Source organism: Nycticebus coucang, chromosome 15, assembly GCF_027406575.1.
Source record: "Nycticebus coucang isolate mNycCou1 chromosome 15, mNycCou1.pri, whole genome shotgun sequence".
Lineage (NCBI taxonomy): Eukaryota > Metazoa > Chordata > Mammalia > Primates > Lorisidae > Nycticebus > Nycticebus coucang.
Window position 1 is genome coordinate 96,668,508 of NC_069794.1, and position 144,179 is coordinate 96,812,686.

General features: G+C 41.0%; 3 protein-coding genes and 1 pseudogene across 20 annotated transcripts; 1 reads left to right on the forward strand and 3 right to left on the reverse strand.

The window, feature by feature from the left end:
• Window positions 1-4,338: 4,338 nt before the first annotated feature.
• On the reverse strand, window positions 4,339-11,724 carry KCNRG (potassium channel regulator). Its single transcript, XM_053563343.1, is given in 9 exon segments — window positions 4,339-4,680; window positions 4,683-4,717; window positions 4,720-4,743; window positions 4,746-4,777; window positions 9,864-9,966; window positions 9,969-10,144; window positions 10,146-10,308; window positions 10,311-10,395; window positions 11,719-11,724. Coding segments are annotated over 9 exon segments (966 nt in total).
• Window positions 10,308-79,499, reverse strand: TRIM13 (tripartite motif containing 13). Of its 16 annotated transcripts, XM_053564075.1 has the most exons (6): window positions 79,371-79,440; window positions 69,612-69,685; window positions 58,956-59,053; window positions 34,404-34,566; window positions 33,230-33,351; window positions 10,308-13,198 (listed from the first exon to the last, which is right to left on the reverse strand). In XM_053564075.1, the coding sequence occupies exon 6, from the start codon at window positions 13,190-13,192 to the stop codon at window positions 11,969-11,971; it is 1,224 nt and encodes a 407-aa protein (XP_053420050.1). In that variant the 5' UTR covers window positions 13,193-13,198; window positions 33,230-33,351; window positions 34,404-34,566; window positions 58,956-59,053; window positions 69,612-69,685; window positions 79,371-79,440; the 3' UTR covers window positions 10,308-11,968. The 16 variants fall into 16 exon arrangements, 13 of the variants coding, with proteins under 13 accessions (XP_053420050.1, XP_053420052.1, XP_053420048.1 ...); XM_053564077.1 differs by lacking the exons at window positions 33,230-33,351; window positions 34,404-34,566 and adding an exon at window positions 47,446-48,336; XM_053564073.1 differs by lacking the exons at window positions 33,230-33,351; window positions 34,404-34,566; window positions 58,956-59,053 and adding an exon at window positions 47,446-48,336 and having other exon boundaries at window positions 79,371-79,452.
• A 21-nt stretch (window positions 79,500-79,520) lies between these two features.
• On the forward strand, window positions 79,521-104,699 carry SPRYD7 (SPRY domain containing 7). Of its 2 annotated transcripts, XM_053564085.1 has the most exons (5): window positions 79,521-79,797; window positions 93,068-93,184; window positions 95,270-95,436; window positions 99,178-99,280; window positions 102,711-104,699. In XM_053564085.1, the coding sequence occupies exons 1-5, from the start codon at window positions 79,692-79,694 to the stop codon at window positions 102,806-102,808; spliced, it is 591 nt and encodes a 196-aa protein (XP_053420060.1). In that variant the 5' UTR covers window positions 79,521-79,691; the 3' UTR covers window positions 102,809-104,699. The 2 variants fall into 2 exon arrangements, with proteins under 2 accessions (XP_053420060.1, XP_053420062.1); XM_053564087.1 differs by lacking the exon at window positions 99,178-99,280 and having other exon boundaries at window positions 102,711-102,885.
• A 5,816-nt stretch (window positions 104,700-110,515) lies between these two features.
• On the reverse strand, window positions 110,516-112,600 carry LOC128566945 (tropomyosin alpha-3 chain-like; annotated as a pseudogene). The gene has a single exon (XR_008374668.1). The product of XR_008374668.1 is annotated as a tropomyosin alpha-3 chain-like (transcript).
• Window positions 112,601-144,179: the final 31,579 nt, after the last annotated feature.

A 144,179-nucleotide genomic window follows, 5' to 3' on the forward strand; every position in this document is an offset into this window, starting at 1 on the left:
CAGGGAAGGCCTTCCCTGTTTGTAATCTCACTGCTGTTAGTTACAGCAGTGGCAGCAATGGCCTCAGACTGGAGGCGCACATCCACTTGGCAGTTATCCACTGCTTTTGTCCTCCGTCAATCCACAAGTCTCTCGCTGTCTCTCTGTGTCCCCAAAGGGATGTTTCTGGGCATAGCCCACAAGATAGAGATGCCTAAAGTCTTGTCTCCCCAATCTCACTGCCCGGTTGCAAAGAAGCTATAACTCAACTGCCATTTTGCTCCCCCCTCCTGTTTTTCTTTTTTTTTTGACAGAATCTTACTTTGTTGCTCTGAGTTGACTGCTGTGACATCATAGCTCACAGCAACCTCAAACTCTTGGGCTCAAGCAATCCACCTGCCTCTGCCTCCCTTGTCCAGCTTAAATAAATTTTAAAAGCAGCCCAAATTAATTCTGACTTTACCATAACTAGAACTCTTTGTAATTATTACTTACACACATATATTAAATCCAAGAGTAAAATTCAACACTAGAGCTCTTTTTAGAAAGTCTTTGTAGAGAGAACTTCTAATCAGTTATAAGGTAAATCATCAGTGCTTTATCAGAAATGAAGCTATGAATGATTCAAGGAAACTGATACAAAGATAATAGAAGTGGGAGAGTAAGGATTTCTGACTGTTTTATATTGATACATAGTATTTGTACATGTTAATGGGGTATGTGTGGGTTTTTTTACATACAGGGTGTATAACCATGGAGGTGTCTAGGGTCTCTACATCACTGAACTTGACCCCCAGCACAGTTGTTACTAGGCCACCATGGTAATTCATACTTATGTGTATTCAGCAGATCGATAGGTATATATAACTTGTTAGGGCGAGATTTTCAGAGTGGTTCGCCAAGACAAGCTTCTGACATTTTCTTATACTTTAAAATAAAATTGACTAGTTAAGAAGTTGAGTATATCGGGCAGCGCCTGTGGCTCAGTCGGTAAGGCGCCGGCCCCATATACCGAGGGTGGCGGGTTCAATCCCGGCCCTGGCCGAACTGCAACAAAAAATAGCCGGGCGTTGTGGCAGGCGCCTGTAGTCCCAGCTACTCAGGAGGCTGAGGCAGGAGAATTGCTTAAGCCCAGGAGTTGGAGGTTGCTGTGAGCTGTGTTGATGCCATGGCACTCTACCGAGGGCCATAAAGTGAAACTCTGTCTCTACAAAAAAAAAAAAAAAAAAAGTTGAGTATATCTCAGAAATGGGAAAAAAGTATCCAGTGTACTCAGTACTACTGTGAAACCAATTTAGAATAACTCACACTTGTATATGAAAAATGAAACACAACTTTAGCCTAAGATGAAGGAGGGAAGGTCAGTAGGGGGACCACACCTGTGGAGCACATCGTAAGTACAAGTTGGATCTATCAGGTGTAGAACACAAATGTCCTAATGCTATAATTGGGTAAATGAAGTAGAAGGCTATGCTGATGAGTATGATGTAAGCACTCCAATTTGTACAAATAATCAACACACTGAAATTAGCATAAATGTATATATGATCTTTGTACAAAAGACTTAATAAAATAAAAAAAGAAGTCGAGTAAGTGGTGACCATGTGAAAATGTTGAAGTTTTTTTTTTAGCCTAAGGCAGGCAAGAGATTTCAGTTTGCCTGTGGTGTAGCTAACCTACTCCCATTTACTCAAGACTACATTTGTCTGCCTCCTTTTCTAAAACACGACTGAGTTCTTTTTGCATGTTTTGACATCCCAGTGACAGTGTCCTACTCTCTTTTGGAGTGAACACAAGAGGCTTACCGAGATGATACTGACAGATGGGTCTCCAGATGAGATAATCTCGGAAATAATTTATGAAAGAAACTCAACCTATTCTGAAAAATACCCTTTCTCTACTAAATAATGTATATTTTTAAATTGTGGTAATCTATCTCCTAAAAACCCACATATTGTGAACTCATGACTTGACAGTATTTGAAAGGATTCGAATATTTTATGTCGTGAAATGTATTGTGGTAAGGTGTAAACGGGTAGGGATGTTTTGTTCTGTGCATAAGGATCTCCAGTGTTGAGAATGGTATTTTGATATTGATGGCACATCAATATCAAAAATATTTGTTGAATGAATGTATTATGCTATATATGTTTCTATATTTCTGTTAGTTCATTAAAAAGAACATCTTATTTCTAAATACTGTACTCTAGAGTATACTGCTAGCAAGGAAACCAAACCAAACACATCATCCTGAAAACTTTAAAACAGGTTTGTTGTTGGCCAGGCACACTAGTTTTGTTTACCTCTGTAATACTAGCACTCTGGGAGGCCAAGACAAGAGGGTCATTTGAGCTTATTAGTACAGGACCAGTCTAAGCAACAGTGAGACCCTATCTCTACTTTTAAAAATAGAAAAATTAACCAGGAGTGGTGGTAGGCACCTGTAGTCCCAGCTACTTGGGAAACTGAGGTAGGAGAATTGCTTGAGCCTAGGAGTTTGAGGTTGCTGTGAGCTTTGATGATGCCACTGCACTCTAGATGGAGAAACAGTGAGACTCAGCCTCAAAAATCTTGTTTTTTCTGCAGTAAATAGAAGAGTGTTGTCATAAACAAGAAACTTATTCTTAGGTCATTTTTCTTTTATTTGGACCATCATTTTCAGTTGCTAACCTGAACATTATTGACCATGAAATTCTGCACCTTTATACACAACCTTTTGAATTACTCAGAAAAAAAAAATGTTTCAATCTTGCTCACAGCCTAATACACAAATTTCTAAGTAACTACTATAAATTTCAAGTACTATGTTTCACAGGAAGGATGGTAGAGTAAAATTTGTGTCAGCATGAGAGTGAATAAGCCACAGTCTGCCATAACAGTGCCCCTAACACACATGCTTTCATTTAAATACGGCTCCTCCTTCTTTTTTAAATTAGATAATGCATAGTACTAATCCATATAGTCGGATGAAGTCTCCTCCACCTAAACCCCCTCACCTGTTCCCTCTACACAGATGACCTGCACCTTTGCTGACAGTTCTATGCATTTACAAGAAAATGTGTGTTGTGTGTACACACATGTATGTGTGTATGTGTATATATATATACGCTTTTCCATAATGTGTATTTTTCACTCTATATATCGTCGCCTACCAGCACAAGAGGGACCTGTCACAACCCGGCAGGAGGAGGGAGCGTTGACCTGAGTGGGGAGGTGGGAAATGAAGGACACACACGTGCGAGAGGGAGGGTGGCACTGGGGGGACTGACACAGCCTAAGGCTGCAGCCAGCACCTGAACAGGGGAGACAGCCGTTCATAAGGTCGCATCAATCTAAACACCTAGGGTAGGATCATTCTTAAAGAGGAAACACTGTGCTTGTTGGTAACAAGGAAAGCATGCTTGGGCTACATGACTTCTGACAGTGAAGAGAGTGTTGTTAAGGGAGAAGCAGCAGCTGGGGGCTGTTCCCTGCCGCCCACAGCCCACTCCCCACATGATAATGTTCTGTACTTTGTTCCTCACACACACACACTTGTAACATTTCTTGACAATCTTTTAGGTTACCCATTTGGTATTAAGGAACTTTGAGCTTATTTCTAATCTTTTGCTGTTATGATAGTGCATTTTGGCATTTGAATGTAAGCTCCTGGAGAATAAAGATTTTTGTCTTTCTTTTTAATCCTGAAACTTTAGTATACTGTCCAACAGATGTTTAACAGATGTGTTTTAAGAAATTAATAGTAATTTTAAAAATAGTGGTTAGCTGCGTCTATTCAGCAGCATTTGACCCTGCTGTGTACAAAACACTTGGTGCTCTTTGATTTAGTCATTGCTCTTCTGTTTGTTCTAACGTTTAGAATGACACAACACCTACGAGAGGAACCATGAGGTCTAAGTAGGTGTGTAATTTAGGTACATACATACTTATTAGTAACAGGTATTGCTCTCACCAAGAATGTAGCACAGTAATTTACACATAGTAGTGTTAAAAACTAAGAAAACCAATTTATGATGGTGTATAAGATCTATACAGAAGAAATGCCTAGAAATTAATACTGCTGGGAAAGGAAGCAAGCAGTGCCTTGGAGAAGAGGTGCAGTGGAAGTGGGGCACGGTCACCCCATCATTAGCATCAGCAACACTCCGTCACTGAGTGCCCACTGTGTTCCAGGCACTGCACCAAGGACTTGTCTCCTGTAATCCTCATATAGCCTATGAAGAGCTGTCTTATTATCTTCATTTGATGAAGGAAGAAGTTGAAGCACAGTTAAATGACTTGCCTCAGCCATATAGCTAATTCCAGAGCCTGTTTATGGAAGCTGCACAAGTGCTGATGAAGAAGAGCAAGGGAAAGGTGTCAGGGGCATGTGCAGGGACCAAGCACGTGGAGTTGTCCAGAGAGCAGCAGGTCATTCAGCGTGGCTTCAGCACTGTTTCTGCCCAGAAGTGCCCAGTGGGACATGAAGCCGAAAGGGCAGGCTAAGTACAGACTTAACACGGGTGGCCTAAGCATGAAATTTCCAAACAAGAAAATGGCAATTTCCCTAAAAGAGAACAGACAACTTCTTTTCTTTCTCTGAGGCTGTTCTGTAGTGGTCTCTGATTGTGGTGTTTTGTTCATGGTGAGTGCTTCAGGGCTTTTTATCCTTTCAAAGCTATAGCGTTCAGTTTTGTCTTCAGCAGATGTTGTTCTGGTGCTGAAATGAAATGAAAGCCTTCTTTTAATAAGGTGTCAGTAAGCTGAGGACATTTGCTCCATTACCAATTTTCGGTTATCAGGTTTTATAGAAACATACCTGGAACACACAAAAAGAAATTTAATTATAAAACATTCCATTAATAACTGGTAAAACTACATATATACATTTGACTTATAACTTCAAAAACATCATATCATTTTCAATCATTTATTTTTTTTTAGAAACCTCATTTACAAATCCAAATTTGTAATTTTGGGTACTGAAAATACCCCCAAATTTTCCAAAGTCATTTTGATTGGCTCAGTGCCTATAGCTCAGCCGCAAGGCACCAGCCACATACACCAGAGCTGGCGGGTTCAAACCCAGCCCAGGCCTCCCAAACAACAACTATAACCAAAAATTAGCCAGGCATTGTGGTGGGCGTCTATAGTCCCAGCTACTCGGGAGGCTGAGGCAAGAGAATCACTTAAGTGCAAAGAGTTTGAGGTTGCTGTGAGCTGTGACACCACAGCACTCTACCAAGGATGACAGTGAGACTCTGTCTCAACAAAAAAACAAAAAAGAAGTCATTTTGATTCCACATTTAGAAATATAACCAACATTGATGAATTTAATTGAAATATTTTTGTACCAAACAATTGATCAAAATTAAATTCTTTTAATTTTTTATATAGTATAATTTATTCCCAATTTTTATTCTGAATTTGCTTTTACTCAATTTATCAATTTAATCGATTGTTTTTAAGGAAACTGTACATTTAGAAATTTTCTCCCCAATCTAATTTTACCAATTATTAAGAATTGATATGAATTGCCTTTTGTGACTTACTCCTACCAATCCATTTTATATGTGAAATTCTACAGACATAAAATGTCAAGATTTTATTGTCATCTTTTACTCTGTAGCTGTCCATTGTCAAAGAGTAAAACTTGGGGTTAAAAAGCCTCTGAAATGGAAACAGCAAAATCTTTTATTCCCTGGGCTGCTCTACAAAACCAATACACATAAGTCAAGAAACGTAATACCTGAACTTTTTGGATTGCTATACGTCAGTTTTAATAATGGCAACATAACACTTCTGCATACATATAACTCCCTTTCTGCCATCAAGAATGTTTTTTTATCTCTTTGTGTCTCTTACCATTTATGAAATGTGAAGAAAAGGATAACTTAGACTAGTTCCAGTCAGAAACCTAAACTATCTGTAGTTTTATGGGATAAAAAGATGCTTGGAGGGGCGCTTGTAGCTCAGTGGTTAGGGTGCTGGCCACATGCTCCAGGGCTGGAGGGTTCGAACTTGGCCCAGGCGAGGTGTTGTGGTGGGCGCCTATAGTTCCAGCTACTTGGGAGGCTGAGGCAAGAGAATCCCTGGAGCCCAAGAGTTGGGAGGTTGCTATGAGCTATGACATCATGGCACTCTACTGAGGGCAACAGAATGAGACTCTGCCTCAATTAAAAAAAAAAAAATGCTTGGAGACATCCCTAACCTCATTTTAGTAATTGTGACTGAAATAGAGTAGTTAATTGTCGCTCACATTTAGAAACTCATTCTAGGCAAAGAAAATTTAATAGTAAGATCTAAGAAATAGCAAACTGCAAAGCACATCTAAAAAAAATACTGTTTGTTACAGCAAATTTTTAACGTAAGAAAATCATTCTATCTGCCCCCAAGTCCCAGATTTTGATTGCATAGCCTAGAAATATTTGACAAAGAGAAAAATGGTTACAGAACAACTTATAAAAGAATTAAGATTACAAGTAGCATGTATATGTAATTAGTAGATGCTAAGAAGTAAAATGCACTTAAAAGAAATACTGAGCTAATTAAAGTACTTGATTCCATGAGGCCAAACTGAAAAATAATAGATTTGAAGGCACAAGGATGGAATACAAAAAACCAATGAGAAATAGAAAATCTAAACTTATTTTAAAAATATAAAGGCAACTATTTTCCATTTGAGCCAGTTTAAAAAGGAGAAGTCAGATAGAATAAAGGCTACCAAAGAGACCTGTGACCATAACTTGAGCTAGATAATGTGGTTATCACATGAATGGCCATCTACAAGATACAAGCTTAATATTTCTAGCACTATGAATTTGAGAGATAATAAAACTTAACAGAGTGGTGAAACATACGGGTGTGAGACGCTGAGTAGGCTGAAGGACACACTGCACTGTGAGCAGTCTTTCAGGCTTACTTCTGTGCTCTCCACCTTCCAAAAACATCTGAATAAACAGATGAAGATCAGGGAATGTAAAAAAGAAAAAGGATTGCTAATTGGGCAGTTGTGGACTTTTTTTTTTTTTTAATAAGAGGTAGGGCTTTATTTCAGCTGCTGGAGCAAAGGGCTTAGAAGAATTCAAAATGGCCACACTCCCCAACTCACTGGGTCTTCCCCTTTTTATCCCCAGTCAAAAAGTTCCAGCCCACAGGTACCTTTCTCATTGGTCAGTTTGAATCAAGCTGGAGAAGCTGTTCCAGCCCCCATAGAACTACAGGATTTCACAGAAGAGGAAAGTTCCAGGAAGTCTACAAATTCCTAAGCCGAGTCACCATGGGGGGTGGGGGTGGAGGGCTGCAGGTGTATCCTTGGGTTCTCCTTGACAAGACCTCTGTTCTAGACCTCACCCTTCCGGGTATCCTTTCTCATTTCCCCCTTTGAGACTCCATGTATATATATATATATTTTTTTTTTTTTGGTTTTTTTGGCCGAGGCTGGGTTTGAACCCACCACCTCTGGCATATGGGACCGGCGCCCTAGTCCTTGAGCCACAGACTCCATGTATATTTTAATTTGGGCTCTTGACATTAGCTTGTTTCTGCAGGAGCCCATATTAATTTGCAAGACTGGCTCTAGGGGTTACACTGACTATGGAGCGCTCCGTCTTCACTACTTCTTTTGAGCACATTTCTTTTGCTGCAGCCCTCACTGTCCCAGGTGCTCTCTATCATACATTTTCACTTTGCACATTCAACTTTACATCACTTTTCTACAAAATCAAGGCACAGAGGTATTTCTGATCAGTCCTATAGTTTCTTTCCTTGTTCCTTCTGCTGTAGCACCTTCGCATACACTGCAGGCATCAGACTTCAGAGTCATCGGGCTGGGCTTTCCTATTTCCCTGGTCTGGACCAGCATTTAGATTTCAGGGACTGCGACTCCTCTCTGTCCTCTACCCAGGCTTTCATTGTACCGTGGTGGGGGGCTAATATACATAGGGGTTTTCACTTTGGGGCAGTTATGTGTGCATTTTAAGGCTGGAGTTTTCATCCCAGTCACCAGAGAGCTCCATAATGTCACTTTATTCTAATTAATCTCTACTTTCAAATTGGCACTATATAAAAAAATCACAAACACATGGGATAGAAACCTTCTGAACGTCAAACAACTGAAAAGAATACCAGTTGGTGACATACACACACAAAGTTCATTTTAAAAATAGTTGTTTTTGGAATTATCTATGGTGGAAGTTTAAATACTTTACTCACGTTAAGATGAAGAAAAATTTTTGTGCTGTTTAAATGTTTAAGAAGCAATTAAAAAGATGGAGGCTGGACGGCCCCTGTGGCTCAGTGGGTAGGGCGCCGGCCCCAGATACCAAGAGTGGCGGGTTCAGGCCCGTGCCTGGCCAAATCGCAACAAAGAAATGGCCAGGCGTTGTGGCGGGTGCCTGTAGTCCAGCTGCTCGGGAGGCGGAGGCAAGAGAATCTCGTAAGCCCGAGAGCTGGAGGTTGCTGTGAGCTGTGACACCATGGCACGCTACTGAGGGTGGTAAAGTGAGAGTCTGTCTCTACAAAAAAAAAAAAAAAAAAAAAGACGGGGGGGGCTATGTATACAGAGGAATATCTCAATTTTTGTTTCTGATTTTTTTCAAGATTATAATAACATTCTCCAAATGCATGGTTTTTTAAGACATATTTATTAATAGTATTTCCAGCACATCTTTTTACCTCTTATGTTTCCTCTTGATAACAACACCAAATTTCCTCAGTTTTCTAACTGTTTGAAGAATGATCCCCAAGAGGTCACAATTAATCAAATTTTAGAAGCTAAACAATTGATCATTTTCCCTTCTGTTTAAGTATCCCACCAGTGAAAATAAATTGTGCACAGAGGTACCTTAAAACAGTGTTTGAGACAAAGATAAGGTCTTTAGATTTTCTTAACAATCACCCTATTAATTTGACTGCCTCTTTTCCCAATATGGCACGTCAGCCTCTTTGGAAGGACAGGCATTTAGGAAGAGTAAAGACTTAAGAACTGTCCTACTATCACACTGCCCAGTCATCTGCAGTTGGTAAGCAGGGAGGCAGATGCTGGCGTCCTTCCTGGTGACTGCTGCTTAAGTTAAAAAGTATCCTGAAGTTTGTCTATCTGCCTTAACCAAAAAAAGTATATTTTATTTTAAACGCTATCAATAAAGAGCACATGTAGGCTTTTTTCCCCCCTCTCAAAAATTAAAGCCAGTTTTCACAGTAAGTAAAATAACAGTAGAATAGCATTAAGACACTTTTAAGGGGGATAAAAAAAGTCTGCGACAGCAGAGTGGAAATCAGCCGTAGGGTGCTACAAGAACAGAGGTAGAAAGTGAATGATGGACTCAGGAGCAACCGTCTTTAACATTTTGACAGCCTGCCCCAATATTGTGAGTTGTGTTAGGAGCCAAGGAAGTAACAATACCAAATTTGCCATGAGATACATCTGCCTTTAGGAGTGTTTAAAAATAAAGCTGCATGAAGAAAAATCAGTAGTCAAATCACAAGGACTGAAAGAGCAAACACACAAGGTGTAAGGAGATCAGAAGCCACTGAGCAAACCTTTACTATGTTCAAGTTACTAAAAGAATATCTTTAAAATAATGCAGTTCTTAGAAGTCAAATTTATTAGCAATGGAACATAATCTATAAAATTATTTCCTCCTACAATTTGAATGACCCTTGTCTTCGTTTTACCTCTGCAATCTTGATTTATTCCTGTTGGTCCACATAATACACATAACAATAATCTCTTTCACTCTGAGGAGTATCCCAGTTTGGAAAATAATTATTTGGTTATTCTACCCAACTCCACTGGTTATCCCAAAACAATTTTGAATAATCATTTTTCCAAGAAAGTTCAGTTTAGAAGGAAAACTTCAGGAAATGGTGTAGAAGAGAGAGAGTTCAAAGTACAAAATTACCTGACTCCAGTGTGGTTATCAGTGGTGCTGTCAGAGCCGCACTGGAAAACCAGGTCATGGGAAGAAGGTCTTTGTGGAGGCAGCTGAAGTAAAGTTGTCTGAGAAAAGAGTTCCTATTCTAAGCTGGTGCTAAAGGGTGCTCTGTAAACACTGTAATCCTCCCAGTTAGCATCTCAATTGTTTTGCTGCAAGAGCCAAAAACCGTGAAAAAAGCTTTAGTGTTCCAGCCCTGGACACGCACCTCCACAAGAGCAGGCCATGGCTGTGCCAGAGTCAGGTTGATAGAAAAGAGCCTCTCTCAGAAGCCTGCGATAGTCTGAAAAGTTATTAGGTAATAAAAGCTGGTGAGTTCTCAAAAAATCAGAGATGAAACTAAATAAAACACTGTCTCGGCTCACAAAAATATGGCCATCACCCATCCTGCATTCTTGGTCTCTGCTGTCTTTAGGGGAGCGAACCTGGTTGTGAAAATCTTCCCTCCCACATTCAAAGTAACCAGTTCTTGACCACTCCCATCTTCCCTAGCTTCAAACTAGAGGCTCCCATCAACCAGACTGACAAAGAACTTGTAAATCAACTTGTAACCACAAATGTTGCTAGTTACATATGATCAGACCATATAGAGGAGGGAAGAGTAACAAAACTATAGACTTAGATTCCCAGGTAACTTCTACAAGGCAAACAGTGTGTCCTTAGCTGTGTTTGCAAGGCTGAGTTGCTTGGGAACTTGGAGCACGCACGGGTGAAGAACCAAATAGTTTCAGGAAAACTGCCAGTGCGTCTGAGGATAGACATCAAATAGATCTCTTGTCTGTATTTCATAAAAAACTTCATAAAAACCAGATATAAATCTGTATTTTATAACGATTGGGAGCAGAAAACCACTCCCCTTCCAAAGACCCTCTCAGCTACGATGAGCCTTCACAGCAGAGTTAAGATTTTACAGACAAACGTCTTAAATTCTCATGATCCTCTTAGTAATTTAGTGGCCAAATCATGAGTTATCTGGTAGGAATGAGGCAGCCATTACCCCAGCCTGGCAAGCTTTATCTTATTTGACTGTTCTCACAGCTAGACGATAATGATTTCTTCTGTACTTCAAATTAAGTTGTCATCTTTATCCTTGTCCCCACTTCACAACCAAAGTCTACTTCACCTTTCAAGTCTCATTTCCTGACACAGATACGGCAAACTAAAGAGTAGTTGTGAGATAAAGTTACTTCTTTGTTTTCATGTGAATTCTAGGCAAGGTGAGAAAATGAAGTGTTTTTATTGTGGGAGGTTAGTATCCAGCTGATTACTCTGTACTTTATAATGGCCTACAGATTGTTTCATCTGTTGTTTAAGTCTTACTACACTTAGGATTCTCTGAGTAGAGTGGGGCGATGGCACAGCTGCCGTGATACTGTGGAACAGCACAACACTCGCTGCCAAACAAGGGTAGCCGTCCTATTTCCTGCTTCTGCCAGGTGTTAATTTCTTTTTTAACCTATGCCTTTCTTGCACGGCTGCCTAGTATTTCTGTAATTCATCACTTTTGATAAAAAATTTTTTAAAAAGCAAAGGAGAAAAGGGCCAGGCTAAAATCTCCAGCCTCTTAAAATTGTAAACTTACCAAAAGAAAATTACCAGTTTCTGTTTATGTAAAATTTACATTTTGCTGATGAAGGACTCAAACTTCTATAGAAAAACTTGTAAATCCCCCTGTATCTTCAAAGTAGCTCTCCTTCTCAAAAGAATGTTCACTGTCAAAACCAGTCCCTTTACAAGAGTAGCCTTTAAGCAAGCTTGAGGGACAGTCACTGCTGGGACTACCCACCTCTTCACTGCAGTGCCAGCTCGTACGGTCTCTCACCTCCATTTTATCATGAGCAATACAAGGAAGAAGATAATAATTTCAAGAAGCATTCTTTAAAAAGGAAAAGAGGGTTCAGGACAATACTACTGAGTTTCATTTTTATCTTTACAAACTACCTAATTTTAACAACACATATGGACATTAGTTTTGGAGGAAAACACATGACTGGAATCTTGACCAAATCTGATTTACTACACTGGTCTCTAACAATCCCTAACAAAAGACAAAGAACTGCATAGTTGTAAGATTATAATAGTTTATATTTGCACACAAATTCTGCCACATTGTTCAGCACCACCAAAGTAAAATTCTTGAATCTTTCACTGAAAATGAAAAATCCATCTGTCACCTGTTCCCAGTAAAAAACTGATTGTTCTACAAAATCGGCCGATTTTATCAGATAGGAGCTGAAGTTTGAAAGATAGTCTTTCCAAGTAGCCAATTCATCAAATAAAGACCAGTCCAGGAATATGGTAGGACCAAAGAAAGTGACAAGGCCAAAGAGAAGGACCCCCACAAATGACTGGGAAACGCTCCAGGGAATTTTACTAATGAATGTGCCAGAGTCTTGAGGCAAAGAAAGTTTATCCACATCTACTAGTTTAATGTCCTCCCACTGACTCGTATCAAAGTTCTTCATTACAGGGCTTACGGGCAAATTAGATGGAGGTAAAGGAGTTTCCTTGATTACTTTGATTTTCTCTCTGAACTCCTGCATCTGTTGCAGAAATATGATAGGTTCCGACACATCTTTGAAAGCCTCAGCAATATTAAAGGCCATCCGTTGTTCCTGCAAGATAGTGTTGAGTTTGTTGATTTCTGGGTCATATGCCTGCATAACTGCAAGTTTCATGGTCTCAAAGTCAGAGAGGATTTCATTCTTCTTTTGATCCAGGGTGTGTTGTAACTTCTCAAAAAACTCCTTCACTTTATCTGAATCTTTAGTCAGTAACTGTAGGGACTTCCTCTTGCTAGTTTCCAAAGTATCCAAGCGAGAAAGGGCATCTCCTCGACGCCAGGTGTCAAAGCTCTGGAAGAGGGACTCGAAGGCATCCCTCTCCTGAGCGTAGGCATCCTCAATAGAACAGAAGACATGCTTGGTGTGGTCGCCACAAGTAGCACAGACCCCACAAATCAGCTGCATATCAGTCAGGCAGAAAATGTTCAGAGGCTGCCCCAAGTGTCCTTTGCATACTGGCATTTTGGGAGAGACCTTGATCTTGTTATACTTTTCCACAATGCCCTTCAAGGAGTAATTGACCTGCAGGCTATTAACTCCAGTGGCCGAAGTTTCCTTACGGCATGTGGGGCACTTGAATGCAGATGGTCTCCACAATGAATTCCGCACATTCCCCTCGAAGATACCCTCTAAACATTTTTTGCAGAAGTTGTGGGAGCAAGGCAAAACTCGGGGATCATCAAACAGACTGCAGCAAATTGGGCAAGTGAGATCTTCTTCAAGCAGCTCCATCACATCCTACCAAAGAGGAAAAAAAATTTTATTTTACGCCAATAATTCCCTCCACTAGAACTATATAATAATTAGAAGAAACCATCTTCACGTTAAAATGATCTTTCACCACTAAAATAACAAGCAAAACCAAGGAAATAAGTGACAATTTGGGAAGAGAATGCACACCAACCCAGGTTTAATCCACTAGCACTAGAACAAACCCCTTAATAGCAGGGCACCCTGCACACAAGGCCTCTGTGTGGGCTTCTCAGCAGCAGCGTGGCTGACACAGGGTTAGGACTAGGACAAGTGCAAGTTGAGCCAGCAGCTCCAACAGATTGTTTTAAAACAGAGCTGACTACTAGCTGCCAGGAACAAAGCTATTCAGTGTCTGTAATAGAATGGGCTCTTTACTCTGGGCCTACAAATATAAAATGGGATGTTGTTTAAAAGAAAGAAGCACAAAAATATAAATCCAACATGTACTCATGCAGATTTTTATTAGGAATTGGCATATTTTTCTATTTCAAAAGATTACAGTTTTTTAAATTAGGCAAAGACAAGATGAGAGCTGCAATTCACGCTTACAGAATTAAGAGGTTTCCTTAGTGTTGTTAAACCACGAGAATAGCAGTCAGAGCCATCTTGAGCATCAATTCTCAACAGTGTGATGAGCAGAAACCTGAAATTCCTTCTTTCAGCACATCTGTGAGGTCAAAACTACTTTCGTAGTATGTTTAATTTGAGCCACTGGTGTAAAAGTGATGGTGGGTAGACACTCCTAGCACCTCAGCAGAGCAGTAAGCGGCACTGAATGGACCAATAGTCACTACTGTTTTTATCCCCGCACATCCACGACTGTTTTAAGTGGGGTGAGGGTGGGGGAGGGAGTTCCATTTAAGGATGTGCTTGGCAGGGTGCGGTGGTTCATGCCTGTAATCCTAGCACTCTGGGAGGCCAAGTATGAGCTTACAAATTATTAGGCCCTATTTTATTACTTTGTATGTGTGTGAAAGTACATGCATGAGTAAACTAAATATTAACTATGTAGCACGAGTGCAGGGATGAGCCACTGCTCTTGGCAGGTGGACTGCTTTAGCTCACGAGTTCAAGACCAGCCTGACTGAGAGCAAGATCCTGTCTATTAAAAATAGAAAAACTGGGCGGCGCCTGTGGCTCAAGTGGTAGGGCGCCGGTCCCATATGCCGGAGGTGGTGGGTTCAAACCCAGCCCTGGCCAAAAACCAAAAAAAAAAAATAGAAAAACTGAGGCAAGAGGATCGCATGAGCCCCAAGAGTTGGAGGTTGCTGTGAGCTATAACATTACAGCTCTCCAAGGGTGAGAGCTTCAGACTCTCTCAAAAAAAAAAAAGAATGTTCTTGATGAGGCATTAAAAATTATTCATTTTATTAAATCATGATCCTTGTGCACACGTCTTTTTAATATTTCATGTCACAAAATAGGAAATACAAAGTATTTCTGCTACACACCAGCACATGTCTGGAGGACAGCCCTTATCTGATGGAGTTACAAACTGAGCCAGCTGCTTTTTCTTTTCTTTTCTTTTTTTTTGTAGAGACAGAGTCTCACTGTACCGCCCTCGGGTAGAGTGCCGTGGCGTCACATGGCTCACAGCAACCTCTAACTCTTGGGCTTAGGCGATTCTCTTGTCTCAGCCTCCCAAGCAGCTGGGACTACAGGCGCCCGCCACAACGCCCGGCTATTTTTTGTTGCAGTTTGGCTGGGGCTGGGCTTGAACCCGCCACCCTCGGCATATGGGGCCGGCGCCCTACTCACTGAGCCACAGTGTCTTCTTTACCTGACAGAACCCATGACAGACTGGCTCTTCAGACTTAGGGGCCTGGCCGGTGTGTTCTTGAAAATGAACAAAATAAGCCTATTACTTCAAATGACAGTATTTCTTTCCCCTAAAAAGTTGGGGGTTTTTCTTATTATTCTTTTTTTGTGTGTTTTATTAAATCATAAACACACAGATCATGTATACATTACTGCATTTATGGGGAACAATGTGCTGATTTCATATAGAATTTGGAGCGTTTACATAACACTGGTTAATATATACCTTGTCTCATTTACTTAATTATTGTGTTAAGACATTTATACTCTATACTTAATAGATTCGACAAGTACCCTTGCATTGTGCACCAGAGGTGTGATCCCACCCTTCACCCTCCCTCAATCAGATCTCCCCTCTCCCTATCCTGGGCCATAGTTGTGATCTATTCTTCATATGAAAGGGTAAGTGATTGTGAATTGGTTTCATAATAGTATTGAGTACATTGGATATTTTTTCTTCCATTCTTGAGATACTTTACTAAGTAGGACATGTTAAAAAGTTGGGTTTTAAGTGAAAATTAGAATTCTGGACAACATATTTGCTATTTATGAGCCTAACGGCATCCCATTAATTAAAGGTTTTTCTTTCTGATGAGCTAGGTGGTGATTATTAATGAATAAAGAGGGTTTTTTGAGAGGGAAGGATATATAATGAAATAAGTCAATATTTGGAGATCTACATAACAAAATGAACTAATATTTTTTAAGTGATCAATGCATAATGTTATAAACCATGCATTGGTAAGAAAAGATTTATTTGAAGTCCAAAAAGACCAACAGGTTCACAAATACGATTTCAGCTTTCATACTGCAACAATGAAACTAACACTTGTTGAGTTTTGGGAGAGTATCAAAAAAGATCCACAATTATCTGGAAAAGCTATTAAAACATTCCTCCTCTTACCAACTGCATTCTGTGTCTGGTCAGCATCTGTATGTATGTGTATACATATCTCCTTTTCTTTTTTTAGAGATAGGGTGATCACAGCTCATTGCAGCCTCAAACTCCTGCACTCCCCAGTAGCTGGGACTATAGGCATACATCACCATGCCCAGCTAATTTTTCTTCTTTCTTATAGAAATGGGCTCTCACTATGTTGCCCAGGCTGGTCTCAAACTACTGGCCTTGAGCAATCCTCCCACCTCTGCCTCCCAAAGTGCTGGGATTACAGGTCTAAGCCACTGCTTCTGGCCTTCTCTATTTGAACCAAAATAATTTATTGCAACAGGTAAAATGCAGAAGTGGACCAAAGACTCCAGCTGTCCTCTACTAAATAGCCATTCATCTGTAAATACATAAATTAATGCCATGTTTTTCGTAATTTTGTTTTGAAAAATTTTTTCCTTAATTTGTTAATGTCAATGTGTTTATATCATTGTTACTTTAAATGAATTAATACACTTTTTTTTTTTTTTTGCAGTTTCTGGCAGGGGCTGGGTTTGAACCCGCCACCTCTGGCATATGGGGCTGGCGCCCTACTCCTTTGAGCCACAGGCACCACCCGAACTTAATATATTTTTAAATTAAATTTCAGTTTTTCTAGTACAGTAAACATCTACAGACAATACACACATAACTACTATGGTTTTTAAGAGTGTAAAGATGTCCTAAGACCAAAATATTTGAGATCCCTTACCTACAGAATACAATTTATCAATGCAAATATATTATTTTAAAACGTACATTCCTAAAGTTGTAAAACCAAAAATAGTGGTACATATTTATACACTTAGTTTACTCATGCATACATTCACACAGACATACATGTCACATTGCCACAAAAGTAATAAAATAGGACCTAATACTTTGTAAGCCATCTTATAATAAAAAAAAATAATTTTTAAACAATAATTTCCTTTTCTTTTTTTTTTTTTGGCTAGAGTTTTATTAGAAATCTAGGAACCTGGAGAGGGGGAATAAAGTATGTTTCCCAAACACCAAAACATTCTGAACAAACACATCAGATCAAGTGCCCGGTTTGTGCTGGCCTCTACTCATCAACACACTTTTTACCAAATGACTCCTGAAGTGGCAGAGAACAACAAGCACGTATTATTTTAAACAATAATTCCAGTGGTCATACATAACTGGAACTATATCTAGAAAGTAAATAGTTTCTAAAAGGTAAGCTGAGAACGCTGTTCAGTGCCTGTACTCCCAGCTACTTGAGAGACTGAGGGAGGATTGTATGAGCCCATGAGTTCAAGGGTGCAGTGAGCTATGATTGTACCACTGCACTTCAGCTGGGGCACCACAGCAAGACCCCATCTCTAAAAACTACATAAATAAAAGAAAGAGCTGAGCTTGTAGGGCCAGTTTGTTTATGATTTTTTATTAGGTTGTGAGATATATGAGTACATAACATGTAAAAGTACAGATTATTCTGTCTCAAATTTAGTATCTTTGAAAAATTAGCTGATTTTTCTGAAAAATCTTTTTGATGTGAGAAGCAGCATTGGGAAGAGAATGGCTACAAAGATTAGCAGCGATTCTCAACTTGTGGGTCGCAACCCCTTTTGGGGGTCGAATGACCCTTTCCCCTTTCACAGGGGTCGCCTAGGAAGACACATATTTCCGATGGTCTTAGGAACCGAGACACTGCTCCTCACATGTGGGGGTCACCACAACATGAGGGACTGTATTAAAGGGTCACGGCAGTAGGAAGGTTGAGAACCACTGGATTAGTGTGCCAGGAGGTTGCCACACAGCTGTAAAACATTCTGACACTTTAGAACAATAGAGATAAACTGTTGATGATCCGCTAACCCCGATCCTAATCCCACATTTTATCAACTCCATTACTCTCTCTCATCTTCCACCTAAGAATTCTACGTAAAGGTCAGATTTTTGAGTAGGCAATAAAAACGGGGGATGGGGGGAGGAGCAGCTCTCAGTAAAATAAACCTAATTCACTCATCCTTGTAAGATTTATATTTCCAGACAATCCTATCTAAGTATATCAAGTATGTAAGAGGAAAATAAAGGATACACCAAGTGGTTGGGATGAAGAGAAGAAAAAGGGCACCCAAGGCAAAGATACACTTTGAGGAAAACTGAGAACGGTAGTGCAGTAGAGGCCAAGAAGAATTTATTTATTTATTTATTTTTTTTTTTTTTGTAGAGAGAGTCTCACTTTACCGCCCTCGGTAGACTGCCTTGGTGTCACACGGCTCACAGCAACTTCCAGCTCTTGGGCTTATGTGATTCTCTTGCCTCAGCCTCCCGAGCAGCTGGGACTACAGGCGCCCGCCACAAAACCCGACTATTTTTTTATTGCAGTTCAGCCGGGGCTGGGCTTGAACCCACCGCCCTCGGTATATGGGGCCTGCGCCCAGCTCAATGAGCCACAGGCGCCGCCCGCCAAGAAGAATTTTAAGGCATGAAGTTTAAGTATGATCAGAAGTGAAAAAGTAAGTGTCACACACAGGAAAATTCAGAAATAATAAATAGTTATTCCAAGTAAGTCATGATCAACTTAACACTTCTTAAAATGAACCAGAGGGGGAAAAATACTTGGAAAATCTCCTTTAAAAAAAAAAAATTGCATCAAAATCACAAGAGATCCTCCTCTTGTTTCATTTTTACTGATAAAACTTACCAATTTTGGTTTCTAATTAAAGATTCTTTATTTTCTTTCGCTTTAAAAGCTAAATACTATTTTATCTTCCTTCCTTACCTTTATGCCTTCTCCCCATACTCAAAACTTTCTCTAGGACAAAACTGTGTGACCACTTTCACAGCTCTACCACCTGATCCAAAAACACAGCAGGTTTCTTTGTTACTTTGAATTTTAAAGGAAAATACGTAATAATTAAAATTTTTATTCTCACGAAAAAGGGTACTCTTGGCTTGGTGCCCTGTAGGTCAGTGGTTAGGGCGCCAGCCACCTACACCAAGGCAGGTGGGTTCAAACCTGGCCCAGGCCTCAAAACAATAGCTGGGTTGTTGTGGCCGGCACTTATAGTCCCAGCTGATTGGGAGGCTAAAGCAAGAGAATTGCTTAAGCCCAAGAGTTTGAGGTGGCTGTGAGCTGTGATGCCACAGCACTCTACCAAGGGGAACATAGTGAGACTGTCTCAAAAAGGGGGGGGGGTAACTCTTTACAGTAAAAAAACTTAATAGAATCTTAAAGTGTGGGCTAACACATAAAATCTTAAGAAACTGACAAAAGCTTACTCCTTCGACATGAACGAAAGTACACATCCCTATAACCTCTTTTGGGGGACTAGATTTTTCCCACAGAAGTCAAGAAACTTTATGTAGGAAAAGTCATTGCTCACTGTTCAAATTTCACCTTAACCAGAGTCTAAGTGTATAAAGGCAAACAAGTTTTCCACGATTCATTTCTTCCTTTGAATATTTCTGAATACCAAAAAATCCTTAATTTTGAAGCACAAAAATTTATTTTCCTACCAAATAAAAATTTCCCAAGTATCTTAGACTAACAATTAAAATAGCTAAATATATATTAGTCATCTACCACTTTTCTGGAATGTCAAATATTTTGAGTACAAATATTTTGTAACATACTTCTTAAATTTGCATATAATGAAATTCACTTTTTGGTGTACAGTTTTACTTTTGACAAATGCATCACTGCATAACACCACCACATATTTTTTTCAACAAACTGTCAAGCTATCTACAAACAAGATTACAAAAAGTGCTTTATCAGTCCTACTAACAGGTTTTACAAATGAGAAATACAAAACCACTAAAATAACAGAAATTTATAAGCCAACATTACAAAGGAAAGGAGTCATGAAATAGAAAAAAATATATGTATTCATTAGATTTCTCCCTCTTAAAATTCCTTTATTTTTAAAAGATCATCCCAAAATGATTACACTAGAAAGGTGTTCATTCATATACTCTTAAACAAAAATGAATACTTTCCTTGTAAAACCTATTAGTAAAAGAAACTTTTCTATTAAGTCTGAATTCCATTGGTCCTTAGCAACATAAAATTGTCTACAATGTCACTCCTGATTTTTTTCATTGCTCTTTAGAGAAAAAAAAAAAAATCCAATATATTAATGCTCTATATCTTAAGGATTTAACCCAACTTTCCATGTGGCTTTGAGGCATCTTTGAATTCAGGCATTTTTTTTTTCTTTTCTTCCTTTTTTTGGGGGGCGGGGGGAGACAGAGTCTCACTTTGTCACACTCAAGACAGTGCCCTGGCATCATACCTCACAGCAACCTCAAACTCTTGGGCTCAAGTGATCCTCTTGCCTCTTAAGTAGCAGGGACTACAGGCACCCACTACAACACCTGGTTATTTTTTTTTTTTTTTAAGGGTCAAGGGTCTTGCTGTTGCTCAGCAACTCCTGAGCTCAAGCAATCCACCTGCCTTGGCCTCCCAGAGTGATTACAGGCACAAGCCACCATGCTGGGCCCTGAATTCAGGAATTTTAAGACAGCACCTAAACATCAGGTAACTCAACAGCAAAAAGTGAAACTGTCACTTCACAGACAAACTAAATTATGCTATACTCTACTAAACAGATCCACCAATCTCATCTGGAAATAACTCCAGTAATAAAATTCACTTTTTTTTTTTTTGGCTGGGGCAAGGTTTGAACCTGCCACCTCGGGTATATGGGGCCAGCGCCCTACTCCTTGAGCCATAGGCGCCACCACAGAATTCACTTTTTTAACAAAATCATTTCTTCTCAGCACACTAATCTTATTTTTCAAACAGTGTGCTATATTCCATTTTAGTTTGAGATTGTTTTCTCGAAATTTAAGGATCTAGTTAACAATTACTGAATCTAAGTAGAAGATGTAAGGATTATTATTATATTCTTTTGAATTTTCTCTTATGTTTGAAAATTTTCACAACAAAAAGGCTAAAAGATAAAAGAGGCTAATTCTAAGAAAATATTGAGTTAAAAAAGTAAAACCTAAGGCATGGTGCAGTAGCTCACACCTGTAATCCTAGCTCTCTGGAAGGCTGAAGCAGGTGGACTGCCTGAGCTTACAGGTTCAAGACCACCTGAGCAAGAGCAAGACCCCATCTCTAAAAATAGCCAGGCACTGTGGCAAGGGCGTATAGTCCCAGCTACTCAGGAGACTGAGGTAAGAGAATCACTTGAGCCCAAGAGTTTGAGGTTACTATCAGCTGTGATGCACAGCACGCTACAGAGGCCAAGAAGGAAGACTGTCTCAAAAAATAAAACCTCAGGGCCAGATGTCATGGTTCACATCTCTCATCCCAGCACATTGGAAGGCCAAGACAGGAGGATCACTGGAGGCCAGGAGTTGAGACCAGCCTGGGAAATGGCAAGACCTTGTCTCTACAAAAAAAAAAAAATTTTTTTAAAGGCCAGGCATGGTGGCCTGTGCCTATAGTCCCCCCTACTTGAGACTGCTTCAGCCCTGGAGTTTTACCGTGAGCTATGGAGAGGAACCTACACTCTCAATGGAAGAAGACCTTGTCTCCAAAGAAAAAAGTAAAACCTCACAAACATTAAGCTAATTTGGCATGGTACTGCTTATCTTTTATAAAATAAGAACTCTATTACTGGAAGTCTCTGGATCCAAGCCCATGAGAAGACTGACATACCACTCTGGCTCTCAGTCTGTGACCTTTGACAAACCACTTACACAGTTTTTCTCATTTGTACAACTATTTTGAAAGGTATATCATCATATTTGAAAATCATTTAAAAGTTTTTATTTTAAATACTCTCCATCAGTGTGTTACTCTGGCTTTTAGAAACTGTTCCATGGCTTAAATAATCTAAACAGGAGAAAGTAGGATTAAGAGGGAATAAGTTTTCAGATGTTATCTCAAAAAAGGAATACTGAATATATTGTTTATGGTACATAAAATAATTTGTTATGGGGCTCTTGCAAACAATAATAACAACTTTTTCTGGCATTAAAGAATGAGTAGTTAAAACTTTGTCCAAGATATGTCTTGCAAGGTTCCTGATAAGTAAGGCATGAACAAAAGGTCCACCAACTTGAAAAGCTCACCTACTCAGATTGTTCAAAAAGGCTTGTTGAAAATAATGAAAGACAAAGATGGACACTTCATACTTGTTAAGGGAAACACAACAACATGAAGAGACTTCATTAATTAACATCTATGCACCCCACTAAATGTTCCTCAATATATAAAACAAACACTAACTGATCTGAAAATATGGTATCTTCCTGCACTATAAGTTGGAGATTTTAACACTCTGTTGGCAGTACTGGGCAGATCCTCCAAGCAGAAACTAAACAAATAATGGACTTAAACAAGACCCTGGCACAAATGGACTTAACAGACATTTATAGAACACTTTATCCTAACAAAACTGAATACACATTCTTCTCATCAGCCCACAAATCATCTTCCAAAATTGGTATCTTAGGACACAAGGCTAACCTCAACAAATTCAAAATAATCGAAATTATCCCCTGTATCTTCTCAGACTATCATGGAATACAAGTTGAACTCAACAGCAACAGAAATCTTCATACTCAAATAAAATGGAAACTAACCTTACGCTGAATGATAGCTGGGTCATAGGTGAGATCAAGAAGGAGATCGTTAGATTTCTGGAACAAAACGATAACAAAGCCTCAAACTATCAAAAAACCTGTGGGATCCTGCAAAGCAGTCCTTAGAGGGAAATTCATAGCATTAGATTCCTTCATCAAGAAAACAGAAAGAGAGCAAGTCAGCAACCTAAGGGGCCATGGAAAAGGAAGAACAATCTAAACCCCAACCAACAGAAGAAAAGAAATAACCAAAATTAGAGAAGAACTAAATGAAAATGAAAAGAAAATAATTATTGAGAAGATAAGTGAAACAAAAAGTTGGTTCTTTGAAAAGATTAATAAAATTAAAAATTGATAAACCCTTGGCTAGTCTAACCAGAAACAGATAAATAACATGTCTAATAACATTAATCAGAAATCACAAAGGGGAAATAACAGATGCCACAGAAAAACAAAAGATTCTCAACAATTACTACAAAAAGTCTATTCCCAGAAATATGAAAATGTAGAGGAGATGGACTGATATCTGGAAGCACGATACCTTCCAAAACTCAGCCAGAAAGATTTACGAATCTTGAATAGTATCAAGTACTGAAATAGCATCAATTATACAAAATCTCCCAAAAAAGAAAAGCCCTGGCCTAGATGGGTTCACCAGAATTCTATCAAACCTTCAAAGAAGGATCAGTTCCTATAATACATAAACTCTTCCAAAATACACAGAAGGAAGAAATCCTCCCCAACACACTTTATGAAGCAAACCAGGAAAGGACCCAATAAGAAAACTATAGACCAATATCATTAATGAATATCAATGCAAAAATATCAACAAGATATTAGCAAACAATACAACAACATATTAAAAAAGTAATACACCATGATCAAGTGGGTTTTACCCAGAGACGCAAGGTTGGTTTAACATATGCAAATCCATAAATGTAACACACCACATAAACAGAATGAAAAACAAAAGACCATATGATTCTTTCAATTGATGCAGAAAAGGCTTTTGATAATATCTAGCATCCTTTCATGATAAAAACACTGAAGAAAATAGGGCAGCGCCTGTGACTCAGTGGGTAGGGCACTGGCCCCATATACCAAGGGTGGCAGGTTCAGACCTGGCCCTGGCCAAACTGCAACAAAAAATATAGCTGGGCGTTGTGGATGGTGCCTGTAGTCCCAGCTACTCGGGAGGCTGAGGCAAGAAAATCGCCTAAGCCCAGGAGTTGGAAGTTGCTGTGAGCTGTGTGACACCACAGCATTCTACTAAGGGCAATAAAGTGAGACTCTGTCTCTAAAAAAACCAACCAAACAAACAAACAAAAAAAAAAACAACACTCAAGAAAATAGGCTTAGAGGGAACATTCCTTAAACTGATAGAGGCCATCTACCGCAAACCCACAGCCAATATCATATTGAATGGAGTAAAACTGAAAGATTTCCACTCAAATCTGCAACCAGAGAAGGATGCCCAATGTCTCCACTGCTATCTAACGTGTGTTGGAAGTCCTATCCATAGCAATCCGGCAAGAGAAGGAGATCAAAGGAATCCAAATGGGGACAGAGGAGGTCAAACTCTCCCTCTTTGCAGATGACATGATCTTATACCTGGAAAAGATCAGGGACTCAACTACAAAGTTCTTAGAAGTGATCAAGGAATATAGAAGTGTCTCAGGTTACAAAATCAATACCCACAAATCAGTAGCCATCATATGTGCCAACAACTGTCCAAGCTGAGAATAAAATCAAAGATTCTACTCCTTTTACAATAGCACCAAAGAAGATGAAATACCTGGGAATATCTCTACAAAAGACATGAAAGATCTCTATAAGAAGAATTACGAAACTTCTGAAGGGGGCATGTGGGAAGACTTAACAAGGAGTCATATCTTGATGTGTTTGCATTGCTAGTAGTAATGATTTTGTAAGTTTGAAACTAATATTCAATTATTAATTATTAGTAGATTAGAAATATTATTAGAAATAGGGAACAAAGTCTAGACAAAGGGAAACAGTTATGGGGATTTTGATTCGAACCCATCTTCCTGGCTTTGTAAGTGCGAGATCCTATCACTTGAACATTTCTGCAGGCTGGCATTTCTATATCTCCCCTCCCCTCACAGCTGCAGTACAGCAGCCGGCTGGAGGCCTTGAAGCTGCTTTCTGCCAGGGCAAGGCTGTGTGCTCTGAGGAAGTGGCTTCTGGGAGTTAAGAACGTGACTTCTTTAAACTTTGTCCAATTCGGGAAGGCTTGCTCTGGACCAGAGAAGGAGAAAAAGGATCTCTTTTCTTCTGTCACCTTGATTGGGCCAGAGGAGTCTATCTGTTTGGACACAAGGTTGTCAGAGTATTAAAACATCACATCTGTGGTGTGTGACTATGGGTCCTCTAGGACTTGGTCCTTGAGTCGGCCTCTGATTGGCTTCATTGTCAAGACTTTGTTTACATTAAGACCATAATACTTTGAAGCAGTGAAAAGTAAATCCATGCAATTAACATAATCAGCTGTAGAGTTAGTCCAGTTAATAAGAATGCAAATGCAGCAAGAACCTTGACAGGACTGTTTGCCTTCCTTCATGAGATTTATGACCATAACACTGATGTATGAAATAAATACAGAGCCAGCCTGATACTCGGGGAGGCATACAGGAGGCCTCACAAAGAAGGGTGTGCCACATCCCGAGCCCCACTGCTCTCAAAACCATCTCTTTGTCTGTGTCTATTATTTCTCTACATTAATTTCTGTAACTCCTACTCATAATTTTCCAGTCTCCTCGCACCTCCAGGCCACTAGGAAGTAAACCTACTGCATGTGGAGGCTGGTCCCTGCCAACTTTAGGAAAGGAAATAGAAGATGTCAACTAATGGAAGAACATACCATGCTTGTGGCTGGGAAGAATCAACATTGTTAAAATATCCATACTACCCAAAGCATCTACAGATATAATGCAATCACAATCAAAGCATCAACATCATACTTTTAAAAACTTGAAAAAATAGTATTTCAATTCATATGGAACCAGAAAAAAAACCTGAACAGCAACTACAGTTCTTAGAAATAAAAACAAATCTGTAGGCATCACGTTGTCAGATTTCAGGTTATACTACAAGGCTATAGTGATCAAAACAGCATGGTACTGGCACAAAAATAGAGACACAGATCTATGCAATAGGATAGGGAATCTAGAGATGAACCCAGCCACATATCATCTGATCTTCAATAAGCCCAACAAACATACACACTGGGGGGAAAAAAAAAATCCTTATTTAACAAATGGTATTGGGAGAACTGGTTAGCCACATGAAGAAAACTGAAACTGGACCCACACCTCTCTCCACTGACAAAAATTGATTCTCGTTGGATGAAAGATTTAAATTTAAGACACGAAACAATAAAAATTCTTGAAGAGAGCATGGGAAAAAACTTGAAGATACTGGCCTGGGGAAAAAAACTTTGTAAGAAAGATCCCCCTAGCAATTTGCAGCAACACCAAAAATAAGTAAGTAAATAACTGTTTGGGGTTTGTTTGTTTTTTTCTTTTTTCTTGAGACAGAGTCTCAGTTTGTCACCCTCTATACAGTGCTGTGGCCTCATAGCTCACAACAACCTCAGACTCTTGGGCTCAAGCGATTCTCTTGCCTCAGACTCCCAAGTAGCTGGGATTACAGGTGCCTACCACAGTGCCTGGCTATTTTTAGAGATGAGTTCTCAATCTGGCTTAGGCTGGTCTTGAACTTGTGAGCTCAGGCACGTACCTGCCTCGGCCTCCCAGAGTGTTGGGATTACAGGTGTGAGCCATCGTGCCTGACCAATAACTGAGATTTGATCAAGCTAAAAAGCTTTTGCATAGCTAAGGGTACCACTAACAAAGCAGAAAGCCTTTGGTATGGGAGAAGATTTTTGCATGTTACAAATCTATGACAAAGCCCTGATAACTAGAATCTACAGAGAACTCAAATTAAAAGTAAGCAAAGTGCAAACAACGCCCTCTATTAAGTGGGCAAGAGATTTGAACAGAAACTTCTCCAAGGATGACAGATGAATGGCCAACAAACACATGAAAACATGCTCATTATCTTTAATCAGAGAAATGCAAAGCAAAACCACTCTATAACCCAACCCCAACAAGACCAGCCCACATCACAAAGTCCCAAAACACCAGATGCTGGCATGGATGTGGAGAGAAGGGAACACTTCTATACTGCTGGTGGGACTGCAAACTCAGACAGCCTTTTTGGGGAGAAGTATGGAGAAGCCTCAAAGATCTATGCATGGACCTTCCATTTGACCCTGCAATCCCATCACTAGGTATTTACCCAGAAGAACAAAAATCATTTTACCACAAAGGCATATAATTGCCAAGTTGTGGAAGCAACCTAAGCGCCCATGAAATTATCAACAAATTGTGATGTATCTACCATGGAACACTAGTCAGCCATTAAGAAAAAATGGAGACTTTATATCTTTTCCATTTACCTGGATGGAGGTGAAATACATTCTTCTTAGTAAAGTATCACAAGAATAGAAAAATAAATATCCAGTATACTCCATACTAATATGAAACTAATATATAAGCAATTACATGCTCATATGAACAGTAAAACACAAATATAGTCTAGTATGGGGGTAGAGGGAGGCAGGAGGGGAGGTGGGAGAGGGGAGGACCACTGGAGAAGAAGAAGGGGCATGAGGCAGGATCTTTAAAAAAGAAAATTGCTGTCTAAGAAGTGAATCTCACGTATAAATATATAATTAATCTCTATCAATGGAGATAGAAAAAAAAAAGGCTTGTTGGACTAAGATGATGGTCTCAAAAATATAAAAACCAGGTCATCATTACCTTACTAGTTTGGACCATTCAGAAAAACTATTTTGTTTCCTTTTCTTCATTGTACCACTATTTAGCCCTGACTTTTTCTGCTGTTTTTAACTCGCCCTATACTTCTCTTTCTTTTTTTTTTTTTTTTTAGACAAGAGTTTCACTGTGTCACCCTCAGTAGAGTGCTATGGTGTCATAGCTCACAGCAACCTCAAACTCTTGGGCTGAAATGACTCTCTTGCCTCAGCTTCCCAAGTAGCTGGGACTAGAGGCACCTGCAAGAACGCCCGTTGTTGTTGCAGTTGTCACTGTTGTTTAGCTGGTCTGGGCCTGGTTCGAACCTGCCAGCCTCGATGTATGTGGCTGGTGCCATAACCACTGTGCTACGGGCGCCAGACCCCCTGTACTTTTCAATACAGTCTGTTCATTTCCTCTCCATGTGCCCTCATCCCCAACCCTTCTCTTTAAACTTACCTTCCTTTCCCCTTTTTTCCCCTGTCACTTGATAATCACCCAAGATACTCTGAAAATTCTGTCAATCTGCAGGATTAAATCAGTGGCTTTAGGATACCAGTTAAGTCAGGTGTCCCTACCTCATTTATATACGACTACTAAGAAATCTAGGTAGACCCCAAATAGTGTTGAACCCCATTCTCCTCACCCAGATGAGATTGATTTGAATAAAATGAGTGTCTGAATTTGAGGGAGACATAGATAAAGACTAAATTATTCCCTTAGTCTGGTGCTAACCAGACTAATATTTATCTTCACCTGCTAAGAATTTAACAGTACAGAGTGACTGTTACACCGTTAAGTTGTAATCACTGACTTCTATGGTTTTATGAACCAAAAATGTCAGGTTCTCCCAAGCGAATATAAATGGATTTAAATTAAGGTGACAAATGAACAAAATGTCTTCTTTTATAACTATTTACTTGGCAAACATTTACTTTTGAAGTTATTACCACCAATGGGTGGGTATTTATTAAAAAGTTTCTATTTTTGAACTTTGTATTTAAGGTTAATTTCTTGCTGGCAGAAAGTACTGTCAAAGGTTCACATTCAGTGGTAGGTTTATCTAAGTGAGACTGTTTACATAGTATCTAATAATATGTGTCAAGTGAAAATAGACATTATTAGATGACTATTAGTAGAAGTGTAATTAGAGGCTGGTAGATGCTGGGAGCAGTGGTGGTGGCTCACGCCTGTAATCCTAGTACTCTGGGAGGCCAAGATGGGTGGATTGGCTGAGCTCAGGGGTTCAAGACCAACCTGAGCAAGAGCAAGACCCCATCTGTATTAAAAATAGAAAAATTAGCTGGGTGTGTGGCAGATGCCTGTAGTCCAAGCTACTTGGGAGGCTGAGACAACAGGACCACTTAAGCCCAAGCATTTGAGGTTGCTGTCAGCCATGATGCCTTGGCACTTTACCTAGGGCACAGGGTAAGACTCGGTCTCCCCTCCACACAAATAAAAATAAAAAAGAAATATAATTAGAGGCTGGGTGTAATAGCTCACAGCTGTAATCCCTGCACTTTAGGAGGCTGAGGCAGGAGGATTGCTTAAGGCCAAGAGTTTGAGACAAGCCTTGAGCAAAATAGCAAGACTCTGTCTCTACAAAAACATAGAAGAATTACCACAGTGATGTGCAGCTGTAGTCCCAGCTACCTGTAAGGCTGAGGCAAGAGGATCACATGAGCCCAGGAGTTTGAGGTTGCAGGGAGGTATAATGATGCCACTGCACTCTAGGCTGGGCAAAGAGCAAGACTGTCTAAAAATTTAAAAAGTAACTGGAAACAAGCGTAGCACATGCCACTAGTCCCAGCTACTCCAGAGGCTGAGGTGGGACAATCATTTAGCCCAGAAGTCGAGGCCAGCCTGGGCAACAGAGCAAGATCCCATCTCTATTAAAGAAAAAAAGAAATGGAACTGAATGAAGTTCTTTTTGCTCAATGTGGAGTTTATATATGTATATATATATACACACATACACATATATATATATACATACACATACACATATACATATATATATACACATACACATATACATATATATATACACATACACATATACATATATATATACACACACACATACACACACATATATATATACATACATATACATATATACACATACACATATACATATATATATATACATACACATACACATATACATATACATATATATATATACACACACATACACATACACATATACATATATATATATACACACATACACATATACATATACATATATATACACATCTTATTCTAAGTAAACCTGACCTACGGAATATATAAAGTACTAAGTTATGCTTGATCTTGAATGATTTTTAGGTTGGCCATATCATATATGCTATGTTGGCACTCCTCACTTCATATAATGTTACAGAGGATGAAAGGAAGAGCTCTTCTGAGAGCTTAAATTGGGAGCTAGGCCAAGTAAGATATAGTTGTAGAGCTTATGCCACAAAGAAAGAGTAACTTAAACTTTTAGCAAAAATGTTCAGTTCAGATTTTCCTTGGAAGGATATCTACACTGGCTTGGTGCAGCGTCTCACACCTGTAATCCTGCACTCTGGGAGGCCAAGCAGGGTGGACTGGCTAAGCTCAGGACTTCACGACCAGCCTGACCAAGAGAGAGACCCTGTTTCTTCTAAAAATAAAAAAATTGGCTGGGAGTTTGGCAAGTGCTGAAGCAAGAGGGTCTCTTAGGCCCAAGAGTTTGAAGTTGCTGTGAACTATGACTATGCCACAGCACCCTACCCAGGGTGACAGAGTGAGACTCTGTTTCAAAAAAGAAAAAAAACAAAAAAAAAAGATGTCTACATCCATAATAAAAATGAACTAAAAACAGAGTTCACATTATAGGAATTTCTTTATATGAGGCTTGACTGGAATATAACTATTCTGTATAACAAAGGGCACCTGTATTTGGTCAACCATTTGTTATTAAAGGTGGGCATAGTTCTTTTACTACCATTCTAGTAGCCGGAGTACCAGGTCAAGGTAATGATAATGACAATGGCAGTGTCTTTCATAAATAACAAAAAATGGACAATCCAATGATTTAAAGATATTTAAGAAGATGAAATATAAGTGAAAAGGCAATTCCTGACCTAAATTCAGAAATGTAGAGCATTTATAAAAATACTGTTATTCTAATATGTATGATAGATAAATGCCTTATACCAAAAGGACGTAAGTTCTAGAGATCTGCTGTACAACACTGTGTCTATATAGTTAACTATATTTTAGTGTACACTTAAAATTTTAAGGAAAAACTCTCATGTTAAATGTCCTTACTAAGAAAAAAGATTCTTACCACAGTAAAAATGACATAAAAAGTTGACACTATATTGAAACTACAGAGGTAATCCACAGTTTTTGTGTTTTCTTACATCATAAAAGTAATTTGTATTTATTATGGAAAATTCAGAAAGTACAGGACAAAAGCCACCCAGAATTGCATCAGCAAGGAATAACCACTACTATTACTTTGGTACATTCCAGTCCCATATGTACACACACGTATTTTAACAAAAGCAGTAGCGCAATATAATTTTGTATCTATTTTTTTCACTTATTTTATCACATTTTTCCCCATCAATATATATTTTTCAAAAACATAACTGTCCATCTTATGGATATGTTTTCTCACTACTTATTTGGGTTTTTGAAAAATATATAACATTTAGGCTCAGCGCTTGTAGCACAGTGGTTAAAGTACCAGCTGCATACACTGAGGCTGGCGTGTTCGAACCTGGCCCGCCCAGCCCAGCTAAACGATGACAACCTCAACAAAAAATAGCCAGGCACTGTGGCCGCGCCAGTAGTCCCAGCTGCTTGGGAGGCTGAAGCGAGAGAATCACTTCAGCCCAAGAGTATGAGTTTGCTATGAGCTGTGACACCATGGGACTCTACTGAGGGTGACATAATGAGACTCTGTCTCAAAAATATATATATAACATTTAAATAAACACCTTGTAGGGAAAAGTCTTGGTCCACAGCTGATTAATTCCTTCTTGAAAAGACTGCCAACTTTCCCTATGTAAAAGGTACATTCCACATTATGAACTTTAACCAATGATGTACGAGAGTGCCCATGTCCCTAGGTACTTCCTCCCCTTACAAAAGAATCACATTTTTATGGAGCTTAGTAAACAAAGAACAAGACACATTTATTACTATACCTATCTGAGTTTAAAATACGAAAAGTTTAAGGCAGTTAACAGGTATGTATCTGTGCATTGTCAATACATATTGGAGGAATAAATGGTAATAAAAGTTATGGGGTCGGAATGAAATAGAAATGTCTTAGAAATCATCTAGCCAGACACCTGATTTTACAAGTGAAAAAACAGGCCTCTCTCTCCAAATGGGAGACTTATCATTTGTACACAGCAAAATAGAGCCTTTCTAATTGAGACCTTAGCCAGCGGTTCTCAACCTGTGGTTCGCGACCCCTTTGTAACAATGAAAATACGTCCTGCATATTGGATATTTACATTACAATTCATAACTAGAAAAATTATGAAGTAGCAACGAAAATAATTTTATGGTTGGGTGTCACCACAACATGAGGACCTGTATTAAAGGGTCACGGCATCAGGAAGGTTGAGAACCACTGCCTTATCGACTATTTGGAAGGTGACTCAAGGATTCAGTATCCTTTTTCATAAATGAAGATGTTTAATCATGGGCTCTCTAAAATCCCTTCGAAAATTGTTCAATTTTTACAGATTAGGTTGTAAGAGCCTCTCCAATGAAGGGGAAAGCACAGAACCTGCTTTTGAATATCTAGGTTCAACCGCAAATTTTTTTTTTTTTTTTGGCTGGGGTTGAGTTTGAACCCACCCGCCACCCCTACGTAGTCCTTTGAGCCACAGGTGCCGCCCCAAGCACAAATTTAAAATAAAATGAATCTTTTTAAACTACCTATGTCATAATGTTACTGAAAAGATTAATATGTATTTTGTAAACTGCTAAACTGTATCAATATAAGGTGTTTTATTACATATGTACACAAATACTGTGAAAACCGTAGACACACATTTAAAGTGTTATTGTAGGGCATGAGTATATTAACCAAGAAAAGGTCCAAAAGACAGCTAGATTCTCTTCAATTGTAATTTCGAGGGAAGGCAAAACAAATATTATGTACAGTAGCAGGTAAAAGCACTTTCATGAAAATGGAACTGAACACATCTGAACAAAAGCTACGGCAAAAGTACAGCTGGATAACTTGTAAATGTATAGAAGGAAAAGAACAGCCTGGTGTCATGGAAAGACCTCGCAGGACACTGAAGTCAGCTCGGTCCAAACACACACACACACACAAATGGTATTTTTAGGGAAGGATAGGACAGCCTGAAGTCGTTTCTTGCCATTGTGTAAAAAAGAAGTATAACCAGTTAGTCAATAGCTACATGGAGTTCTACTACTAGAGGGAGTGCCTGTGTAAATGAAATTCTGCTTTTAAAATGTGTATTATATAATATAAAGGTGTCTAAAGTCAAAGAAAGCTCATGCCCTGTTGTACGGGCCCTAGTTAGCAGCCTGACCCCATTCACTAGGCACAGGACAAGAAATAAAAACCCTGCCAAAAAAGAAATGCTGCTGAAGATTTCTCTTCCTTCGCGATGTAAATCTTTTGAGTATAATACATAAAACAATACTACATACAGAATTGCCAAGTATGGACTCTATTTTTTTGAGTTTTAACAAAACTGAACAAAGGCCACCAATGAAAGAAGTGGATGGGAACATAAATATTCTACACACAATGTCAAACGGTTCTGGCCTACCGAAATTAAATGTTTAAATACATGTAGGTCTGGCATAGGGAAAGGTAGTATAGTTTACCTCTGTCCCCTACGAACAGGTGTATTCCGCAGGGTTACAGGTACTGTTTCCTAGAGCAAAGCAGTCAGGGTTTGGGGTTTGTTTGGATTTTTTTCACGTTTTGACTGACAAACTAGAGGATACTGCAAAAAAGAAAACAGAAAGAACGGTATTGTGGATGTACTCACAGGCCCCGCAATCTGGACCCTTAATGTTTTCAGTCAGCCCTGCAAACAAAGCCGGCCTCTCGGCTGGAGGCAGGTGCAGAGGCGGGAGCCGGGCGGGCCCAGCTCTTTGTGCCGCTCCCGGGAGCTCCCGGCGCAGGGGCGTCGCGCTCGCCCTGCCGGCCTCCCCGGGGCCGGGACACAGGGGCTGCCGCGGGCACAGGCCGCAGACCCGGGCCCCGCCGGGCCCCCACCACGCCGTCCCCGCCGGGTCCCACCCCCTTCCCCGAGAGAAGCCGGGCGGCGGGTACTTATCTCCGACCTCTGGCGACGCGGGAAGAGCCCCCGCCCGAAACCGCGTGGCCGCTGCTCCTCCGTCCGCGGGGACCGACCGGATGTGCCAGGTAGGGACGCGAAACCAACCCGCCCCGCTGCCCCGCCCCTCGAGCTCCGCCCCGCCTCCTCCCCGCCCCTCGAGCTCCGCCCCCGCACCCCGCTCCCTTCTCCCCGCCCCTCGAGCTCCGCCCCCGCCTCCTTCTCCCCGCCCCTCGAGCTCCGCCCCCGCCTCCTTCTCCCCGCCCCTCGAGCTCCGCCCCCGCCTCCTTCTCCCCGCCCCTCGAGCTCCGCCCCCGCCTCCTTCTCCCCGCCCCTCGAGCTCCGCCCCCGCCTCCTTCTCCCCGCCCCTCGAGCTCCGCCCCCGCCTCCTTCTCCCCGCCCCTCGAGCTCCGCCCCCGCCTCCTTCTCCCCGCCCCTAGAGCTCCGCCCCCGCTCCCCGCACCTCGGCCGCGCGGGTCCCGGAGGAGGGGCGGGACTCTCCTGGCAACGCCCATCCTCGCTGGTGCCCCGCCCCTCCGCGGGCTGCCCGCTGTCCCCTCCCCCAGACGCTGTCCTCCGTGGAGCCATCGGGAAGAAAGTCTCCCAGTTAAGCCGAGGAGCAATGACATGGTTGGGTTTGGATTGTTGTACTTTTTTTTTTGTTCGTTGCATTTTTAGGAACAAAAAAAAAAGCCCAACCCTTCACACCACTTCACCTGCATCCCTCAGGACCGGACGCCGGACGAACGGAAGCGGCCCCGCCCCGCCCCGCCGGGCACGTCCGAGCCTCTGGGTCCGCGGAGTCGTCGGGGCTGCAGCCTGGGCGCGCGACCAGAGCGCCACCAAAGTCGTACTCCGCTCCACGCCCCTACTGTGCACCTGTTGATTTAGGGGCTTTAGGCAGGACACCAGCGACTTTTTTTTTTTTTAGTTCTCTTTTAAGAACAAGAACATCACTGCTTTTTCCTTTGAAGGGAAGGAAGAATTTAAAACTTGGCTTTAAATTATCTGCCACTAACAGTTAGTCACTAACCTGACTTTCAGTTCGGACGTCCACCTTGTCCAATAGCAGACTCATTGAGCACTTACCAGGGAAAGGTCTGGAAAGGATACAAGGAGGAATAGTGAAGGAATGGCTCCTTTTCAAAACTTGTGAGTATGAAATCACAGAATGCTCCAGGATTGAGTTTGCTAAGTTGGTAAAGTTTATTTAGGCTTTAGCCTCAGGAGGTGGGAGGTTATTTTGCAGACAGGGCAGTCAAGACCTGTCATACATAGTAATAATATTTGGGCCCCTTAACCAATAGCCCAAACCCCATAAAAAGCCACTGGCCACCCTTCTACTGAGACGCTCCCTCCCGTGCTACAGCGAGGTAATACGCCTGACTGTGTCTTTGTAGACCAGTTCTTACCATTTCTGCCATTTAGTAGTCACAAGAACACTGTGGAATGGAAATTATGATCTTCAAACTATAGGCGAGGAAACAGTGAAGTGACTTCTCCCAGGTAAAAAACGAGGCAGAGCTGAGGCTAAGGCCGGGTACGGTACACTTTCCACGGCTGTCGATGTCAATGACAGTGAAAACTGCACCCCAGTTCCCTACTAAATTCGTACTTTTAAAAAATAAAATGATTTACAGAAAGATTTTACATACCCTAATGTTAAAGTAACAAGATTGAAAGATTAACTCAAAACCCACAAGTTATCCTAAATATAATTGTGTAATTACATAGTTAGATCTGGTTGGTGGTAGATGCTAATTAAATAAATTTCTACTCAATTAAATGAAAAACACTCACTAAATCTGCATAGCAATCCCTAGACCAATGATTTTCATCTGTGCCTTGAGAGGATCTTAGGTGTGCCATGAAAATTTTTAAAGGTTGAATTATTTTCGAAAGAACTTCAAAGCACACTAAATATACTTTTTCATTCTTTTTTTCTTTTTTTTTTTTTTGATCAACATAATTTAAGTGTGCCGCGGAAGTTTAACTATTAGGTCCAAGGGTGCCATGAGGTAACAAAGATTGAAAAACACTGCCTTAGATTGTTAAAATGACTGAAGTACCTGGTACATTAAACTCTCAAGGGTAGAAAAATAGGAAAGGAAGAATAACCTTTCTCCTTCCATGGTCCTAATTCAGAAAACAGCAACCAAAGAGCTGCAAAGTGACTAGAAAAAGAGAGTAACTGTTGAGCTAAAACCTCACACACAGCTACGTCCTTCCTGGAAGAGCACAGTACAAGTAGATCCTGGTAGAGAGAACAAGGGATCTTCCACATTCTCCTGGCACTGGAATTTCCTTCTATTGATTATTCTCCAAATAACTAAACTAGCAGCTAAAGCGTGGGATTCATATATCAGCACAGCAATAAGACTAAACATACAGATAATCTTATGTTTCTGTCTTTTGTAATAAATACATTTACAAAGTAGAATTTCTAGCAATATATATATTTAAATATGTAGCAAACACATACATATTATACAGAAGGACCCAAAAGAATGTATACACATTTTAGGAAAGGAAAAAACTGTATTAAAATTGTTCTATTCAATATATACTGATAACAAAAAATGAATACAAGTCACGTTGAGCACATCTTGTGAATTGTAAAGTCCAAAGTGACTTGAGTATTACAAATTTAATATAGTTTTTACTTTAAAATGTGACACCCTCTATAAACATACATATTCTTACTGTGTTGATTTATTTCATGATGTTTTGTCTTGAGCCTTGAAAAGTTAAAACTTTCTCAGCTCTTCTCCCCACATACCAAGACATACACGATGAGGTACGTCATAACAAAAGGGACCGTGCCAAATTCAGTGCACACTGAAATGTGGATTGTCAGATTGAGGAATGTCTAATAAGCCTGTAGCAACTGTGAGTAGGAGAGAAGGCTGGTGGGCCTCCCGAGATACATTGGAACATTTTACTATTATTCTGTCCTTCCCTTTGGCTGCCAGAGTTAGGAATTCCCCATCAAGAATTCCTGCTAATGAAAAGCACTGACATCACAAGGTGCACCAAGATCACAAGCTTTGGAATCAGTCCTGCATCTAAACTCTGCCGCGTACTAGATAGTCAACTTACTTAGCATCTCTAAGCCTCAGTTTTCTTCCCACAGTAAGAATGTGTATATTATGTATATAGAGGGTGTTGAAAAATATATACACATTTTAAAGTAAGAGGGGAATCATGATACATTTGACGAGAATTTGGTAATATATAAAGCAACCAATATTGCATCTGATATGTAGTAGTGTTTAATAAATAGCTGCTACTGTTACATGCAAGAAGAAAACTATGCTCCTTTCGGATTGCCCTAGATTTGTAAAGTTGGGGCTCAGGCACAGTAATCTCAAGCAGAGCTAAACTGCCTCCATAGTAGAGGAAGCTAGCACCATAATTTCTGCTTTTCTCCATCTAGCCCAGGGGAGCCTTAAAAAGCATATATCCCTCCACTTCTAAACCTCTCCCCTGTTCCTGGGGAAAGGAGAGAAAAAGGAAAAACACCAAACTTTACGAAAGGAAGACTTTACTAAAGCTGTATTTTTGGAGAAATCGAATGATCAAGATATTCTATTGAAAGATATGTACAAGTACATTTATTATTTATTTCTACCTGTAGAAATACACCTATCATAAGACAGAAACTTTACCTAAGATTTGATGAGATTAAAGGGAATTAGTCTCTAGTTTGAAGAAAATTCCAGATTCTATATATTTAAGTTGCACAGTGAAGATCTTGTATTAAACAGAGCTGATAATAAGTTCAGTTACTGAAAAATCTAGATTTTTAAAAATGTAATGGGCGGCGCCTGTGGCTCAGTGAGTAGGGCGCTGGCCCCATATGCTGAGGGTGGCGGGTTCAAACCCAGCCCCGGCCAAACTGCAACAAAAAAATAGCCGGGTGCTGTGGCGGGCGCCTGTAGTCCCAGCTACTCGGGAGGCTGAGGCAAGAGAATCGCTTAAGCCCAGGAGCTGGAGGTTGCTGTGAGCTGTGTGATGCCACGGCACTCTACCAAGGGCCATAAAGTGAGACTCTGTCTCTACAAAAAAAAAAAAAAAAAAATGTAATAATATGGCCAGGCGCAGTGGCTCACATCTGTAATCCCAGCACTCTGGGAGGCCAAGGTGAGTGGACTGCCTGAGCTCACGAGTTTGAGACCAGCCTGAGCCAGAGTGAGATCCCATCTCTTAAAAAAACAAACAAACAAACAAACAAAAAAAAAAAACAGCCAGGAATCATGGTGGGTGCCTGTAATCCCAGCTACTTGGGAGGCTGAGGTAAGAGAATCACTGGGGCCCAAGAATCTGAGGTTGCTGTGAGCTGTGATGCCACAGCACTCTACCAGGGGCAACAAAGTGAGACTAAGTCTCAAAAAAAAATAAAGTAAAATAAAATGCAATAATATATATAAAAGTATAGCACATTCACGGTTCAATCCTACTGAACCATTTAATGTATCGTCTATTGAAGTTCTCAATTGTAAATAAGATGTTATAGAGAAAGAATTGTGGCAAATATTCTCCTAAAATTCTCCAAAAGAAAGTTAAATATATGTGTATATATGTTTATGTATCAGTCGTAGGTATAATTTATTTTACTAGATTGATCTTAACTGTGCTCTATAAATGACCAATGTTAACATGTTACTTAGCTATGTTTTCAAGTATGTTTCACTAGAGCTTTAAAAATCATATTATTCTCTGAAATATATTACTGCTTTGATATCTTTAACAATGACTCATTACACTTAACTATGACAACTAAATGTTTTTCTAAATTTAATTTCTTTCTGTATAAAATTTATTTTTGATGACAGTAACTTTATAAGGGCCTTAAGAAATGATTCAGGTAAAGACTAATAGATCTGGAAATTTGAAATTGTTGAAAAGAGTTTGATTTGTATAAATTGTTTATTTTGAATCCTTCTTTTGAGTTCACTAATCATTATGTGCTCAATTTTATCTTGAAAAATGTCATTTATGATGATAAAGTCTTAGTCATTCTGGTTTAGAAAACGACTTTCATGCCATTTTTAGGATTTTTAGAGTATTTCTTCTGCAAATAGGGGTACAGTGTGGGTAGCTCGTGCACATATGCACCTCAAGCACACTCTTTCTGTCATGAAGTCAACACTACCTGTCACGAGACTTGGCCTCTTAGGATCGAGATGTATCAGACAACCGCCTACACAGGGTTCCACAAGGTATACAAGCTTCTTTTTTTTACATGAGTCCAGTTGGATCTCTCTGATATCAAAGTATTGGGTAATAAATAACTTGTCAAAATATGTTTATCTCATAATTTTCTTGTTTATAACACCAGCCAGATCTCCAGAAGCTTGGAGTTGATCTAAAGTAGCCCACACCCCTCCCGGCCAGGCAAAAGACACAGACAATTCAAAAGATGCTTGAGACTGATTATACCACATCAGTGCAGTTTAGGCATTTTGCGAAGGTTGCTGACCTCCATGTTACAAAATCCAATGGACATTTTCCAGTTTTCATTTTCCTTGATCTCTTAGTGTTTTACTCTCAGTATCAATGCCTCCCTCTACAAAGGCTCTCTTTCTCTTTTTCCCACCATTACTAACTAAACTCACTCTCAGGACTCTGGAATACTTGCTGGGTTATCCTTTGCTTCCCAGCAATTCTGGAATTCCTCAAAAACTAAATTTTAGGACACTCCCAGGACTTCAGTGATCATTTAATGATTCTTAGGATCTCTGTAAAGCAGGGATCACAAATTATTTGCCTATAGTTACAGTATTTTTTTTTTTTTGTAGAGACAGAGTCTCACTGTACCGCCCTTGGGTAGAGTGCCGTGGCGTCACACAGCTCACAGCAACCTCCAACTCCTGGGCTTAGGCGATTCTCCTGCCTCAGCCTCCAGAGCAGCTGAGACTACAGGCGCCCGCCACAATGCCCGGCTATTTTTTTGTTGCAGTTTGGCCGGAGCTGGGTCCGAACCCGCCACCCTCGGCATATGGGGCCGGCGCCCTAGTTACAGTATTTTTAAATGATTAAAAACTGTTTGAATTTAAATACTTGAAGAGCAGCGTGCTCCTTTTTCTTCCTCTCCCACAATTCTTACTTTCTGCAGACATTTGAGTTAGCCCTCGTGTTGCCCAGTCTCAGGGTTCCTGGACCCCTCGTTCCTCCTGTCCCAGTGCAGCTCCTCAGCAGCCACCTCCCTTCCTTATCTCTGCCCACAGCGCAACCTACACTCTCCGATTAGCTCTCCAGGATGTCTCAGGCCAAGAACAGCTCCCTTTTAATCATCTCATATCATCCTTCAATCATACACAGTGCAGTTTATTATGTAATTATTTGAATAATGTTTGTCTCCCCACTTTTAAAAAAAACACATCTTATGCACTGTTAACTCCGTAAGAGTGGGATTGTGTCTGTGTCTGTGTGTTTTCTCTTTGCATTCCCGGCACCTAACCCAGTGATTTCATAAATGTCTTATGGAAGAGTTCTTGATTTCAGAAATTACTGATGTATCTTGAGCTTCTAAAAATTAACTGTTTAGACCAGCCCAAATGTTAATATACTCTGAATTTTAATCCATTTGAAATAAGCACTTCAGTACATTTGATTAGAACAAAGTATCTTTCCACTCCTCATTTACACATCAGAGTTTCTCATACTCCGGACTTCTCTTACAGTTCACTCTCTAAACTGTGGGTGTCGCTAGTCTTCACTGTCACAGCATAGTATAGCACACCTCTTACAAGGAAGGAGAAGGTCCCGAATCGTCCATCGGAGAATTCTTATAAAAAATTAAGAACCTTATTTCTAAGCATAAACATTATGCAATATGCTATTGAAAAAGACTGAATGATATGTATGCATGACTAAATAAAAATGTACAATGTTTTTATATTAAAAACATAATGTCATATGTATATATGTAACTGTTAAGAATAAGATGAAGCCAGGGGCTTTACAGTGGCTGACACCTGTAGTCCCAGCTACTCAGGAGACTGAGGCAGGAGTAACACTTGAGTTCAGCAGTTCAAGATTAATAATTGTGCCACTGCACTCCAGCCTGGGCAACAGAGCAAGACCCCCATCTTAAAAAAAAAAAACAAAACAAAACAGGAAGAAGCAGATAAACATGCATATATTGACACTAATAAATGTACAAGTTTGGACAATTAAGTTCAGGAACTCATCCTAGATAAAGTGTGCACACTTCATCACTGAATATCACTGAGGCACTTCCCTCGGGAAGCTATGTACAGATGACGTCAGATGGAATGGCTATATAATGTCAGACATTGTACAGGGTCGGACAATTTCATTTGCAAACTCATCCTAGAAAAAGTGCTGCATAACTCATTGCTGGATATCATTATGATTACCTTCCAAGCACTCCCCGTGGCCATTGGGTAACCATGTGATTAGTAGCATTTTTTCCAGGATTAGTTTGCAAACTTAATTATCTGACCTTGTATGTGATACAGTAAGTGAAGAATCAAGTTAAAAACAATATGTGTACTATGATTCCAATTTTGAAAAGAAATGTAATTAGTGGCATATGGCATAGGGAAAAACACATTTAGGCATATACAAATTCTCAATTTGAAAGGATAGCTATAGGATGTTTTATATTTTTTTTTTGTATTTTTACATTGAGCATCTATTACTATACCAAAGAAGATAAATTTGTCAAAAAAAAAAAAAAAAAGGACAAACTCGAACTAAGGGGGCCAAAAATATGTATACACATTTGTTTTTTAAACAGTCTCAATTTGTTGCCCTCTATAAATTGCCCTGGCGTCACAGCTCACAGCAACCTCAAGCTCATGTGCCCAAGTGATACTCTTGCCTCAGCCTCCTGAGTAGCTGGGACTGCAGGCACCTGCCACGACACCCGACTATTTACTATTTACTATAAAATAATAATACTCCATATACACTGATAACAAAAGACAGATACAAGTCACACTTAGTACCTCTCCTAATTACAGAAGGCAAACATAACTTGAGTATTACAAATTTAATAGTTTTTGCCTCGCTTAAAATGTGTATACGTGGGCCAGGCGTGGTGGTTCACACCTGTAATCCCAGCCCTCTGGGAGGCCGAGGCAGGTGGATTGCCTGAGCTCACAGGTTGGAGACTAGCCTGAACCAGAGTGAGACCTTGTCTCTAAAAAAGGCGGGTGTTACGGCGGGTGCCTGTAGTCCCAGCTACTTAGGAGGCTGAGGCAAGAGAATTGCTTAAGCCCAAGAGTTTGAGGTTGCTACGAGCTGTGACACCGTGGTATTCTACCCAGGGCGATAACTTGAAACTCTGTCTCAAAAATAAATAAATGAATAAATAAAAGAAACACAAATGATCAATAAGCATGAGAAAAATTTCATTTTCTTTGATAGTTCAATAAATGCCAAACAAAACACGAATATATCCTATCCTTTCTTATGTCATTAAATTGGCAGATATTTAAAATATAATGACCAGTAAGCTACTGTCTAGGGGTCAGCCCATGTTTGCTGCTAGAGACAAAAATAGATAAGATGCCTCCTTTTGGATGACAGTTTGGTAATCTGTATCAAAAACACATAAACTAACTAGCTGGGCATTGTAGAGGGCACCTGTAGTCCCAGCTATTCAAGAGGCTGAGGCAGGAGTATTGCTCAAGCCTAAGAGTTTGAGGTTGCTGTGAGCTATGATGCCATGGCACTGCCAGGGTGACAGAGTAAAACTCTGTCTCAAAAAACAAAACAACTACCAAAAAAAAAAAAAAAACCTCAAAATACATATATTTAATTAAATTTTTAGAAATTTATTCCAGGAAAATAATGAACACTACAATTTACATACCAACTATATTTGTTATAGAGTTGTAAGGGAAAAATTAGAAATATCCTAATTATTCATCAAAAGAATATGGGTTAAATGGGTACATTCATACAAAACAATAATATGTAGCCATTTAAAAATGTTTTAGAAGACTACTTAACAACTTGAATAAATGTCTTTTATTCAGTGGAAAAAAAAAATTCACTGTATACAAGGTGATGCCAATTACAGGTGCTCCGTGGGATTAAATCCTGATAAACTTACAGTAAGTGGAAAATATTATCAGTCGAAAATTATCATTCAAAACCCCAATAAGCCCATCATAAAATTGAAAAATCCTAAATCAAACCATTGTAAGTCGGGGCCATCTGTATGTGTGTGTGTAGGTGTATGTGTGCATATGGACATACTAAAAAGACTGATCACAACGTTACCAATGACCATCCATGGTAGTAAAGAGTCAGAATGATTTTTATTTTGTCCCAATTCTTTTCTGAATGTCAAAATTTATATAATTTTCTGAATTTCTCAAGATGTCTGTAATGTATGAAGTCTGACAAGTTTATGAACTTTATCCTAGAAAAGTGCTGCACTCCTCATTGCTGAATATCACTACGGTCACCTTCAAGGTGCTCCCGTGGGAAGCTCTGCACCATGGCCGGGGCCCAGTGCACCCTTCACAGCACTTTTGGAACTCTTTCTAGAATGGCCATCAGAGCGGTTCTTGTTTCAGCCTTGATGTCCCGTAAGTCATCAAAATGTTTTTCTTTCAATATTTGCTTTGTCTTTGGGTAAAGAAAAGTCATTGGGAGCCAGATCAGGTGAGTAGCAAGGGTGTTCCAAGGTAGGTATTTATTTCCTGGCTAAACCCCCTCGCAGACAGTGCTGAGGGAGCTGGCATGCGGTAGTGTGATGCAAGAGCCACACCTTTCTCAGGACAAGATTTTCAGTTAAGATTTTCCTGTTTCTCTATTGATATTTACTCAGTCTGCTGGGCTTCTCACAGTCTGCTGACAAATTCAACACATTTTTGCTGTGTTTTCATCAGTTTTACTCATTACTGGCCATCCTGACCTCTCTTCGTCACTCTTCAGCATCTATTAATCCATTTCTACACTGCTGCTTTCTTCACGGCATTATCTCCATAAACTTGGACTAACATGTCCCTGATTTTACTTCCACTCTTGCCAAGTTTAACAAGAAATTGAAGATTTCTTTATTGCTCTAATTCAAGCTCTGTCATTCTTGAGACAGCACATGAAAACACGTAACAATACCGAGCGCCACTCAGCAAGACACCGCCACACGTCAGCACAAACACAACGAGGAGACACAGACAGACCCAACTATGAAATCTTACCGCATTCTGTGTACAGCGCTGCCAGTGTAACCTCATAGTGGCAAGGTCAGGAACTTAAAATTGTCAGACCTCACATTACTTTTACAATGATAAAAAGTTATTTTAAAAGTTGCTGACCTGGGTGGCACCCGTAGCTCAGTGGTAGGGCGCTGGCCACATGCACCAGGGCTGCTGGGTTCCAACCCAGCCTGGGCCTGCTAAAAAAAAAAAAAAAAATAGCCGGGCGTTGTAGTGGGTACTTGTAGTCCCAGCTACTCAGGAGGCTTAGGCAAGAGAATCACTTGAGCCCAAGAGTTTGAGGTTGCTGTGATCTGTGATGGCACAGTACTCTATTGAGGGCAATAAAGTGAGGCTCTGTCTCAATTAAAAAAAAAAAGAAAGTTGCTGACCTATGCTCTATAAAAAATTTGGCAGTTCCTCGGCAACTTAAACATAGGGGGAGGGGGCCACAGTGGGGCATGTCCGTAACCCCAGCTACTCAGTAAGCTGAGGCAGGAGTATTGCTTGATCCCAGGAGTTAGAGACTAGCCTGGGAAACAACCCTGTCTGTAAAAATAAGAATTAAAAAAAAAAAAAAATTAAAGTTACCAAATGTTCCAGTAAATCTATTCCTAGATACATACCCAAGAGAATCAACAATATGTATTCACTCAGTAACTGGTACACAGATGTTCATGGCAGCATTATTCAAAATAGCCAAAAAATGGAAACAAACCAAATGTCCATCAACTGACGAATGAATAAGCAAAATATGGAGCATGTGTGTATGTGTGTGTACAAAAAGGAAGGAAGTGTTCATGCCACAACTTGAATGAACCTTGAAAACATTATGGGAAGTGAAAGAAGCCAACAGAGAGGTTGCCCATTGTGTGGGGCATTCAGAATGAGCAACACCTTCCAGACGGAGAGCTGGTTAGGAGATGCTGGGGGCCGGGGAGGGGGAGACATGCTGATGAGGACAGGGACTCTTTCTGGAGTAATGAAAAAGTCCTGGATTAGATAGTGGTGATAGCTGTACAGCCGGTAACTATACTGAAAATCATTGAAATATACACTTCAAAAGGGCAAATTTTATAGTATATGAACTATATCTCACTTCTTAAAATTGGGAAAAGGTTGGTGGCCCATTAAAGTTTCCAGGGAAAGAATAATGTTTTTAACGAAGATGGCACTTTGTAAATATAACCTACAATATGCAACCTTAGGGGCACAAAGGAAAAACATGTAACAGTGCCTAGGGGTAAGGAAAAGGCTCCCACAACAAAGAGATGCTCAAAATTGTTGAGAATAATAAAGCAACTTTTATTAATTCATTTAGAAATAATAATTCATTGCATCACTCAAGTCTGTCAGTGATGACATTTTATATAACTATAGTATATCATCAAAACCAAGACGTTGATACTGGCACAATACAACTAGGCTGTAGCTCTTACTCTGGTTTCACTTGTTCTTACATACATTCACTGTTTTGTTTGGTATTTTTTTCTTTCTCCCTGGCTGGATCAAGTTGGCATCATAGCTCATGGCAACCTGCCTCCTGAGTAGCTGGGATTCCAGGTATGGGCCACCACAGCTGGCTGATTACTCTATTTTTTTTTAAGAGACAAGTCTTGCTAAGGCTGGTCTCAATTTCCTGAACTCAGTCAGTCCTCCCACCTTGGCCTCCCAGAATGCTTGAATTACAGGTTTGAGCGACCACCTGGGTTTTGGTTTTGGTTTTGGTTTTGGTTTTAAGATACAGTTTCCCGCTGTCACCAGGCTGGAGTGCAGTGGTGTCATCACAGCTCACAGTAACCTCAAACTCCCGGACTCAAGTAACCCTCTTGCTTCAGCCTCCCTAGTAGCTGGGACTATAGGTGCTCACCACAATACCTGGCTAGTTTTTCTATTTTTTTTTTCCCACTATAACAAAGAGGTGTTTTATTTAAGAACAAAGATAAAGTTTAGAGTACTTCCGAAGAGAGCTAGAAGAGGGTCCCTCTCATGAAGGAGAAAAGGTGAGAGAGCCAGAGATGCAAAGGCCTACAGAGGTATGACTGCCCAGTTTCAGTATAACAAAGAGAAATTTGATTTATTTCATTGGACACAGAGTCTCACTCAGTTACCCTGGGGTAGCATGCCATGGCATCGTAGCTTATAGCAACCTCAAATTCTTGGGCTCAAGCGGTTCTCTTGTCTCAGCTTCCCGAGTAGGTGGGACTACAGCACCTGGGTATTTTTAAAGACAGGGTCTCGCTCTGGCTCGGCTGGTCTTGAACACAAGAGCTCAGGTGATCCACCCACCTCGGCCTCCCAGACTGGTAGGATTACAGGCATGAGCCACCGTGCCCAGCCTCTCAAAGAGAAATTTTATTTAAGAACAAGGAAGAAGTTTAGAGTTCTCCAAAGAGAGTTGAAAATGGGTCCCTGTCGTTTAGGAGAAGAGGTGAGAAAGATGAGATTTTTCAGGCTTGTCTCAAACTGCTGACCGCAAGTGCTCCACCCGCCTCAGTCTCCCAGTGCTAGGACTCAAACTCCTGCCACAAATGCTCCACCCGCCTCAGTCTCCCAGTGCTAGGACTCAAACACCTGACCATAAGTGCTCCACCCGCCTCAGTCTCCCAGTGCTAGGACTCAAACTCCTGCCGCAAATGCTCCACCCGCCTCAGTCTCCCAGTGCTAGGACTGAAACACCTGACCGTAAGTGCTCCACCCGCCTCAGTCTCCCAGTGCTAGGACTCAAACTGCTGACCACAAGTGCTCCACCGCCTCAGTCTCCCAGTGCTAGGACTCAAACTGCTGACTGCAAGTGCTCCACCCACCTCAGTCTCCCAGTGCTAGGACTCAAACTCCTGCTGCAAATGCTCCACCCGCCTCAGTCTCCCAGTGCTAGGGCTCAAACTGCTGACCGCAAGTGCTCCACCCGCCTCAGTCTCCCAGTGCTAGGACTCAAACTGCTGACCGCAAGTGCTCCACCCGCCTCAGTCTCCCAGTGCTAGGACTCAAACTCCTGACCGCAAGTGCTCCACCCACCTCAGTCTCCCAGTGCTAAGACTCAAACTGCTGACCGCAAGTGCTCCACCCGCCTCAGTCTCCCAGTGCTAGGATTACAGGCGTGACCACCGCGCTCGGCTTCTGCCTTCCTTATTGTGAATCCAGACACTGCTCTCTCCTCACAAGGAGAAGTGGTGCGTGTAACCAGTGCTGACTCACAGTGGGCAGGCTGGCGTCTTCTGTGGTGCTGGCTCAGGGGTGTGCAGATAGTTAACTATCAGTTTTGAACAGGGCAGGGAGGTGGGGACCTCTATTTTGTGATGTTCGCCAATTTCCATGGTGTACATACTCCCGTCATGGCTGATTTTAAGGTACCAACTTGACTTCTGTGAATGTGGAGTTGGGAAGCAGCTCTCCGGCATATCCGAGAGCCTCTCTTCCCTTTCTGCGGCCTCTTTGTTCACTTCGAAACAAGGATCTCCGGCAGGAAGAGACCATGCATCCGTCTGATATGCTCTTGCTGAGATAAGAAGCAGTTTAAGCCTGGGAGATAGAGGAAACCTCCAGTTCTGAAACCGAAGCAGGCCCAGCTTACCAGAGTATTCACAGCAGAGTGGTGCTGCTGTTCTCATTTGCTGTGTCCCCTGCCCGTCTGTCTCTCTTGGAGGATCTGGGTGTGGCTGTGGCTGCAGTCCAGGGTCAGATGCCATCAGTTTTGCACCATGTGGCAATAATGCCTCCTTAAGACCAACAGAATCTCACCCTGACTCTCACACGTAGGATTCTACATTGCACTCTCTGTAAGGCGTGGCAGTAATCCCACCTGCATCTTTCCATCATCTTCAGAATCCTGCATTTGAACAGCTGCATTTCATTAATACACCTAAATGTAAGGTGTATGAAAGGAAAAAGCTAAATCTTCATGTGGCTATTTATGTAAGTCCCTCTTTAGGAAACAAATGATTGTGCCACCTTTGCACAGTCAGGATAGCCTGGCTGTCAACTCTGTGTCACTGGGCAGACAGGGACTGCTGAGATGGGGGCCGGGGGGACGGAGAGAGGAAAAATGGAAAAAGTGGCATATTAACATAGAAAAAGAATAAGACTTTCAAGAACTGAGTACAGTTTTAAATGTTGACAAAAAAATTAAATAAATAAACTGAACCCTGAAAAATGACAGGATTTTCCAAGTAGATTACTAATCGTTTTAGGGAAAGAAAGTTCGTTTGTCTTGAAGCCAGAGTGAGGCAGGGCAGGAAGAGGGATGCGGTTAGTACTTTCTGTGTGCCAGGGACTGCGTTAAGAGTCTTTCCTTGCTTTATCTTTAGAAGTCACAGTGGGAAACACTGAGGCTTGGAGTAGTTCATTACCCTGCCCAAGGTCACACAGGGCAGGTCCCCAGGGCGATCTTCATTCCACTGCAGCCAGGAGTGAATGAGGTTTTAAGGAAGATGAGACGGGAGTATGAACCATGATTTCTGGAAGTCTGATGGGGAAAGAAGAAAAAAAAAGAGCAATAGATATAGGGACATGGAATCACTGCTTTTATAATCAAAATAAAGTTCATTTGCTCCAAGGTTGACACTGGAAAAGATTCCCCCTGTGACTGCAGGGGCCAGAAGCAGAGACCACAAAACCCTGGCCCCTGGCCCCTGGCCAAGAGAGCCACCCTTCTCTAAGAAACTCTGACCGCTGATCTTGGCTCCATTAGAGGCTCCTTGAGTAATTTCTCCCTTTTATCTCTAAGGCACAACCATGAGATGACAAAGGACATTTCTCAACATCCATGCCACAACCAAGACAAAGCTGCAAAGTTTAAACAACTTTTCTAAAAGCAAGGATATTGTTCTCAGCCTTTCAAAGTCATAGAAACTGCCCTGGATATCAGTTTAAATATATAGAATCTCAGGTAACGTGTATCAGAAGGCGTGTACTGGGGCCTGGGAATGGGATTTTAAAGTAGTGCCAGTTACCCTCAAAGATCTGCAAGTTCTAGTGCCACCGTGCTGGCAAGTAATGAAGAGAAATTAAAATAGTAGATACATCCAGGTAGCCTGGCTCACAGGAAGAGGCTGGGGATCCTCACCTACCTCCAGTTTGTCACAGTCCCGTAGGTGGGCAGCTCCCAGAGGCCCTACGGTATTTGCATAGCTTCACCCTCTAAGCCAGTCGCTCTCCCACGAATGGGGGCTTAAAGTCATGGTCTTTCCTTTCATCGCCATGTTGTCTGTAGTTTTACAGATTTTTCATTTTTTTAAGGTTATTTTTTTAAAAAATGTTAATTCCAAAAGCACTCTCTCAATGCCTTTTCTTTGAAAAAAAAAAAAAATTCACACACAGGCCTAAGTGGCCATTGCTGAATACCCCAATCTCAGACCTGTCCTCTCTCATTGTTTTGTTTGGTTTTTGTCCTTCCTGGTGACTTTCTATAGAGGAAATTTTTCTACCTTCCACTCTCTCTCCTTTCTACTATTAAGCTTCCATAATGGGAGTATTTTCTTTCTTTTCAGCGTATTCCAGCAGGGGGAAGCTACTATAATCTCAGAGCACCAGGGGCCGCAGCAGCCCCTCTCCCCTGCCAGTTCCTCCTCCTCCCCGCAGAGGTTAAAAGCAGGTCTCTGGCTTCAAGTGCTGCGTGTGAAGCTGGGCTCCCTCACCGGCTAGCAGAGAGACCATGGCCGAGTCCATTCATTCACTATTCATATGGCAACAAATACAGGAGCACCTCCTTCCTCCCCCCAGCCCCCAGCCTGTGCCACCATATTCACTGCTCCTTTGACGTGGAGCCCCTCTCCGCGTAGCCAGACCTGCCCTCTACACAATCACATCCCACTACCACCTTCCCTCCCACTCAGTCAGAGCCACGTCCCTGGGTTGGACACCTGCACATTCCCACCAGGTCTGCCCTTCTCCCCAACCCGTGCCCATGGCCTCTCAGACTTCTGCTCACTGTAAGGTGAGATTGGCTCGGGGGTCAGTTTGGACACTAATGCAACATTCAAGCAAGGAGAGAATGAGGGTGGAAAATAAGGTCATATTAAAAAAATATGTTTTGGAGTTATAGCTGACAAGACTTGTTACTACACTAGATGAGGGGTCCGGGCGGTGCCTGTGGCTCCGAAGAGTAGGGCGCTGGCCCCATATACCAGAGGTGGTGGGTTCAAACCCAGCCCCCAGCCCTGGCCAAAAACTGAAAAAAAAAAAAAATTAGATGAGGGGTCTTAGAAAAAAAGAGGAATTGAGGATGACTTCCAGCTTTGGGGCCTCAGTGCTTAGTCAGTGAGCCTGTCTTCTATTCTGTAAAATGGAGCAACAAGACCTAGAGTTTTCGTGAGGAGTGCGTGGAGAGGTGCAGGGCGCACGCTGTGGGCACAAGGCAAACCCCAGTAACTGTGAGAGCTCCTCCTACTGCCCTGGAGACAACAGCGCTGTCGCAGACGAGACTGTAAAAATATCCACCCCAAGGACTGAGGGTAAAAACCTTCTTGTAGCATTTACCCTCCCCTCCTAAGGGACAGACTTTTACTTTATTTAACAGAATATTTAACAGTCACGTTGGAACATTTTACTTCACATGGATAAATAAAAAGGAGTCCTCACATTTCAAAAGAACTGTAAGGCTCTTTTAAGTAGTTTTTGTCCTTTCAGTGCTTAACAGAAAAAGTGAAAGCTGAAATTTCAGAACTCTGCTGATGAAAAATCAATCAAAACATAAGATAAAGCACATCTGACATAAAAATAATTTTTTAAAACACAGGCATTTACTGCATTTTAACACATCAGAAGCTGGAATGCCACACTGTCCAGTCCAACACAGAACACCTGGTAACTCTATCTGTAAGTGCAGCTCAGTGTCTCCAAAGCCAACACCCAGCCCTTTGTGGCAATACTTGGCTGTCCTCATTTTCCCCTGGTAAGCCGCTTTAAATTTAGTACAGATAACAGTCTGCTTCCATCACAATCAGCAGCTTTCTCTTTCTAGTTTGGCAGGTGCTGCTGTGGAGTAAACCAGTACTTTCTTTCAAAGCCTCCCAATGGTGGCCTCCAGGTAACCTGTGAAAACTGCCTGTGGAGAATTTGGCAGTTGCTCTAGGCCCTCCAGCAATTTCTGGCCAGCACCTTCCTCTGCCTCACCAGGTCTCCTTGAATATTGGTGATCTGGGCCCCTACCTGACCATTCTTTTTTTTTTTTTTTCTCTTTTGGAGACAGAGTCTCACTCTGTCGCCCTTGGCAGAGTGCAGTGGTGTCACAGCTCACAGCAGCCTCAAACTCCTGGGCTCAAGTGATTCACCTGCCTCAGCCTCCTGAGTAACTGGAAATACAGGTGCCTGCCACAATGCCCAACTATTTTTAGACAGGGGTTTCACTCTTGCTCAGACTGGTCTTGAATTCGTGAGCTCAAGCAATCCACCCCCGAGAGTGCTGATTATAGGCGTGAGCCACTGCCTGGCAACCATTCTTCTTTCTACCTCCTAGAGAGGTAAATGAGAGGTCACTAAATCTGACAGCCCTTTCCTTCCATGCTCCATCATTGAACTCTTCCTTAAATCCTTTTACTACCCGAGAACCTGCAGAAGCGCCTTTGAATTTGAGTTAGACCTGGAAGAGGTTCCTCCCAAAGAATTTGTCCCAGGGGTGAGTCTCTGGTACACCACCACTACTGTTCAGCTCCCTCTATTCTGAGTCTAGAAGACACCCTTGCTTCTGAAACTGGAATCTAAGAACCAGCAGCCTCACCAGGGAGCTTGTTAGAAAGGCAGAATCTGAGTGGTATTGCTACTCAGCCTGCTGAATCAGACTCTGCATTTTAACATTTAACAAGATCTGGAGGTGATTCCCAGATATCTGCAAGTTTGAGAAGCCAAAAAAGTGCTTAGGCCCCTCTCTTCCCATTGGCTGGGGAGAATTCTTATAACAATTCCTGTTTAAGGACCCTCAATCTTCGCTTCCCTTCATGGTACTCACTTTCAAAAAAATCCTGAGCTGCTGCTTTGCAACACCGTCTCTGTCCTGCCAGGGCCTCTTCTCCAAGCCCCTTTCTGCAAACTACCCCTAACCCTTCATCTCAAGTGGAGCCTCCTCTCTTGGGACCACGTTCAACACAGAATTTCTTTACAGGATGCTTTTCTGCCTTGCTTCTCCACCAGGCTGAAGAGCCTCTGACAGATATTAAGTGCTGCCCCCAGCGCCTCTCAGAGCTGCCATGGCCTGTCCGGTGATAGCCCTGACCCTAGTCATGGCCAAGGTCTGAGGGGGCCTCTACTGGGCTGTGGGACTCCCCTTTCCCAAGGGTCACCCTGAAGTCGAGACTTCCCACACCACATGAACATACTGTCCTTGTCTGCTTTCCTGCCGGCCCTACAGACAACCAGAATACAGCCAGGAATGGCTACCTTCAACTGGGAGGCCTCCAGCGAAAGGGAGGGTGCCCATTAAAGACCCTGCCTTGAAGGAGGTCATGGTTTCCCTGAAACAGGAGGTGAGAGTTGATGGGAGAGATACATTCATAGATGAGGAAATGAAGGCACAGAGAGCTTCAGGAAATTTCCACAAGGTTACACAGATAAGTAATGAACCAGAATTCAAACCCAGATAGTATGGATGGGTCACAGCTATTTACTGAGTCACTATGCTGCCTCTCTCAAGAGTCTGAAGAAGATAAGTATATTTATTATATATAAAAATATTTTTTTATTACACTTTTAAAAAAATTTAAACGTTTCTATCTAAATGTATAGTATGTCTGTGTGTGTGCACAGACACGGCCAGTGAGAGAGACACAGTGAGAAAAATCAAGGTGCATTTCTCCAAATGGCCACCTCTCTACCTTCTTGTTGTTTTTGTGTGGTTGGTTTTTGAGACTGAGTCTCACTTTGTCACCCTCGGGAGAGTGCCGCAGCGTCACAGCTCACAGCAACCTCCAGCTCCTGGGCTCAAGCGACCCTCTTGCCTCAGTCTCCCCAGTAGCTGGGACTACAGGCACCACCACAAGGCCCGGCTATTTTTAGAGATGGGGTCTCACTTTGGCTCAGGCTGGTCTCAAACTCTCCCCACATACTTTCAACACATGCCAACAACCCAGCTTTGAGAGAAGTGTAATATTCTGTAGATACATCCTCCCCAAAGAGTCTAAAGGACCAGTTTCATAAACCTCAATTTCCTCATGTGAGAAATGAGACAGCTGATTAGATGAACTAGCCGAGCAAGTTGAGTATAAGCAGCCTTCTAATTTAAACAGTATTGAAATTTCCAGAAGACTGACCAGGCAGCTTTTCTAATGTATGTCTACTTTGCAAGACCTCATGGCTTGGTGCTCTTTAAGCCAATTCTAGACTGTTTTTATGCCTTTGGACTAATCGTAATCAGCACTTTCTTGGGTGTGCAGCTCATGATATTCCAATGCACTTGTGCAGGTTTCTCCATCCTGCGTGTTTACAGACAAGGTGACAAACGCTGAAGCCAAGAGGAGACGCAAAGGGACACGGCGCGGCTGCTGGTAGCGGAGCCGCTGCACGGCCCGCCCCGAGGACGTCAAGGAGCCAGCACGTGACCGGGACGGGCGGGACGCCCCGGAGCGCGGCGGCCGATGGCGCGGGGTGCCCCCTGCCGGCCAGGGGAGGGAGCCCGCTGAGAGGAAGTGCCCGCTCTGCCGCACTGGGGCGGTGCTTCCCCTGAGCCAGGCACTGTGCTTAGGGCTGGATACAAAACGAAATGAAAGGATCTCACAGTCTAATGAGGCACACCCACCTCAGATCGTCATAATGCAATTTGAGAGGCGTGTCACTGCTGCTGTGCCTTGTGTCCCTAGTAGTTTGCAACCACAAGCTGCACACAGGGCCCAAATCAAACAGCATAGTATAATGCTCCTTTGTTAGGACAGGAGAACTGGTGACCCACCCAAGCCTCTTCTCCTTGCACAGAGACCTCCACAGAAGCCACACAGCTAATGGGTGCTACCTTGGAGACCCAGGCAGCCTGGGAGCAGTCCTCATGGCCAACTCTCCAGGGTGGACTGGGCCGACATGGTGGCTCACGCCTGTAATCCCAGCACTCTGGGAGTTCAAGGCGGGGTGGATTGCCTGAGCTCGCAGGTTCAAGACCAGCCTGAGCAAGAGTGAGATCCCATCTCTAAAAATAGCCGGGCGTCTGTAGTCCAGTTACTCAGGAGGCTGAGGCAAAAGAATCACTTGAGCCCAAGAGTTGGAGGTTGCTGTGAGCTATGATGCCACAGCTCTCTACCAAGAGTGACAAAGTGAGACTGTGTCTCAAAAAAAAAAAAGTTAAAACTGAAGCCTAGTTGACATGTAATACCCTATCTGTTATACGAACAGTAAATAGTATTTATGTAATATTTGTGAGACAATGCATGCATATGAATTACTATATGTCCAATAAATACAATGTGTATATGTAGTATTTATGTCACCCTGGGTAGAGTGATGTAGCATTACAGCTCACAGCAACCTCCAACTCCTGGGCTTAAGCGATTCTCTTGCCTCAGCCTTTCAAGTAGCTGGGACTACAGGTGCCCACCACAACGCCCGGCTATATTTTGGTTATGGTTGTCACTGTTGTTTGGCAAGCCCAGGCTGGGTTTGAACCTGCCAGCTCCAGTGTATGTGGCTGTCTCCCTAGCTGCTGAGCTACAGGCACCGAGTCATATTTCTATAATAAAGAGTAATCATAATATTAATGCTAATCATTTTATTAATCATTTGATATTAATTAATAATTAACATTATGGGTAAACAGAATTCTTTCTTCATACAATTATAAAAAGTTTTAATGCATTACTTTATTAACACTCCTTTATATAACAATTCTTTATTAAAGTATCAGTTTGGACTTTAATCTGACTACCTACTAGCAAGGTAAGGACTAGTTCAATATTCCTAGCATCACCCCTATTGTATCTTTGTATAGTTTGTGAGGTGGTTGGTTTATATACCCTACTTTGGCCTGCAAGACACTTAAGATCACCCAGTGCCTTTCACATCAGAGGTGCTAAACAGCATTCTACTGAAAGGTTTTATATAATATATGTACCAGTGACAGCAGTCATAATGTTAGATGGATATATTTGAATGGTACTAAATACACAAAAGTCATGGTAACTAAAACAGGTTTGTCACAGTTCTGGTCTTATCAACTTGCAATGGAAACATTTTTATATTCCTTTGTGATCACCCAAGATAGTGAACTAAATGTCACTGATTGCTTTCCAGAATAGAATTTTTAGAGACACTGGTTGCTTGGAGAATTTCATTCACAGACGTATATTTTTATATAGCTTTGTGTGTGTATATATATTTTTCTGTATATATGTTATATGCACATACATATATGTGCTATAGCTTTTTTTTCTTTTATTCTTTGAGACATAGTCTTACTCTGTCACCCTGGGGGTAGAGTACCATGGTATCATCATAGCTCACAACAATGTCAAACTCTTAGGCTCAGGTAATCCCCATGCCTCAGCTTTAGCTTCACAAGTAGCTGGGACTACAGATGCCCACCACAACGTCCAGCTAATTTTTCTCTCTCTCTCTTGCTCAGGCTGGTCTTGAACTCCTGAGCTCAAACAATCCACCCACCTTGGCCTCCCAAAGTGCTAGGATTACAGGCATGAACCACTATGCCTAGTTATTCTATAGCTTTTGAATAGAGATATATATGAGTGTCTACGTACACACTTATGTATTTATACCCTATAGCTTTTCTGAATAACAACAAAAGAAAAATGCAGGAAATATAAAGGTAGGCTGGAATAGGACCTATGCAGAAATCCCTATAAGAGAAATAGATTTCAATCTTTTCCAGTTACTCAGATTACTACAACAAAACAGAGATGTGAAGACTTGGTTCAGGAAGATTCAGTCATGTCAACAGAGTCCTTTCAAAGAGCTGTCCTCAGACTGTGACTCTGAAGAGAAAGGGGTACACACTGTCTCCCTAGGAGCTAATCCTCTGTAGTTACAGTAGTCAAACTACGGAGTTCTTTATGTTTACAGTGTTGTAATAGTGTGACAGTGGAGATACCAATCCATGCAATGGAGAAAATGTGCTTTATTTAAAATAGAGAAGGATTTCCTTGGGAAACAATAAAATCAAGAATGTCACAGTAATTTTATGAGCCATCAAGGCATAATTACTAACCAATAAAAAAAGAGTGTTCCACAGTGCTCTCCTTTTCCATCAAATATTGGTTTCTAAGGCATTATTTTTTTGTTTGCTTTGGTTAAAACAAAGTATTTAAAATCAACTTCTCATACCTGTTAGTATGCCTAAGTGAAAACCTTTGTAATAAAGAAATTTTATGTGCGAAAAGCTGTCTAAGCCCTAGTTCTGGGGTATCCGGGCACCACAAACCTCAGGAGCATCACAGCAGTCCAAGGGACCTGGGGAGTGGCTTGACTGGGCCTTATCCCAAGAGGCTCTAAAACAACAGCTAAGATGGAGAAACAGAAGCCAAGGTCTCCACTGTAAGATGGGCCTGGTGTACAATGGGAGAACAATAGTGTTAGGACCTAGAAGTTGACAACAAGATAAAACAAGGCTTCATGAGGCCTGAATCAACTAGAGCAGCGGTTCTCAACCTGTGGGTCGTGACCTCTTTGTAACAATGGAAATACATCCTGCATGTCAGATATTTACATTACAATTTATAACAGTAGCAAAATACAGTTATGAAGTAGCAACAAAAATAATTTTATGGTTGGGGGTCACCACAACATGAGGAACTGTATTAAAGGGTCATGGCATTAGGACGGTTGAGAAGCACTGAACCAGAGCTAAGCTTAGAACTAAGGCAGTAGATGACAAGACACGTCAGAATATCCCTCATCCCTCTTACATTAACAATTTAATTTATACTGGGAAATTCTTGGCCACAGGGTCCAAAGTAATAATAATAGTTGACATGATTGGCCTATTTCTTTTCTCAAATTCTGGACATGTGATGTGACAGCTTTTAATTACAAGCTGTTTTATTGAAGTTTGCCTGAGAAACCACTATTATAGAGACCAGAAATACTCAAAGAAATACTGCCCTTTCTATAGAGTCTACAGTGTAGACCTATGTAGGAATCAGAAGGTGGCCTGGTGAACAAGGAGTCAGGACAGGGAAGTTCAGGGTTAAAGCTGCAGTGGCTTTAGGCGCTGGTAGCTCAGATGTCCCTCCCACTGTTGGAGCACCTGACTCCCCTGCAGCACCTGCCTGCCTTAAGGCCTCATAGCTCAGACATCCCTCCCACTCATGGAGCACCTGCCTTAAGGCCTCATAGCTCAGACATCCCTCCCACTGTTGGAGCATCTGACTCCCTGCAGCACCTGCCTACCTTAGGGCCTCATAGCTCAGACATCTCTCCCACTCATGGAGCACCTGCCTTAAGGCCTCATAGCTCAGACATCCCTCCCACTCATGGAGCACCTGCCTTAAGGTCTCATAGCTCAGACATCCCTCCCACTGATGGAGCATCTGACTCCCCTGCAGCACCTGCCTTAGGGCCTCATAGCTCAGACATCCCTCCCACTCGTGGAGCACCTGCCTTAGGGCCTCATAGCTCAGACATCCCTCCCACTCGTGGAGCACCTGCCTTAGGGCCTCATAGCTCAGACATCCCTCCCCCTGATGGAGCACCTGCCTTAGGGCCTCATAGCTCAGACATCCCTCCCACTGTTGGAGCATCTGACTCTCCTGCAGCACCTGCCTTAGAGCTAGATTTACCAGTGGGACCAGAAATGTCGGCCATCCTGTGGGATTCAGAACCACAGAAAGGGAGAATCAGAGAGACAGTTTCTAAGGCCCAGAGAACATATAGGATTTTGCAGTTTTCTTTTTTAAAATGGAAGACTTTTGTCAAGTATAAAACAATTTTCATAGAACTCCTAAAAACTCTTAAGCCCTTGGAATGGAGGAAATGGTCCTGTCTGTCATAGGCTCAGAAAAAGATGTAGGAACCAGCATTCCTGGTAGAATTAAGGGGTAAGAAGTACTAGTTACTGGGAATAAGCCATCAACGGAAGCAGGGGCAAGACTGTATCCCCTGTTATATAAGGCCTGGTTCATAGTAGGGAGATACGTATATTTGAAAATGAATAAAGAAAATAATAGATAAACCAGAAAGTCAAAGTAGAGGGGGGATGAAGTAAACAGATTTAAGTGAACAGAACCCAAGAGATCAGAACTCGGGGAATCAGATTAAGTCTAAAACGCTCTGGCACCTGTAATCAGAATGAGCCCAGTCACAGCAGTACGTCCTTGTTTCCTGCTGACCTAGGGTAGCATTACATTTTTAGGGTTTTTTCCAGCATTTTATTATGAAAATGTAAAAACATATAGAAAAATTTAAAGGATTTTCTATTTCACCACTAGATTCTACCATTAGCTTTGCTGTGCTTGGCTTATCACACGTCTGTGTGCTTCTCTATGAATCATCCGTCCGTGATATTTTCCTAGATGCATTTAAAAGTAAATTGTGGACATTAGTAGACTTCCCCCTAAATAACTCAGCATATATATCATTAACTAGAGCTAAATTTTTGTTGACTTTTTTCTTTTGAAGTAAAATTTGTTCACAAGGAAATGCACAAATTTAAGTATAAATTTCCAAGTTTTGATATGTGTCTACACCCGCGTATTCCAAACCTCTATCAAGATATCAAGATGTACATTACTATCACTTCAGAAACTTCTGGTAATGTTTTGAGTGGCTTTTTGTTGTTATTATTAAGAGGGTGTAAGAGAAGTTGAACTTCAGTATATTTTAATTAGAGCTTAAATAGCTGGGGCAAACTTACCAGGTGGCACTATATTCAGGGTAAATAGAACTTCATGAGTATCATCTTAAGAAATGATCTCAAGTAATGTGATATAGGAGAATGACTGATTACTTGCTGTTCTCACGCTTCAGACAACCTCAAGTTCAAGAAAAGACAAACATAAAACATACGGCTTCAGCAGACTTCTTTCTTCATTCTCACGTACCCTCCAGTGACAGACACAAGGGATACACAGAAGGAAAAATGCTCACTCTACTACCTAGGCAAATCAAATTCTTCATACCTATATGCTGGTATAAAGAGAATAAAACAATTTACATTACCAGATCTGATCTTCATTTAACTAGCAGTGTCCTGTGCAACATTTCAACTGCAGCTTCTGACTTTAGAACATGGAACTTCAGCCTCATCTGTGCAGTACCTGGGCATTGTGATGTCGTTAAATACAATATTCAAATACCCTTTTAAAACTTTTATTATACTATTTAGAAATGTTCACTCGTACACAAAAATAGAATAATACAGGATTCCCCTATACCCATTACCCAGCCCCGCAAATGATTACCTTAGTAGAATGCATTTAAGATTCACCCATATTGTACGAGTCAATAATCTTTGCTTGCTGAGTACTATTCCACTGTATGGATTACCACAGTCTATCCATTCACACTTTGCTTGTTTCTGAGCAGTTATTAATTAATATTCAGGCCAGGCACAGTGGCTCATGCCTGTAATCCTAGCACTCTGAGAGGCAGGTGGATTGCTTGAGCCCAGGACTTTGAGGTTGCTGTGAGCTATGATGCCACAGTGCTCTACCCAGGGTGACAGGGTGAGACTCTGTCTCAAAACAAAAAAAAAAGAAAATTCATATAACATCACATACATAAATTTTCATTTCACTTGGAGAAATACTTAGGAGTGGCATTGCTGGGTCATATAATGCATACGCTTAACTTTATAAGAAACTGCCGAATTTTTTTTCCAAACTGGCTGTACCAGTCTGCATTTCCACTAGCAATTAATTACAGAGTTTCTGTGACTTTATGTCGGAGGTTTTAGCGAGTGAACCCCGACCTGGTTTGAAAGCCAGCTGGGAAAAATGACACTGAAAATAACCCAAGTTTAAAACAAAGTCTGAAAGTGCCTGGAGAAGGCGCACATTAATTCAGGGCAAGTAGTAAGACTGGGAAAATGTAGCCCCTCTCTGGCCTCTTCAGAAGGCTTTTATTGATTTTCAACAAAGGTGCATTATGGAAAAGTCAGGGTTGAAAGAATCCAAATTCCCGGGAAGACTGGATGTATTTAAATAGAGGGGGTGGAGAAGCAGGGGAAATAAACCAGGTTTCCTAATCTAATCACATATTCTGTTGACTCTCAAAGGCACAGGCCTGGTCCAGCCCAGGCACCTCTGGGTTCTTTTCATCTTCCCCAGATCTGAAGAATACCCAGGGATTATTCATCTAGGAATGTTCCGCTGGAGACCCCAGGATTGAGGGGCGAAATGAACCTAATTCCCACAATCCTACATTGAATTGAGAAATGAACCTATCTAATTCCCACAATTCTACAACACAGCCTGTATTTTGTATTCAGTTCTTTGTATTTGCCATTCTAATAGGTGCATAGTGATATCTCACTGTTGTTTTAATTTACATATCCCTAATGACTAAGGATGTTGAACATCTTTCCATAATTTATTTGCCACCTACATATCTTCTTTGGAAAAGAATATTTTTGATATTTTGCCCATTTTTTAAATCAAGTTATTTGTTTTGTTATTGTTAAGGTTTAAAAGTTCTCTCTGTATTCTGAAAACAAGTTCTTTATTAGAGATGTAATTTGCAAATATTTTCTTATCTATTCCATTCTCTTTTCATTCTCTTCACAGATATTTTTCGTAAAGCATATGTTTTTAATTTTCATAAAACTCAATTTCTCAGTTTTTTCTTTGATGAATTATGCTTTGGGGGTGATAATTTAAACCTCATCACCAAACCCAAGATCTCCCACGCTTTCTCCTGAAGGCTTTATAGTTTTACATTTTACATTTAAATCTATGAGCCATTTTTAGATAATTTCTGTATTAAGATATGAGCTATATATTGAGGATCCTTTTTTGCATATGGTTGAATAATTATTTCTAGCACCATTTGTTGCAAAAACTGTCCCTTCTCTGTGGAACTACCCTTGTATCTTTGTCAAAAATCAATCGATTTTATTTGGGTAGGTTTATTTGGGGCTATTTTGTTCAGTTGACATTTGTGCCTATCCTTTCAATAATACCAGACTGTCTTGAATACTACAGCTTTTAACATTGAGTATAGTATATGTCCTTTAATTTAGTTCTTTTTATTGTTGTCTTATTCAAAAAATTTTTGGTTCTTCTAGTTTCATTGCCTTTTCCCTAACAACTTTTGAAAAATATGCCTTCTGAGATTTTCCTTGAGATTGTGCTGATTGTGGGAGAAGGACATCTCAACAAATTTGAGTCTTCCAATCTATGAATACATTGTTTCTCCACATTTATTTATATCTTGTTTTATTTCATCACTATTTTTTAGTTTTTAGCATACAGAACCTGCACATATACTTTAGATCTGGGGTATCCATTTATTTTTTCTTTTCTGATGCACATTGGAAGAGTAAGAGTTGTCTTGGACCACACAGTGAACACACAGACATTCACACAGCTGATAAGCAAAGACCACCACAGAAAAAAAGTTATCCACAAAATCAGCATAGATCCCAGAGTCCACAGGTTGGACACCTCTGCCTTAAGATTATACCTAATTTTTTCTACCCTTAGTGGTATTATTTTAAATGGTGCTTCCTTTTAAATTTCAAATTCCTATTTTTCATTGCTGGCATATAGGAATATACACACATGATTAACTCTTGTAAGTTAACCTTGTATCCTCTGATATTGCTAAACCCATTTATTAAATCACAAAGTTTTATTATAAATTCTTTGGGAATTTCTGCATAGACAATCATGCTGTCTGCAAATACAGTTTTATTTCTTCCTTCCCACTAGTAGGAATGGCGAGAAAGTACATCTTTGCCTTGTTCTTGATTTTTAGGGAAAAACATTCAGTCTTTCACCATTAAGTATGATGTTAGCCGTAGGGTTTTTATAGAAGTTGTTTATTAGATTAAGGAAATTATTTCTATTTTTAGTTTCAAAAGTTTTTTGTGGAGTTTGTTGTTGTTGTTGCATTGTTTGTTGATTGATTATGAATGGATGATGAATTGTGCCTAATGCTTTTTCTGTACCTATTGAGAAGAACATTCTTTTTTCCTTTCATCTATTCTGTTGATGAATTATATCAATTTTCACATGTTGATCACCTTTGAATTACCGGAATAAACCTCATTCGGTCTCGATATATTGTCCTTTCAAAAAATTGACAAACTTTATATTTTAGAGCAGTTTTAGACTTAACAACAAAATTGAGCAGAAAATACAGAGGGTTTCCATACATTCCTGTCCTCACATATACACAACCTCCCAACATCAGCATCACGCACCACCTTGGTACACTTGTTACAACTGATGGCCTTACACTGACACCCAAAGTCCATAGTTTACATTAAGTTCACTCTTGGTGTGATATTTACTATGGGTTTTGACAAATGTGTAATGATATGTATTTATCATTACAGTCTCATACAGAATAGTTTCACTGCCATAAAAATCCCCTCTATCTCACCTATTCATATCTCCCTTCCCCTGTAACTCCTGATAACTACTGATCTTTTATTGTCTCCATAGTTGTGTCTTTTCCAGAATGTCATAAATTGGAATCACACAATAAATTTACTCAAATGAATGACTTTTCAATTCATTTGGGTAAATACCAAGGAGCACTTTGCTGGATTGTACAGGAAAAGGATATTCAGTATTACAAGAAATTGCTTAACTGTCTTCCAAAGTGGGCTCTTCTGGAATTTTCTGTACAGTAAGCATTCCTGATTCTCCACGTTCTTACCAACATTTCGTATTGTCAGTGCTTAGATTCTTACCATTCTAATGGGTAGGCAGCAATATCTCATTGTTTAATTTGTAATTTTCTAATGAAGTATTATGCTTAATATGTTTCTATCCATATCCTCCATCCCATCTGTGTGTCTTCTTTGGTGAGGTGTCCAGGCCTTTTGCCCAGTTTTTAACTGGACTGTTTGCTTCTTACTGTTGAGGTTTTAAGAGTTCGTAGTGTATTCTGAGTAACAGTCCTTACTCAGATGTTTCTCTTGCACATATTTTCTCTTAATCTGTGGCTCTTCTTAGTCTCCTCACATTGTCTTTTGCAGAGAAGTATTTTATTTTTGCTGAATTTCAGCTTATCAATTCTTTCATGAATTCTGCCTTTGGTATTATATCTAAAAACTTATCCCTATAGCCATGATCGTCTAGGTCAGAGGTTCTCAACCTTCCTAATGGCGTGACCCTGTAATACAGTTCCTCATGCTATGGTGACCCCCAACCATAAAATTAATTTTTGTTGCTACTTCATGTGTGCAAAAATATGTGTTTTATTCAAAAATGTGTTTTCCAATGGTCTTAGGCGACCCCTGTGAAAGGGTCATTGGACCCCCAAAGGGGTCGCGACCTACAGGTGAAGAACCGCTGATGTAGGTTTTCTTCTTTGTTATCTTATAGGAGTTTGAAGGTTTGGGTTTTGCATTTAAGTCTGTGATCATTTTGAGTTAATCTTTATAAAGGGCACAAAGTCCATGTCTACATTCACTTTTTGCATGTGGCTGTCCAATTGTTCCAGCATTTTCTTTTTTACTTTTTTAAAACTTTATTCAAATTAATATGAGGCTACAATGTTTAGGTTACATTGTTCTCACACCCAGGGGGCATGTTATACAACCTCACAGTGTGCACATTAGGTGAGATCCCACCTCACACCCTCCCTTCTCCTGCCAATCATCCTCCCCCCTCCTCCCTCTCACTTCCCTCTAACCCCCACCTGGACTATAATAGTGTTTTATTATTCTTAGGAACATGTAATTGTTTTATATATTGATTTCATATTAGTATGGAGTACACTGGATATTTATTTTTCCATTCTTGCAATACTTAAGAAGAATGTATTTCAACTCTATCCAGGTAAATGGAAAAGATGTAAAGTCTCCATCTTTTAGTGGCTGAACAATATTCCATGGTGTACATATAACACAGTTTGTTTGATCCATCACAACTTGGCAATTATGAATTGAGCTGCAATAAACATTCTAGTGCAAATGTCTTTGTGGTAAAATGATTTTTTTTTTCTGGGTAGATACCTAGTAATAGGATTGCAGGGTCAAATGGAAGGTCTGATATCTTCCAGATCTTTGAGGCTTCTCCATACTTCTCCCCAAAAAGGCTGTCTGAGTTTACATCCCAGCACCAGTGTAGAAGTGTTCCCTTCTCTCCACATCCACACCAGCACCTAGTGTTTTTGGACTTTTTGATGTGGGCTAATCTTGTTGGGGTTAGGTGATATATTAGAGTGGTTTTGATTTGCATGTCTCCGATGATTAAAGATGATGAACATTTTTTCATGTATTTCTTGGCCATTCGTCTGTCATCCTGGGAGAAGTTTCTGTTCAAATCTCTTGCCCACTTATAGAGGGGATTATTTGCACTTTTCTTATTGTTTAATTTGAGTTCTCTGTAGATTCTAGTTATCAGGCCTTTTATCAGATTTATAACATGCAAAAATATTCTCCCATTCTGAGGGCTGTCTGTTTGCTCTGTTTGTGGTACTCTTAGCCATTTAAAAGCTTTTAAGCTTCATCAAGTCCCAGTTATTTATTTTTGGTGTTGCTGCAATTGCCGGGGGAGGAGGGGAATAGTCTTCCTCATAAAGTTTTTTCCCAGGCCAATATCTTCAAGCGTTTTCCCGACACTCTCTTCTAGAATTTTTAGTTTCGTGTCTTAAATTGAAATCTTTTGTCCAGTGAGAATCAATTTTTGTCAATGATGAGAGGTACAGGTCCAGTTTCAGTCTTCTGCACGTGGATAACCAGTTCTCTCAGCACCATTTGTTAAATAAGGATTTGAGGGTTCTCCATACTTCCTTCCAAAAGGTTGTATTAGCTTGCAGTCCCACTAGCAGTGTAAAAGTGTTCCTTTCTCTCCACATCCACACCAGCATCTGCAGTTTTCAGATTTTGTGATATAGGCCATTCTCGCTCGGGTTAGGTGATATCTCAAGGTGGTTTTAATTTGCATTTCTCTAAGACCTTGCTTAGTTTGAGCCATACAATATCCTATATAACACCATAATAATGGGGGACTTCAATATCCCTCTCTCAGAGCTGGACAGAATGGAAGAAAATAATTGCAGGTTATACCTCTGATAAAGGTCTAATAACCAAAATCCACAGAGAACTCAAACGTATTAGCAAGAAAAGAACACGTGATCCCATCTCAGGGTGGGCAAGGGACTTGAAGAGAAACTTCTCTAAAGAAGACACATGATCTACAAACACATGAAAAAAAGCTCATCGTCCTTAATCATCAGAGAAATGCAAATCAAAACTACTTTGAGATATCACCTAACCCCAGAAGAGTAGCCCACATAACAAAATCCCAAAACCAGAGATGTTGGCGTAGATGTGGAGAAAAGGGCACACTTCTACGCTGCTGGTGGGAATGCACACTAATACGTTCCTTCTGCAAGGATGTTTGGAGAATACTTAGAGACCTAAAAATAGACCTGCCATTTGATCCTATAATTCCTTTGCTAGGTTTATACCCAGAAAACCAAAAATCACAATATAACAAAGACATCTGTACCAGAATGTTTATTGCAGCCCAATTCATAATTGCTAAGTCATGGAAGAAGCCCCAGTGCCCATCGACCCATGAATGGACTAGCAAATTGTGGTACATGTATACCATGAAATATTAGCAGCCTTAAAGAAAGATGGAGACTTTACCTCTTTCATGTTTACATGGATGGAGCTGGAACATATTCTTCTTAGCAAAGTATCTCAGGAATGGAAGAAAAAGTGTGCAATGTACTCAGCCCTATTCTGAAGTTAAATTATAGCTTTCACATGAAGGCTATAACCCAACTACAGCACAAGACTATGAGGAAAGGGCCAAGGAAGGGGAAGGGAGGGGGGAGATTAGGGGGGAGGGAGGGTAATGGGTGGGGCCACACCTACGGTGCATCTTAGAATGGGTACAGGCAAAACTTACTAAAGGCAGAATACAAATGTCTACTTACAATAACTAAGAAAATGCCATGAAGGCTACGTTGAACAGTTTAATGAGGATATTTCAGATTGTATATGAAACCAGCACATTGTACCCCTTGACTGCACTAATGTACACAGCTCTGATTTAACAATAAAAAAAATTAAACATATGTATGTATCATAACGAGACATTTTTAAAACAATATTGTTAACCAATAACATATAATAAAATCTCTGCACTCATTCATTTCAACTAATTTTATAGTATTGACTTTGTGCCTATTAATCTAATTGTCCTGAGAAGTCTCCCATAAAACTTTTTTACCTTTTGTACTAGTTTCTGATAGTTATCAAAGAACATGATCTCCAAGATAACTGTTGAACACTTAACAAATGAATGTATGCCTCTTTATTTTAGAGTAAGGGCATTCTATTGATTTCATAGAAATTGTCTATGTAGACACATTATCTATGAATTACATTTCAGGAAAGTAAAGAGGACATTACAAAATATTAGTTACATAAAAGGAAACACTAGTTCTGACAAGGATAAGAACCAGTGGATTAAAGCATTCCTAGTGAAGTAAAGACCAGAAACAGGATGAAGAATCCAGAGAACTGAGCAGAGATTCCATGGAAGAGATTAGGACTGATTAAGAGCTGGAGGCTCACTTGAAGGTTTAGGGAGAGAATGTGTTAACTATAAAATTAACAGTCAATACAAAAACTCCCAGCAGTCTTTAGAACCATAAGCCATGCACGCAGGTATTTTCAAAATCTTGGTATTTCTGACTCCCTCATTTACAACGATTAAACCAAGAATGGTTATTCTTTGTAGTCAAATAAAATCTTGTTAGTCTGGGTTATAAAGTCGTGTGTAAATTTTAGGAAGGATGCCGAGACAATCAAAGAGAGGAAGAACAGTCCTCTCAACAACTGGTGCACAGACAAGCGGGTATCTATCTGCACAAGAACGAAGTTAAACCCCTCCATACCACATACAAAAATTAACTCAAAATGTATCAGACTCTAACGTAAGAACTGAAGAATATCTCTTACAGATAAACATAGAAGGCCAGGTGTGGTGTCTTACACCTGTAATCCTAGCACTTTGGGAGGCCACAGCAGGAGGATCCCTTGAGGTAAGCAGTTTGAGATCAGTCTACGCAAAGTGAGGCCCTATCCATACAAAAAACAGAAAAATTAGTCAGACAGGGAGGTTTGTGCCTGTAGTCCCAGCTACTCAGGAGGATGAGGCAGGAGATCACTTGAGCCCAGAAGCTGGAGGTTACAGTGAGCAATGCACACTACCCAGAAAACACAGTCAGACCCTATCTCAAAAACAAACAAACAAACCACAGAAGTAAATTTCCTTGATCTTGGATTAGACAATAGTTTCTTAGATATAATACTGTATTAGTCAAGGTTCTCTAGAGAAACAGAACCAATAAAATATATACAAATATGTAAGAGAATTGTTGTATTAGGAGTTCCCTCACTCAATCATGGAGGCTGAGAAGTCTCAGGATATGTTGTCTGCAAGCTGGGGAATCAAGAAAGCTGGTGGCGTAATTCAGTTTGAGTTTGAAGATTTGAGTCCCAAGAATCAGGAATACTAACATTTGAGGGCTGGAGAAGATGGGCATGTCCAGAAGAAGAGAAAGAATTTACTCTTCCTCCCCACTTTTGATCTCTTTGGGCCCACTCACACTCGGTCCACTAACTCGAATACTATAGACACCTCCAGAAATAATGTTTCACACATACTCCTCAACCCCATCAAGTTCATACATAGAACACAAACGCACAGGTGACAAAAGAAACAATAGATAAATAAGACTTTGTCAAAATGAATTTTGTGCTTCAAAGAGCTACCATTAAGAGTTAAAAGACAACCCACAGAAGGGAAAAGAAATCTTTGGAAAATACATATCTGATAAGGGGCTTATATCCAAACATGTATCAAGAACTGTTACAACTTGAGGAGGAGGAGGAGAACAAAACCCCAAATTTTAAAATGGGCAAAGGCTCTGAATAGATATCATCCAAAGAAGACAACAAAATAGCTGATGACCACGTGAGAAGATGCTCAGCCTTACTGGTCAATATGGAAATGCAAATCAAACTCACAATGGCCAAGATGGCTAAAATAAAAAGACAGATGATAACAAGCATTGGCAAGGATGTTGAAAAACTGGAACCCTCGTGCATGGCTGGTGGGATCGCTAATGGCCACTTTGGAAAACAGTTTGGCAGTTCTTCAAACATTTAAATCTGAAGTTACCATATGATCCACCAATTTCACTCCTAGACATACAACCAAGTGAATTTAAAACACATATTCACCCAAAACCTATACGTGAATGTTCATAGCCACTTTCTTCATAATTGCTAAATAGCAGAAATAACCCGAATGTTTGTCAACTAATACACAGAAAAAATCTGGCATATACATACAGTGAAGTGTTATTGGACCACAAAAAGGGAAGAAGCTACTGATACACGCTCAACATGGACAAACCTTGAAAACACTGTGCTTAGTGAAGCAGCCAGATATTGAACAAGACCACGTATTGTGCGATCTCGTTTATATGAAACACAGGCAAAACCACACAGTCAGAAAGTAAATCAGTGGTTTCCAGAGAGCGGGGTAGGGCGGAATGGACAGGAACTGCTAATGGGCCTGAGGTTTCTTTTTGGCAATTACTGTATAACTTGAAATATAATAAAAGCCATTAAATCATACCCTTCTTTTACCTTTAAAAAAATATTTTTATAGATTTAGGGGGTACAAGTACACTTTTGTTACATGGATTGATATGACTCATTCAATACTTTAAAAGATTGAATTCTATGGTGTATGAAATATATTTCAATAAAGCTATTATTATTTTTTGTTTTTAGAGACAGAGTCTCACTTTATCACCCTCGGTAGAGCCCTGTGGCATCACAGCTCACAGCAACCTCCAACTCCTGGGCTCAGGCAATTCTCTTGCCTCAGCCTCCATAGTAGCTGAGACCATAGGCACCAGCCACAACGCCTGGCTATTTTTTTCTTGCAACTTGGCCAGGGCCGTGTTCAAACCCGCCACCCTCGGTATATGGGGCTGGCGTCCTACCTACTGAGCCACAGGCACTGCCCAAAGCTATTAATTTTAAGAAATTCTGTATATAGGATTCCTTTATACAACAACCTGCCCCACTGTTTTGTTTTGTTTTGAGACAGGATCACACTCTATCTCCCAATAGACTGGCCTGGCCCAATCACAGCCTTGAACTCCTGCATTCAAGCAGGCCTCTTGCCTCAGCCCCCCCAAGTATCTAGGACTAAAAGCACATGCCACCACACCCAGGTAATTTTATATCTATATCTATATCCATATGTGGATATAGATATAGATAAAGTAGGGACAGGGTCTTGCTATATTGCCCAGGCTGGTCTCAAATTCCCGGCCCCAAGCAGTCCTCCCAGGTCAGCCTCCCAAAGTCTGGGATTTCTAGTGCATATAATATAGAATTCTTTTTCTAAGAATTCAGTTTACATCCTACTTTCTGGGTTTTAGATGAAATGAGGCATAATTATAATATCACTCATTTTTACAAATATTTACTAAGTACTTACAATATAATAGGCATCAATGAATTAAGAGCATACACAATGAAATTATTCTTTTTCTCCGAAAAAAATACAAGTATCTTCCTAACTTCTCTCCTCATTTCCAAAACGTCTCATCTTTTTTTTTTTTTTTTTTTTTTTAAGACAGGGTTTTGGGCAGTACCTGTGGATCAAAGGAGTCGGGCACTGGCCTCATATACCGGAGATGGCAGGTTCAAACCCGGACCCAGCCAAAAACTGCAAAAAAAAAAAAAAGACAGGGTTTTGCTCTGTTGTCAGGACTAGAATGTAGTGGTATCATTAGAGCTCACTGTAGCCTCTAACTCCTTGGCTCAAGGGACCCACCTGTCTCAGCCTCCCAAGCAGATGAGGAACACATCACTGTATCTGGCTAATTTTTAAATTTATTATACAGACTGGGTCTTGCTATTGCCCATGCTGGTCTTAAACTCCCGGCCTCAAGCAAACCTCCTGCCTTAGCCTCCCAAAGTGGTCAGATTACAGGTGATAACATTTGTCATTCCCACACCCAGCACACGTCTCTTTTAATGGACTGTATTAAATATGTGATATGGATTTATATCTGCATTAGGAGACATGATAGCTACAAACAGAAAGTTTACCTCCTTAACAAGAGATATAAAATAATTCTTAAAGCATTTGGTTAACAGTTTAGAACATCTAAGCATAAGAAAAAACTATTTTTAATTATACTCAATTCTGGGAGGGGGTAGTTTTTTGTCTTCTTTGTTTTTGTTTTGTTTTAATAGTGTCACTATGTTGCCCAGGTTAGAGTGCTGTGGCATCAACCTAGCTCACAGCAACCTCAAACTCCTGGGTTCTGGGTTCAAGTGATCCTTCTGCCTCAGGCTTCCAAGTAGCTAAGACTATAGGCACAGGTCATGATGCCCAGCTAATTTTTCTATGTTTAGCAGAAATGAGGTCTTGCTCTTTCTCAGGCTGGTCTCAAACTTCTAAGTTCAAGCGATCCTTCTGCCTCAGCCTTCCAGAGTGCTGGGATTACAGGTGTGAGCCGCCACACTTGGCTTTATCCAATGCTTTGCAAGTCTGTTTTCCTACATTAAAATTCTCTTGGCCATAACATAACCCTGGAGCAGCTCCTTCTCACTGTTGGTACCTCCAAGTTATTTTATGGGATTTTGGAGGTTCTTTTTAGGAGACAGGATTTCACTACGTTGCCCAGCTGGGAGTGCAGTGCCTATTCACAGGCACAATCATTGCTAGTTTTTCTATTTATTATGGAAACAGAGTCTCACTATTGCTCAGGCTGATCTGGAACTCCTGGGCTCAAGTGATCCTCCATCCTCAGCCTTCTGAGAAGCTGAGAAGTGCAGCACCACACCTGGCTCTCACAGGTGTTTGTTTGAGTAGTTTTCAAATAATCCAGAGTTTTATAGACTTTCACCAACAATTTTAAGTAGTCTCATGTTCCCTGTAACTCAGGTTATGGGGTCTGCAGGCCTAGTGGTTGTTCCCAGTCCTGCATAATCCAACTCAGCATCACATTCACAACCACAGACAGACTTGTTTTACAAATGCAAGTATGACAGTTCATTCTCAAAAGAAAAATCAAGTTTTTGACAGCCCCTGTATTTGAGATATTCATGTGCAGGACCATTATTGAGAAAATAGTTTTGGAGGGATGTGTCCATAGGTGGAACCTTTAGAAAAATTTCACATTTCTACATTCACAAAAATAAAATTACAGAGACTAAAAGACACTGTATAGATCTTAAATTAGTAATATTGGATACACTTTAACAATCCATATGTCCTTCCTTGCTACTGGGAATATTTTTAGGATCTTTCTCACAACTTCAACAGGATGTTTATAATTTTGTTTTGTTGCAGATAGTTTATACACTAAGAAGTATTTTTCTCAGGTCTGGCCCTTTCTGTAAATGTTGAGTGCTTTTTGATTTTTATGACCAAGGTGACTTATCGCTTCCTTGCCCTGTTGCAGTCCAAAGATACAAAACTACTTGAAGTGCTTTGAGAAGCTTTTACTTGAACTATTTGGCACAGCCAAGTGTTTTCCAAACTTCTTCCCTGAATACCGCATCATGTAGCTTCACCTTTGCCACGAAAATTTTGCACAAAATACTTCTCACAGCGCTTTCTGCAAAGTCCCTGCCTACTGAGAAGGAGTTTAGATCCAGGAACTAACTTAACCTCATCTTCCTTTACTTCTTCTGATAATGCAAAAACTACTTTGGTGCTGTTAGTTTTGCCTCCTTTTTATCTCCTTAGCATCCCTTTTTCCTAATTATTGCAACAGTGGGACTTACTACCTAAATTGGTAAGGAAAAGGCATTTAGAAGTACACTAAGCTAGCTGCATTTTGGGTAAGGGAACTTGAGGTTGACAGGGATCACACAACTCCCCCGGTTTATGACGGCCTGCTTTATTATCTTCATTGAAGGGAAACAGAATAAGGCACAGGTGGCTGGGCATGGTGGCTTCTGCCTGTAATACCAGCACTTAGGAGGACGAGGCCGATGGACTGCCTTGAGCTCACAGATTGGAGACCAGCCTGAGCCAGAACAAGACTCTGTCTCTAAAAATAGCCGGGCGTTGTGGCGGGCGCTTGTAGTCCCAGCTACTTGGGAGGCTGAGGCAAGAGAATCACTTGAGTCCAAGAGTTGGAGGTTGCTGTGAGCTGTGACGATACAGCTCTCTACCCAGGGTGACAAAGTGAGACTGTCTCAAAAAAAAAAAAAAAAAAAAAAAAATCAATGAAAATAAGGCACAGTTCTTCTAGATTGAAAGCTTTCGGTAAAATACATTTTTTATTCCCCAGGACTTTTGTATAGAACACTCACTATTGGTTTCTTTTTCTTCTTTTTTAATATTTAAAAAATTGTTCTGCTTTATCTTCTACTGTTCTTATTTTTCTGTACCTTTTTCAAATTCCTTTACTTTGCCCATCTTTTCTTTTCTTCCTAGTGCTATCTTTGTATTTTCCAAGTCTCCAATCTGCCTTAGCTGTCTTAGTAATTAAAAGTATTTTAATTAGCCTTTTCTGGCCAGGCACGGTAGCTCACGCCTATAAACCCAGCACTCTGGGAGGCCCAGGCCAGTGGACAGCCTGAGCAAGAGCCAAACCCTGTCTCTAAAATAATAGCCAGGCATTGTGGTGGGAGCCTGTAGCCCCAGCTACATGGGAGGCTGAGGCAAGAGAGAATCGCTTGAGCCCACGAGTTTGAAGTTGCTGTGAGCGATCACGTGACAGCACTCTACTACGGGTGACAAAGAGAGACTCTGTCTCAGAAACAAATAAAAATATAGCTTTAATATGAAAGTTATAATCCAATTATAGCCCAAGAATATGGGGAAAGGAGAAAGGAAGGGGAGGGAAGGGGAGAGGATGGGCGGAGGGAGGGTGATCGGTGGGATTACACCTGCAGTGCATCTTACAAGGGTACATGTGAAACTTACTAAATGTAGAATATAAATGTCTTAACACAATAACTAAGAGAATGCCATGAAGGCTATGTTAACCAGTTTGATGAAAATATTTCAAATTGTGTATAAAACCATCACATTGTACCCCATGACTGCATTAATGTACACAGCTATGATTTAATAAAAAAAAAAAAAGAAACAAATAAAAATAAATAGCCTTTTCTTCAAATAGAGACACTCCTTAAGGACACTCGTAGGCTGGATGCGAGTGGCTCACACCTGTAATTCCAGGAATTTGAGAGGCCAAGGTAGGATTGCTTGAGCCCAGCAGTTTGAGACCAGCCTGGCCAACATAACAAGACCATGTCTCTAAAAAAAGAAACTTCCCCAGGTATGACAACATGCACCTGTAGTCTCAGCTACTCCAGAGGTTAAGGCAGAAGGATTGCTTGACCCTGGGAGATGTGGACACACCACTGTACACCAGGCTGGGCAACAGAGCAAGACCCTGTCTCATTTAAAAAAATAAATAAATAAACATTCCTTCAAAATGTTCATAGGTGATGCTAAATGGCTACTGGAAATCTGTTGCAAGACAAGGTTCTCATGTTATTTTTCTTATTTATTTTTGTTTGTCGAACATAGGTAACAGATATCCATGTTAAATGAGTATAATTAATGCCAGGTAAATTTAAGTGTTAATTTATGAGGTAAGAGGATAGAAGAAAACAAATTAACATTAGGAATTTATTCTTAAATGTAACATCGTAGGGATGCAGTTAATAGAGTGGTTAAGAACACAGACCCCAGAGCCAGAAAGTCTGGGTTTGAATTCAGCTATCCCTCATTGTCTGCAGCTTTGAGTCCCTTTCCCTCACCTCCCCCTCACCTCACTTTACCTCACCTTAGAATTAGGTTACATTGATTGCATTTGTTAAAGTCCCTCTTATAATGGTGTCCCACCCCCAAGAGGTGCGCCATACATTGTGACCCATTTCCCTCTCCCCTCCCTCATTCCCCTACCCTACCCCTTGCATTAACTCATCTACTGCCTTCATATTAGAATTGAGTACATTGGATTTTTGCTTCTCCATTCTTGTGATGCTTTACCTTATAAGAATAACGTGTTCCACTTCATCTAGGTTAATACAAAAGATGTGAAGTCTCCATCTTTTTAATGGCTAAATAGTATTCCATGGTATACATATACCACACCTTGTTAATTCACTCCTGGGTTAGTAAGCATTTACTTTGTTTCCACATTTTGATGATTGTAAATTGAGCAGCGATAAACAATCTAGTGCAAATGTCCTTGTAATAAAAGGATTTTTTTCTCTTCTGGGTAGATGCCTAGTAATGGGATTGCAGGATCAAATGGGAGGTCTAATTTGAGTTCTTTGAGGATTCTCCATACTTCCTTCCAAAAAAGTTGTATTAGTTTGCAGTCCCACCGGCAGTATAAGTGTTCCCTTCTCTCCACATCCACACCAGCATCTGCAGCTTTGAGACTTTGTGATGTGGGCCATTCTTGCTGGGGTTAGGTAATATCTCAGGGTAGTTTTGATTTGCATTTTGCTGATGATTAGGGACAATAAGCATTTTTTCATATGTTAGCCATTCATCTGTCTCTTCTTTAGAGAAGGTTCTATTCATGTCTCTTTGCACAGTGATATATAGGATTGTTGGTTCTTTTTTTTGTTGATTAATTTGAGTTCTCTGTAGATCCTAGTTATCAAGCTTTTGTCCCATTCTTAATATGCAAATACCCTTTCCCATTGGGCAGGTTTGCTTTGGTTGTTGTCTCCTTAGCTGTAAAGAAGCTTTTCTGTTTAATTAATTCCCATTTGTTTATTTTCATTATTGTTACAATTGGCATGGAAGTCTTCTTCACAAAAATCTTTCCCCATGCCAATATCTTCAAGTGTTTTCTCCACACTTTCTTCAAGGATTTTTATTGTTTCATGCCTTAAATTTAAATCTTTTATCCATCTTGAATCAATTTTTGTAAATGGTAAGAGGTGTGGGTCCAGTTTTAATCTTTTACTTGTGGTTATCCAGTTTCCCCAACACCATTTATTGAATAGGGATTCTTTTCCCCAGTGTATGTTCTTGATTGCCTTGTCAAATTATCAGGTAGCTGTTAGATGTCAGTTTCATCTCCTTGTTGTCTATTCGTTTTCAAATGTCAACGTCCCTATTTTTGTGCCAATACCATGCTGTTTTGATCACTATAGCCTTGTATTATAGCCAAAAGTCTGGTAGGGTGATACCCCCAGATTTGTTTTTATTACTAAGAGTTGCCTTGGCTATACGGGTTTTTTTCTGGTTCCATACAAAATCAAAGACTATTTTTTCCAAATCTTGAAAGTATGATGATGATATTTTAATGGGAATTGCATTGAATGCGTAGATTAATCTGGGAAGTATAGACATTTTAAAAATGTTGATTCTTCCCAGCCATGACTATGGTATGTTCTTCCATTTGTTAATATCTCCTGCTATTTCTTTTCTTAGGGGTTAGTAATTTTCTTTGTAGAGGTGCTTCACTTCTTTTGTGAGGCGTATTCCTAAGTATTTCATTTTTTTTTTTTTAAGCTACTGTGAAGGGAACTATGTCCTTGATTAGCTTCTCATCTTGGCTGTTACTGGCATATTCAAAGGCTACCGATTCATGGACACTGATTTTATATCTTGAGACATTACTGTATTTTTTGATCACTTCCAGGAGTCTTGTGGTTGAGGCTTTGGGATTCTCTAAGATCATATTGTCCACAAAAAGGGATAGTTTGACTTCTTCTGCCCCCATTTGGATGCCCTTTATTTCCTTCTCTTGCCTGATTGTGTTGGCTAGAACTTCCAGCAGTATGGTGAATAGCAGTTGTGATAGAGGACAACCTTGTCTGGTAAGTTCTAAGTGGAAAAGCTTTCGGTTTTACTTCATTAAGTATGATATTAGCTGTGGGTTTGTCACAGATGGCTTCAATCGGTTTAAGAAATGTGCCATGTATGCCTGTATTTTTAAGTGTTCTAATTAGAAAAGAATTAGAATTTTATTGAATGCTATTTCTGCATCTTTTGAGATCATGTGGTCTTTGATTTTGCTTCTGTTGATATGGTAACTACATTTATGGATTTGCTTATGTTAAACCAGCCTATCCCTGGGAAACCTTGATCATGATGAATGATTTTTTAATATGTAGCTGTAATCTATTGGCTAGAACTTTATTGTAAATTTTTGCATCTATATTCATTAATGAAATTGGTCTGAGTACACATCTTACATTTCTTTTGCCTCAGCTTCCTCATTTGTGAAGTGGAGGATAGTTTTTCCCTTATATGGTTGTTAAAAGGATCAAATTAGTTTATTAAAAAACAGAACGGGCCAAGCAGGGTAGCTCACACTTGTATTCCTAGCACTCTGGGAGGCTAAGGTGAGAAGATTACTCAGGCTCAGGAGTGCAAGACCAGCCTGAGCAACAGTGAGAGCTCATCTCTACTAAAAATACAAAAATTATCCAGGTATGGTGGTAGGCACCTGTAGTCCCAGCACCTGGGGAGGCTGAAGCAGGAAGATCACTTAAGCCCAGGAGTTTGAGGTTACTATGAGCTAGGCTGAAGCCATGACACTTAAGCCCAAGTGAAAGTGAGACTGAGTCTCAAAAAAACAAACAAAAAAAAAAAACCCTCTTAGAACAGTACCTAGAAATAGTAAGCACTATAGAAATGTCAGTTACTATCACTCGAAATTATAACAAATAGATCAAGGCTCCAGAAATAATTCAACTTTTAGAAATATGGATTTCTTGTTAAGGTTTCTGACTTTTATAAAATCGCAAATATGGTTTGGATTAGTCATCCGCCAAAAAGGTTTGGCTTAATAATTGATTACTGAAATTTTAAGAAGAAACTATTTTGTACCACTCAGTATAAAGTGGGAAATTCACTAAGAAGAGATGTCTGCCTGGCATAAAACCATTAAAGGAATCCGAAGTTTAATGTTAAACTCAGCTCTGAAACACAAGCTTTATGTTATTGTCCTATCAGTTCTCAAGTTCCTAGCATGTCATGGAAGCAGACAGACTTGGTTTTTTCAAGTAGTCATTCTTTGTTATTGCTTTTACCTTAGATAAACCACCTCAAGAAACTTTTTGAAGGCATTATTTGTGATTGTTATTTAAATTGATAGCTGTGGAAGATGTCAAAATATCTTTAATATTTATTGTGCTTTTCCAAAAGAAAGGATAATTGCTTTGAAAGTAATAATGAGTGTATGAAAGAATCCCAGATATCAGAAAGAAAAAATCTTTCTTTTTCTTACTTATGGATGGCATTCACCTGCCAAAACAGGAAAGTCTGTTTCAGGGACTAATGAGTTTTGCTTGTTTCATTCTGCTAAGCACACTCAGGTTGCTACAATGGGGGCCAAATATGTTAGGCAGTGCCCCAGCAAATTACTTTTCCAGTCAGGAAAGACCATGTCCCTTCTGCCTCTCTAACAGTAATGGTCAATTCACAGCCATCTAAGAGTATGGCTTTTCATTGAAGATTTGACTGTCTTTAATGGACAAAATGTTCGTTATACATTTAATACATGTACTTCTTTTCATAATATTTCTGAACAAATATTTTACCTTATAACAACTAATTTTTTTTTCAGATGGAGTCTCACTCTGTCACACTCAGTAGAGTGAGGTGGCGTCATAGCTCACAGCAACCTCAGACTCCTCTGGCAAGCAATTCTCTTGCCTCAGCCACCAGAGTAGCTGGGACTACAGCCACCCGCCACAATGCCGGGTGTTTTAGAGATGGGGTCTGGCTCTTGCCCAGGCTAGTCTCGCTGATCGTGAGCTCAGGCGATCCACCAGCCTGGGCCTTCCAGAGTGCTGGATAACAACTAATTTTATTTCAGGGTCTATACATGAGTTACGGCAGCTTATATCTAATATGGAGATGGATGAAACATACAAAAATAAAGTGCAAATCAACATTCTGAACTGAGAGCATGTTTAAGAGAATTACAGAATTAATTACAAGAGTTAGAACTTGAATTTGAGAGGCAGCATGATTTGCTTGAGCAAATACAGACTTGGGAGTCAGATTAGTGAGCTTTGAATCCTACCTTGTTTATTTCCTAACTCATTTGAAGCTGCACAAGCTATTTAATCTATCTAAGCCTATTTCTTCACCTGTGAAATGGAGACTATATCGACCTGGAAACCTTGCAAGAATTCAATTAGATATATACGTGAAAGGCAGAAAAAAATTCTCTCCAGCAATCCACTCCCCCTCCCAGAACACTAAATTCCCAGAAAAATGGTTTTCAGTAAAAGAAGCATTCCATGTGTGAAATGACTACCAAGAAAATACTTTATAGGAAGTAGGGATCAGTTTAATAATCACCTTGGTTATTAATTCTCTGGTAACTAAATCTCAAAGTACCCAAAAGGGATATTTTCCTTCCTATTGCAATGAAACCACCATTTGTAGTCAGCAAAGAGACTCAGGAACCAGAAAAATGTCCCTTATTCTATGGAGAGGAATCAAGGTCATTAGAAAGTCACATATGGGAACCCATCACTTAACCCGCGGGCATTTATGTCTGCTTTCCCAGGACTTGAGTCCCGGGAGCAACACTCAGGATGAAAACTGATCTGGGAACCGAGGTTTGGGTCAGGTTACTTCTGGAGGTCGTCCCAGACCATCTCCGCACGCCAAGCAGTATCTGTCACTTACATCTGAAAACATAACATCTTCCACGGAAGGATGACGTACATGGGAAGGGAGATGATGGACAACGGTCTCCTGAGTGGCCTCCTACGTGGCGGCAGGTGAAGGGGCGGGAGGCACCCTCCGGGACCCCAGCGTCCTCCTGCAGCCCGCAGAGTTCCCGTCACACTCCTCAGAATTCTCGGTGCACCGGAGAGTGTGAGCCCGGAAGAGGCAGGCCAAGAATCGCCCGCCCCGCCCCGCCCCCGGGGTCCCCGCCCTGGTGGCCTCCGTGCGCCACGCCACGCCCCTCCCTAGGGGTCCTCGCCCCGCCCCTCCCCAGGGAGCCCCGCCCCGGTGGCCTCCGTACGCCACGTCAGGCGCCTCCCTAGGGGTCCCCGCCCGGGTGGCCTCCGTACGCTCCGGACGGCGCAGCGCCGCGCACTAGGTAACGCGCATCTCCACATCGCCAAGGCAGCAGGGCCCACGTGAGCCCCAGGGGACAGCCCCAGCACGGTCGCCAGCAGGCATCACATCTACTTAGGATGGGAGGAAATTCTCCAGAGACCAGCCACAGGAGGAAGATGCGGGCTCTCCGTGGAAGCAAAGCTCGCACAGCTCGAGAGGGCCAAGGGAAACCTCGGGAGTCATTTTTATTAGCTGCCCTCCACATAAACTGATCTACTAATGTCAATTTGTCCCCGAAAACAACGTCGGAGCGAGGCGGGAGGAGTGTTTAAAACACAGCATTTGAGAACCCCGTAGGGTGCGCGGAGACAGTCGTACTCACCTGTCAGCGTTGGGGGAGAGCGCGAGGTAGCGCGAGGCAAACGACCCGGCGCCCAGGCTCACGTCGCCCCCGTTCGCCCTTCCGGTCAAGCCATTAGCCCCACCCATCTCCCTGGCCCCGCCCCCGCCGCTCGCCCCGGCCTGTCCTCGGCCTGCACTGCACCCTCCCGGCCTGGGACGTCGCTGTACCGGCCTCCGAGTCCACCGCTGACACCTCTAGCGCTTGGGCAGGGGCGACAGGCGGAGCGAGCGGTGGGGGGCGGAGTCGCCTCAGTTTAGGGGAGGAGGCGGCGGTGGCGTAGGAGTCAGTGGTCCCGGCGCGATGGCCGCTTCGGTGTTGTGCTGCCTGCGATGCTGCAGAGACGGCGGGACTGGCCACATCCCTCTGAAGGAAATGCCGGCCGTGCAGCTGGACACGCAGCACATGGGTAAGGGCCTTCCCTTCCCCAGACCCAACGGCCCACTCGGGCTGGACGCAGCGGGCAGGAGGCCCTGCGGGGTCGGAAGGACTGACTACAGCTGCCCGGCCGCTCCGGCCCCGCCCTCGCCGGCGACGCTCCCGCAGACGCCACTCGGTCTCGGGGGTCGCCGCCGACTCCCCCTGGACTGGGTTCTGCCTTCAAGGCTGCGCGGCCCTGCGTGTGCCTGTCGGCGGGAGCGCGAGTGTCGACCTCCCCATTTTCACAGTAGTCTCCGCGCTGCCTCCTGAGATGTCAAATGTCCCCAGGCGAGGGGAGCGAGGAGAGTCCTAGTGCCCCTCCAACTGTGCCCTCCTGTCGCGCTCTAATCAAAACCTACACGTTTTCTGGTCTTGCCCCTTCTTCTGTCCTGACGGTTGTTTCTCTTTAGCCCCATTATTTATAGGTTGAAGCTTGTTTTATTGGAAGTAATTTTCCTCTCACCTCCTAAAGCCAAAAACAAAGCAGATTGCAGAAGCCTGAAGTCGAACCTCAGGTCAGAACATGCCATTTCAACTAAAACCTCCCATTGCCCGACTCTTCCTTAGTCATTGTGCTGTAATTTCATCTCACTGGCCTCTTCCCAACAGTCATGTTGCAAAATAAACTAACACTTTGCTCTTCCGAATCTTTTTTCTTTCTAATTTCAAGTGGTCACATAACTTATCTAACATTCTTCCTCTTCCTCCATGACCTCTTTTGCCATCTTATTTCTATTTTTGTATTTTCCTTATATAGTTCCATGCTTCTGGAATACGATTCTAGAAGGAGAGACTTCCCAATATAATTATTTCAGCCAGAGTACTGTTTTTCGTGGGTTATTTTATTCTAACGATACTTCTCTGCACTTCTGATTTTTTCCACATCTTTCATTGTCTAAAAAATAGTGCATTGACATAACAACAGCAATTTTTTTTTTTTGGAAACATAGGGTCACTCTGCTGCCCCAGCTGGAGTGCAGTAGCTTCATCCCAACTCTGCAACTACTTCAAACTCCTGGGTTCAAGCAGTTCTCCTGCCTTAGCTTCCCAAATAGCAGGGACTACAGATGTGCCCCACTACTTGCGGCTAATTTTTTCTGTTTTGTCTAAAGAGGGGGGTCTCACTCTTGCTCCGGATGGTCTCAAACTCCTGACCTCAGGCAGTCCTCCAGCCTCAGCCTCCCAGAGTGCTGGGATTACAGGAGCGAGCCACCATTGCTAGCCACCTGGCCTAGCAATTCTTTTTTTTTTTAGAGACAGAGTCTCACTTTGTCACCCTCGGTAGAGTGTCGTGGTGTCACACAGCTCACAGCAACCTCCAACTCCTGGGCTTAGGCGATTCTCTTGCCTCAGCCTCCCAAGTAGCTGGGACTACAGGCACCCACCACAATTCCTGGCTATTTTTTTGTTGTTGTTGTTGCAGTTTGGCCGGGGCGGATTTGAACCCGCCACCCTCGGTATATGGGGCAGGCGCCCTACTCACTGAGCCACAGGCGCCACCCGGCCTAGCAATTCTTAATATTTATACCAAAATCCTCTCCCCCCAGATTTTTTATAATTCTGCGAACACTCTGCCCATTATATTTCTGTAGCACACCCTAAATGTGATAGTGATTTACCACCTGGTATGTGGGTATTTGCTTTTAATTCTTAGATCTCTCAAGTATAGTATAGAATGTTAATAAATAAATTTGTATATTTAAATTATTTCTTACCCATCATCATTTATAGATAGTGGATGTTCAAATCTTGCAGTTTCCCTAAGAAAATGTTTCCTGGTATTTATTAAGTGATTATCAGGTGGCAAGCATTGTTATAAGAGCTGGGAAATACAGGAAAGGAGACCACCCGTAGCTCTCGTAGCTCACAGCTTTAGCTCTTCTTCCTCTCTCTACCGCCAGACTCTTGAATCACTGCAGTCCGCTCTCTAGAGCCTTTTCTCTGGCCGTTTTCAGAAGGGCCAGTTGTACTTATGCCATTATGTTTTTCTTTTTCCAAAGCTATCCAGCAACTTTCAGCTACTAATTGGATGAAGTAGATTAATGTCATCTCTAAATTTTCTACCAGCATGGAAGTCTATTCCTAATATGTTTCCAGTACATTTAAATTTTTCAGTGAGAGAGGAATCTGATTTGAGAACCTAAATAAAATGAGAGGAAAGGTTATTGAACTGGGTCTAGAGCATGTTTCAAGCATGAATTGATCTAAACTTGAAACTATGAAAAGCACATATATTTGGCTATGTGAAAGTTTATATTAGATGACCTAAAGAACATGCTTATTTTCAGAAAAGAGAATAGTCTATATATTTTATATCCAAATGAGATTTCTTTCAGGGTTATCACTTTTTCTGGTGATATTGCAGGACTTAAAACCATTTTGGAATTCCTCTTTTGGCATTTTCTGCCACCTTGTTTTTATAAATATCTTCATTGATGCCATATTTTCTGCATTTAATCATAAATTGACATTTTAGATACAAATGACTTTGAAGGCAGCGATTTTGAAAGGGATGCCACTCATTTGGAAATTTCTAACGTTTCTTAAAACATGCTCTGTGACTATGTTTATATAGTGTTCTGGCTGTACAGAAAATTTTTTTTGGTCTTTTTTCATTGATGGGGATTCATTAAGGGTACAAAGAACCAGGTTACATTGATTGCTGGTGGAGATAAAGACCCTCTCGTAATAGCGTTCCACCCCTAAAAGATGTACCACTCCCCGTGACACTCCCACCCCCACCCTCCCTCTCTCTGCTCTCCCTATCCCCTATCCCACACCATGTGCTAGGTCATTAATTGTCCTCATATCAGAATTGAGTACATAGAATTATTGTTTCTCCATTCTTGTGATGCTTTGCTAAGGATAATGTGTTCCACTTCCATCCAGGTTAATACAAAGGTCTCCGTCTTTTTTAGTGGCTGAATAGTATTCCATGGTGTACATATACCACAGCTTGTTAATCCATTCCTGGATTAGTGGGCCTTGAGGCTGTTTCCACATTTTGGTGATTGTAAATAGAGCCGCAGTTAACAGTCTAGCTCAAGTGTCCTTACGGTAAAACGATTTTTTTTTTCTTCTGTGTAGATGCCCAGTAATGGGATCATAGGATCAAATGGGAGGTCTAGTTTGAGTTCTTTGAGGGGTCTCCATACTTCCTTCCTAAAAGGTTGTATTAGTTTACAGTCCCATCAGTAGTGTAAAAGTGTTCCCTTCTCTCCACATCCACGCCAGCATCTGCAGTTTTGAGATTTTCTGACGTGAGCTATTCTCGCTGGGGTTAGATGGTATCTCAGGGTGGTTTTTATTTGCATTTCTCTAATAATTAGGAGGATGAGCATTCTTTCATATGTTTGTTAAGCTATCCGTCTGTCTTCTTTAGAGAAGGTTGTATTCATCTCTCTTGCCCACTGGTATAAGGGATTGTTGGCTCTTTTTATGTTGATTAATTTGAGTTCTTTGTAGATCCTAGTTATTAAGCTTTTGTCTGATTCAAAATATGCAAATATCCTTTCCCAATGGGTAGGTTGTCTATTTGCTTTGATTGTTGTCTCTTTAACTGTAAAGAAGCTTTTCAGTTTAATTAAGTCCCATTTGTTTATAACTCAATTCTGTTGTTGCAATTGCCATGGGCGTCTTCCTCATAAAGTCTTTCCCTAGACTGATAGCTTCAAGTGTTTTCCGCACAGTGTCTTTGAGAATTTTTTATTGTTTCGTGCCTTAGATTTAGGTCTTTTATCCAATGAATCAATTTTTGTGAATGGAGAAAGGTGCGGGTCTCGTTTTAGTCTTTTACATGTGGATATCCAGTTCTCCCAGCACCATTTATGGAATAGGGATTCTTTCCTGCAGTGTATGTCCTTGATTGGTTTATCAAAGATTAGGTGCCATAAGGTGTTAGTTTCATCTCCTTGTTTTCTGTTCGCTTCCATATGTCTATGTCTCTATTTTTGTGCCAATATCACCCTGTTTTAATCACAATGGCCTTGTAGTACAGCCTAAAGTCTGGTATGCTGATGCCCCCAGCTTTGTTTTTATTGCTAAGAATTGCCTTGGCTATACAAGGTTTCTTCTGATTCCATACAAAATGAAGAATTATTTTTCCCAAGTCTTAAAAGTATGATATTGGTATTTTAATAAGGATGGCATTGAATCGGTAGATTGCTTTAGGAAGTATAGACATTTTAACGTTAATTCTTCTCAGCCATGAGCATGGTATGTTCTTCCGTTTGTTAATATCTTCTGCTATTTCTTTCTTTCTTTTTTTTTTTTTTGTAGAGACAGAGTCTCACTGTTCCGCCCTCGGGTAGAGTGCCGTGGCGTCACACGGCTCACAGCAACCTTTAACTCTTGGGCTTACGCGATTCTCTTGCCTCAGCCTCCCAAGCAGCTGGGACTACAGGCGCCCGCCACAACGCCCGGCTATTTTTTGTTGCAGTTTGGCCGGGGCTGGGCCTGAACCTGCCACCCTCGGCATATGGGGCCGGCGCCCTACTCAATGAGCCACAGGCGCCACCCTATCTTCTGCTATTTCTTTTCTTAGGGGTTTGTAGTTTTCTTTGTGAAGTGCTTCACTTCTTTTGTGAGGTATATTCCTGGGTATTTCATTTTCTTTGAAGTTACTGAGAAAGGAATTGTGCCCTTGATTACTTGCTCATCTTAGTTGTTATTGGCATATACAAAGACTACTGATTTGTGGACACTGATTTTATATCTTGAGACATGACTGTATTTTTTGATCACTTCCAGGAGTCTTGTGTTTAAAACTTTGGGGTTCTCTAAGTATAAGATCATATCAGCAAAGAAGGAGAGTTTCACTTCTTCTGCCCCCATTTGGATGCCCTTTATTTCCTTCTCTTGCCTAATTGTATTGGCTACAACTTCCAGCACTATGTTGAATAGTAAAGGTGACAGAGGACAACCTTCTCTTGTTCCAGATCTAAGTGGAAAAGCCTTCAGTTTTACTCTTTCAGTGTAATATTAGCTGTGAGTTTGTCATAGATGGCTTTGATCAGTTTAATAAATGTGTTGCCAATGCCTATATTCTACAGAGTTCTAATTAGAAAGGGATGTTGAATTTTATCCCATGCTTTTTCTGCATCTATTGAGAAGATCATATGGTCTTTGTTTTTGCTTCTGTTGATATGGTGAATTACGTTTATGGATTTGTGTATGTTAAACCAGCCTTGCTTTCCTGGGATGAAACCTACTTGATCGTGGTGTATGACTTTTTAAATGATAAGCTGTAATCTATTGGCTAGGATTTTATTGAGAATCTTGGCATCTGTATTCATTAGTGAAATTGGTCTGAAGTTCTCCTTTTTAGTTGGGTCTTCTCCTGGTTTTGGTATCAGGGTGATGTTTGCTTCATAGAACATGTTGGGGAAGATTCATTCCTCCTCAGTTTTTTGGAATAATTTCTCCAGTATGGGAATAAGTTCTTCTCTGAAGGTTTGATAGAATTCTGGTATGAAGCCATCTGGTCCATGGCATTTTTTTTGTTGGGAGGTTTTTTTATTGTTTCTTTGATCTCAGTACTTGAACTTGGTCTGTTCACAAGATCTATTTCTTCTTGATTAAGACTAGGAGACGGTGTGGTTCCAAGTATTGATCCATTTCCTCTACATTGTCAAATTTCTGGGCATAGAGTTTATGGTAGTAATCAGAGATAATCTCTTGTATCTCTGTGGCATCTGTTGTTATTTCCCACTTATCAGTCCTGATTGAGGTTACTAGAGCTTTTACTTTTCTGTTTCCAGTTAGTCTGGCCAAAGGCTTATCTATTTTATTTACTTTTTCAAAAAACCAACTTTTTGTTCTGTTAATTTTCTGAATGATTTTTTTTTTATTTTCAGTTTCATTAATCTCTGATTTAATTTTGGCTATTTCCTTTCTTCTGCTGGGTTTAGGGTTAGATTGATCTTTTTCCAATTCCCTGAGATGGTTTGTGAGTGTGCCGATGCTCTCACTTTCTGTTTTTCGAAGGTGGGTATCTAGCACAATAAATTTTCCTCTCTTGACTGCTTTTGCTGTATCCCAGAGGTTTTGGTAACTTGGGTCTTCATTGTTGTTATGTTTGAGTAAATTAACAAATTCCTCTTTTATCTCCTTAAACTCAACTATCATTCAGCATAATGTTGTTTAGTTTCCAAGACTTTATGCGGGGTTGAACATTATTGTTGGAGTTGAGCTTCACCATTATAGCCTTGTGGTCTCAGAAGACACATGGAATAATTTCTACTACTTTAATTTTGCTGAGGTTTGGTTTGTATCCTAGGATGTAATCTATTTTTGGAGTATGTGCCATGAGCTGGTGAGAAAAAAGTATATTCTTTTGCTTTGGGATGCTGTGTTCTGTATATGTCTATTAATCCCATTTGTTCTAGGGTCATGTTTAAGTCCTTAGTATCTGTGTTTAGTTTCTGTTTAGAGGATCTGTCCAGTTCTGGTCAGAGGGTGTTGAAGTCCCCAACTATTAAGGTGTTACAGGATATTGTATTGCTCAGATCTCTCAAGGTCTGTTCCAAAATCTGGGAGCATGTAAGTTAGGTTCGTAAATGTTTAAAATAGAGATGTCTTCTAGCTGTGTTGTTCCTTTGACCAGTATGAAGTGTCTATCTTCGTCTTTCTTTCTTTTTTTTTTTTTTGTAGAGACAGAGTCTCACTGTACCGCCCTCGGGTAGAGTGCCGTGGCATCACACAGCTCACAGCAACCTCTAACTCTTGGGCTTACGCGATTCTCTTGTCTCAGCCTCCCGAGCAGCTGGGACTACAGGCGCCTGCCACAAAGCCCGGCTATTTTTTGGTTGCAGTTTGGCCAGGCCTGGGTTTGAACCCGCCACCCTCGGCATGTGGGGCCGGTGCCCTTCTCACTGAGCCACAGGCGCTGCCCTGTCTTTCCTAACTAAAGTTGCTTTGAATTCGCTTATATCTAGGAATAAGATTGCAACCTCTCCTTTCTTCCGATTTCCATTTGCTTGAAATACTGTTTTCCATCCCTTAACCCTGAGTCTTGATTTGTCTTTCAGGGCAAGGAGTGTCTCCTACAGATAGTGTATGGATTGCTTGTGTTTTTTTTTTTTTATCTAATTGGCCAGCCTGTGCCTCTTCAGTGGGGAATTCAATCCATTGACATTTATTGAGAGTATCGATAATTGTGGTGGAAATCTCTTCATCTTATTGTGAGATAGTTTGTTGTGTGATTTTTATCCTTTGTGCCATTATGGAAGCTAAGCTCTGGCCTTGGCTTCTAGATGTTTACTTTGGTGGTGGTCCATTGTGGTGTTCAGAATTAAGAATCAGTCTAAGTATTTCCTGTAGAGCTGGCTCATTATGATGAATTTCGTCAATGCTTGTATATCTGCAAAACATTTGATTTCTCTATCAATTTTGAAGCTAAGTTTGGCAGGTTACAGGATTGTGGGCTGAAAATTATATTGTTTAAGGATGTTGAAGGTGGATGACCATACTCTTCAGGCTTGGAAAGTTTTGGTTGAATACTCTGCTGTCATCCTAAATGGCTCTGCCCTTATGAGTCAATTGGCACTTATTCCTAGCTGCTTGTAGAATTTTCTCCTTCATCTTGACTTTGGACCTCTTCATTACAATGTGCCTTGGAGAGGCTCTGTTAGAGTTAAGATGACCAGGGGTTTAATACTCATCTGAAAGGAGTGTGTCAGGATCCTTAATAAAACTTGGGAAGTTTTCATTTATGATATTCTCCAGTAGGGCTTCCGTACCTTTGGGACAGTCTTCTTCCCCCACAGGGATTCCTATTATCCATATGTTTGAACACTTCCTGGCGTCTCTGCTTTCTCTCTTTTCTAACTCTGTAACTACCTATGTTAACTCAAAGACTTTATCCTCTAACTCTGATGTTCTTTTTTCCGGCATGGTCTAATCTATTTTGATACTTTCTAGAGCTTCTTTACATTCCCTGATTGTCTCCTTCATTTCTTTAAGCTCATCCATACCTTTTCTATATTCTCCATATCTCTCATCTGACTTTTGGTTCTGTCTTTCCATTTTCTCATCCAGTCCCTTTATTGTTTTAATCATCCATATTTTAAATTCCCTTTCTGTCAGATCCATTAATTCTTTATAGGAGGAGTCTTCTGCTGTAATTGTCTCATGGTCCCCTGGAGGAGTTGCTCTTTTTTGGTTCTTCATGGTGCCTGAATTATTCCTTTGGGTCCTCCTCATGTGTGGTTTGTTCTCGTTCACTTCCTTGTCCACCATTTTCTTTCTCACTTCCTCCTTTGCTTCAGGTTTCCTTGTCTCAGAGTTTAGGTGGCCTCTTAGTATGGGGTCAGAGGGCTGAGAAGTACTGGAGCAAGCAAGAAGAAACAAGAGGAAAGGGAATAAAAAGGAGAGAAAAAAGGAAGGAAAGAGTAAGGAAGAAGAAACGAAAGAAAAGAAAAATGGGGGGAAGGAGGAATGATAGATGAAAATTGGAAGAACAGGAGAGAAGGAAGATGGAAGGAAAGATGAGAGTGATAGAAGAAATGTTGTTGTTCAGCCCAGTGCTAAGGCCACGTCTCTGGCTCAAGGGTTTTGAGGAGCTGGGCTGGGTGGGTTTCTCTAAGTCAGGCCCTCCTTACCAGCCTGAACACAGTCAGACTCTTCCTCTGCCAAAATTAGGAAGAGAAGAAAAGAACAAACGCAAAAAACAAGAATTGAGCCAGACTACTGCTGGGATCTACCTGCCAGACCACAGGTATGTCACAACTGCCCTCAGCAAAGAAAGGGTGGAGAAAAAAGAGACAGAATAAAATAAAAATTAAAAAATGTTTTAAAAATTAAAAAAGGAGGAAAAAAATATTAAAAAAAAGAACAAAGGAAATTAAATTTACCATTGAATCAAATAAAGGAGAGGGAGGAAAAAGGAATAAACAAAAAGAAAGACAACAGACCAAGAAGAAAGAAAATAAGGGGTGCAGGGGATTATCTTGGCTGATGTAGGTAGAGGCACATTATGTGGGAAAGGTTAGGAGAGTGGGAAACTATCATCTGAGAGAAAGTCGTGGAGTGGAGTAGGGAGAGAGAATAAATCAAGCCAAAGTTCTGCAACCAACAAAAGGAGAAAAAAGAAAAAAATACAGGAGCCCTCGTTCTTGTTGAATATAAAAATGGGTGTTAGGAAAAGAGCCAACTGGCCAACTTAGCAAAAAACAAAACACATTGAAACAAGATAAAAAAAAATCTCAAATAGCCTGACGTAAGCAATCTCAGCAACCAAGAGGAAGAAAAGAAGATTGAGAGAAAGAAAAAAAATTAGCCATGACACCTACAAGAAAGAAAAAAGAGAAATAAAAAAAGCAACAACAACAAAATATTTATATATATGTAAAAACCTACACACACACACACGTATATGTGTGTATATATATATATGATATATATATATATACACATATATATATATATATGATGTAGGGATCCAACTTTAGTGGGAATATATTTATGTTGCAATATACTTTCTGGATACCAGGTTGCAGCTGTTAACCATTCTGTTTCTGAGGCTTATACCTATTTCCCACCTAGATTGTTCTTGGTGATCACCCATTTACCCGCTTGGCACTCAGTCCCTGCTGATCTGTGATTCCACAGTTCTCAAAAAATCTTCGGAGGCAGGATTCACAGACTCCTCCTGCAACAGTTCCTGTGGAGTGCAGGGGACCTTGGGCGTATGCAGAGGAGTAGGACTGCTGCGCCTTAGGCCAGCAGCAAGATCCACCCACACCACCGTGTGGAAACTTTTACAACAACAATGGCAGCCTCTTGTCCGGGAGCTTTCCCCGTATGGATATCTTACCCGCTGCCAAACCCTGGCAGAGCCACTCCAGCCAGTACCCCACTCTGGCCACCAAATTCTGCTCAGAAGTGCACGCTTCTCCAATATTTCCACTCAACACCTACCTTCACCCAAGAACTGAAAACTGCAATAGGCTTCTTCTGGGACCTTTGTGGAGGGGCTGGCTGCCACAACCAGTGCGGGCTGGCGGAAACTTGCCTGGCAGTTCCTGCACTCTGGTTTACACTCCAAGTCCAGTAATCTGCCACCTCGCTGCACACCCCGAACTACCACTCCATGCTGATACTCCACACTGGGTATGATCTAGGCAGCTTGCTCTCACCTGTGGTTCCAGGAGAGCTCAGCTAAAGGTCTTTCCCGCCATCACACTCCTGTACTAAAGAATGCTTGCAAGATAAGAGATGATGTTGAAGTAAGAGAGTAGTAAAATCATTCTCAGAGTTGTTTCTGTGGTTACACCTTATCTAGCAGACCGTCTGATGAGTCTTCTGCTATTTCCACTAATTACTTAGGATGATATCCAAGATGTAAGTTTTTTTCTATAAAAGCTTGTTATTATAAGGTTTCCTTATATGTGGAGAACTATAGAGCATTGTCAATTAAGAAAAAAATGCCATTTATTTGCGTAATTCTTTCACTTAGGATGCTTTCAGTTGCAAGTTGTAAAAACTACAATGCAAAATTTGTTAAGCAGCGATGGGAAAGTACAAAAGCAGTATTGCCTTCAGGAAAGGCAGTGGTACCTAGAACTTGGCTTCTTTTCATTCATTTCCCCTACCTTCTGCTGCTCATTTCTAAAGGTCGGCCTCCTTGGTCACTTACGGGCTGTAGGCTTGCTTCTTCATTCAGGTATAGCGAGAATGAGAGAGCATCGTTACCCATTTTCTCTATAGAAGTCCTGAGAAGCTCTGATTGCAGTGGGTTAGGTCATGTAGCCATTCTTGATTCAGTCACTGAGGCCAAGAAATGTGGAGCACACTGATGGACTTAACCTAGGTCGTATGCTGTACCCTTAAAGCCAGAGGGTGAGTCAGCTTCCTTAGAACTGCTTTGATCTCCAGAGGGAAGTCTGTTGGGAAGGGCAAACACATGGTATGTTTCCGCTACAAAGTGCTTAGCACAACATATTCGTTCTTTACCAGTTGTTTGCTGAGCATCTGCTAGATGCCAGGCACTGCGTGGTCTTTGCCATCAAGGAGATTCCTCTCCACTTGAAACTGCTAGAGGAACATGGGGTAGCCAAACGCAAGCTGCCTACTTCCCCAGGTACTTCCCCGGGATTTGGGGCTTAATATTGGTAAGTAAAAAAAAAGTGAATGCTAGTAAATTTCTGATAATCACACAATAGGATCTAGTTTTTCCTTATTTAAGAGAGAGCATTTTTCTTAAATCAACTAGATTAGAATTGTTATAGAATCTGAACACTTTACATTCCTTTTATGTAGGTGTCCTCAAACTTTTTTTTTAATTTTTATATTTTATTTTTAAATTTCATATTTAAATTTATTTATTTTTTGAGACAGGGTCTCTCTTTGTTTTTTGGGTATTTTTTTGTGGTTTTTTTTTTTTTTTTTTTTTTGGCTGGGGCTGGGTTTGAACCCGCCACCTACAGCATATGGGACCAGCGCCCTACTCCTTGAGCCACAGGCGCCGCCCTGTCCTCAAACGTTTTAAACAGGGGACCAGTTCACTATCCCTCAGACCATTAGAGGGCCAGACTATAGTTTAAAAAAAAAAAAAAACTATGAACAAATTCCTTTGCACACTGTACATATCTTATTTTGAAGTAAAAAAACAAAACGGGAACAAATACAATCACACCGCCTCATGTGGCCCGCGGGCCGCAGTTTGAGGACCCCTGCTCTTATGGATTTGTTCCAGATGATTTTTTTGTTTAAATCTGAATTCAGCCTTTTGTTACTATGCCACCATTTTATTAAGGGCCCTCTGGAGGAGTCCCATGTAATTCTGATACTGAGATCTGCTTTGCTTGTATACTTCCAACTAATAAAGTGGTAATATTGGCCACAGGCCTTCGGACTCAACATGCCTTAGAGTTATGGGCTATTTCTTTAGAATTATATTCTTCATATTCTCTGATATACATGCTTTCCTAAACAAATATTTTGAAACAAATTGGTACTGGGGTCATATATCAGAAGACAGTGTTTTTCTCACTCATCTGTAAATGCTGTTTGAGCTAAAACTAAACTTTTCTATGAGAATAAAGTACAGTTGAGCATGTTATACCTTGTTTACATATTTGCAAAGTGATAGAAGTAGCTATCTCAATAAACATTTTAAGATAGTTAGTTTAGCATTTTGGGTGCCAGGTCTTTCAACATAGATGTGTGTCCTTTCCGAGTCCATGTGTTCTTCAGTTCTTTCATGACTAACGTACCAGTATAGTACCTTATACTGACTTGACTGTTTTAATTCATTTGTATAGAATTGTATATTGTACTAATTTACTACAGTTTCTTTTAAGTGTTTATAGTTTTGGTTTAAGTTAAGAGGTTTATGGAATTGTCAAATTGGTTTATTGGCTAAAACTTAAAGAGTTAGTGTGTTTCTGCTTTAAAGGTTTTTTTTTGTTGTTGTTGTTGTTATTGTTTTTGTCTTTTGAGACAGAGTCTCACTCTGTCAGCCTAGATAAAGTGCTGTGGTGTGATGGCAACCTCAAACTCTTGGTCTCAAGCAATCCTCTTGCCTCAGCCTCCCAAGTAGCTGCCACACACCTGGCTAGTTTTTCTATTTTTAGTAGAGGCAGGGTCTTATTCTTGCTCAGGCTGGTCTTGAACTCCTGAGCTCTAGCAATCCACCTGCTTAGACCTCTCAGAGTGCTAGGATTAGAGGCGTGAGCTACCCTGCCTAGCCAGCTTTAAAAGTGTTTTAAGTATTCAATGTAAGTCAGTTATTAACAGTTAATTTGAAACAGCTTAATTAAACAAGACTCATAGTTAGAATTGAGTATTTCATACATATTCTCCCAGGAAAAAATAGTAAATTAAATTTTTAAAAATTTTTATTTTTTCATTTATTGAGTTAGGATCTCACTCTGTAGCCCAGGCTGGAGTGCAGTGGTACAGTCATACCTCACTGCAAAATCGAATTCCTGGGCTCAGGCAATCCTGCCTCAGTCTCCTGAGTAGCTGGGACTACAGGCTCACAACACCACACATGGCTGATTTTTCTATTGTTTGTAGAGACGAGGGTCTCACTATGTTGCCCAGGCTGATCTCAAACTCCTGGCCTTAAATGATCCTCCCACCCGGGCCTCCCAAAGTGCTGTGATTATGGGTGTAAGCCGCTGTGCCTTATAAATAATTTATCAATATTTCTATATCTCAAAATTGTGGACCAAGAATTAGAAGTGAACAAATTAACCCTGATTGTTGGATGTAAAAATGTAAAACTTTATGTAGTATTTGAATTTTTTATTTAGGAACAGATGTTGTCATTGTAAAGAATGGAAGAAGAATATGTGGGACAGGAGGTTGTTTAGCCAGCGCACCTTTACATCAAAATAAAAGCTACTTTGAATTCAAAATCCAGTCTACAGGTTCGTATAATGGTACTTTCCTATTAAAAGTCCTAATTGTTCTAAATCGTAAGAGTAATATGTAAAAACAATTCAGGAAGAAATAAAGCACTAACCTTTTACTGAGAAGACCTAGATTGTAGGTCTTCACAGTAAAGGTTGTGTGATTGTGGTTGAATTAATTAATTTAGTTAAATTAGGTTCAGTTTTCTCATCTATAAAATGGGTGTTACATGAACTGCCTCTTCTGCCTCACAGCAGCTGTACATATGAAGGGGTTTTGAAGAAAGGGCATGCTGGCTGAATACAAGGCAGCTGTATTATTAAGGGATTGTAGATGCACTGTCTTCAAGTATATAAATAGCATAGACTCTCGATGTTTACTTCAGGGTAAAATGAGTCTTTTGATCCTGAGTTTTTTCTTTTAACTCTTGTTATGATACCCTAACACAGTGTCTTGAAGCAATCATCAGATTCAGAAGCTGGATAGAAGTCAAAAGTCTCTACTTCTCTTTTAAAAATGTTTTGAGTTTCTTGAATTATACAGCAGTTATACATGATTATTATAATAGGTTAGTTAACTTGAGGCAGTATTATATATGGGTAAATGTTTTAAATAAAAACTATATTATAAAGAAACTTTGAGTAAAATACTATGTGAGTAATCTGAGTATAGAAAAGGAAAAGGTAGAGTAAGCGACCCCTACTATTATCGACTAGCCTTGAATAATACAAAATAGTCCTCTGAGGCTTATTTTATAAATTAATTTTAAGCACTGAATTTTTTTTTAAGTGTGTGGAATAAACGTGTCATCCATTCCGTTGTAAATTAACCCACTGGCTATAAAATGTCCTTGTTTGCTATAATCAGTTCTCAAGTATAACATACTTTTTTCTCAAGAGAAGCAAATATTTTCTTGAGCCTTAAACCTAATACAGATTTTTATGTGGATTTTCTGTGAAGGATAACTGTCCTCAGTGCTGTCTCTATAATAAATGCCTTGTTGGAGTTGGTAGCCTTGAGCCTGCAGGGAAGTTAGTTTCCTAATTCGCTTCCTGTGACTCTCAAAATTTTCCCACTTTGGACGGTAAAGGTACATGGCCACATTATTTAGGAAGCCAAGACAGTGAAGTCCCGACATAGAACTGACTGATGGTCTAACTCAATCTAGAAAAATTAATTGACAACATGGTCTTTATACAATTTATCCTGATTGTGAAAAGGGAACAGTTTTAGACAAAATCAAGAGCTTTATTTAGGTTTGGCTGGTTAAGAGGAGAGCAGCCTTCTTCAAAAGTCAGCTTAGATCAAAAGATTTTAAACATACCAATTTAAGGTATTGGGTTAGAAAATGATTTGCACTTTTTTTTTTTCTTTTGCAGTTTTTGGCTGGGGCTGGGTTTGAACCCGCCACCTCTGATATATGAGGCCGGGGCCCCACTCGTTTGAGCCACAGGTGCCACCCTGAGAATGATTTGCACTTTATCATTTTTTCTCTTCTTCAGAGTATTGTTCATGGCATATATTTGGTATTTGTTATAGATGCAAAAACTGAAGACAGTATTTTCCCACTTCTCAGAAGTAGAACTTGAAATAGAATTTCAGGCCGTTTAAATTCAATGTATAGCTTTTTGAAAGGTCCTTGTTAAAGAATATTGATGATGATAGCTAGCATGTTTTGAATATTGATGGTGTGTTCTACTCACCCATTGTTGGGGATACTCACACTGTGCCCAGTGCTTTCCTTGGGTCCCCTCGTCATGCCTTTTCATGACCCTGTGAGGTGAGGACTGTTCACCTCAGTTCAGAGATGAGCCAAGAGAAAGAGGGTAAGTAATTTGCCCAAAATGGCATAGCTACATTAGGGTTTAATGTTGGCAACACAATTCCAGGGCCTGCGGTCTTAGCAGCTAGGCTGCACTGTGTCTGTAGAGGACATAATATAGTTTGCAAACTGCTTTTAAAAGAAGATTTTTAAAGATTATTAGAAAACAGTGATAATACAGAACTACTTTTAAAAACAGCTTACCCCCCCCTTTTAAAATAATTCCACCTATAGTTGCATTCTTCACATTGTGGGGGCATTTAAACTATTATGTTTTTAGGAATCTGGGGTATTGGTGTTGCAACTCAGAAAGTTAACTTGAATCAGATTCCTCTTGGCCGAGATGTGCACAGTCTGGTGATGAGAAATGATGGAGCCCTGTACCACAACAATGAAGAGAAAAATAGGCTGCCCGCCAACAGCCTTCCACAGGAGGGAGACGTGGTGGTGAGTCCTGCCAAAGTTGCTGTTAAACTATTAAACTTGAACAGCTTTTAACATACACTGTTTTGCCTGGGAGTTTGTGGTTTGAATCCCAGAGCAGTAGGACAGATCTAATGAAGTGATTGTGTTTTCCAGATAGAGCGCTTGGTTGTAGTGAGACGTGGCAGCCTAACTCAAGGGCCCTGCTTAGAGCTGCCTGCTGCTCTCACGTTAAAGACACTTTGGCCCACTTTAGATTTCAAAGTTTGCTGACCCTTACAGTAGAAAATGTTAGGGATTTTTGAGGTTAACTATCTCTCAGAAAAAATACTCCCATTTACTACTTAATTTGTTGTGAACTTCTGTTAAGAGAGTTACAGCATTTTATCAGAAGTATTGGGCTTCATTGAACTTAATCTAATTAAACTGCCTTTGCTTTTAGAACTCTTCAAAGACTAGGACTCAAAATCCTAAAGCTGGATTATAAGAAAAGATTTTTTAGAAAGCAGAGGGCAGTTCAGAGTTACATGTTCTTAAGGCTTTTCTTGATTTCACTCCCAGCTAGCTATATTTAACTCTATCAAAGCCGCCATGTTGAAAGTGTAATCCAGAGGTCTGGTCTGTCTTTTCCAGACACTTCCTTGCACACTGTGTTATGCAAAACCCCCGTCCGTTGAGCTCAGGCTATTGATTAGGAACAGACCTAGAGGAGCCTCCTCTGCAGCCGGAGGAGTCTCTTATATACAGAACCTTGGATTCCTGGCTCTGGTATCAAGTTGAAAGGAATCTGTGAATGATGAGGGAAAGTTTCTAATAATAGGATGACACAGACAAGTCCAGGTTAATGAATTAAAGGAAAGTACAGTATTTGAGAAAGAAGGAAGAAAGGTATGGAAATCAAGATTCTTAATTATGGTCTGATTATCTTTTCTCCAATTTAAAAAATGTGAATAACAGAAAGTTTTTAATTTTTAAAAGGTTTTTGTTTCCTGAATTGACTAAAGAAAAAAAAAATAGGTAAAAGGCATACACCACTTTTTTTTTTTTTAAGACAGTCTCACTCTGTGCCCTGGCTAAAATGCTGTGGCTCACAGCAACTTCAAACTCCTAGGCTCGAGCGATTCTCTTGCCTCACCTTCCTAGGTAGCTGGGACTCAGGTGTGTGCCACCATGCCTGGCCAGTTTTTCTATTTTTAGAGATAGGGTCTTGCTCTTGCTTAGGCTGGTTTTGAACTCCTGAGCTCAAGTGATTCACCTGCCTTGGCCTCCATAATGGTAGGATTGCAGGCCTGAATCATCACACCTGGCTGGCATATACTAGTTTTAAAATATGCTTTTCCCTGTTCTTCTTTTTGAGTAGTTGGTTCTGTATGTGTAGCTCATTGCCATATGTCCCTAATATGGCACATGCTATTCAACTGCTCATTTCTTTTTTTCTTTTTTTTGAGACAGAGTCTCACTTTGTCACTCAGTAGAGTGCTATGGTGTCACACAGCTCACAGCAACCTCAAACTCTTGGGTTCAAGCAATTCTTTTGCCTCAGCCTTTCAAGTAGCTGGGACTGCAGGCGCCCACCACAACACCCAGCTATTTTTAGAGACTCGTGTCTCACTCTAGCTCAGGCTGGTCTCGAACTGGTGAGCTCAGGCAGTCCACCCACCTCTGCGTCCCAGAGTGCTGGGATTTACAGGCACCAGCCACCACACCCAGCCCCAAATGATTATTTCTTGAAAGAGATTCTGTTTACCCTAAAAGATGAAATTCAAACACGAGAAAGGAGGGTCACTAACAGCTGTTGCTCTTTGCTCGCATCCTCCCACTGGGTGTTAGTCTTGCCTTCCTGTCTCAGATGATTGATGGCAGTGACTGATTTCACAATTTGACAAATTTACCAATGCTGTTCTTAGTCTGTCATTGTTATTAAGTTAGACTTTGAGTTTTTATGCTTATTCTAATAAAAGTAAAGCTAAAACATGAAATATATGCAGAGACAAGGAAAGTAAAATGTTACCATGCCATATAAATTTTATCTTTCTGGTTCAAACACTTGAGAACAAAGTTTGGCAAATTGCTGACAGTGGCAAACGAAAAACAGAATGGATTATAAGACAGGAAGAACATTCTCTTGCGTTTAGAATTTCAGTCGTGTACCATTCTCTCAGGAGAAATCAAGATAAATAACCTCTGACCTCTAAAAAAATGGTTGTATGACTATATTCACGTAATAATCATATAAATCTAGCATGGTCTGCTATAAGACCAGGAAAGCTTACATGAAACAGTTTATGCTTATTTTTTTCTTTTATATACAATTTTGAAAAATACAAATTGCATTCTTAAAAATGTATTTTTCAGTTTAATTTTAGAGAAGTATTATAAGCATTCTATGTAATGATAGTAATAACAAGCACTTGCATGGCATTTATTATGGGCCAGACACTGATCCTGATAGTAGTATTATCCCCATTTACACATACAGAGAAATTAAGTAACTTCTTCAATGGTGAGATGATGAGGTTATAGTTTGGGTAGTCTAATTTCAAAATATGTTCACTAAACATACACAGTTATTGGTAAATTCATAGAATATATAGGATTTGGGGCTATTATGACAGGCTGAAACCTAGCTGTGTTTTTTTTTTGTTTGTTCTTGTTTTTTTGTTTGTTTGTTTGTTTGTTTTTGAGACAGGGACTTACTCTGTTGCCTGGGCTAGGGTATAGTGGCATCATCATAGCTCACTGCAACCTCAAACTCTTGGGCTCAAGTGATTCTCCTGTCTCAGCTTCCTGAGTGGCTAGGGCTATAGGCACACACCACCAGCCCAACTAATTTTTCCCTTTTTTGTGAAGACAGAATCTCACTCTTGCTCAAGCTTGTCTTGAACTTGTGGCCTCAAGTGATCTTCCCACCTCAGCCTCCCAAAGTGCTAGCATTACAGGCATGTGCCACTGCTCCTGGCTCTCTGCTCTCTATTCTTAATTTTTTTTTTTTTTTTGAGACAGAGTCTCACTATGTCACCCTCTGTAGAGTGATACCGCGTCACAGCTCACAGCAACCTCAAACTCTTGGGCTTATGTGATTCTCTTGCCTCAACCTCCCAAGTAGCTGGGACTACAGGCACCCGCCACAACGCCTGGCTATTTGTTGTTGTTGTTGCAGTTGTCATTGTTGTTTAGCTGGCCCAGGCCGAGTTTGAACCTGCCAGCCTCAGCGCATATGGCCCGTGTCATAATCACTGTCCTATGGGAGCCGAGCCTCTATTCTTGATTCCTCAGGGGAAAAATCTTCTTGTCATAAGTTGGTAACTATTGTATAAAGTTTTAAAGAGAGGTAGTATGGCATGGTAATTAGGGTAATAAACCCTAATGGTGAAAAACTCAGTTTTCCCACATTAAGAGCAAAATCTATCAACAGAGTGTGCATTGCATTTTGCGTGAGTTTAAAAGATCTCACCTTCATGGTATGCAGTACTTTTCCTAATACTCAAAATATAAAATCCAGATTATCCAAATAATGCTCATATTTAAACTCTTGCTTTGTTTTACCTATACTGTGGATTCTTGGGATTTTTACCTGAACTTTTACCCCCTAATAATCACTACCAATATCTTCTTTAGCTCAGTTAAAGTAGAATTCTTCCAAATTGTAGAAGCTTAATAAAAACTACTGTGACCCTATGCATCATTTTTTGTGTTTCCCTACTTCCTAATCAGTGCTTTCTGACTATTCAAGTTTTTATGGAACATCTGTATTTTCTTTGCTAGGGCATCACATATGACCATGTAGAATTGAATGTGTATTTGAATGGGAAAAACATGCACTGCCCAGCATCAGGTATACGAGGGACAGTGTATCCAGTTGTTTATGGTAAGCTAAAATATTAACTTTTGTTTTGCATGTATATTAATTTTATAGCTATCATTCAAAGGCCAGGACAAGTTGTTAATAAGGACCTTTTTATATGGAATGTGTCCAGTAGGACACTACAGTCCCACTTTGTAACCTTAAGGGTAGTTTTTATTCCCCACATTTAAAAACTTGCTAAATACAAGGATGATACTTAAATATGCAAAACATACTCCATTTTTCATCATGTAGTCTTACATTCTAGAATGTTTCAAAAAGCTTTACTGAATTTATGGAGCTCTTTCTGCCAGTTAGTAGGAAGGATTAGATGACCGGGAAATGTAATTATAAAGAATATTTTGGAACTAGGGGAGGGGATCTTATTTAGATTGAACATTAATTAACTCTATAGAAATTCCCTAAATGTTAAAGCTCTTCTAAGAGAAATTAGGATAGTTTCATACCAATCATTTTGCTTTTGATAGTCATGTATAAAACCGAAGGTGCTACTGTTTCTGTACAAGAGTGCCCTGTGTACCACTTAATTACTTGAATTTTTATTACAGAAAATTTTAAATATATATAGAAGTAAAGAGAATGGTATAATGAACCATTGTGTACCCATCACAAGCTTCAAAGAATTTTCACCTACAAGGTTACAAACCAGGGGGCTTCATCTACCTCCCACTGAACCTAGTGAAGGTTTTCATTAGTCGTCTTTTCTCCTAAAATTACTTATTACTGATTTTACCTTCTATGTCTTTGCATGTAAAAGCGTGTTTTTAAATTCAGTTGAATTCAGTGTTCTTGTATGTTGAGTAAACCTAAAAGAAATTCCTTTATTTATTTAAAAAATGGAAATTTAGCTTGATATTTGAAATAATTTAGCCAAAGTGAAATAAATATTAGCAGAATGATTGAGTTATACGAGTGAATCTAGTAAATAAGATTATTATTCTAAAGTGTTTCTTTTATTCAGCATTTTTCGGGGGGTTTTTTGTTTGAGACAAGAGTCTCGAGCTGTCACCCTGGGTAGAGTGCCGTGCGTGGCGTCACAGCTCACAGCAACCTCAAATTCTTGGGCTTAAGCAATTCTCTTGCCTCAGCCTCCCAAGTAGCTGTGACTGCAGGCACCCGCCACAACACCCAGCTAGTTTTTTATTGTTGTTGCAGTTGTCATTATTGTTTAGCAGGCCTGGACTGGGTTCGAACCTGCCAGCCGTGGTGCATGTGGCCAGCGCATTAACCACTGAGCTACAAGCACCGACTCAGCATTGTTTTTAATGTAGCAAAGTTGTAGATAGTAAATTATATAAAGTATATTTCATAAATTGAAAGCCTAGTAAATCCCATAAAACTTAAATCCCTTTTTCTCCTTGTCTTCTATCCCTGATTCCTGGATCAATCTAATTATTCACTTTCTCTGTTGTTACACTCAACCTATAGAGAGAAAAACCTGCATCTCACTGAAGAAGTATGTTACAGAGTTATACCTTTCAGGCTAATATGTGGGTCATTACAGAAGTTTTGAGATACACAAAAATCAAGAAACCTAATCGGCATGAATGGAAACATATATAGCCCTCCCAGCAATACTGATAAGCTCAGCAAGTTGAAACTTGTATGAGTCAATCAGAAAGGTCACTGTCAGCTATGTTTCTTGGAAGTGAAATAATGGACCAGAACACAGTCTGTCTCAGAACTTCTGTGGTGACCCACGTGAAGCTCTGAATAATTTTTGAGAACTCTTTTACATCTCTGCCCACTCCGTGCTGCTCGCATGCCCTTTCCTCCCATTTCCTTGGGAAGCAGACCTTCGCAGTGAGCTCCAGCCTCCTGACGTGTGACTGCAGTCCTCCCTCCAGCCCATCTCAGAAGAAACGGTGCTACTCGTGTTTAAAACACTCCTCTGTAGTTGGGGTTCCAAACTCTCCAGCTCTAGAACATACTTCTTCAATTATTTCATCTTTATCTCATGTCATCAACCTCTCTCTCCAATACTTATAAACATTCTGAATCTTTTATGTCCTCAAAAGCCTTCCTTGGACCTGTGTCCCCCACCGGCCCTCTGTTCAACCTTCTCTGGACAGTGATACTTCTCGTAGAGCAGCCTACGCCCTCCGCCTTTATAGTTACTATCCGCCTGTTCTGCATCCCAGTCTGGCTGCTGTTACCACCCGTTCACTGAAACCACCCTTGTTAAAATCACTGGCATGAATGTCAGATTCACTATTTAAATTTAATTTTTCTTCATTAATCATGAAATATAAAGTATACAGCAATGTGAGTTAAACATGTATGTGAAGTTTAACAAATGCCTGTGAATTGAACAGTCGCTTCAAGAAACAGACTGTTTTCACTGCACCCACCACAGCTGCATTCCTCATCCAGGAAGTAATCACTACTTGACATTAGTGCTATAATAATTATGGACTTGTTTTACTTTATGGTGGTGATTTGTTTTGTCAACTCCAAGGTCAAGGCAAGATAAATAGACGTATTTATCACCCCAGAAGTCCCTTCTGCTCATGTGTCCCTACTCACCTCTTCCCACCTCAGCTGCACAAGCCACCATTGATCTGCTCTCTTGTCACTGCACAGTAGCTTGAATTTTCTAGAGTGCTATAAACAAAATTACACAGTTTGTACTCTTTTTTGTCGGGGTGGTCTGGCTTCTTTCATTCGGCATAATTATTTAAGGATTCATCCATGTTGTAGCATATGTCCATAATTCATTCATTTTATTGCTGAATGGTATAGTTCTTTGTGTGGCTATATCACAGTTTGCTTCTCTCTCCACAAGTTGGTGGATATTAGAGTCGTTTCCAGTTTGGGGCCATTACAATAAGGCTGTTAGGAACATTTGTATACAAGCATTTGTATCAATATGCACATTCATTTCTCTTCAGTAAATCCTGGTAAACACATGTAGAAGCTGAGTAAGGCCTACTGTCAATGTCAGGGTCGTAAGGCCTACTGTCAAGGTCAGGGCAGTAGACCAGTGTCAGTTTCCTGGTTTAGATGTTGAATGTAGTCAGGTAAAATGATACCACTGGGAAAACCTGGCTAAAGGGTATATAGAGCTCTCCATAGTTGTTATTTTTGCAACTTCCTGTGAATCTGTACTTTTTTCAAAATAAAATTTTAAAATTAATATATCTTAATTGTATAAAATTGAGAAAATACAGGCAAACAAATAAGAAAAAATTAAAATCTTATTATAACAACATTTTGGTGTATATTCTTATAATATTCTTGACAGATTTCGTTTTTCCTCGTGGCTATTTTTACCTAGTAGGATCATGTTTTATATCATAGACAGTGGATGTATTTATTCTTCTTGTCTATTAATTTTATGGTATTGTGGAAACAAATTATTTTATAACCTGTGTATTCATTCAAATTAAGATATTTTCTTCTAATTTGTCTTCTTTCTTCTTCTATCCTGTAGTTGATGACAGTGCAATTTTGGATTGCCAGTTCAGTGAATTTTATCATACACCTCCACCCGGTTTTGAAAAAATATTATTTGAACAGCAGATCTTCTGAATATATTTGTTTTTGAATCTTGTATTTCTGCACTGTTAAAAGTGTTTACCATTTAATAAAGCTTTACCTGACCTATAGATGAAAATATATTCTTAAATATATGCCTGTTAATGTTACCTACGAAACCAATCTACTTAATACACCACCCAGAAGTTGTGATTTAAAATACTTATGTTTTGTGATATGAAAATCAGCATTTGGGGTGGTTTATTAATTGTTACTTAAATAAACATAACTATGGGTTTAATTAACACTCTTACATGGCAGTATGTATAGATATTTAAAGAGGACTCTTTCTTACATAAAATAGTTGTTGTGAAAGAGATGTAGAATTGGGTGGGGTTTTTTTGGTCATTCTGACGTTTAGACCTCGTTAACTATTTTAAGTCTGCAGTACAGTAATTTTTTGTTTCGGCGTCCTTTTTATGTAAAAAAGGACAATATAACAAAGTGGCAGAAGTTTTTACTATTGGCAACTTCATTTTTGGCAATCAGTTTATTGTATAATGTACCATTTCTTAAAACTTAAATTGCTTATTTTGTTGTGTATTGTCCTTGTTTTTAATTTTCGTTTGTGAAAAGAGATAAACGTTTTAATAATTGTCAGAGCATTTTGTTGAAAACCATCATGCTGCAGGCAGTTCCAGCTTACATACAACTCACATTTATGAATGGAGGCTATTACAGGTAATCAGTAAATGTACCCGTTCTGACTTATATACAAATTCAACTTAAGAACCTATGTAGTTTGTAACCCAGGGACTGCCTGTACTTCAACTTCAGAGTCAGTGATGGTTGATTAGTAATGTAGTGTACACTGGCAGACATGTAGAAGAGTATGATGCTTTTTAAACTTAAATTTAAATGAGATTATTCTTTTAAGAACTCTTATTTACATGTGTATTTTCTGTAAAGGATAATAAAATATTAATAGTAATTAAGGAATTTCAGTACTATATGAAACACATTGTTCTTGATTTGTTAATTATACAGTCAATTTATTTCACTCTTGACTAGTTCAGAAGTAAGGTGAATCCTCTCCGTGCCCCTGAGGCTTTGCCCACCTTTCATAAGAATCCCTGCCCTTTGGTAACACCTGCTAACCTGCACCAATCACTCTATACGTCCCTAGGTACCCGCTGCCTAGCAAGGATGCGTGTGTTTTGCTCCTTGTGCCAAAGAAAACAGTATGTTAGAAAAACACGGGTGTTAGAATTGGAAGGAGATCTGAGTTGCAGTTTTGCTGCTTAATCCCATTACCTCCTCGGGGTAAGTTCCTCAGTCTCTCTGCGCCCAGAATTCACAGATTGTAAAAGGGAAGTCATATTGACTAGATAAGATTCTGTAACTAGTAAATAAAGTGATGTCTGTAAAACACCTGGATCGGCACGGGCACTTCAGAAGCATATTTTCCTGGTTGACTCTAAAGCAGTGGTTTCTGTGGTGTGCCTCAGACTAGCAGCCTCAGCATCGCCTGGGAGCTTGTTACAATGGACGCTCTGAGGTTCTACCCCAGACCCAGCAAATCAGAAACTGCCGGGGATGGCACCCGGTACCCAGCCCAGAATCTGCATCTGAACAGCCCTTCAGGTCGATTGGATGTACACTCAAGTTTGACGACCACTGCTCGGGAGAGAATTCTTTGCCTATTTTGACCAATAGTCTATAGTATCCTGCACAATGCGTTATTGTTTATTTGGTAGATAAAAACGTAACAACGTGCTTTGAAAAGATAAATATAATTAACATGTATTGACATAAATCCCAAATATTACCTCTAAGGTACATGGAATTGAACAAGTTATATATTATTTATGCATTTTAGTCTGACTCTGTCATAATAATTTGAATTCATAAAGAAATGCTTACTTGGGAAAGCAAATTAAAATGACTAATATGTGCTGTCTTTATTTACCTACCTCTTTACTTTTTTTAAAGCTACACTTTTTTTAAGTCTTCGTCTTCTTTTCTGCCTCTAATCACCCAGCAGCAGCACAATGCTAACAAGGACACATAGGTTTTTTTTTGTTTTTTTTATTATTATTATTTTTTTAATGCAGACCTTTAGGCCTGCAGATTTTTTTTTTTTTTTTTTTGTAGAGACAGAGTCTCACTTTATGGCCCTCGGTAGAGTGCCGTGGCATCACACAGCTCACAGCAACCTCCAACTCCTGGGCTTAAGCGATTCTCTTGCCTCAGCCTCCCGAGCAGCTGGGACTACAGGCGCCCGCCACAACGCCCAGCTATTTTTTGGTTGCAGTTCAGCCGGGGCCGGGTTTGAACCCGCCACCCTCGGTATATGGGGCCGGCGCCTTACTGACTGAGCCACAGGCACCGCCCAGGACACATAGTTTATATGGTGAAATCTAGATGTGTTTAAATCTATAAGGTATCAAATTTCTCTCAGGAAGATTACACTGAGCTGGTCTTCCTTCTGAAACCCATAACCTTAGTCTTATCTTGAGGAAAACAGATTCCAGGAGTGAGTCATCCTGCAAGACACTTGGCTGCTCCTCAAAACTGTCAAAGTACCAAAATCAAGGAGAGTTTGGGAAACTGACAAGGAAGTATAATGTGGGATCTTGGAACACAGAAAGAACATAAGGTAAAAAGTAAGAAACTCTGAATAAACCCTGGACTTTAGTTAATAACAATGTATCAATATTCTTTAATTTTTCCTAATAAACCATAGTGATGGAAGATGTTAATACAGGAAAAACTGGAGAGCACATATATGAGAACGCTATACTACCTTCTCAATTTTTCTGTAAATCCAAACTATTCTGAAAAATAGTCTATTTTTAAAAGGAGAGCTAGGAGAAATTTTGAAATAAAGCATTTCTGGCCAAGTTTGGTGGCTTACACCTGTAATCCTAGCCCTTTTTTATTAGTGGACAGAGGCAGAAGGATTGCTTGAGGCAAGTAGTTAGAGACCTGTCAGAGCAGCATAGTGAAACTCTGACTATACAAAAAATAGAATAATTAGCTGGAAGGTCACTTGAGCCCAGAAATTTGAGGTTGCCTTGAGCTATGATGACAGCACTGCATTCTAGTCCAGGCAACAGAGCGAGACCCTGTTTAAAAAAAACAAAGACTTTCATTAGGCCAATAGAATGATGTTAGGAAAGTTAAATATTTAATGATAGTGAAATATAAATGTAGATAAGACAGAAAACATTATTTTCACACACAAAGATCTGCGTTCTTGCACATACAGAATCTGCTGTCTTGATTCCGTATATAGCAAAAGTTCATTTGTCCACACTCAGACTGAAAATCAGTGATTTATTTGCCATGTTATTTCAGTGATTTAAACATTGCAAGGGATGTGCAATGTTAAATATGTGAAACAACGAGATTTTATGATTTAATTTACATATTAAATCCAGAAAAGGAGAATTTTGACTGCTTTTAGCCCATCAATTAAGATTATCGAGGTATGGCTCAGCACTTGTAGCTCAAGTGGCTAAGGCGCCAGCCACATACACTGAGCTGGTGGGTTTGAATCCAGCCCGGGACACCAAACAATCACACCTACAACCAAAAAATAGCCGGCCATTGTGACAAGCCTGTAGTCCCAGCTACTTGGGAGGCCAAGGCAAGAGAATCACTTAAGCCCAGGAGATGGAGGTTGCTGTGAACTGTGATGCCATGGCACTCTACCCAGGGTGACAGCTTGAGGCTCTGTCTCAAAAAAAAAAAAAAAAAGATTATTGAGGTATGTCTTCAATTTGTATAAATTAAGAATGGTATAGAATCATAATTTGAATTAAGGCTTTTCTAAATCATTAACAAAAAAGGACAAATGCATGATATTTTTGCTCACATCCCTTTTTACTTTCTGTTTACCTAAGTCCAGATACAGACCAGAAGCATAGCTGGAAATGTAAGTGAAATCTGGGATGTGGTAAAGTACATCAAATCAATCATTTATTTTAGATAATGCAAAAACACTAAGATTGTAAGAAGAGAATCCATAATCCAAACTGTGGAATTTTCCTGTACAGAGGTATAACCAAGCATCATACTCAGAAATGGAATATAACCAACTACCACTGACATTAATTTGCATTATTTATGCAATGTGTTAGGGAAATCCTGTTGGGAGCTAACGGGGCTATTCATGGGGATGGGTAGAAACCTAAGAGTAAAATGAACTAACTACTGTCCTTCCATTTACCGAATAAGATACGAGACTCCCTTTCAACTTGCTCTTTTAAAATAACAGACCAAATTATTAAAATAAATGGTGACTATGAACACAGAATAATGTTAGCTATAATGAGCATTATAAATGAATCATTCATCATCATCTATCCAAATTTCTATAGAAATTCAAAGGAAATTAGCCCCTTACTGGCTACAATGTGCAAGCTGTAGTTACATAGGAATTGTTACAGTGAGTCATTTGACAATTGAATCCTGTGTGAACATCACAGTGTACTTAATGAGAGAAGATGGCCGGGAAAAGTAAGGTCTGAAAAAACAAGTCTTCTCACAGAGCCCAAGGACACTTCTGCGAAGTCCTCCCCAAGTTGACTCGGCTCTTAGGAATTTGTAGAAATTTAACTTCCTGGGACCTTGAAACTAATGCTTGTTTCTGCTTCTGTAAAAGCCCATGCCTGCCTTCTCCAGCTCCATTCAAACTGACCAATGAGAAGGGTATCCAGGGTACCCGTGGACAAAGAACCCTGGCCTAGAAATAAAAGGGAAAGGACAGAGCCAGTCAGGGAGCTGGACCATTTTTGGACTCTAGTCCACTGTGGGGGCTGAGATAAAGCCCTTCCTCTTTTAAACACGGGTGCTCAGGTGTTTCTTTCTCTCTACGGGGCCTTGTTTTCCTGCAGTGCTTATCCAAACATAGCTGGGCAAGCCTTCTGTACACCTGGGCTGTGTGGCGTATGCTCCTGGGCTGCACACCTGTGCTGCCTGACACTGCGCTGAATACAGTTGTTAGGTAACACAGTGGTAAATATATATGCATCTAAACAGATCTACACATAGAAAAGGTACAGTAAAAATGCTGTTTTAAAAGATAAAAAGGGGTACCTGTATAGGACCCTCACCATGAATGGAGCTCACAGGACAGGAAGTTGCTCTGGGCGAGTGAGTGGAGAGAATGCGAAGGGTCTGGGACGACACTGCAAACTTGACGATACACTCAGGCTACACTAAGTTTATTTCTAAAATTTTATTTCCTCAACAATAAGTTAAGTTTAGCTTTAACTTTTTACTTTATAAAGATTTTAATTTTTAAAACTTTTCAACTGCTGTAAACACTTGCTTAAAACACATTTTGCAGCTGTACAAATATATTTTTTTATTTTTTTTTTACATATACATGTGTTTATTAGGTTTCCACTTTTGCCTTCACAGAATTAAAAAGGCTTAAAATTTAATAACAATGTTTAAGATAAGGACTAGAAACAAAAACCTCATAAAGAACAAATGACAATAAATACATTCAGAAAAGAAATCATACCATTACTGCATTGAAATATTAAGCAATAATAATAATAATGCAAAGAAAGTAACATTCACATTGTCAAATAAGAGTATGTCTATTATAGAATGGTTTGACTCTGAGATTCAGTATGGAGTCATCAGTAACTTCTTATTGTTTTTTTTTCCCAAAGTCTCAAAAAATAGACAACTAATATTTATAAATAAAAGTAAAAAATACTTTCAAAAAATAGATCATGCCAAATCTTTTTTTTTTTTTTTTTTATTGGCTGGGGCTGGGTTTGAACCCGCCACCTCTGGCATATGGGACCGGCACCCTACTCCTTGAGCCACAGGCACCGCCCAATGCCAAATCTTATAGACAATAGAAAAAGAAGAAATATTTCAAAATCATTCTACTTAATCTGGATACACCTGATATTAAAATTGGAGAAAATATATTATTATAAAGGGGAAATTACAAACATACAAATTGCATCCTCATTTATAAGTAAAATATGTTTGTGATTTCCTGAATATATTTTCTTTATATCCTTATTCTATAAGCTGTTTTCTATTTTAAATTTTTTTTTTTTTTTTTTTTTTTGTGGTTTTTGGCCGGGGCTGGGTATGAACCGGCCACCTCCGGCATATGGGACCGGCGCCCTACTCCTTGAGCCACAGGGGCCGCCCTATTTTAAATTTTTTTAATTGTTTTACTTTTCAAACTTTTTTGTTAAAAAACTAGGATATAGTTGTTACTAGACAAAGAGGGTCTGGCCACCTTCACTGTCAGACGATATACAGAGACAAGGGCTAGATCCTCCTAACTCTTTTGTCAGAAGACCGGCAATTCTGGAAAACAGTGAGAGTAGCCTCTCCAAGACTGTTCTGTTCTTCCATTTTCAAAGTTACGTTTTATACATAACAGTTTACAGTTAAGATCACAATAACCCTTATTTTAAATAAAAATCAGCACAACTCAGTGATAATCTATTACAACATTTCCAATTCAAAAGTTAATTTCCTAAATCAACCTTTCAAAAGCAAAGATCACTATAGCCCTTATTTTGAATAATAATCAGCACAACATAGTGATAATCTATTGCAATATTTCTAATCAAAGATTAATTCCTGGCTTGGTGCCCATAGCTCACTGGTTACTGGGCCGGCCACATACACCAAGACAGATGGGTTTGAACCCAGCCCGGGCCTCCTAAACAACAATGACAACTGCAACAAAAAAATACCCAGGCATTGGGTGAGTGCCTGTAGTACCAGCTACTTGGGAGGCTGAGGCAAGAGAATCGCTTGAGCCCAAGAGTGTGAGGTTGCTGTGAGCTGTGATGCGACATAGTGAGGCTCTGTCCCCCCTCCCCACGAAAAACAACCTCCCAAAACAAAAGTTAATTCCTAAACTATTCAACATGGGCATCTTTAGGGTGGGAGTTAAATTTACAAAACAGTAAGAATGAGAGACTCAGCCTGACAGACTCCATCTTATTCTTACTACATGTGTTTTCACAGACACACAAATCAGCCTAGGTCTACCTGGGGTCTGGATCTTCAACACCACTGTCCCCCACTTCCCCATCTTGTCCCACTGGAAGGGCTTCAGGGCAGTAATAGGCACAGAGCTGTCACCTACTGTGATACAATACCCTCTTCAGATACCTCCTGAATGACCTGCCTGAGGCTGTTTTACAGTAACTTTTTTTTATAAGTAGAAGTACATCCTACACTAAGGTAAGTATGGTAAATAAACCAGTAACAGTTGTTCCTTATCATTATCATTACTATGTACTGTATAGAATTGTATGTGCTAGACTTTTATGTCACTGGCAGTGCTGTAGGTTTGTTCATACTGGAGTCACAGAACCATGTGAGTAATGCATTGCACTGACTTGCGACTAGGTGACCCACTGTCTGTCCTTGACCAAAACACCAATAGGTGGTGTGTGATTACTTAAACAAGATGGTTCCTACCCTCAAAGAACTCTGCTAATCGTAATTCATTGACAATTATAGCTCTAGAATATCCAAGATACGAGATACATTGATAAGTAAAAAAGGCAAGTTGTTAAACATTTGTATATATAATTTGATCTATTATTTTTAAAAAAAGCTAGAGCCTTATGCAGAGAAGAGTAGCAATATATATCAAACTATTATATATTGGGAATTAGATTACAGAGAACTAGCTCGTCTATATTTATCTCACCATTTTTCTACAATTAACATTGTTTTTTCATTTAAAAAAAAATATTTTTTTTTTGGAGGGACTGGTTCTTTATTTCAAAAAGACATATCAATATTCAGTATCAAAACAGTTGCACTACTGGTTTTCTCTTTGTCCCCATTGGCCCCAAAGAGACCATACCGAAGGAGAGTACATTGTAAGCCAATAAGCTGCAGGATGTACACCTAACAAGCCTCACTCAGAGAAACCTCACCAAAAAGCGGGGACTGGGCAGGGAAAGAAACTTTAAAAGATTTTCAGTACACTGCCAGCTCAAAGACTGTAGAGAGCTCTCACAACCAGATGGGGTGGCCAGGGTGCCCCAAACCAAACGAAGCAAGGTTTCAAATAATATAAAATTTTCAGAGTCTTGTACACAAGCTATTCAAGATTTCTCCAGCACAAACTGTTGCAAAGTATGAAGAGATGGCACTTTTAGACATAGCAGCTTCGGACCCAGAAAGGGTAATGAGATGAGTTTCTTATTGCTAAATTAGTGGCAAAAACATAATTTTCTTTAAGGCAGGAGAGCAATTATGTGGTCCACTCAACATAAGGAGCACATGATCCATTCTCTGAGTCGTTGGCAAGGGGGTAGAGACAGGATAAAAATCTGGTCTCAGAGGTCTTACCATCTTAATTTGGTCATTTCTAAGGAAAAAAATAAAAAATAAAAGTTGTCCAAAGATACCTTAAAGCTGAAAAACTCAACAGCATGGTTTTGTTGTTGTTTCCTTTTTTTTTTTTTTTTTTTTTTTGGCTAACTCCTCCTGGGATCACCTTTCTGGTTTGGCTGGTACTTTGAGGAGTGAGGTTGTCCATAGAGGAATCTCTCCCTGGGCTGTTTGGTTCTCAGTAAGGCAGGCCCATACCTTTTCCCCCTCTTCTAAGAAGAGGGCAATATGAATTAAACTGAAAAGTCATCTTCCAAAAGTGAGAAAGGGATTAGATTGCTGCTTCAAGAGCTGGGGAAGTATCTGGAATGTTTTACAAATGGTTGCCACAACAACAAAAAAGGTAGTTACAAAATGTGTACATCACAACATGCTTTTAAAGACATTTTGCATTGTGCTGACATTCCCTTAAATGTTGTTCCCAAAGATGCTCAGCCTCTAGCCCAGCTAGAATTTCTGGGAAGAGACAAGAGATAGTTTGGCTAAAAAGACATGGTGGTGGGGTGGGTAGGGAATGGAGGGAGTGAAGAAAGGAGAAAGCAGCCTTCCAGTTAAAGATCAGCCCTCAGTTTAAAGGTCAGCTTCAGGCAGGCGGGCCTCAGGTGGAGTCAGGGTCAGAGGGAGAAGCGTCAGCAGGGCGGGACTGGGGTGCTCTACATCTCGTGCAGGTCAAGCAGAGTCTGGTCCAGCATCCTTTGTGTACAGAGCTGCTCCTCTTTGGTACATTTCAGTTTATCTTCCAAATCATCAATTGTCTTTTCCAGCTTGGCTACCGATCTCTCAGCAAACTCAGCACGGGTCTCTGCCTCCTTGAGTTTATCAGTAAGAATCTTTATCTCTTCCTCATATTTGTCTTCTTTTTGAGAATACTTTTCTTCAGCAGCGCTCAGACACTTCAGGTTCTGGTCCATCAGTCTGATCTGCTCATCCATCTCTCGGCTACGGGACTCCGCCAGCTCGGCTCGTTCCTCTGTGCGTTCTCAGTCTCCTTCAGTAATCACCAACTTACGAGCCACCTCTTCATACTTCCTGTCTGCCTCTTCCGCACTATGTTTCGCTTCTTCGAGCTGGATTTCCTGCAGTTCCATCTTTTCTTCATCTTTTAAGGCCCGGTTTTCAATAACCTTCATACCTCTCTCACTCTCGTCAGCAGCTTTTTCCGCTTCCTCCAACGTTTGCAGGGCAGTGGCTAGGCGCTCCTGGGCACGATCCAGCTCCTCTTCAACCAGCTGGATCCTGCGGTTCAAGGAGGCCACCTCAGCCTCAGCCTGCTCCCGGGCCCGCCTTTCTCCCTCCACTTCCCGCTGGAGGCCCTCGGCTCTCTCCTCTGCATCATCGGCTGCTGCTGTAGAACTTGGATCTTGCGCTTCACCGCCTCCATGGTGCTGATCCCAGCCATGGTGCCTACACTGACCCCGCTCGCGCCTCGGCTCCTGCCTCCTCCAATTTAAAAAAATTTTTAAATAAAAGGAAACAAAGATTCTGTCAGAAGCCACATGGACTAGATAATGGTAAATTTTACATCCATATGTAAAAGCTCAAAAAGCTGCAGTAGGGTCCCAACACAATTATTTAGTTGCAGGATATACTGTGTCCTGGATCCCAACACAATTATTTCGTTACAGGATACACTGTGTCTCATGGTGATCTATTTAAAAGGATGCAGACATGTTGAGCAGAGGCAACCATCTGCAGACCTGGGAAATGACTGTCAGGGAAGCTGAGATGGGATGCCCAGAAAAAAGTAAGGTCTAAGAGAACAGAGGTCTTCTCAAGGAGACCCCAAGGATACACCTGCGAGGTCTTCCCCATGTTGACTCAGCTCTCAGGAATTTGTAGAAACTTAACTTCCTGGGACCTGGAAACTAACTCTTGCTTCCACTTGTGTAAAAGCCCCAGGTTCTGTGAAAGTCATGGCCAGCTTCTCCAGCTTGATTCAAACTGACCAATGAGAAAGATACTCATGGGCCAGAACTTTTTGATTGGGAATAAAAAGGAGAAGACTGAGCCAGTTGGGGAGCGTGGCCATTCTGAATTCTTCAGCAGCTCATTCTTCCAGCTGAAATTAAGCCCTGCCTCTTTTAAATATGGTGTTTGGATGTTCGTTCTCTCCACAGGGCCTCATCTTCCTGCAACATTTCGGGTTCCCTGACAGGAAAATGAGACCACCAAGGAGAGAACAGGCTCATACACACCTGGTGGTTGCCACCAACCCTCTGGAAAACCACGGGTGGGCTGGGGAGGCCCTGGTCTGCCTGGGTGACTTGAGCCACTGAGTGCTCCAGGGACAGCAGTTTTGCTTCCCCGCGTGGATGCCTCGACTGGGTGGAGAAAGGACTCCCTTGGTGGGTCTTCAAGGAGTCAAACACTGGGAGGAAATGGCACACAGGAATTGGCACCTGCACTGGGAGATGTTTGAGGCAAGGTAGGACCAGCCGGAGCCCACGGTGTTTGAGTGGAAGAGGGGTCTGATAAATCTCTGGGCGTTAGATTGCCAGCAGGAATGGAGAGAGGTATAAGAGAGAGTGTGGGTGTCCTGTGACTGAGGCAGACACCAAGGGTGGAGTTCGGACTTCCCCTCACAGGGCAACACTGTGTGTGCACAAGTGCTTGGAGACTGACTAAAATGGATCACAATAGGCGGGGCTCTGCTCCCCCATGACCCAGGGCAAAATAATCGTGTGACTGCCCAATTGTGTGAATGCCCCCTTCATATCCCATTTTTTACCCCATCTGTGATATGTTTGTGATTTATCTGAGGGAAGGAAATACGAAACACACGGGGGAAGCCCACTCTGCTACAACTGTACTGAAGTTTTTCTTTGTTTATTTTTTTGTTTTTGAGACAGAGTCTCAAGCTGTCACCCTGGGTAGAGTGCTGTGGCATCACAGCTCATAGCAACCTCCAACTCTTGGGCTTAAGCGAGTCTCTTGCCTCAGCCTCCCAAGTAGCTGGGACTACAGGCACCCGCCACAACGCCTGGCTCTTTTCTGGTTCTACTTATTGTTGTTTGGCGGGCCCAGGCTGGATTTGAACCCGCCAGCTCCAGTGTATGTGGCTTGCACCCTAGCCACTTGAGCTACAGACACCGAGCCTGTGCTGAAGTATTTTAAGAAAGGGTTTACAAGAGACTATGGTAACTATGTCTCCAGGGAGAGTGAGAACTTAGTGTGAGCAGGAATGACTCAAATGTCTTTTTGTTCAGGTGATTATGGTATCCTTAAGATAAAATTTAGTTTTGAATCTGTTATTAAACTTCAAATGTTCAAAGATTATAAAACTGCCACCTCAGTAATATTTCTATATTTGCTAGATTTGAATGTGAGCTTATGTTCTTGATTTTGAGCCTCTGAATTCTGAGGTCTGGAGAAGAAGTTATGGTGAGACCTAAGGGGCATGTTCCCCATACTTAGGCCAGCAGCCACAGGGCACAGTCTAGCCCACATGTCCCCTTTTTCCTTGTTCCAATTTTGCCCCCTGGCTATTCTGACAGAAACTGGATGTTCTGGTTTCCTACTTTCTGTCTTGAACTCTGCACCTGGTAAAGGAATTAAGGACACAGGTCCTGTCCTTTGTGGCCATCTTTAATGCCACCTGGCCATGTGAGATTTAGGGGGACAATAAAAAGACATCAGAAATGATGCCTATGTTGTGGTTTCAGAACATTTTTTGGTCACTTAAAACCTTAAAGTCATGTTATATTTCATGAAATGTCTCTCATTTGCAAAATATAATAATTTGGTTGTTTACATTGTTTAGGAAACTTAGTCTTTGTCAAAGAATAAGATTCTTGCCCGTTAAGCCTTCTAATTATCAGTTTAGGCAACTGAATAACTTCATAGTAAACTGTGATCCTGTTTTATGAAAACTTGTTTTTTGAGAGTAAGAAAAATTAGAAAAGAAAATGGCATTGTGTAAGAAAAGATCTTGTGTGGTACATTTTGTCCTGAACAGAATAGTTATTTCAGAAAATGAAAGGCAGGGCAAACAGGGTATAGAATGTAAATTGTCTATTCAGGTTGAATAAAGCTCATAAAAAGAAATTTGTAAAGGAATTTGCATATGATCCAGTTGACTATATATTACCTTTAAAATCTTTTGGCTTGAAGGGGCAGAGCAAGATGGTGGCCAAGAAACAGCTTCTTTGCAACTGGGCACAGTAAGATTGGGGAGAGAAGACTCCAGGAACCTCTGGCTTGTGGTCTTTGCCCAGAAATATACCTCTGGGAACACAGGAAGGCAGCAAGAGACTTCTGGACCCCAGGAGAAGAACAAAAGCAGTGGAGAGGTGGCAAGTGGTTGCGTTGCACCTGAGGCCATGGCAGCTGCAGTGGCTACAGCTACAGCAGGAGTGAATTTGTAGACAGGAAAGGCCTTCCCTAGGGTTTTTTGTTGTTGTTGTTGTTGTTGTTGTTGTTTTTGTTGTTTTGGACTAGGACACTTGGTTAAGTTACCTTGAGAGACCTTGGGTAAGTGAGCAAATGACTGTGAGTGGTGTCCTGAGCCACTGGGCAGAATAGAGCTTTCATTGTTTGGCCATGGCCCACCTGCAGCCATTGAGAGATGCCTTGAAGGGTCCACCCTCAGAATCCCAGAGCAAGGCCTGTACTGAGAGACCTTGGGCGAGTGAGCAAGTGACTTTGAATAGTGCCCAAAAGGCAGGGACTGGGATGCCAAGAGCAGAGCTTTCATTCTTTGTTAGTGGGAGAGCTGCCCTGCAGCCTTGGCCCTCAGGGGCATAGAGTGAGGCTAGTTTGGGGGCACCTGATAAGCAAACAGTCACTTTAGGAGAGATCCCAGTGACACATGCTTCCCTGGGAAAGCCTTTGCTTAGCCAAAGGTCACACTTTGAAAAGGTTGAGGAGTGTCTATTAAGTGGGCTGAGGAGAGATTCAGGCTCTCAACCCTGTGGGGTTTGAGGGCAAAGAAGTCAGAAGAGGCCTCCAGTCTCCATCTTATACAGCTGTATCAACATTGCAATTAGCATCTCATATCCCAGAAGATCACCTATGTTCCAGGCAATATTCAGCAGGAGATATATATATATGTTTTTGTTTTCTTTTTCTTTTTTATTCTTTCAACTTTCCCCCCTAGATTTTTCTCATGTAAATATAATTTTTCATTGTTGCTTTTTTTAATAATAAGAACTTCATTTTTGCTAGTTTTTCTGCCCCTGTTATTGTTTTTTATCCCCCAATTTTATCCTGTAAAGTTTTCTGTCTGTTTGGTTTGGTTTGATTTCCAGTAGTTTTGTTTTTCTTCTCTATTTGGTGGCGGTGGGGTACTGTGTCTGCTCAGGCTGGCAAAGAGCTACAAATGTCAAGAGAACCACCAAACCCAGCACCACCAGAGGTTGGGGTTCTTTAGGTGTGAGTCAAAGTGCCCTACTATATACCTCTATTACTCATGTCTCTCTCTTTCTGTGCCTCTTTTCTTTTTGTTAATCTTCCATTTTACTCACCCCCTTTCCTTTCTTTGTCTTTTAAAAAAATCTTTTATTAGTTCTTGTTCTCCAATCTTCTCATCATTTTAGTCTATACCAAAAGGACTCATCAACACCTTAGGTGACAGGCACAGTAACTTAAAGAGCAAGAGGAAGTGAAAGGAAAAGTAGAGCAAGGAAACAAACAAAAAGAAAACACTCAAGAGGAAGAAATAGCAGATCCTGGCAACATGAAAAACCAGACCAGAGTAACCCCAAGGGACCATGAGGTAGTGACTTCAGAGGATTCCACCTATGAAGGAGTATTAGAAATGATAAAAGGGGAATTTAAAATATGAATGATAAAAGCAGTGAAGGAAATTGCTGAGAAAGTGGAAAACAACAAAAAGGAAATCCAAAAACAGACTCCAATAAGAGATGACTGATATGAAAAATATAGAAAGAATATAGCAGAGCTGAAGAAATTGAAGCAATTAGGGAAATTAAAGATGCAGTAGAAAGTATCAACAACAGATTAGACCATACAGAAGAAAGAATCTCAGAGGTAAAGGACAAAGCTCTTTACCTAACCCAGGCAGTTAAAAAGTCAGAAAAGAGAGAGAGAGAGAGAAAGCAGAACATTCACTGACAGAATTATGGGAATTCATGAAGCATTCAAAAATATGAGTGATAGGTATTCCAGAAGAGGAAGAAGAATGCCCCAGAGGAATGGAAACCATACTAGAGAATATTATAAATGAAAATTTCCCAAATATCACCAAAGATTCTGACACACTCCTTTCAGAGGGATATCAGACCCAGGTCACCTCAACTTTAATAGAGCTTCTCCAAGACACATTGTGATGAACCTGTCCAAAGTCAAGACAAAAGAAAAGATTCTTCAACCTGCCAGGAGTAAGTGCCAATTGAGCTACAGGGGCAAATCCATCAGGGTGACTGCATACTTCTCTAAAGAAACTTTCAAGCCAGAAGACAATGGTTATCTACCTTTAATCTACTTAAACAGAACAATTTCAAGCCCAGAATTCTGTATCCTGCTAAGGTAAGCTTTAAAATTGATAAAGAAATCAAATCGTTTACTGATATGCAAACACTGAGGAAGTTTACCACAAGACCAGCTCTACAAGCAATACTTCAACCTGTTCTACACACTGATCATCACAATGGACCACCAGTAATGTAAGCACTCAGAAATTAAAGGACAGCACATAGCTTCCACAATGATGCAAAAGACAAAACTAAGCAATGGACTTTCACAAAATAGATGAATAAGATGATACTTTTCAATTATCGCAATAAATGTTAATGGCTTGAATTCCCCACTGAAGAAGCATAGACTAGCTGATTGGATTAAAAAAAAAAAAACAACAAGCCATCCATTTGCTGTCTGCAGTAAACACACCTACCCTCAAAATACAAATTAAAACTCAGAGTTAAGAGTTGGAAGACAATTTTTCAGGCAAACAGAATTCAGAACAAAAAAGGGGCTACAATCTTATTTTCAGATACATGTGGATTTAAAGCAACTAAAATAAAAAAAGACAAAGATGGACACTTCATATTGGTCAAGAGAAAAATACAACAAGAAGACATTTCAATTCTAAATATTTATGCACCCAACTTAAATGCTCCCAGATTCTTAAAACAGAACTTAATTAGTCTGAGCAATATGATATCCTATAACACCATAATAGCAGGGGACTTTAACACTCCTTTTACAGAGCTGGACAGATTCTCTGAACAGAAACTAAAGAAAGATACAAGGTACTTAATTGCAACCCTAGAACAACTGTGCTTGATAGATGTATATAGAACACTCCATCCCAAAGGTAAAGAATATATGTTCTTCTCATCAGCCCATGGAACATTCTACAAAATTGATCATATCTTAGGACACAAAACAAACCTCAACAGAATCAAAAGAATTGAAATTTTACCTTTTATCTTCTCAAACCACAAGGCACTAAAGGTGGAACTCAACTCCAACAAAAATGCTCAACCTCACACAAAGGCATAGAAATTAAACAACCTTATGCTGAATGACAGTTGGATGCAGGAAAAGATAAAACAGGAAATCATTAACTTTCTTGAGCATAATAACAATGAAGACACAAGCTACCAAAACCTGTAGGATACAGCAAAAGCAGCCCTGAGAGGAAAATTTATCACTTTAGGTGCCTACATCCAAAAACCAGAAAGAGAGCACATCAACAAACTCACAAGCCATCTTATGGAATTGGAAAAAGAAGAACAATCAAAGCCTAAACCCAGCAGAACAAAAGAAATCTCCAAAATTAAATCAGAGATTAATGAAATTGAAAACAAAAAAAATCATTCAGAAAATTAACAAAAGAAGGAGTTGGTTTTTTTAGAAAATAAATAAAATAGATAAACCATTGGCCAGACTAACTAAAATTAGAAAAGTAAAAGCTCTAGTAACCTCAATCAGAAATGATAAAGGGGAAATAACAACAGATGCCACAGAGATAAAAAAGATTATCTCTGAATACTACAAGAAACTCTATGCCCAGAAATTTGACAATGTGAAGGAAATGGATCAATATTTGGAATCACACCCCCTCCCTAGACTTAGCCAGGAAGGTATAGATCTCCTGAACAGACCAATTTCAAGCACCGAGATGAAAGAAATAATAAAAAAATCTCCCAAGAAAAGAAAAATTTCCTGGTCCAGATGGCTTCACACCAGAATTCTATCAAACCTTCAAAGAAGAGTTTATTCCTGTACTGCAGAAATTATTCCAAAAACTTGAGGAGGAAAGAATCTTCCCCAATATATTCTACAAAGCAAACATCACCCTGATACCAAAACCAGGAAAAGACCCAAATAAAAAGGAGAACTTCAGACCAGTTTCACTAATGAATATGATGCAAAAATTCTCAACAAAATCCTAGCCAATAGATTACAGCTTATCATCCAAAAAGTCATACATCATGATCACGTAAGTTTCATCCCAGGGAAGCAAGGCTGGTTTAACATACGCAAGTCTATAAGTGTTATTCACCATATCAACAGAAGCAAAAACAAAGGCCATATGACCCTCTCCATAGATGCAGAAAAAGCATTCAATAAAATCTGGCATTCTTTTCTAATTAGAACACTGAAGAGTATCGGCACATGTGGCACATTTCTTAAATGGATTGAAGCTATCTATGACAAACCCACAGCTAATATTTTACCAAATGCAGTAAAACTGAAAGCTTTCCCACTTAGAACTGGAAGCAGACAAGGTTGCCCTCTATCGCCATTACTATTCAACATAGTGCTGGAAGTTCTAGGCAATACAGTCAGGCAAGACAAGGAAATAAAGGGCATCCAAATGAGAGCAGAAGAGGTCAAACTCTTCCTTTTTGCTGATGATATGATTTTATACTTAGAAAACCCCAAAGGCTCAACCGCAAGACTCATGGAAATCATCAAAAAATATAGTAATGTCTCAGGGAATAAAATCAATGTTCGCAAGTCAGTAGCCTTTGTATACGCCAATAACAGCCAAGATGAGAGGCTAATTAAGGACACAACTCCCTTCACCATAGCTTCAAAGAAAATGAAATACCTAGGAATATACCTAACAAAAGAGGGGAAGGACCTCTATAAAGAAAATTATGAAACCCTACGAAAAGAAATAGCAGAAGATATTAATAAATGGAAGAACATACCATGCTCATGGCTGAGAAGAATCAACATTGTTAAAATGTCTATACTTCCCAAAGCAAACTACAGATTCAGTGCTATCCCCATTAAAATACCAACGTCATACTTTCAGAACTTGGAAAAAATAATTCTTTGTTTTGTATGAAACCAGAAAAAAAAAAAACCCACACATATAGCTAAGGCAATTCTTAGCAATAAAAGCAAAGCTGGGGGCATCAGCCTACCTGACTTTAGATTGTACTAAAAGGCCCTAGTGATCAAAACAGCATGTTATTGGCATAATAGAGATGGGGCATCTGGAACCAAATAAAAAACAAGGAGATGAAACTAACATCTTATAGTCACCTAAACTTTGATAAACCAAACAAGAACATACACTGGAGGAAAGAATCACTATTCAATAAATGGTGCTGGGAGAACTGGATAACCACATGTAAAAGATTGAAACTGGACCCACACCTTTCTCCACTCACAAAAATCGATTCAAAACAGATAAAGATCTAAATCTAAGGGAAGAAACAATAAAAATCCACTAAAAAGTCTGTAGAAATACTTGAAGATATCGGCCTGGGGAAAGACTTTATGAAGAAGACTTCCATGGCAATTGCAACAACAACAAAAATAAACAAATGGGATTTAATTAAACTGAAAAGCTTCTTTAAGCTACCTAATGGGAAAGGATATTTGCATATTATGAATCAGACAAATGCTTGATAACTAGGATCTCTGGAAAATTTAAACTAATCAACAAAGAGCCAGAAATCCCTTACATCATTGGACAAGAAAAATGAATAGAACTTTTTCTAAAAAAGATAGATGAATGGCTAACTAGCATATGAAAAAAATACTCATTGTCCCTAATTATCAGAGAAATGCAAATAAAAACCACCCTGAGATATCTCCAAACCCCAGTGAGACTAGGCCACATTACAAAATCTCAAAACTCCAGATGCTGGCATGGATGTGGAGAGAAGGGAACACTTTTACACTGCTGGTGGGTCTGCAAACTAATACAACCTTTTTGGAAGGAAGTATAGAGAATCCTCAAATATCTCAAACTAGACCTTCCATTTGATCATGCAATCCCATTACTGGGCATCTACCCAGAAGAAAATAAAATCCTTTTATCATATAGACACTTGCACCAGACTGTTTGTCGCAGCTCAATTTACAATCAACAAAATGTGGAAATGGCCTAAATGCTAACCAACCCAGGAATGGATTAAAAAGTTGTGGTACATGTATACCATGGAATACTATTAAGCCAGGAAAGACTGGATTAAAAAGTTGTGGTACATGCATACCATGGAATACTATTAAGCCAGGAAAAAGGTGGAGACTTTACATCTTTTGTATTAACCTAGATGGAAGTGGAACACATTCTTCTTAGTAAAGTATCACAAGAATGGAGAAACAAGAATCCCATGTACTCAATTCTGATATGAGAACAATTGATGACCTCGTACATGGTGGGGGGTAGAAAAGGGGGTCCAGGGAGAGGGAATGAGGTGGGGTTGGGGCCACAGGGTGTGACATGCCTCTTGGGGATGGGTCACAATTATAAGAGGGACTTTACCTAACAAATGCAATCAGTATAACCTGTTTCTTTGTACCCTCGATGAATTTCCAACAATAAAAATAAATAAATAAACAAAAATACGTAAAATAAATAAGAAAAAATCCTTTGGCTTATAATCCTGTTTGAACAAATGTTTTAAGCCTTTGATATTTGGAAAACCTTCCAAACTCAGAACTCTAAATTTGGTTTTTGTAAAATTTTAAGACCTGAAAGTCTGAGAAAGACGTATGTTAAAAATGTACAGGAAATAATGTCAAATATGAAATGGTGGTTAATTTTATGTGGATTATGTTTATATATAAGTTCTAATATTATAAAATTTTGGTCTGTCTTAGTGTATGTTGTCAGTAATAATTTTAATTCATCTCAGAAAGTGTTTTTGTAACTGGCTAAGTCCAAAGTTTGTGCTTCAAATAAAGTAGTAAAAAAGGCTGGTGAGTTCTCACAAATTCAGATTGCTGATGACTTCAGAGATTAAATACCATTGGACTAGAATCAAGCTTCCAGGACTTTAATTAGAAAGTTAACATGTCCATGAGTATTGGTAATCTAATCTCAAATGGAACAGAAATAAGTCACGTTAAACTGAGCTGATTTGTTATGGCTTTTTATTTGAAAAATTGCTGATTCTTTATGTGTTCTGTTTTCCAGAAGTCAAGAAAACCATTTTCAAGGCTGGGTGCCGTGGCTTACACCTGTAATCCCAGCACTCTGGGAGGCCAAGGAAGGTGGATTGCCTGAATTCACTGGTTTGAGACCAGCTGTACCAGAGCAAGACCTCATCTCTAAAAATAGGCAAGTATTGTGGTGGCCACCTGTAGTTCCAGCTACTTGGGAGGCTGAGGCAAGAGAATTGCTTGAGCCCAAGAATTTGAGGTTGCTGTGAGCTATGATGCCAGAGTACTCTACCGAGGGTGACAAAAATGAAACTCCGTCTCAAAAAAAAAAAAAAAACCATTTTATATCTTTTAAGCTGTTTGTAGCTTTCAGTAATGTATGTACTTGTGAGCAAAATTTAAAACATTTATTTCTTTCTCCCTCCTTGATTTCTTTGGAATTTGAAAACCATTTGTAAGTATTCTTAATTTCAGACAATACAGTTATTTGCTTAAGTTTAATAAGAATCTGTTTTGTTCTATAGGACACTATGAAAGGCACAGGTTATTTTACCAAGGCTTTAACCGGAATTGCATTTTCAGAGGTGTCCAGACCGTGTTAAGAAATTAAGGTTGACTTTATAAGGCCAAAAAAAAAGCCCCTTGGAAAGACTGGCCAGATACCTTATTAATAACATTTCCTGCTCTGCAGTGAATAAAGAATGTCACTTTCTGACAGGTCTGGGAATCACAATGTGCTTGGGGACCTCAAGAGAAGAGGAATTTACCCAATGCATACAGGCATCTAATGGCACAGATGAAACCTGGGCTCATGGAATTCTGGGAAGATGGCCAACTAGTAGCAACCCTCGGCAGAGGCTCCCGACCAGAGGGAGATAAACTGGATGGAATTGGATTCTAGCAAGCCAAAGGTGGGGAGCTGAGCCAAGAAAGAAGTTCGGCAAGCTGTAACTCCAAGGAAGAGCATTCAAGAAAACAAATTACAAGTACAAAGCCTGTTGACTAGAGGGTGGGAGACCCCTTCCCCAAGCAGAAGGCCTGCTGCAGGATATCTGCAAGTGAGAAGGGAACAAAAGACCTCTCATTGTACCTCACTGGAGAGAACCGCTACACCAGGTCTCTTTCTCCAGGGAGGTCCCACTTATGAACCTAGTCACCACCCCACCAGGCATAAAATTGAACAGATATTTTCCCCCACAAGTCCAAACTCCCAGTCCACCCTTCCCCCCTTGCATGGTGGTCTGAAGTTCTGCCCCCTGCAGAGCACAGGGTGTTTGGTCTTTTCCTGAGAGATCTGGGTATAGTGTGGACCACCAACCATCAGGATGGAATCTGTGACTAATGGGGAAGAAAGAGGGTATAGAAGAAAGGGACATTCGGAGGGAGGAGGAGAAGTCCCCTGGTTATGACTATGCCCAGCCAGTGGTGGTGTTGATCCTCAGTTTGGACTGTGTCTGCTGGGACGGGATGCAGAACCCTTGGCTCTAACAGCACTCACACTGATATAGTGGTTGCCCAGTGTGGACTGAGTTCTGCAGACAGGGCTGGTGCCCAGCCCCTGCTGGACCTGTGAGCAGAGGCTTGCCAGGTGTGAACTGAGGCCTGAGGGCAAGGGCGTGTTCCCCTGACTCCAACAGAACCCTCAAGTGGAGGCTTACTGGGTGTGAACCAAGACCTGAGGGCAAGGGTGTGGTCCCCTGTCTCCAGCAGGCCAGTGAGCAGAGGCTTATTGGATGAGGACTGAGACCTACAGGTGGGGTGTGGTACCCTGACTCCAACAGAGCCTGTGAACAGAGGCTTGCCAGGCAGTGGACTGAGACTGGCAGACAGGAGTGGTCCCCTAACTTCAACTGGTCTGGCAAGCAGAGGCTTGAGGGGTGTGGACTAAGACCCATAGGTGGGGGCATGGCCCCTGGCTCTAAGTGGGCCTGTGAACAAAGAAGTGGACAACAGTGTGGACTGAGTCTGGTGGGCAGGAGTGTGGATCCCTGGCTCCAATTGTGCTGTTGCAGACCCTTGAATCCCTCTCTGTTGAGCAGGGTTTGCACTTCCTGAGACAATTTAATTGGAACTCATGTCTGGGGATGTGCACTCAGGGACATTCTGAGGTTGACCTTTGAAGTTCTATAGCAGAAAAGAACTGAAGGGTGGGGGCAGGGTGCCTCAGCTGTTTGTATCTCTTCACAGCTGAGATTTGAACTTAATACCGTGGCTTCTTAGGATAAAGTAGAGGTTGGCCAATATCAAAACAGAGTTAGCTTGCACTCTCTCACCAACTAGGTCCTCAGAGTCTCTGGCCAAAACTCGGAAAAGGGCCTTTGTAAGGTTGTAGGAGATGAGCCACAATTACAGAGCCTAGAACTTTGGTAAGGGGCTATCTCTACTCCCTGGGAACCCCAATTCAATCTCACCCTACCAGTTATAATAACCAAACAGTGGAAAATAAACATAGTGCGGACCCAACAGAAGAATTTTGGCAACATGAATAACCAGAGTAGATCAACCCCCCCCCCAAGAAATGACAGAGGAGACACAAGTGAAGACGCCACGCACAGACACATGGCAGCAATGTCAGAAATGAAACTCAGAATATGGACTGAAAATAAGATAAATGGAATGGAAGAAAAGATAGAAATTGAATTCCAAAGAGTGGTTCTAAAGTTGTCTCAAGAAATTAATGAATCAAAGCCCAAGTCACCAAAGATATGGACATAATGAGAAAGGAGATAGCAGAGCTCAAGGAAATGAAAAAAGTTAGTTGAGGAGCTCCAAAATACAGTAGAATCCCTCAGTAATAGAGTTGACCAGGCAGAAGAAAGGATCTCTGAAACTGAAGACAAACCTTTTGAACGTTCCCAAATGCTCAAAGAGGCCGACAAATGGAGAACAAAAATGGATCATTCCCTGAGAGAGTTGTGGGGTCACTCCAAAAGATCAAACATTCATCTTATAGGAATTCCAAAAGGAGAAGAGGATGGTCCTAAAGGTACAGATGCTCTACTGCAAGAGATTTTGGAGGAGAATTTCTTAAGCATTGCAAGAGATATAGAACTTCAGATAGTTGATAGTTTCAGAACCCCAGAAAGACTCAATCCAAATAAAGTATCTCCTAGACACATTGTGATTAACTTTGCCAAAGTTAAGGTGAAGGAGAAAATTCTGTAAGCAGCCAGATGTAAGAAAAGCATCACCTACAAAGGGAGAATAGCAGAATGACTGCAGATCTTTTAGCTGAAATGTTTCAAGCCAGAAGAAAATGGTCATCGACCTTCAATATCCTAAAACAAAACAACTTCCAGCCAGGATCCTGTGTCCAGCTAAACTGAGTTTCATTTGTGATGGAGAAATCAAATACTTTAATGACATAGACATGTTGAAGAAATTTGCCATAACTAAACCAGCTCTTCCGGATATTCTCAGACCCATCCTCCACAATGACCAGTGCAATGCTCTACCTCCAAAGTACACTCACTCCAGAAATTTTTGAACAAAATCCAACTTCCACTGTGGTGAAGGGATTAACTGGACATCCAAAAATCATGACACCCAAAACACAACCAGGCTTATTAATTCTCTCAATTAATGTGAATGGTTTAAATTGTCCTCTAAAGAGGCATAGGCTGTCTGACTGGATACATAAACTCAGACCAGATATATGAGGCAATCTCATCTTACCTTAAAGGACAAAAAATAGACTCAGAGACAATGCCCAAAGTTCTCTGCACTCCTGCTCAAGCTCTCCCCAAAGGCAGTTCAACTGAGTGCCAAGTCCAAAAACACAGAAACAGTTCACAGGTAAGGCCTTTCCAGTTTGCATTCTCACTGCTGCTTGTACTTACAGCTGCTGGTGGGATTAGGTCGATCGGATACATGCAACCACTTGCCAGTTTTCCACTGTTTTTGGGTTCCAGACTTTCCTCCTCCTGGGTTCCAGAAGTCCCTTGCTGACTCCCTGTATCCTCAAAGGGATGATTATAGGCAGATCCCACCAGCCAGCGATGCCTGGAGTCTTATCTCCCCAGACTCACTGTGCCCTGTTGCAGGGAGGCTGTATTCGGCTGCCATCTTGAATTGTCCACGAGACATAGCTGTTTAAACTCATCTGTTAAATGAGGCTAAGAGACTGACCAAAGAATATTATATTTGCTATGAAGCCTTAAAGTTCAACAAAAGTTGTATGTTGTCTACACTAGAAAAATTTGTGCAGTATTAAACGCTATCTGCTCTGTCTATATAGATAGCTCAGTAAAAATTGGAACCTGAGTAAAAACTTACTACAAGTTTTGGCCCCACACCCAACTGATGTTCAAGAATATTCACTTGAATTGCCCAGAATTTTGGATCAGTTCTGTAGGGATGCCTAAAACTAGGTATTATCTTATGAACTGTGCTAAGACTCTTATAAATATGAGTACTAATGTTCTCATTGTGCAAACCTTAGCCTTGAAATCCCAAACTTATAGATATTTGTAAGTGACTGCTAAGTGGGTTCATTCTGTAACCCTGGACCCAGCTTTGACTTTGTCCCTGTCAGTGTAGAAAAACCAGAAAGCCACAACATATGCAAGATGTCTGAGGTTATGCAGAATCCAGAAGAAAGCCCTGGGGGTTTCTGTGAAAGACTGAAACATACAGACTGGCCAAACCATTATATGAAGCCACAAGGGGGGAGAAAAAATGAAATGCCAACTGAAAAGAAATCTGACCAACCAAAAGCCTTGAAGAGGCTAAAGGAAAAACTGCAGGCAGACCCTGGTGCTAGGCCTCCCTGACCTGGCCAAAGATTTTGAACATCTGTATCAGAAAGAAATAGAACAGCTGAGGGAATGCTCACTCAGAATATAGAATCCTGGGCAAAACCAGTTGCTTATCTCTCTAAACAACTTGACGAGGTCTCAAAAGGATGGCTCTCATGCCTAAGAACACTTACAGTAACTGCCTTGCTGGTGCAAGAGGCTGATAAGTTGACTTTGGGACAAAACTCAAGAGTCTGGATACCATACGCAGTGGTCACCAAAGTGCACCATTGCTTGACCAACTCATACCTCACCGAATATCAAAGTTTACTGTGTAAACATCCGAAGTTGGTTATAGAGGTCATATGCATGAGGTATGTGCTTAGGACAGAAGAAAGAAGAAAATTAAGAAGCTTCTGGGGAAATATTTCTACATTCCCTTGTTGGCCACCCTTGCCAAGCAATTCAGCCAGCATTGTGTGACATGCAACCAACACAATGCTAAACAGGGACCATCCCTGCCACCTGGAATTCAGTCCTACAGGGAAGCCCCTTTTGAAATTGTGCAAATGGACTACACTGAGTTGTCCAGATGTGAAGGAAACCCGTACTTTCTAAGTTTGATCTGCATGTACTCGGGATAGGACCACCACGCCTGAAGTAGTAAAAGTGTTGCCCAGAGAAATCATCCCACAGTTTAGGCTGCCACTCCACATTGGATCTGACACTGGACTGGCCTCTAAAACAGAGATAGTGCAAATGACAGTGAAAGCCTTGAATATCACCTGGAAGCTACATACAGCAGGTAGGCCTCAAACCTCAGGCAGAGTAGAGCTCTTGAGCAAAGCCATTAATGCAGGAATCGGTAAACTCTGCCATGAGGCAAAGCTTAATTGGGCACAGGCCTTGCCACTTTTCTTGTTCAATATTAAATGTACCCCTTCTAAGAGGTCAGGATACTCCACTTACAAGATAATGTATAACAGGCCTCCACCAATCTTCTGCAATTTAGCAGGTGCTCCTAAAATAACTGGGAGAGACTGAATTGAACAGGCAGTTAGAAGCCCTAGGAAGAGCAGCAAAGATGTCCAGCTGGGTAATAAACTGTGTTCTGTTTAGTCTTTTGTGTCTGTACACCTTTTCTCTCCAAGGGATCAAGTCTAGGTCAAGGAACAGAACTTGGTCCCCTCAAACCAAGGTAGAAAGGACCCTACACCATCATCCTGACCACACTTACAGCAGCAAAGGTGGAAGGGATCTTCTCCTGGATCCATCACAGCAGGCTGAAGGGAGCTTCACTGCCCCATGGGAAACAAAAACAGATCCAGCCAAAGTTATATTGCTAGGTAACTTTTGATGTGGTCAACATGCCCTGCTGCCACCACATACCGAGAGCTGGCTGATCAATGCACAGCTGAAGCCTGAGGAAATTCCTCTCAAAACTTATCTCAATTGGTCTTTGGACTTTGGGAAAGGGGGAGGAGGAAGGTGATCTGTGCAGCCACACCACTAAGATAGGACAAAAGGTGACTCTTACAGCTTTTATCACGTGCAGGTACCCACGAGGGAGCCCGCACTCATAATCAGACACGATACTCAACATGTGACACAGAGAAAGGGGAAAACCCACGTGTATATGACAACCCCATGGAGCCTCCACAATGGTACAATTAAGGCTGAGCAGAGGACTCAAAAGGAGTCATGGTCCCTGAAATCTGAGTGCTTGTCCAGACCAGGGAAGGAGGAAAGCCCAGCAGGTGACTCTGAAGTTTGATGCCTGAGATGCCATGTGAAGAAGCTGCAGAGGAAGGAGCTGGGAAAGAAGCTATATGACAGATCAGAAATACCTCTGTGCCTTAGATTTTGTAGAAAAGTGATGTCAAGTCGAATGTGAAAGGTGAAAATGTATAATAGAGAGCACCAGAGACAGTGAGGGCTGCAGGGAAAGAAATGTGCTCCAAAGAAGTAGCGAAGGCAGATTGCTCCACAGAGTCCATGTAACCCCTGGAGCCAGTCTTGCAAATTAATAACCAAGTAAAAGTCATATGAGGCACAGTAAAGAAAAACCCAGATACTGACCCATGTCCAAGTACAGACTTAGAATGGATAAAGCCATCAAAACCTGTAAAGGGACTAGTTTTCAACCCTTAGAGAATTAAAAAACCTTATTGGAAGTACTAGCCATCATCAGAGTTAGGTTGATTATTTTAACCCTGTCTCCTTCCACTAATAGTCAGAAAAAAAATAGTCAGTATCACACTGTTCTATATAAAACACCAGCTCCTGCAGGAGCAAGCTGATAGTGAGACCCCCAAATTAAAATATATAGGGAGTCTCAAAAGGGGGGAATTATAGCTGGAAATGTTTGGGCTGGGGTCGCAGAGATGAGACCAGCAGTCAGAATATAGAGAGAAGAAGAGGGCTACAGCTCTCTCAGGCATGTAGCAACTTCACTTTATTTCTTACAAGCTTATATATACTCTAACAATACATTGTTCTGCACATATACATCATAATAGCAAACCAAGTGGCAATAAATGGCCTATACGATAAAAATGGAAAGTAGCTTTAAAAAGAATACAAAGCAATCATAAAACTTAATCAACTATTTATCAGGAAAGAACATATGTAACCTTTAACTAAAAATGCACATTAACTTATCTTGATTTTTCTCCTCTCCAGGTCCCTTCCAGGAAATTCCAGAGACAATCAGACTCTGCCTTCAGGGTCCCCTCCTGCATGATTAGTTTCCTAATCACTTTGGAGTGTCTTCAAAAGAACATCCCTTCATGTGGACTCTGGAAAGAAAAGGTTTCTTCAAGCATAAATCAATGGCACTTGAAGTTACATTGAGGTTACAGGGAATGAGAGAGGACACCCAGAAAAGGTAAGGTCTAAGAGAACAGAGGTCTTCTCCAGGAGACACCAAAGATACACCTGCAAGGTCCTCCCTGTGGTGCCTCAGTTCTCAGGAATCTGTAGAAAATTAACTTCCTGGGACCTGGGAACTAACCCTTGCTTCCATTTCTGTGAAAGCCCATGGTCCTGTAAAAGCCAGAGCCTGCTCCCTCAGCTTGATTCAAACTGACCAGTGAGAAAGGAACTTGTGGGCTGGAACTTTTTGGCTGGGGATAAAGAGAAGACTGAGCCAGGCAGGAGCATGGCTGTGTTTTTTGAATTCTTCTGTGACTTGTTCTGCCAGCTGAAATAAAGCCCTTCCTCTTTTAAACGAGGTGTCTGGGTGCTTTCCTCCATTAGGCCTTGTCTTCCTGCAACAAAGCCACATGTGGAGCAGTGGATACTGACAAAGCAGTGAAGGCTGCAAGGCTTCTGGGGTCTACAGAATTAGTTTATGAATGAATGAATAATCCTTGCAAAAACTAAAAGGTAGAAGAAAATATTCAATCCACTGGGACATTGAGGCCAAAATGACTAGTGAAAGCTGCTCGTTACAGGAAGGAGAATGGAAATAAAGCCTTCAGATCAAGATTCATGTGTGTGATTCTCATAAATAAGGAAAGACGATCATGGATGTGCTCAGGTATCTGATAGTCCATTGCTTTAAAAAAAATGGGTAGAATTATTCCCTGTTTCCCTGAAGGCAGAAATAACACCAATTATTGGAAAGTACAGGGAAGCAGTTTTTAGCTTGAAATGGTAAAGAACTTTCCTTTTAGTTCATTGCTAAAAGTATTGGCTTGCAAAGTAATGAAATTTTCTTTTTCTTTCTTTTTCTTTCTTTCTTTCTTTCTTTCTTTCTTTCTTTCTTTCTTTCTTTCTTTCTTTCTTTCTTTCTTTCTTTCTTTCTTTTCTTTTCTTTCTTTCTTTTCTTTCTGACAGAGTCTCACTTTGTCACCCCTGGTAGAGTGCTGTGTTCACAGCTCACAGCAACCTCAAACTCTTGGGTTCAAGCAATCCTCCTGCCTCAGCCTCCTGAGTAGCTGGGACTACAGGTGCCTGCCACAATGTCTGGCTATTTTTTTAGAGACAGGGTCTCACTCTAGCTCAGGCTGGTCTCGAACCGGTGAGCTCAGGCAATCCATCCACTCCCAGAGGGCTAGGATCACAGGCATGAGCCACCATGCCTGGCCTAGTGATACAAATTTCTGGTCCCTGGAATTACTCTAACAGTTTGTTTTAAAATATAAGTTTTATTACCTACCATCCAGGTATTTTGCCTTAGTGTCTTTTGTGCTGCTATAACAGAATACCATGGACTGGGTAATGTATAATGAACAGAAGTTTCTGTCTCACATGATTAGAGCACTAGCATACAGAGGAGGGCCGGGCCTGGTGGCTCACACCTGTAATCCAGCACCCTGGGAGGCCAAGGCGGGTGGATCCCTTGTGCTCAGCAGTTGGAAGAGCAATCTGAGTAAGAGCAAGACCCGGCCTCTACTAAAAATAGCAAAACTAGGCTCGGTACCTGTGGCTCAAGTGGCTAAGGCACTGGCCACATACACCTGAGTGGCAGGTTTGAATCCAGCCCAGGCCCGCCAAACAACAATGACGGCTGCAACCAAAAAATAGCTGGGTATTGTGGCGGGCGCCTGTAGTCCCAGCTACTTGGGAGGTTGAGGCGGGAGAATCGCTTGAGCCCAGGAGTTGGAGGTTGCGGTGAGCTGTGTTGTCACGGCACTCTACCCAGGGTGACAGACAGCTTGAGGCTCTGTCTCAAAAAAAAAGAAATGAAAAAGAAAAACTAGCCAGGTGTTGTGGCAGGTGCCTGTAGACCCAGCTACTCAGAAGGCTAAGGTAGGAGGGTCTCTTGAGCCCTAGAGTTTGAGGTTGCTGTGAGCTGTGATGACTCCACTGCACTGTAGCCTGGGTGACAGAGCAAGACTCTGAATCAAAAAATAAATAAATAAAAAAAAACATAAGATACAGTTAATACATCTGGACTAGACTATACCAGAGACTTCCTACTTGTGGTTCCTATTTGCTCAGAGGCTGCACCAGATGCCCCCTGAAATTGTGAACAAAAACAAATTAAATTGAAAAGGAAATGGGAGGTGTTGGATCCTCAAATGTATACTAGGATTTGCCATGTTAAAATTTCCTGGCTTATTGTACCCTCAATGAATCCCCAACAATAAAAAAAAAAAAAGAAAGAAAGAAAAAAAATTTAAGCAAAATCTGGAAAGGGTGATGGTACTCAGGTTTAGGTCGGAATGTAGGGCTGGTTCAACAGGGTATACTGGTGTTCTTACAGTTGGGAGGGCAGAAGCTACTGGTGGTGATGAACAGATGAAATGCTAAGATTATATACTTGGGGGTAAATAGTCAAAACTAGGAGTGTCATGGTTTTCTGAACTGTTTAAGTTCAGGCAGAGATCTCTGAAGCTTCCAGTCCAATGTGTGATTATCATCAAAAGTAGCTATGATTAGGGGGCGGCGCCTGTGGCTCAAAGGAGTAGGGTGGTGCCGGCCCCATACAAGGGAGGTGGCCGAAAACTGAAAAAAAAAAAAAAAAAAAAGAAAGAAAAATTGAGGGCCAGCTTGGTACCTGTAGCTCAGCGGCGAGGGCGTCAGCCACATATACTGGAGCTGGCGGGTTCGAATCCAGCCTGGGCCTGCCAAACATCAATGACAACTAATAATACCAAAAAATAGCTGGGCATTGTGGCAGGCACCTGTAGTCCCAGCTACTTGGGAGGCAAGAGAATCGCTTGAGCCCACGAGTTAGAGGTTGCTGTGAGGTGTGACACCACAGCACTCTACCCAGGGTGACATAGCAAGACTCTGTCTCAAAAATAAACAAATAAATAAAAATGGTTTAATGGGAGAAATGGAGATCATTCTGGAATGCTGGCTATGGAAGATATTTTTTAGTAAATTTCAATAGTTTAAAGAATTTTGAATTTTTAGAGTCTCTATGCATATAGTCTAACCTAATTACAAGAATAGACACAAGGCAAAAACCCAAATATTTCCTCATTACCTGCCACTGGGGCCATACCTCCCTGCCTACAAGAACCCAGGAATGATGGAAGGTGGATAATTACCAGCTGGAGAACAATTACACAGGCAACACAAAATGCATTATTTGTTTCATCAATTTCAGCACCTTTGCAAGTTCCAACCACTAGATAAGAGTAATTAAAGGTGAATCTGTCTAAAGGTCCATGCCGGCCCTTGCTCTGTCACAGACGGTTGTATGAGGACAGCCTGTCTTTCATTCTGTCAGATTTAAAAAGGGTGTGCTGTTCTCCTAACTTTCTAGCTTGTATCAAAAACAGGGTGGCGCCTGTGGCTCAATGGGTAGGGCACCGGCCCCATATACCGAAGGTGGCGGGTTCAAACCTGGCCCTGGCCAAATTGCAACAAAAAAAAATAGACGGGTGTTTTGGCAGGTGCCTGTAGTCCCAGCTACTCAGGAGGCTGAGGCAAGAGAATTGGCAAAGCCCAGGAGCTGGAGGTTGCTGTGAGCTGTGACGTCACAGCACTCTACCGAGGGTAATAAAGTGAGACTCTGTCTCTACAAAAAAATATCCTTTAGAAACTTTTGGGAATTGTTAATGAATTTATCTAATTACATGGTAGGGTGGGTGAACTTTTTGCAGTGTCTGATGGAGTAGGTGCTATTTTTATTTAAAGAATGTTGAATTATCTGGATTTTGCAAACTGTGTCACCTTGGCCAACACACCTAAAACCTCTCTTGAGTCAACTGTCCCCTTTGGTAAACTGAGAATTTGGACAAATGGTCTCTAAGATATCTTCTTGATTCACAATTCAGGTCTTTTTTTTGTTTGTTTATTTTAACTTTTTTTTTTTTTTTTTGTAGAGACAGAGTCTCACTTTATGGCCCTCGGTAGAGTGCCGTGGCCTCACACAGCTCACAGCAACCTCCAACTCTTGGGCTTAAGCGATTCTCTTGCCTCAGCCTCCCAAGTAGCTGGGACTACAGGTGCCCACCACAACGCCCGGCTATTTTTTGTTGTAGTTTGGCCGGGGATGGGTTTGAACCCGCCACCCTCGGTATATGGGGCCGGCGCCCTACCGACTGAGCCACAGGATCTGGATGTCACCCAGGCTGGAGTACAGTGGCTCCATCCTAGCTCACTGCAGCCTCAAATTCCTGGCCTCAAGTGATCCCCCACCTCAGCCTCCTGAGTAGCTGGGACTACAGGTGCGCATCACCATGCCTGGCTGTTTGATTTTTTGTATAGATGGAGCCTCACTCTGTGGCCCAGGCTAGTCTTAAGTGATCCTTCCATTTTGGCCTCCCAAAGTGCTAGGATTACAGGCGTGAACCACTACACCAGGCCCTGAATTTTATTTATTTTTTTATTATTTATTTTTATTTTTTATTTTTTTGAGACGGAGTCTCAAGCTGTCACCCTGGGTAGAGTGCCGTGGTGTCACAGCTCACAGCAACCTCAAACTCTTGGGCTTAAACAATTCTCTTGCCTCAGCCTCCCAAGTAGCTAGGACTAATGGCGCCACAACACCCAACTATATTTTGTTGTTTTTGTTGTTGTTGTTGTTGCACTTGTCATTGTTGTTTAGCTGGCCTGAGCTGGGTTCCAACCCTCCAGCCTCAGTGTATGTGGCTGGCACCCTACCCACTGAGCTATGAGCACCGCCATTAAACCATTTTTAGAAGGGTCATTGCTAGAATTTAGAAATTCAGACTTCATGAAGATTCAATCTCTGATGTCCCTTCTTATCTTTTTATTTTCAAAAGACACTTTGAAGCAAATATAACAATATACATTAGAGGGAAAATATTCAAACCTGTTACAAAAATAATTTTCCAACATTTTAGAAGCATATATCTTCCTATAAGCAATTGTTATACTAATTGTAAAACTGTTGCTGTCCATTCCATAGGGATATTGAAAAATAAGGTGGGCACACTTAACTGGCATAATTTAGTTGTTCTGTAGCCCTCCTCAAGGAACAGTGGCAGAAACCAGCAGGCTGCTGATACGCCAGCATCATACTGTTGATGGGAGGGCTGAGACTATTCGTTCAACAAATATTTTTTGGCATCTCCTTAGTCCCAGGCTGGGCTGGAGATTCAGACAGATAAGACACCCCTTTATCTTCAGTCACGTGGCTGAGCAGGTGACTCTGCGGGCGTCTGTCGCAGTGGCAGCAACCCAGGAAATTGGCACAAACCTGTCTTTTCTCGTTTCACAGTGGAAATGCCCTGTGTCTCCTACTGGACTAGAATTCTTAGGATTCATATCACACACTGTGGTTTGGGGAACTGAGGTTGTTAGGGAAACTCTTTAATTGGAAGATCTCCTTTATTCCTACTGCAGAATTAAATTATTAAGAAGCAATGATTCAGAAGTCTACGTCATTTTAAAAAATAGGAAAAATAAAGACGTAAAGCCCACAAAAGGCAGCTCTGTACAGGCACCGTTGCTTCAGTTTATTACAAAAACGTTGCTTTTGCTTTAATTATGTGAGTAATTGCTGTAATCTCCATTACACATGGACTGTTATTAATTCAGTCAAGAGACATGCCTGAAAGTAAAAACATGACCCAATCTGTAAATGGTGCACTTGAATTGCTATGAAAAAATGGCCCATTTGGGATTTTGAGATGTCTGTAGTTTGACTTTTTCTCTAATTTAGAAGCATCCAACAACGTTCCCAAAGTGCATTCCACAGAACCCCAGGGCAGGAGGGAAACCCTGGGTGGCTTCACTGTGAGATGTCCAGCGAGGCCTGACAGTGCGAGGGTACACCCCCACCCAACACACAATCAAAGGGAATTGCACAGCACTGCGGCAATTCCAAATTGCCAAATACTTATCGAATGAATGACAGGAAGGAAAATAATTGCAAGTTGATTGTGGCCATGAATTCTGTAACTTGCTTCTGCATTTTGAAGAGACCACAAGGTAAAAGAAAGCTGGATGAACACTACAACTGGCAGGCATTGACCGATGGGCTACTCAGAGCAACTTTTCAAGTTAGGCACACTCACCCCCCTTCACAGAGGCAGAATGTGTCCAAACCTGTCCAAATCCACACAGAGAAAAGTGGTAGGATGGAGATTTAAACCCAGATACCCTCTAATGCAGACTGTTATTAACACTCTACTGTGTGGCTTTTCCGGGGTCAAGCATAGCTCTCGCTTTCTCTTATTATTGATTTCTTTTTTTAAGAGACAAAGTCTCACTTTGTTGTCCAGGCTGGAGTGCAGCGGCTATTCACAGAGCATCCTCCTGCCTCAGCCTTTCTAGTAGCTGGGATGCTACACACCCATTAGAACCATATGCCCGGCCACCTCTTATGTGAATCTTGCACCAGTGTCAATTAATTTAATTATTGTTGCTTGATAGAAGACTACGGGACTTGTATCCCCTCGCTACGATTCTTTTCCAAGACTGTGATAGCTATTTTCACGTGTTTATTCATCCATACAAGCTACAGAATAATGGATCAAATTCTAAAAATAAAATAAAAAATTTCTTTTTTGGGACTTTGCAACAAATTGTGTTTCCATCTGAAGTTAACTACCCTCCAGGAGTCTGAGCACCTTTCTGGCTTCTTTTAACTTGGCATTTCCCTTTATTTCTCAGATGGTTTTAGTTGTTGTCAAGTGCATTTCAAATAACTCGAGAGTATTAGAAATGAACCTCTGGGCTAGGGTTCCTCTCCAGAGCCATCTGGCCCACCTGTATAGCACCTTAGCTCATCTCCTGAGCCCACAGTCTAAGCCTTGAGCTATACTTTCCCTCTGCTCCTTGGCAGATTTACTATTTGATGCTTATATATTATTTATGCTGCTATTACTATCCCCAGAAATCTTCTGCCAGGTCAGACACCTGGACACTTCTCTTTCTCTCTCCCCATGCGTCCTCTAGGGCAGGCCCCTCCTCCAACCACCACACCCCCAGCCCAGCTTTGCTGTTACTGAGATCCCACCCCAGCTCCCATCCTGGCCCTTCCAATTCCCTTTTAGGTTTTCTCTCCTACTTTGTCCCCTTGCCGGATAAGACAAAGACTGAGTGACAAGGGACTCTGCAGTCCTGGCTGTGTCCTGCCGTGTGGTAGATGCCAGCAAAGGTTCCTTCTCTTCCCTTGATGCTCCATTAACAGAGATGGTATGATGGGCTGTATAAAGTAGTACTGTGATCATCCTTCTCTACCCTCATAAAGAGCATTTGCTCTACCCCATTTTCATCTCAACACGCAGAAAGCACAGAGAGCGCTTTGGGGAAGGATTGTCCCTCTTCTTCCTGTAGATGTTGTCGCACGTGGATCTGGAGCTGCTGCAGCCACTTGGCCTCCATTGTGAGAATGAAGACGTTGCTAAGGATGGCAAAGGGGAGAGATGAAAAGGGCTTCATTCCTTGAGGCTAGCCTTGGACTGTGGACTCAACCAGCTCTTTTACTTTATCTCACATCTGGAAATCCTGGTGTGAGATGAATGTACAGTTGTTCATGCCAGTTTGAATTGTGCCTTTGATTACTGCAGGACAGAGGGCAGGCAAGGGGTCAAAGGGGTCAAAGACCCCATACTTGGCAACGGAAAACACCCCCAGAAAAAGGGGAAAATAAAAAAGTAAACTAAGTGAGGCTGAGGAAAGTCAAAGGAAAGGAAAGGCAGCTAGTTGACCTTTACACTAGCTGCTGTTAAATTTCTTATCTGAGCAAGTTTCCTGCTTTTCCTGGAAGCCTGGCCTGTAGGAGGGTACAGCTTACAAACATCCCTGCTGGGTCTGTGAACACTCTGAAGAAAATAATGGCCACAAAAGACTCTGTGGCAAGGCCTGGAAAGATACATTAACTAGGCCGTTTCCTGCCCAGTAAACAGCAAAAGCAAATGCCCATTATGGAGATTTGTATCTGGCTGGGGCAGAGATCAAGGGAACAGCTCGAGCCCTGAAATTTGGGCAGGAGGGTTTATATCCCTTATGGCAGAGGAAGACCCTCTGTGGTGGTGATGAGAGGAAAATCCCTCTCTCCCACCAGATCTTCAGAGGAGATTGATGCCAGTGGCGTTTTACTCTACAGTGAACTAGCAGAGTTTAATACCCCCCTAGGAATCTGTGTGTGTGACCTCAGACAGGCGGCTGCCCCACACAAGGCTCAGGTTCTGGATTTCTCAAGACTGCTCAGACCCTTAAAGTTAATGATTATAGAAACAATAGGAGCTGATATGCTTGCTCGGAGAAACTGCTGGGGTCTTTACTTCCTTCCTTAGCTTACCCTCTGGGCTAATGAGCAAATAGCCTTCCATAAAAGCTGAGTGGAACTAACATTTGGGGCCACCGTCAGAACCTCACAAATGGGCTGTGGTCCCCCGTGCTCCCACCTTTGAATTCTATTCTGTGTGTCTTGTCTCTTTGTCTCTCCTGGTTTCTAACTATTTTTCTTTAGTCGCTCACCACCAGATCCACAGGTCTTAACAGACCCTCCCCCACACGGGGGGACCTGGCACAGAGCATCCTAACACAAAGGTCTTACAGAGAATGACAGAGCCTGGGGGACACTGCTGATGTCTATTTTCTCTTTCTCCCTTACTAACATTGCTCCACGTTTTGTTCAAGGTAGCTCAATTATGGATGCACCGTCATTTCCAGACAATGACAATTTTTAGTCCATTCTTGGGCCTGATGGTGAAGTTATTGTTTGTCTCATTAAAAAAAATTAGAAAAGACAAAAAAAGAGTGCTTTTAGTAAGGCAGGAGGAAGGGCTGGCAAAGCGCAAGAGCAGTGTGGGCTGAGAGCATCCTGGATTCAAAAGCCCCAAGTGCTACAAAATTAAAAACTTTTTGAGCATCGACATGATTATGCTAAAAGGAAATGCTCTTTGGAGTATTCTGGATTTCAGATTTGGGGATTTGGCATACTCAACTGGTAGGTATGAATACAGATATTCCAAAATTCTTAAAAATCCATAATCAAAAACCCTTCTGTTCCCACTTTTTTTTGAGACAGAATCTCAGTATGTCACCCTTGGTAGAGTGCCGTGGCATCACAGCTCACAGCAACCTCAAACTCTTGGGCCTAAGTGATTCTCTTGCCTCAGCCTCCCAAGTAGCTGGGACTATAGGCGCCCACCACAATGCCCAGCTGTTTTCTGGTTGCAGCTGTCATTGTTATTTGGCAGGCCTGGGCTGGATTCAAACCTGTCAGCTCCAGTGTATGTGGCTGGTGCCTTAGCTGCTGACCTATCGGCGCTGAGACTGTTCCCACATTTTAGATAAGGGATACTCAACCTGAGCCAGGTCATTTGTACAGGGCACTTAGAGACGGGTTGTTCATAATTCAAGGAATGCCTACAAAGCTATTATGATACCAGAACATTATGATTTCACTTAAAAGAGTGAAATTTTAAACTTTGAGTATATACTTTTAAGTATGGTTTTATTTTATTATTTCAGAATAGTTGTGGAAATTTCTGTTAAATCCATATCCAAGAGAATTTGTTTTTCTCTGCCAGAATACTTCTCTCATTTGACATTTAGACTCAATGAACTTAGTAGCAACAGCGGCACTTCTGGCATCTTCTACTGCGGGAAAACAAATTTCCGTTGTCTTTTATGAAGTAGTATTAACCAATGATTGTGGAGAAATGTGTAATCATTGCAATTCTCATTGTGCTTAATATTTTTGTTAGTTGCTTGCTACGTGACTGTGAGATAAAGTAACACATCGTGAGCCATAAATTATATGTGTGGGAAACATCTAACAAAGACATCTCAAGATATGCATAGGGAACATGATGTCCAGGGAAGTAGCAATAGTTACTGGCCTGGGACACTACTTAGGCGTAACTGTAACAAAATTACAGTCACATACACAGAAGGAATAAGGGCTTACACATCAGTATCAACAGTTACAACAATATGCACAACAAAATAAACCACTTAGCTGGGCAGAAATAGCTGAGGCAGATACCAGTCAGGTTAATAAACTGTAGGTGTCAAACTGTTACCAAGATAAAGCATCCCAGAAAAACAGTCAGTCTGCACATCTGCTACACAGTGTAACATTTACTGTAACTTTTTCCTTAATACTTCTTTGTTTGAATATCAATAAATACCTGTTGGAGCCTGGAATCAGGGCCACACTGCCATTCTCTAGTAGCATCTACCCCCCAGGACCCTTGGTTGTATGCTTGTATTACACGCTTGTATTACACCGAGCGTCTTCTTCTTCTCTCTGTGGCGTTGCCAGAAAACTAGAGGCCATGCCCCGCTAGGGGTCACCTCATTCCGTGTCCACTCACAATCCTCCCTTGCTGTTTACTAAGTCCCCATTATGGGCTGGAACCTGCAAAGACATCCTAGAAGGAGGCCCCTGGCCCTTCTGAGGTGGACATCTATGGTGCTAAGGTTGTGTGGACTCCAGCAGAGCCCCTCAATAGTTTTCTCAGCTTCTGCATTGGGTGAAGACCCAGTCCCCAAGAATGCATTAAAAGGAAGCATCCAGGCTTTTCACCCCTAAGGAAGCTTCCCTCATTCAGTACCACTGGTCATTTCCCACCTTGAGCTGTAGCCTGGAAGGGTAGAAGCCAGACAGACCACTTTCCCGTCCATGTGAAGCACAGGAGCTGAGGCTGGTAAGGAGGGGGAACGTCCTTTAGAATGTCGGTCTCCAAGGAAGACAGGTCGAGGCTTCAGCATCGTACAGCCCCTGCTGTTTCAAGGTTCCTAAAATAAACCTTCAGAACGGGAAGTGCTACGGCATGTTCTACTCAACTCTGTGTGCATTATTGAGGCAGCACATTGCTGGAATCACCTTATTCTGGAAAAGAAATTATTTCTATTGATGGCTCAGAATGCACTGGTCTAAAACGAGGAAGGTGTCACTTTTACTAATGGTTAAACTTCAGGTGTGCTGCCAGAAGGCAGCTCCAAAATTCTGTGTCTTCTTAGCTGGTTCTGTGGCTTATCTTTCCCCCCAGACCCCTGCAGTGAAGTGGTCTCCTGGCTGGACATTTGGCCTCTAAGTGGCCTGTGAATGAATAAATGAATGTCTGATGTGTCTCTTAAGCCCTCGATTCAATCTGTTGACTATAATAGGTATTTAGTTCCATGTGGCTAAGAAACTAAAAGCTATGATTCTGCCCATTACCAGAAAGAAACAAGTCCACAAATTAGTTCTTGTTGGTCTGGTCACCAGGTTTTGCTGTACCTCTCCTGCATCCTGTCCATGTCAGGCCCCAGGCAGACCCTGGTATGTGGACTGCGTGATAAGACCCAACATTTTCTGCCTCTGAGGGGCCTGCAGAGTAATTGGAACAAGAGACCTGCAAGGAGATCTTTATGTGATGGTACAAGAAATAAAGTGTACCGGGAATGCCGTAGACGGACAGTTGCCTTTTTCTTTCCTGGGGTGAGGGAGGAATTGAATTATTTTTCCAGAGACAAACAGGGTAGTCGCAGCCTAAACAGAAGGATACTTCAAGCAGAGGAGGCAGCATGCTCAGGATGGGCCCAGCCAGGAGCTGCACGCAGTGGGAAGGGCAGGGGTAAGGACGGAAAGGAGGCACAGCAGAGGGCCTCCCGGGCAGGCGGAGAAGGTGATCTTTCAGCCCACAGACGAGTGGAAGCCACAGGAAGGCTCCGCATGGAGAGATTTAGGGTTTTCCCAGTGCCTGGCTCTAGAAGACTGCTGGAGAGACTCACGTTCAAGGTGTGGAGAAGGGAGAGAGTAGAAGCTGTGGCCACGGGCATGAGTCAATGTCCTAAATTTTATCAATTCTCTGAAAGAAAGATTGATTTCTCTGTAGCTTTCCAGAACACCCTTAATTTAATGAAGAAGGTTTTTAAAAAGGAAAAAAAAAATCCTAAAATGTGTTAAATCTTATCTTCCTCATTTATAAAATGCAGTCACTGCCAGATGTGGTGCACACACTGAAAGAACCAGACCAGCACCATCTTAGGAGTTAAGTCTCGCTCCACCCTTCCCCCCCACCATTAAGCCCAGGCAATTCCCTGAAATCATGAGACAACTGCCCACCAATCAGGGACCCCTCCACCTGACCAATCCAGAAGCGCCCCCTTTATTTCAAGCTGTGCACACCCACCCTCTGCACAGGACCATAAGAACCCCCTGCTCCAGAGCTCAGGGCTCCTGGCTCAGACCGTTGTAGCAGAGACCCCAGGAACCTAAGTTTGAACTTGCAATAAACAGCCCTTTTGCTTTTGCATCGGACTCGGCTCCCTGGTGGTCTTTGTGGGGGATTTCAAGATCTGGGCACAACAACACCTATAGTCCCAGGGACTGGGGAGGGAGAATTAGGAGAATCCCTTGAGCACAGAAGTTAAAGATTGCAGTGAGCTATGACAATGCCACTGCACTCTGTCCTGGGCAGCAGAGAAAGACCTTGTCTCCCTTATTGGTGGCTGTCAAAGCATAGGCTGAACACTGAGCTTGAACATGTCAGGAAAGGGAATAGTAAGGCTTACAGCCGTGTCAGAGACTGCTAGTTGGCCCCCAGTGTCTGTTTGGTTTTACTCTTCTTTAGTAAGAGAATATTCAGTTTTAAGCCAACCATATGATTATAGAGAATAATTAAAGTATTTCCCAGCCTCATTTGTATATAGGTATGTGTCGGTGTTCCCTGTGGCACCCCATCACTGCTTGAATAAAAACAGCCAGGGCATGGATTGAAGGTACATCCGAGAGCTCTAAGAAACTTCTCTCTTGGCCTTTTATTGAAGCCTCAAACTACAGAAGTGGGGGGCCAGGATAGGATCACATGTTTAATGGTTGCTAAGTGCTGTTTCTGCCCAGGCTCCTCTCCCATCCTGTTACCCTACAAATGTTACAAAGTATAACACTTGCTTGCTAATGAGCTACCAATCTTTATTTATTTATTTATTTATTTATTTTTTATTAAATCATAACTGTAGACATTGATATGATCATTGGGGCATCATACACTCGCTTCATAGACCATTTGACACATTTTTATCACAATGGTTAACATAGCCTTTCTGGCGTTATCTCAGTTACTGTGCCAAAACATTTACATTCTACATTTACCAAGTTTCGCAAATACCCCTGTAAGATGCACCACAGGTGTGATCCCACCGATCCCCCTCCCTCTACCCATCCCCCCTTCCCACTTCCCCCTATTGTTAAGTTTTAGCCACTGCAATTAGGGAAGAAAAGGCGATCAAGGGTATCCATATAGGGTCAGAAGAGATCAAACTTTCGCTCTTTGCAGATGATATGATTGAGTATCTGGAAAACACTAGGGACTCTACTACAAAACTCCTAGAAGTGATCAAGGAATGAGCTACCAATCTTATCTCACTAACACAAAGGGGTTGTCTCTGGGCTGCAAAACATCTCCAGGCCCGCTAGGAGATTGTCTTGCTCCCAGCGTCTTCTTCAACTTAATAAAAGAAAAAAAGAACCAGGGGCTGCTTCTATGAGCCTGATGTTCAGTCTCCTACAGGTAATACATCTAAGTTATTGCCTTCTTCTGGCCCACAGGATGTGATCAAATATGATATGTGTAATTTCCAAAAAGTATCCTTAAAGGGTGGGGTATGTGCTTCTTCTTAGCTTTCTCCTTCAGGCTAGAATGAGAAGGTAATGGCTAGAGCCGCGGCAGCCACTTTAAGCCATGAAGTGATCTTGGGAATGGTTGCTATGCCCAGCGGAGCAATCAAATAGAAGGGTCCTAGCTCCCTTCAGCCACAGAGCAGCCCTGGACTGCTCACCAGCACACCAGTTCATTAGAGGGAAAAAATTTCTCTATGGTACAAGCCATTTGTATTTAATCCTAATCATAAGTGGTAGGTTATGAAACTCGAAAAGAGTGGGTAGAAGCTCAGCTTCATTCTGGCACTTTCAGACTCAAATAATCTCAAAACTCTGACTTAACCTTGAAAAGCTTGATACTTGCTCATTTGTCTTTGAAGGTTTTCTGCTACTATAACAGAATACCACAGATGGGGTGATTTGTAAAAAACAGAAGTTTATTTGCTCACCGTTCTGGAGGCTGGGACATCCAGGATGGACGCAGGAGAGGCAA

What these genes read in the sequence shown, in the direction of transcription:
- TRIM13 (XM_053564071.1), bottom strand. Translation starts at nt 69,644, where the DNA reads ATGAGGCCAGTGCCCGACTCCTTTGATCCACAG. An exon ending in CCGACTCCTTTGATCCACAG is followed by an intron (nt 13,199 to 69,611) that starts GTACTGCCCAAA and finishes CCTCTTTGGTAG; the next exon opens with GATGTGATGGAGCTGCTTGA.
- SPRYD7 (XM_053564085.1), top strand. Translation starts at nt 79,692, where the DNA reads ATGGCCGCTTCGGTGTTGTGCTGCCTGCGATGCTGCAGAGACGGCGGG. An exon ending in ATTCAAAATCCAGTCTACAG is followed by an intron (nt 93,185 to 95,269) that starts GTTCGTATAATG and finishes TTATGTTTTTAG; the next exon opens with GAATCTGGGGTATTGGTGTT. An exon ending in AGTGTATCCAGTTGTTTATG is followed by an intron (nt 99,281 to 102,710) that starts GTAAGCTAAAAT and finishes TCTATCCTGTAG; the next exon opens with TTGATGACAGTGCAATTTTG.